This window comes from Lepidochelys kempii, chromosome 2 (assembly GCF_965140265.1).
Source record: "Lepidochelys kempii isolate rLepKem1 chromosome 2, rLepKem1.hap2, whole genome shotgun sequence".
Taxonomy (NCBI): Eukaryota; Metazoa; Chordata; order Testudines; family Cheloniidae; genus Lepidochelys; species Lepidochelys kempii.
In genome coordinates, this window is record NC_133257.1 from 118922205 (window position 1) to 119056606 (window position 134402).

Here is a 134402-nt window from a genome sequence, read left to right on the forward strand (position 1 = left end):
ACCACTCCAGTACATGAAAATACTAATTATGTTGAGAAAACCCAGTACATTCCATTAGGTAATAATAAATTAGCCTAAGTGTATGTGCAAAGCTGTCTGTTAAAGTAAGGCAATGTAGTACGCATACACATGCATGTGTGTGTGTATATGTGTACATATTGTTAATGTACAGTTCATGAAATAAACCACGGCATTAAACTGCTTTTACTTTCAATACTCTTATTTTTCTCTACCTGTTGCTTTTTTTCTATCTTCCCATTCCTCATTATTAACCCTGATATTTATCCATAAAACTGTGAGGTTAATTTTTTGCATGGGTTTTCACCCATTTTTTAATTTTTGTGATAAACACTGACACAGTCCCAGGAAATGTTAAACAAAATAAAAACTGAAAATGAAGCTCCTTGATAAACAGCCATATTCTGAGGTTTCTACTCAGTCCTTACTCAGCTTTAGCTTACTTAGCTTCTCTATGGGTATGTCTACACTACTGTCCTTCATGCCCTGGGAGATTTTGACAAAGGTTTTGGCATTTCGAAAACTGGAACAGAGTTCTGATAGCACGGATTCCTCTCCCCAAACAGCAATCAGATCCCGTACCTCCCGTTCAGTCCATGCTGGAGCTCTTTTGCGATTCTGGGACTCCATCATGGTCACCTGTGCTGATGAGCTCTGCATGGTCACCTGCAGCTTGCCACGCTGGCCAAACAGGAAATGAGATTCAAAAGTTTGCGGTTCTTTTCCTGTCTACCTGGCCAGTGCATCTGAGTTGAGAGTGCTGTCCAGAGCAGTCACAATGGAGCACTCTGGGATAGCTCCCGGAGGCCAATACCATCGAATTGTGTCCACAGTACCCCCAATTCGAGCCGGCAAGGTCGATTTAAGCGCTAATCCACTTGTCAGGGGTGGAGTAAGGAAATCGATTTTAAGAGCCCTTTAAGTCAAAATAAAGGGCTTCATTGTGTGGATGGGTGCAGGTTTACATCGATTTAACGCTGCTAAATTCGACCTAAACTCCTAGTGTAGACCAGGGCTATGAGTTTTGCCTGAAGGAAGACTGATCAGTGATATCAGGATATGGCCCAATAAAAACACTTTGCATCATTCAGTTGATGCTCTCAAAGTACTCACAAACATTAATGAATTTCACCAGCACCACTGTGAGGTAAGTATTATTACCTCCATTTACAGAGAGGGAAACAGTTACTAGGAGGTTAAGGCCAAAATTTTCAAAATGAATTTAAGGTAGATCAGTTTTTCGGAGCCCAACGTGAGAAATCTTGTGCCAGCTTTTCAGAAATACTAAACTCTCACAACTCTAATGAAAAAATAGATCCAAAGTGTCTCAAACTGGACACAGAAACTGACACATCCTAAATCTGTGGCTACTTTTGAAAATTCAGCTGTATTTGATTTAATTTTGGCTAAGGTGACACAGCAAGTCTATGGCACAGCCAGCAACAGAACCCAGCTTTCCTGACTCCTAGTCCTGTTGTTAACCACTAGATCATGCTTCCTTTCTGCATCTGAGATGTTATATACAATTTTGGAAAACTTTAAAGATGTATTTCCAGGTATTAGAGAAAATAGAGAAAAGTGTTTCACAATTGATTAATGGTATGTAAGGGCTGTATCGTGAGAGAAGATTCAAATCTTAAATAGATATAGTTTGAGGAGAAAAAAGAGAGAGAGAGAAGGAGATTGAAAGGTGATTTAATTAGCTGGGATTTTAAAATCTTAGCCATTATGGTTTTCAAGTACCTAATGGAACACACAAGGGCATGGTATGTTCTGTCATCAACGAACAGTTAAAATGTAAAGTCATGAGCTGAAGCTGGAGGAAGAAAAGTTTAATAGTAGATATTAAGGTTTTATTGTCTTCAATTTAGATTGTAACTTTTTTAGGGCAGGGACCATCTTTTATTCTCTGTTTGCACCATGCCAAGTACAATGGGGCCCCAATCATTGGTTGGGGCCTGCAGACACTACTGTAATAAAAGTAATTAATTAAGATAATCTTAAAGAATTATTGGGATGTGAAAAACTCTGCCATATGATGCTGTGAGAACAGACAGAATAAGTGTGCTAAAGGTATAGTAAGCACACTTACTAAATAATATAATGTATAAGTAATGAAATACTGCAAAGGATTAAATGGACCACTGCTTACTCTCCATTGAGGAATTCTGTTTTTTACATTAACAATTACTTGACACCATCATATTAGCCCATTCCTAAGCTTTTAGCAATACCCACAGCATTAGAAAAACACAGCTGGCAACATGCATTGCAGTTAGCACAGTTTACACTTTTATGTTCTGCAATCCTATGAATTTTTTATAGGGGTCACAGTTTCATTCTGCTCTCAAAGTAACAGCTTTCACAGTTAGCTGTGGTATAGGCTCATGGTATTATGAACTAGCTCTGCTGGTTCTTTAGTTAGATAATATGCTGATAAAAAGAGGGGTTGAATTTTCATTTATTTATTTATTCATTCATTCCCTAATTGTTGATGAAGGTGAATTCTGCAACCCAGAAGTACAGTTACCATAGAGAACTAAAAGATAATAGGTACCACTTGGAGATAATCACACCACTATGCTCATGAAGCAGAAGAGGCAACTGAAAGCTTTCATTCTCCTAAAATTAGGTTATTTAATTGAAAGTATACCCACTCATGTTTTATGTTTGGGAGAAAAAGCACATTTTGATATTCCTGCCTTCTATTTATAGAATTGCACAGCTACAAGTGAGAGAAAATTTACCACAATGGACTAAAGATAATTTAGGAAGTAGCTCTATGATGCCTTTGACTTGAGCAGTATTCTGTGTAGGTAGAAGCAATGACAAGTGCATTTTACAGTGGTACCTGTATAATACTGCTCAAGAGACGCAGACATTTCAAACAAGTGAGATTTGGCTTTTGATCTCTGTGGAGTGCTGTTATTTCCTCCAGGGATGTAGTTATTTTAATAAGTAGGTCAGTCATGTATTTTAGATGGGAGAGTAAATTTACCATTTGAACTCTTCTATTTGTGGGAGAAAACATTGATTATTACAGTTCTGCGCCAGGTACAAAAGCATGTTTGATGTTTGCTCAGACCCATCAAATATTTATCAAAGTTCCTGCAAGACTACTTAAAATTATAGTTAGGTGCTGCCCTTTCTCTAAATGTATTCTCTCCTGGGAAGAGGGGTGCGGGAGGGAAATAAAGCACAAATATTTTTTCTGATAATGCTTAGTGCTAGATAACTACATATAAATAGCAAAATCTTCAATTTTCTTCATGTCTAAATGTCTCCATAATTAGTGTACTCCTCATTCTCCCCCTTATATTCTATCTGAGAAACCTTTAAGACTTGATAATTTTTCATAAATATCCATATTTATTGTTGGAATTATATTGTTAATTTTGGTAATTTGTTTCTAGCAATATGATTGTAATATGTTATACACATAGCCATTGGATAAACAATGTTATGTAATAAAAAAGAAAAAGGTTTACAATACCTCCTCACAAACACCACAATTTGAGTGTGTCCTTCGTAAATTACCAGCTGAGTCCCCTCTGTGTCCCCACAGGCTGAGAATAGTGAAGAGGCAAGTGGTGGTCATTTGAGGGAGCTGGGGAAGGGGGGATAAGCAGGGGACCTGAGAAGGTTCCACAGCTCAATCCCTGTAGAGTGTGGGGAAAATATCTAGTGGACAAAGTCATAAGAAGAACCAATGGCTGAAAGTTAAAGCCACGCAAAATCAAATTATAAATAAAGAACACATGTTTTAACTGTGAGGGTGACTGACCAATGGAACAAACTACCAAACAAAGCAGAGAATTCTCAATCTCTTGATGTCTTCAGATCCTGACTGAATATCTTTCTAGAAGATATACTTTATTCAAACACAAATTATTGGACTCATCATAGACGTAACTGGATGAAATTCAATGGCCTGCATTATACAGGAGATCAGACTAAACAATCTAATGGTCCCTTCTTGAAACTGAAATTTTTCAGCTCATATGGCCCAAAAATCTTACAAACGATGGCCTCTCTTGTTGGGTTCTTCCTCAAGATTTTTAAAAATTATTTGTAGAGAAGGTAAAAGCTGAAGATTCTTCTCATTTTCTCACCCTCCTCTCAAGTCACATTGGTTTTACTTAGTTTGGAGATGCCATGTTCTTCCTTTTGTATTAGGCCTGCCTAGTAGGCTTCATCTATATTTGTTCATGCCATAGAATGCCTCAATCTTGTCTATACTCCCTCTCCCACCATGGCTACCACTTCTGAAGATGTTCCTATGATAGTGCAATGATGAGAGTTTCCTAAAATTACCTGTGCAAATAAATAATATGTAATTCTGTTAACTAAATACGAAAACTCCATTGATGTGAACCATCCAGTACCTGGAAAGGTAACGGAGCAAATAAGCAATCAATTTGCAAACACCTAGAAGATAATAAAGCGATAAATAACAGTCAACATGGATTTGTCAAGAACAAATCATGTCAAACCAACCTAACAGCACTCTTTGACAGGGTAACAAGCTTTGTGGATAGGTGGAAAGTGGTAGATGTATATCCTGACTTTAGTAAAGGTTTTGATGTCTTGCATCACCATCTCATAAACAAACTAGGGAAATACAGCCTACATGGAGCTACTATAAGGTGGGTGCATAATGGTTGGAAAACCGTTCAGAGAGAATAATTGTCAGTGGGTATACAGCTGAGCTGGAAGTGCATATCGAATCGATCGCAAGGATCAGTCCTGGGTCCGGTTCTGTTCAATATATAATATATAATATCAGGGTTGGAAGGGACCTCAGGAGATCATCTAGTCCAACCCCCTGCTCAAAGCAGGACCAATTCCCAAATTTGGTTATGCTCATCATCCCAATGCACAGCAGCAAGTGTTGGGAGCACGTTAAGGCCAATATGGGCAATCCCATTCTCCCCATGGCCCATGAAGGAAGGGGATGAACAGGAAATCACAGATTCCAACCAGAAGGGATCCCAGCCCCTCCAGCCCCATGCTCGCACATACAAGCTGCAGAATTTTGCCAAGAGGATGGATTAAAGCATGTCTTTTGAAAACACAGCTAATCTTGTCTGAACCACTCCAAGTCTATCACCATCCCGGGAAGTTGTTTAAAGCTGTAGCTACCAGGCTTTTCTTCTATTTCTGGGGGTGGAGGGAAGTTCCCTAGAATGACCCCTTCCTGCCCAGAGACACAGATGTTGCCCAGAGATGTACCGAGCCTGTACCCCACAGCCCCTGGCTAGGAATCTCTGCAGTAGGAAAGCAGGCCTCTCCTGCCTCTCTCTCCCCTTTGTCAGCCTCTGAGTGTTTTTCCAAGAAGCCATTGTGAAAAGCTCCGGCAGAAAGGGACACCTGGAAAAGCAGGAGCTGGATCTACTGCTCTGGCAGGATCCCAGGAAGGTGAGGGCAGCCTGGTGCAATGACCCAACCGCCACTTCCAGCCTCTGGGCTGGGCGGAGGTAGTATAAAACTCTCCCACACACAAGGGTTGAACGAGCAGGAAGTTGCTAAGGTGGTGAAGGGGCCCAAGCCCCAGCTCTGCCAGTGCTTTAATCCCCCCAGCATGGAACAATACAGTGCGTGACATGAGGGGCCCTGGCAGAGGGGCCCAGCCCAATGCAAGTTCGCTTCATTTTCCCTCAGCAGCCAGCACAAGCACTAACCCCTGATTAGTGCCAGACAGGTTGGCTCTGTAGGGGCAGCTCACCACTAAAGTGGGGCAAACTCTCGCCCAGTGGGCACTCCTGAGCCGCTGCCTGCTGGCATGAGGCAGGCAGGGCTGGCACATAACAGAAAGCAGGGCTCCCCTCACTGAATCTCTGTCACACAACCCACAGCCATGGCAACTCCACCTGTAGGCGAGGGGGACTCTGCTCACAACCCTTCACAGCCAGTGCTCCTGCACTGTGCCCTGCAGCGCCTCCTGCTGGGAGAGGCAGGGTTGGATAACTTCCCACCAGCAGCTGGGGTGCTTGGCCAGCAGAATCAAGGATTTAGTGAAGTTTTGGCTCTCCTTTGCTCTGTAGGGTCTCTCCCTCTCCCCCTCTTTCCCCAACCCGAAGCAGCGCAGCATCGCCCGACTGCGGTGAGGCAGGCAGTGGGGATCAAGACAAAACCATAAGATGATGTCTCTGCACTTCCGTCAGACAGGAGTCACCCTCTGGCCTCAGCAGTGTCTCCGGCCTGCCTAGGGACATGACCCAGAAGGCGTTGGCCCTGCTCCAAACCCAGCCTCACTGATACAATAGGACTCCATGGGAACGGATCCCCTCCTGGGATTTTATCTCCAAGTGTGGCAGCGGCCCTTAAACAGCACCCAGGCAGGGCCACAGCGACTCTGTCTCAGACCCTGACAGAGCTCAGTGAGGGACCTGGGCCTGCTCCCCACTGCCAGCGATGCCAGGGACTACAGGCTGTCCCCTTTGCTCCTGGTTCTTTATAAATGATCTAGATAATGCCATAGAGAGTATGCTTATAAAGTTTTCATACAATACCAAGCTGGGAGGGACTTCAAGTAGTTTGGAGGACACGATTAGAATTCAAAATGATCTGGACAAAATGGAGAAATGGTCAGAAGTAAATAGGATGAAATTCAATAAGGACAAATGCAAAGAACTCAACTAGGAAGGAACAATCAGTTGCACACCTACAAAATGGGAAACGACTGCCTAGGAAGGAGTATTGCAGAAAGTGATCTGGGGTTTATAGTGGGTCACAAGCTGAATATGAGTCAACTGTTGCAAAAAAAAGTGAACATCAATCTGGGATGTACTAGCAGGAGTGTGGTAAGCAAGACACAAGAAGTAATTCTGCCATTCTACTTTACGCTGATAAGGCCTTGGCAGGAGTATTGTGTCCAGTTCTGAGCGCCACTTTTCAGGAAAGATGTGGATAAATTAGAGGACGTCCAGAGGAGAGCAACAAAAATTATTAAAAGTCTAGAAAACATGACCTATGAGGAAAGACTGAAAAAACTGGATGTGTTTAGTCTAAAAGAGAAGACTGAGGGGGGGCACGCTAATAGTTTTCATGTACATAAAAGGTTGTTACTAGGAGGAGGGTGAAAAAATTGTTTTCCTTAACCTCTGAGGATAGGATGAGAAGCAATGGCTTTCATTACAGCAAGTTAGACTTTAGGGCTGGTTTTGTTCAATATCTTCATAAATGATCTGGAGGATGGTGTGGATTGCACTCTCAGCAAATTTGCGGATGATACTAAACTGGGAGGAATGGTAGATACGCTGGAGGGCAGGGATAGGATACAGAGGGACCTAGACAAATTGGAGGATTCGGCCAAAAGAAATCTGATGAGGTTCAATAAGGATAAGTGCAGGGTCCTGCACTTAGGACGGAAGAACCCAATGCACAGCTACAGACTAGGGACCGAATGGCTAGGCAGCAGTTCTGCGGAAAAGGACCTAGGGGTGACAGTGGATGAGAAGCTGGATATGAGTCAGCAGTGTGCCCTTGTTGCCAAGAAGGCCAATGGCATTTTGGGATGTATAAGTAGGGGCATAGCGAGCAGATCGAGGGACGTGATCGTTCCCCTCTATTCGACATTGGTGAGGCCTCACCTGGAGTACTGTGTCCAGTTTTGGGCCCCACACTACAAGAAGGATGTGGATAAATTGGAGAGAGTCCAGCGAAGGGCAACAAAAATGATTAGGGGTCTGGAACACATGACTTATGAGGAGAGGCTGAGGGAACTGGGATTGTTTAGTCTGCAGAAGAGAAGAATGAGGGGGGATTTGATAGCTGCTTTCAACTACCTGAGAGGTGGTTCCAGAGAGGATGGTTCTAGACTATTCTCAGTGGTAGAAGAGGACAGGACAAGGAGTAATGGTCTCAAGTTGCAGTGGGGGAGGTTTAGGATGGATATTAGGAAAAACTTTTTCATTAGGAGGGTGGTGAAACACTGGAATGCGTTACCTAGGGAGGTGGTAGAATCTCCTTCCTTAGAAGCTTTTAAGGTCAGGCTTGACAAAGCCCTGGCTGGGATGATTTAATTGGGGATTGGTCCTGCTTTGAGCAGGGGGTTGGACTAGATGACCTCCTGAGGTCCCTTCCAACCCTGATATTCTATGATTCTAAGTTAGGTTTAGGTTAGACATTAGGAAAAACTTCCTACGTGTCAGGGTGGTTAAACACAGGAACAAATTGCCTAGGGAAGTTGTGGAATCTCTGTCATTGGAGGTTTTTAAGAGCAGCTTAGACAAACACCTGTCAGGAATGGTCTAGTTATTATGCAGTCCTGCCTTGAGGCCAAGGGACTGTACTAGGTCCCTTGTAGTCCTACACGTCTATGATTCTATTACGAGTTTTCGGAGGGGTGATGGCATACTATTCCTTTTACTCTTTGAGAAAGTAATATTTTTTGTGCTTTTCTTCTAGGTTCATAGCCAGTGTATTTAGTATATGCTGAAACTTCAAGAACTTCTCCATCGGTAGAATGTGGAAACCCATCAGACAATAAGTTTATGCCTTAAAGGAGGACAGGAATGCTTTTTAAAAATCTAAACCAACTGATGAGATCTCAAATCACTAACAGAATGCATATTCTAGTTTCAAAATGACAAGTAGATATGTTTTTAAAATTAACTTAATAGATTTTTATCCGCCATAACCTGAATTCAGGTTTCTAAATTTCCCCTGTGGGAATTTATGGCATCACACACCTACCTAATAAAACAAAGGAACTATTCTGTTTACCCTGCATTAGGTGCTTCCTGGTGTAATCAACACTTATAGGGTCATGAGAAACCCAAACTACAAATCCCATAAGGCACCATGACAGCTCAAGTGGGCACAGATTAATGTTAAAATATATCAATTTGGGTCAAATGTTTCAATTTAACTTGATAAAAAAATAAGAAAATTAAAAATGTCAGCAAAATCAAAATTGTAGTTTGTGGAAACTGTATTTTTCAAAGAAAAAACGTTGACTGAAAATTCCCTGACCAGCTCTACTTCCAGCCCAGTGCCCTGATTCCTAATTGCCATTGTTATTTGCACATCCCTAGATCCAGTTTTACTTAATTCCTGGGTACAATATGTAGAAGCAGATTACGTGGTCATCCAGATTTAGAAGACAACCTGTTAAATCATCTGGGTGATGAGACCCTTGCTGAAGAAGTTCTTTGATGAACTCATATTAGAACTTCTATTCCTATGACAAGGTTCCTTCCTGGACAGATTCACTTTTGATCTTCCAGCAACCAGTTATTTTAAATTAGTCTTCACGGGCAGTTAAACAGACATCTTCCATTTGTTACACTGTAAGCTACTCTGGGTCAATTAGGTTTGGTTACTTGTGTGATGACAGATATGTGCACAGAGAAGAAAACATACCATTTCCTGCTGAGTTTTAGCCAGTTTTGTTCACTAAGGTTCTAGAAATATAGGGAGAATATTCACATTGGTACCTGCAGCTTGGACCCATCTCTTCATGGCTAGTGAAATCACGTGAAAAACTCTGGATTCACTGGTGAAAATTATTGTCTCTTTTTGGGAGGGTAGGGTGCCAGCATTCCTGGAGCAAGTTATTACTAGAGTTGCTCAAAAAAACAAGTGTTGACACTGGCAATTTTTCTGACTATCCCCAATTTCATTGACTATCTTAAATTACATTTCTTGAGAAAGATGGTTGAGAAAATGGCAGTGAGGAAACTCAGGCAGTTACTGGAGTCCTCAGATCACCTTGCTCTTTATCACTTAGGCCAGGTCAACTCTAGGAACTTTGGTTTGCATCAAGGGCGCAACAAGGTGGGGTGGGAGCAAGATGTCCAACTCTCCCCCACCCCCCGCTCCAACCCCTCACTTGAGCTGGCATGACGGAGAGATTGCCGGGCCAAATACAAGTGGCATTGCAACCCCATACACTTACTCTTCCCACACGCTTTTGCAGTCCTTCCAATCAGTGTCCATGGGTACTGGGCACCCCCAATCCCTGGAGCAGGAGGCATCAAGAACCTCCAGTACCCAGGAGTTCTGGGGGCAAGTGGATTTGGGCTTTTAATGCTTCCTGGGAAAACAGACACAGAAGCAGGATGGAAACTGGGGCTCCCAGCATTGCCTGGCCACTGGTGGGAATGGTGGTCTTCAGCCTGACTGCCTCTCTGGGTAAGAGCTTGAGGGATGAGGAGACTGCGGAGCTAGGCGCAGGGGGGAAAGATGGAGCTGGCTGTGGCTGTGGGGCAATGTGCGGGGAAGAGTGCAGGGCTAGGTATGAGACAGGAGGAGGGGTGTGTGTGTGTGGAGCTGGGTGCAGGGAGGGGAGCATGGGTTGGAGTGCAGAGTCAGCGTGAGAGAGCTCAAGACTGGGTATCGGGGAGAAGCAGGAGGAGAGCCTGCGGCTAGGTCTGGGCCCCCTCTTTAGGAATATTTTGGTTGTGCCCCTATTTGGCATAGTTTTGTTGGTCCGGGGTGTGAAAAAAACACTACTGCTAGCTATGCCAACAAAAACCGCAGTGTAAACCCCCAGCGTACATGCAACTATGTCAACTATGGGCATGTCTACACTACAGTGGCACAGCAGCTATGGCACTGCAGCTGTGCCGCTGTAGCACCGTACTGTAGACGCTTCCTACATTGACAGATGGGATTTTTTCATTGATGTAGTTAATCCACCCATCCAACAGGCAGTAACTAGGTTGATGGAAGAATGTTTTCATCAACCTAGCTGCGTCTAAACTGTGGTCTAGGTCAACATAACTACAGAGCTTTGGGCACACAATTTTTTATAGTCCTCAGTGATGTAGGTAGGTTGACCTAATATTTAGGTGTACACCTGACCTATGTTGACAGAAGAGCACAACTGACATAGCTAATATTCCTGGCTTGGCAGAAAAACTCCTTCTGTTAGCATAAGCTACTATACCAGCAAAGTATTTGTGGTGTAGATGAGGCTTTAGTCATATGGCTGGTCTACACAACACAGTTAGGTTGACGTAAAGCAGCTTATGTTGACCTAATTATGTCAGTGTCTACACTACAACCTTACATCCCACTGATGTAAGTGCCCTACTACACGGACATAATAACTCTACCTCCATGAGAGGCATAAGGCTTATTGTCAGTGTAGTTAGGGTGACGCAGTGGGCATGGCTACACTTACAGATGTAGAGTGCTGTGAGTTAAATCATCCCTCGGAGAGCGCAGTAGGGAAAGCTCTGCAGTGTGTTCACACTGTCAGATTCAAGCGTACTGGTGTGGCCACATTAGCAGCTCTTTCAACGCCACAGAGAGCAGAGCATTGTGGTAGCTATCCCAGCGTTCAAGTGGTTACAACGTGTTTTTCAAATGCGGAGGAGGGTGGAGTGTGACAAGGAGTGTGTTTTGTGTATGTGAGGGGAGAGAGAGTTGGTTTTTGGGGTGCTGAGAGTGTGTCAGCATGCTGTCTTGTACGTTCAGACAGCAGCAGACCCCCTTTTCCCCCCCACCCCACACTCACAGCAAGCAGCATTCCACAGTAATGGTTCCTTTGTCTCGGAGCAGATAAGCAGCCAGCTGTCAGAAACGGAGCTTTGAAAGGCATATCTGCATTCCTGCAGCGAGTTCAAAACAATGACAAGAGTCATTTCAGAGTAGCAGCCGTGTTAGTCTGTATTCGCAAAAAGAAAAGGAGTACTTGTGGCACCTTAGAGACTAACCAATTTATTTGAGCATAAGCTTTCGTGAGCTACAGCTTCATCATCCGATAAAGTGAGCTGTAGCTCACGAAAGCTTATGCTCAAATAAATTGGTTAGTCTCTAAGATGCCACAAGTACTCCTTTTCTTCCAATGACAAGAGTGACCACTTGACTTAATGACAGGTTTCAGAGGAACAGCCGTGTTAGTCTGTATTCGCAAAAAGAAAAGGAGTACTTGTGGCACCTTAGAGACTAACCAATTTATTTGAGCATGAGCTTTCGTGAGCTACAGCTCACTTCATCAGATGTTTACCGTGGAAACTGCAGCAGACTTTATATACACACAGAAATCATGAAACAATACCTCCTCCCACCCCACTGTCCTGCTGGTAATAGCTTATCTAAAGTGATCAACAGGTGGGCCATTTCCAGCACAAATCCAGGTTTTCTCACCCTCCACCCCCCCACACAAATTTACTCTCCTGTTGGTGCTAGCCCATCCAAAGTGACAACTCTTTACATAATCAAGTCGGGCTATTTCCTGCATAGATCAAGGTTTTCTCACATCCCCCCCACCCCCATACACACACAAACTCACTCTCCTGCTGGTAATAGCTCATCTAAACTGACTTAAGGGGATTATGGGACATTTCCGGAGGCTGATCACAGCGCAGTAATGCAACACCTCGTTTACACTGGTGCCATGGCGTTTCAGCCAAGGCGTTATGTTTCTCTTGGAGGTGGATTACCAGGAGTGCTCCAGCTGTAAATAAGTGCCTTGCCAGTGTGGACAGGTCAGGAGTTAGGGTGCCTGGGGCTGCTTTAATGTGCTCTAACTCCGTAGACACTGCCTTACTTACATTGGCTGTTGGGTGTCTTCTCAATTTCACGGCAAAAGCCCTGAATTTGACAAGAAAGCCAGGCAACCAGAGCCCAGCTGGGTGTCTGGATCCTGTGCTCAGCTGAGAGCCAGGGCAAGAAGCCCAGGCATCTGGACCCTGCTCACCAGGGCCAAGAAGTCCCTGGGGCCACTTGCCCTCCGTTCCCCCTGGGTAATGGAGAGCCGGGAAGGGGGGCTGCACAGGAGCATGTGCTGCAGGAGGGCTTCTGGCAGGGAGCTGCTGCACCTCTTAGGTCAGTGGAAGCGCTCCTGGCAAGGAAGCACACTACCGATCCATGGAGGGTAGTGTGAACATGCACCACCACAGTAATTACTGCAGTGGCAGTAAGTCGACCTAATATAAGCCGACTTACCTTTCTAGTGTAGACATGTGTCTGCGTCTGGTTTGTAGAACTAGTGCAGAACTGCTCTTGCACCGCACATTTCACTCCGGTGGATGCTGCATTTTCTGCCACACAAAAATCTGACGGCGAAGTCCCAACTCTACTAAATGGGGTTAAAGTCACTATTGAAACCGCTGCCAACACTGGCGTCTCTCTCGCTCACACTTCTCCCCATACACACAATCTCTCCTCTCCCCACAGCTTCACTGCCCCTCTCAGAGGCAAATTCTCTCTCTCACACACACACACAGTGTCTGTACCTCATTCACCCCCATGCCTGCCTCACATGTCACACGCCGCCCCTCACGCCCACAGGCAGCCCGCTCCCAGGCGCCCCCTGCCAGGCGCGCCCCGCAGGACAGGGAAGGAGGCGGTGGCAGCGGCTCCTCCCCCGGGGCCTTGTCCTGCAGCCGCCTCCGACGAGCCGGAGCTCGCTTGGCTGCTCTCTGCGCCAGGCTTCTGCATGGCAGCTGCCGCCGCCGCCGCCGCCTTCCGCTTGGCCCGGAGCTTGCGGCTGCGCCCGGTCTGTGGGGCAAGGTGAGCGGCTGCGGGGCGCCAGGGAGGCTGGAGCTCCCGGGCTGGGAGGGAAGGGGGCTGGGCACTGACAGAGCGAGCAAGGGCGTCCTGTTAGCCTGCTGCGAGGCGGGACCCGCCGAAAACCCCAGTCCAGCGCCTGGCTGGCTCCTGGTTAGGAGTGGAAGGTTTCACAGGCAGGGGCGCCCCTCGGGGGCCTGTGCAGAATAACATGGAGCCTCCCTGCCCTCCCCCCACTGTGGGCATGGCTGTGAGGTCCTGTGCAAGCTCCAGCTCCCTCCTCCAGGGTCCCACCCTACAGGACATGCCACCCACCCCAGTCCCTGAGAACACCCAGCTACTCCCAAGGAGAGGGAGAACTAGGGAACAATAGGGGCCAGAGAGCCCAGCAGGGAGGGGAAAGGGTCCGGGTGGTCTATGTATTGGCAACAGGCATCCTTACAGTGAGGCATCAGTGACAGTCACTTCTGCTGGCTTTGGCCAGGGTTGGCCTTTGAAGAAAAATTCTAGTGCTGATGTTAACGTGTAACAAACTTCTTCCTCCTGCAGAGCTAGGTAACTCTTGTTTTAGCGTCTCACTTTTCACACATAGGCTAATAGGCGTTTTCTGCTGCCAGAAAAATTGTTTTTGCTCAGTTCATTCCCTCAATTTATTTTGCAGGCTGCAGGGTCATTTTTTATTACAAAAGAGTCCTGTTGAATTTTAACCACTTCTTTGTCATTTAAGACATGTTATCTTTCTAAGTTAAAAGTAATAGTCTTGCTATCAAGTTGTGTTTATTCCCAGTGTTTAGTTAATATAAACAGCTCTAGGGGTCACAAGCTGTCTCACATGTTCTCTTCTCTGCAGTGATACAGTTGCTGTCAGTGTTAGAGAGAAAATATAATAGAAATTTTATAAACTTTTAAAGTGGCATGAACATGTTAGGTCTTTTTCAAATATTTACATGCTTAAAGATAAACATGCAAGTAGTCCCACTGAGGTTGTGGAATTAATTTCATTCTTAAAGTTTAGCATATGTATAAATAGTTGCAGTATTTGGAACTCGAACACTTCTTGTTCAGTGAAGATTTAAAAACTGTCTTGTAAAGAGTTAGTAACCAAAAAACCTGCAGTATTGTGGTTGCTTGTGAGAACCAGAAAGTGAAACTGATAAGTCTTTTCTTCATCAAGGCTGAATGAATTGCCAAATAGTATTAGTAGTGAATGAATTTGTTTCAGAGTAACAGCCATGTTAGTCTGTATTCGCAAAAAGAAAAGGAGTACTTGTGGAACCTTAGAGACTAACCAATTTATTTGAGCATAAGCTTTCGTGAGCTACAGCTCACTTCATCGGATGGGAGCTGTAGCTCACGAAAGCTTATGCTCAAATAAATTGGTTAGTCTCTAAGGTGCCATAAGTACTCCTTTTCTTTTTGAATGAATTTGGTTTTTTAGTAATATCAACTGATTTTAAAAACAGATTTTTACCCCAAAGTGTCCCTTTAAGTTCTAAAAGATTTTCAGAGAGTGCTGAATGAAAGTCACAGATCCACAATATTTTAAAGTTGTAAATTTTCAGAGAGAACCTGGTTCTTTATTTCAAAACTGGTTTATTTTAAACCAGTAATTCCACTGTTGAATAATTCAAAGGAGATCTGCTGATCTTTTCTAAAGATAGCACATAATCCTCAATGACAGAAGTGCTCCAAGTAGTAACAGGCAAAATAGGCTGTCAGTGTTTGTTTATATGAGCACTTACTATGGGGCAAGCTGAGTAAATCTGTAAGCTACTTGATCTTGTGACCTTTATCATCTTGTTCTAATTGACAATTCAGCTCCAATAGTGCTCTGTCAAGTTCTCCCATATGATGTGTCTACATAGAGAGCATGATATACAAGGATGGAGTGAGCAAGTAAAATGGGTTCCGGGGAGAAATTTGAGGCTTCTGACACTCCAAACAAGATAAACTATTACATTGCAGCCAGGAGCACCCGAGGGAAACAATTTGTTGGTAGATATTTTCGTCATCTTCAGACATGTGCATGTGAGAGGGTAAATCCATTACGTTGATTGAAAAAAACCTTCATTTGAAATGTGCCTGTCAAGTTTAAAAAAGATATTAAAGCACTGTAATAGTTATACAATACATAAGCTTGAACTAAAATTTCAGATCCAAATACTTCTGAACACTGAAGTGCTTGAAATCCAGATTCTAATTTGGTGACTTGAATCATCTCTCAAAGGTACTTTTTAAAAAAAAATAGTTAATTGCTCTGCTATAAAACAGCTGAGTTCAGCTTTGGTAGCTTTTTTTTGGCTCATATGACATTAATAGCACGCCAAAAATGTGGCTGTTTTTTGTGTATCCTTTATCAGCTTTGACTTGACAAAAGGTTTGGGCCTGGTATCCTCCCCTCTGAGGCATTTGATCAACACATGTTGACCTATATCAAAATCATCCCAACAGTCAAGCTCACAAACCTATTTTTCTGTCTCGTTCATTCTTCGCTGTCTGCTGGGGACTATCCACTCTGCTGCTCCTTTCAGCTGGGATTCAGTTAGTGGCAGCTGGCGATTGACAGGTGAGGCACCTATCACAAACTCTGACATTCCAATATACACGTTCCTCCTTGCAGTCCTGGCCTGGAAGGGGGAGTGCCTTTGTTCTGCCCTTCCAAGGCAGCAGCCTCCCCATTGCATTTGCAGATGTCCAGTGTCACTGGCCCTGTGGTTGTGCAGGGAGCCCTCTGCAACTCTGCTGTCATATAGCACTCTCTCACCAGCCAGGAGTGTGGGAGCCGTCCCAGGGCAGGAATTGTTCAGCAGTGGGGTGGCCTCCCCCCACAGCCAGGGGCTCACTGGGTTCTTTGTAATCCTGGCCGGGAGTCTCTAATTTGCCAACCCAGGATGTCTACAGCTTCCCCTGCGACTTGTATCCTTGTGTCTTAGGCCCCTCAGTGGTGTAGGTAGCCCCCCTGCATTTCCACTGTATCAGTGCTGGGAGGGAACCCTGCATCCATTCTGGCAGAACTGCCTTAACTTCTGCAACCCTGCAAGCCCTGGCTAGCACAACAGTGCCCTCAAAGTGGCTCCTCAGCAGGGTTAGTTGCCATAGTTACAAGGCAGCTTTGAGGCACTACTACCTATACTGTGATTTGAGCCTCATCCACAGCACTACATTTTTTTGGCATTACGGAGATGGAGAGGGTGTGAGTAACATGAATTTAAATCCAATCACAAGTGCTTCTTCTGGATATATGTATATATAAATAAAAAAAATAACTGTCCTTAATCTTTATATACACAAAAATGTAGCTTTTGGGAATTGGCTTCTGAATTCTTTGGTTAAGCTGTGCCTCACTTGCTTAAGCTGATGAGCCACCCCTGGATAGAGGCCATCCATATAACAGTTCAGACCAACTGCACCAGTATTTCCCCTGGGGCTCCAGCAAGGGCACCACTGTCAGGCTTTCAGCTCCCCACCCATTGCATTTCTTTGGTGAGACTCATGTCCCACTTCCTTCTGACCAACTATTTCTAGGCTGCATAGTTCTGATATAAGCTTATTGGCATGCATCATCCCAGTTCTAACATGGGCTCTGGCAGGAGCAATCCTTCAGTACCCTGCCCAAGGGATTTCCTTTGTGATAACAAGTTCAACACAGCTTCAGCTCAGAAAAAGTACCCAGTTTTATGAACCTCAGTAGGCCAAGTCCTTCCAACCCTACTCTAAGGTCTAGGGTCTTTCATACCAGAGGTTTTGTCCATTTGCTGGATCAGGAAGAAGGCCCTGAGCCAGTTTAAAACCAGGCTATTTATCCAAAAATCGTTTATTGGTCTCTGGAGAATCCAGTTTGAACTAGTATATGTGGATCTTTCCAGGGAGTAGAGTTTCTCTGGAGATATTACAACCTGAGTGAATTTAACTAATCACCCCTGCCTGTTGTTCTCCTGTTTACTCTTCTCATGGAAATACAATGACACAGAGATGAAAATTAATTGTATTAAAATGTAAAGATATTAAGCTCAATTGAATAAGGCTTAACTCAATTAAGTAAGGTTTGTCCAGGATATTATTCTGTCACAACCTCCTCCTATCCACATGTCCCTTGGTCTTCCTCCACTCTGTCCTTATCGCTAATAACCCCAGTTGATATGAGCTAGAAAGTTTGTCCCACCTATCTACAATTCTTATGACAGACCAATCTTCCATCCCCACTGTGAAGGGACCAGTAAAGAAGTATGGTGTTACCCTTTTTGGCCTGAGTGGCTAGCCAAAAATATGGGGTCTTGCAGGTTGGTCTTCTTAGGGGGAGAAATTGAGGGTGGAGTCGGGTACCTTTGATGCAATCTTGTTTGTTTGTACAAACAAAGGAATGTACAAAATCCTGTTTTTTCCTTGAAGCTGTAAGCAAAGAAACTCTTAGCCAGCACCACACTATGCTTGTCCAGGCTGTGACAGTCTGCCCGTTGTGTCATTCTCGCTTTCTCACGCACATGTTTCCCCCCCACACTCCAGGATACCTAGGGAGCACTCTGCTTGCATAGTTCAAATTCCTGAGTGGCCTCAGGTGTGCCTTTGTTCTGAGTGGTGACATGTGCCTGTCCTTTGATTTGGAGACAACAATTATTTCATAAAGGAATTTAACTGTTTCTAATGGAGAGCGGCAGTTACACCCACCAGCCACAAAATGGTTTAATTTAACGCATCCCATAACAGTACAGTCATTGGATATACTAAGGGGCCAATCCTGCTTCCACTGAAGTCAGCAGGGGTATTGTGATGAAATATGTATTTCTATTTGATAGAAGTTAATTAGAGTTTTGGGGCACTATAAGATTTAGGTCTATTAATTTCCTTGATCTTTAGTGCTTGGGTTTTGTAGGTGATAAGGTAAGTGTGATACACTTGTCACTTAGTAACATTTACTAGTATTTTAAATGTTACTCTCTCAGTCTCTAAGGTGCCACTAGTACTCCTTTTCTTTTTGCGAATACAGACTAAGCCCTGGTCTACACTAGGACTTTAGGTCGAATTTAGCAGCATTAAATCAATGTAAACCTGCACCCGTCCACACGATGAAGCCCTTTATTTCAACTTAAAGGGCTCTTAAAATCGATTTCCATACTCCACCCCTGACAAGTGGATTTGCGCTAAAATCGGCCTTGCCGGGTCGAATTAGGGGTACTGTGGACACAATTCGACGGTATTGGCCTCCGGGAGCTATCCCAGAGTGCTCCATTATGACCGCTCTGGACAGCACTCTCCACTCAGATGCACTGGAAAAGAACTGCGAACTTTTGAATCTCATTTCCTGTTTGGCCAGCGTGGCAAGCTGCAGGTGACCATGCAGAGCTCATCAGCATAGGTGACCATGATGGAGTCCCAGAATCGCAAAAGAGCTCCAGCATGGACTGAACGGGAGGTACGGGATCTGATCGCTGTATGGGGAGAGGAATCCGTGCTATCAGAACTCCGTTCCAGTTTTCGAAATGCCAAAACCTTTGTCAAAATCTCCCAGGGCATGAAGGACAGAGGCCATAACAGGGACTCAAAGCAGTGCTGCGTGAAACTTAAGGAGCTGAGGCAAGCCTACCAGAAAACCACAGAGGCAAACGGCCGCTCCGGGTCAGAGGCCCAAACATGCCGCTTCTATGATGAGCTGCATGCCATTTTAGGGGGTTCAGACACCGCTACCCCAGCCTTGTTGTTTGACTCCTTCAATGGAGATGGAGGCAACACGGAAGCAGGTTTTGGGGACGAAGAAGATGATAGCTCACAGCAAGCAAGCGGAGAAACCGGTTTTCCCGACAGCCAGGAACTGTTTCTCACCCTGGACCTGGAGCCAGTACCCCCTGAACCCACCCAAGGCTGCCTCCTGGACCTGGCAGGTGGAGAAGGGACCTCCGGTGAGTGTACCTTTTAAAATACTATACATGGTTTAAAAGCAAGCATGTGAAAGGATTAATTTGCCCTGGCATTCGCGGCTCTCCTGGATGTACTCCCAAAGCCTTTGCAAAAGGTTTCTGGGGAGGGCAGCCTTATTGCGTCCTCCATGGTAGGACACTTTACCACTCCAGGCCAGTAACACGTACTCGGAAATCATTGTACAACAAAGCATTGCAGTGTATGTTTGCTGGCGTTCAAAAAACATCCGTTCTTTATCTCTCTGTGTTATCCTCAGGAGAGTGAGATATCATTCATGGTCACCTGGTTCAAATAGGGTGCTTTTCTTCAGGGGACACTCAGAGAAGCCCTTGTGGCACCTTAGAGACTAACCAATTTATTTGAGCATGAGCTTTCGTGAGCTACAGCTCACTTCATATGCATCCGATGAAGTGAGCTGTAGCTCACGAAAGCTCATGCTCAAATAAATTGGTTAGTCTCTAAGGTGCCACAAGTACTCCTTTTCTTTTTGCGAATACAGACTAACACGGCTGTTACTCTGAAACCTGTCAGAGAAGCCCGTTCCTGCTGGGCTGTTTGCCTATGGCTGAACAGAAATGTTCCCCGCTGTTAGCCACGGGGAGGAGGGAGGGGGTAGCCATGCGGTGGGGGGAGGCAAAATGAGACCTTGTAACGAAAGCACATGTGCTATGTATGTAATGTTAACAGCAAGGTTTACCCTGAAAGAGTGTAGCCACTGTTTTATAAATGTGTCTTTTTAAACACCGCTGTCCCTTTTTTTTTCTCCACCAGCTGCATGTGTTTCAATGATCACAGGATCTTCTCCTTCCCAGAGGCTAGTGAAGATTAGGAAGAAAAAAAAACGCACTCGTGATGAAATGTTCTCTGAGCTCATGCTGTCCTCCCACACTGACATAGCACAGACGAATGCGTGGAGGCAAATAATGTCAGAGTGCAGGAAAGCACAAAATGACCGGGAGGAGAGGTGGCGGGCTGAAGAGAGTAAGTGGCGGGCTGAAGAGAGGGCTGAAGCTGAAATGTGGCGGCAGCGTGATGAGAGGAGGCAGGATTCAATGCTGAGGCTGCTGGAGGACCAAACCAGTATGCTCCAGTGTATGGTTGAGCTGCAGCAAAGGCAGCTGGAGCACAGACTGCCACTGCAGCCCCTCTGTAACCAACCGCCCTCCTCCCCAAGTTCCATAGCCTCCACACCCAGACGCCCAAGAACGTGGTGGGAGGGCCTCCGGCCAACCAACCACTCCACCACAGAGGATTGCCCATAAAACAGAAGGCTGGCATTCCATAAATTTTAAAGTTGTAAACTTTTAAAGTGCTGTGTGGCATTTTCCTTCCCTCCTCCACCACTCCTCCTGGGCTACCTTGGTAGTCATCCCCCTATTTGTGTGATGAATGAATAAAGAATGCATGAATGTGAAGCAACAATGACTTTATTGCCTCTGCAAGCGGTGATCGAAGGGAAGAAGGGAGGGTGGTTAGCTTATAGGGAAGTACAGTGAACCAAGTGGCGGGGGGTTTCATCAAGGAGAAACAAAGAGAACTTTCACACTGTAGCCTGGCCAGTCATGAAACTGGTTTTCAAAGCTTCTCTGATGCGTACCGCGCCCTCCTGTGCTCTTCTAACCACCCTGGTGTCTGGCTGCGCGTAACGAGCAGCCAGGCGATTTGCCTCAGTCTCCCACCCTGCCATAAACGTCTCCCCCTTACTCTCACAGATATTGTGGACCGCACAGCAAGCAGTAATAACAGTGGGAATATTGGTTTCGCTGAGGTCTAAGCGAGTCAGAAAACTGCGCCAGCGCGCCTTTAAATGTCCAAATGCACATTCTACCACCATTCTGCACTTGCTCAGCCTGTAGTTGAACAGCTCCTGACTACTGTCCAGGCTGCCTGTGTACGGCTTCATGAGCCATGGCATTAAGGGGTAGGCTGGGTCCCCAAGGATACATATAGGCATTTCAACATCCCCAACAGTTATTTTCTGGTCTGGGAATAAAGTCCCTTCCTGCAGCTTTTGAAACAGACCAGAGTTCCTGAAGATGCGAGCATCATGTACCTTTCCCAGCCATCCCACGTTGATGTTGGTGAAGCATCCCTTGTGATCCACCAGAGCTTGCAGCACTATCGAAAAGTACCCCTTGCGGTTTATGTACTCGCCGGCTTGGTGCTCCGGTGCCAAGATAGGAATATGGGTTCCGTCTATGGCCCCACCACAGTTAGGGAATCCCATTGCAGCAAAGCCATCCACTATGACCTGCACATTTCCCAGGGTCACTACCCTTGATATCAGCAGATCTTTGATTGCGTTGGCTACTTGCATCACAGCAGCCCCCACAGTAGATTTGCCCACTCCAAATTGATTCCCGACTGACCAGTAGCTGTCTGGTGTTGCAAGCTTCCACAGGGCTATCGCCACTCGCTTCTCAACTGTGAGGGCTGCTCTCATCTTGGTATTCATGCACCTCAGGGCAGGGGAAAGCAAGTCACAAAGTTCCATGAAAGTGCCCTTACGCATGCGAAAGTTTTGCAGCCACTGGGAATCGTCCCAGACCTGCAACACTATGCGGTCCCACCAGTCTGTGCTTGTTTCCCGAGCCCAGAATCGGCGTTCCGCAGCATGAACCTGCCCCATTAGCACCATGATGCATGCATTGGCAGGGCCCATGCTTTCAGAGAAATCTGTGTCCATGTCCTGATCACTCACGTGACTGCGCTGACGTCTCCTACTCGCCCGGTATCGCTCTGCCAGGTTCTGGTGCTGGAATACTGCTGGATAATGCATGTGGTGTTTAATGTGCTCCTAATTGCCAAAGTGAGCTGAGCGACCTCCATGCTTGCCTTGGTATGGCGTTCGCACAGAAAAAAGGCGTGGAATGATTGTCTGCCGTTGCTCTGACGGAGGGAGGGGCGACTGATAACATGGCTTACAGGGTTGGTTTCAGGGAGCTAAAATCAACAAAGGAGGTGGCTTTACATCAAGGAGTATTTCAAGCAGGACTTCATGGAGGGTTCCAATAAGAAATGGTGCATCTAAGTTATTGTTCTTATTGCAACAAGGAGGTTAGTCTGGCCTCTGATTGATACATGGCTAGATTTACCTCGCTGCACCTTCTCTGTGAGTGACTGCAGTGTGACCTAGAGGAATGAGTCCCCTAGACTGGGGAGGGGGAGAAGCAAATGAGTACAAAACAAATCTGGTCTATTTCTTGTTTTGATCCACTCCATCTATCTTTTACATCTTTGGCTGGCAGCAGACGGTGCAGAAGGACTGCATGCCATCCACATCTCAGGGCTGCTCGGCAGAAGATGGTACAATAGGACTGCGAGCAATCCATATCGCCTGGCTGCTCACCATAAGATGGTTCAAAAGGACTGCTGAAGGACTAAAGAGAATGAGTTGATCAAGTCACTCCAAATTTAGTCCCTGCGCCCATGTCTGCCCAGGCGCTTCTGGCCGACATGGTCAGGAGCACCTCGGACATGACGATGACGGCTACCACTCCTATTGCACCGTCTGCTGCCACAAGGTGATGGGTTGCTGCTACTGTGTAGCAATGCAGTACCGCATCTGCCAGCACCCAGGAGACATACGATGACAGTGAGCTGAGTGGGCTCCATGCTTGCTGTGGTATGGCATCTGCACAGGTAACTCAGGAAAAAAGGCGCGAAACGATTGTCTGTCCTTGCTTTCACGGAGGGAGGGAGGGAGGGAACGGGGGGCCTGACGATATGTACCCAGAACCACCCGCGACAATGTTTTAGCCCCATCAGACATTGGGATCTCAACCCAGAATTCCAATGGGCAGCGGAGACTGCGGGAACTGTGGGATAGCTATCCACAGTGCAATGCTCCGGAAGTCGACTCTAGCCTCGGTACTGTGGAAGTACTCCGCCGAGTTAATGCACTTAGAGCATTTTCTGTGGGGACACACACACTCGAATATATAAAACCGATTTCTAAAAAAACGACTTCTATAAATTCGACCTAATTTCGTAGTGTAGACATACCCTAAAACGGCTGCTATTCTGAAACCTCTCATTCTATGTGTTTCCATACATTCGAAACATTGTCTGAAAGCCCAGATCAGATAGATTCCTTTCTAGATTTCAAGGTCATTATAAGGATTAGAGTTGGGGAAAATCTTTTCCATTGTAGTGCCTATTTTCTTTGCTCCATAGTTTTGTTTTGTTATATAGTATGTTTTTGTATCAGTTTGCCTAAGTCAGTAGCTTATGGTTTTGTTTTTTTGTTTTTTAAATAGAGCCTTAATGAAAAGGCATATCAAAATACCAAAAGTAAATGACACTGTATGTCCCCAAACAAGCATCAGGGCACATTTGATCCAAAGTTTAATTGTGTCAGCTACATGACTCTAAATAACATTGTCATAAACATACAGCTAAGGGTAGCATAAAATCCCTCCTTTACCTATAAAGGGCTGAGAAGCTCAGATAACCTGGTTGGCACCTGACCAAAAGGACCAATAAGGGGAGAAGATACTTTCAAATCTATGGGGGAAGGTTTTTGTTTTGGGTTTTTGTGTTCTCTCCGGAGACAGAGAGAGACCAAACAAGTAATCCAGCTCCTACTGAAAGATACATATAAACTTCAGAAATAGTAAATAATAGCAAGGAAATGCGTTAGAGTATCTTTTGTTTTAGTTTGTGAATTTTCCCTGTGCTAAGAGGGACATTTATCCCTTTTTTTGTAACTTTGAAGTTTTGCCTAGAGGGGAATCCTCTGTGTTTTGAATCTGATTATCTGTAAAATTACCTTCCATCCTGATTTTACAGAGGTGCTTCTTTTATTTTGTTTTTATAATAAAGTTCTGTTTTTAAGAACCTGATTGGTTTTTAGTGTCCTAAAAACCCAAGGGGCTGGCCTGTGCTCACCTTGTTAACCGATTTGGTTGGTATATTATTCTCAAGCCTCCCCAGGAAAAGGGGTGAAGGGGTTTAGGGGGATGTTTTAGGGAAACAGAAACTCCAAGTGGTCCTTTTCCTGAATCTTTGTCTAACTCACTTGTGCCTTGGGGAAGTTTTTAACTTAAGCTGGCAGAAATAAGCTTAGGGGGTCTTTCATGTGGGTCCCCACATCTGTACCGCAGAGTTCAGAGTGGGGAGGGAACCCTGACAAATGTAAAAACAACTACATATTCACTTATCCCATTCCAAGGATGGAGCACAAACTGAGTCATCTTAAAATTGTAATGAAATACTTACTAGAATTACACAGCACGTTTCTATATGACTTGTTCAGATAAAGTAGGGATGGTCATTAGATGAGTAAAGCATTTATCTTTCTCTGTCCTTCCAAAAAACTCTTTGTCTAATGTGTTTAACTTGTGCGGAGCCATAAATGCACAGTACTGGCAGTTGGAGAGCTGTTTTTGTAATTTCATTTTTTTTAAGAAGGAGCAGGAGTGGTGATGGGGGAAATTGCTATGGCTTCAATCGACTAAAGTCAGTGGGACTACTTGCATGTGTGAAGTTAAGCATATATATAAGTGTTTGCAGTATTTGGGTTCAAACGTGTAGCCATGACTTCTTATCTAATATGTTTCAGTTGCTTATTTTATGATGTAAGGGTCTCAGGGGAAGGGCCTTGAGGAACAATGAGTATAATCTGGTTCTCTATAAATAGTTGCTTAAATGTCCTTGTATGTTTCATATGTTGGGAGATAGTCCAATCTTTCAAAATACAATGAGATTCTTTGCTCAGAAATTGGTATCTTCATCAATAGCAAAGCAGTCCCATATGGTACAGTCCAATATAATTTTAATGAGGATTTGGGTTTGAGAATATGTACTGTGCAGAGAGGGTGGTGGGAAACTGAAGAGATTGTGTAGGCAAGATTGTTCTTGGACTTTTATTTTACAAACTTTCAAACTCTATTCTTAGTGAAGAACATGATTTTAATTACTTTAAACTATATTATGAACACTGATAGGACCAATTATTTGATCAGCTGGCATGAGATGAGGGAAATTGTGGGTTATTTAAGAAGTTGTCGCTCTAAATATGCAACCATAATAAGGGCTTGGATAATACACTGGAGTTGGACGGTGTAATTTTCTGCTCAAGCAGACGTACCTGCACTTTCTTTGATTGAACTAGTACCCTAAAATAGAGGTGTAGCCGCAGCAGTGCGATGAGCTGGATGGCCTAGCTTCCCCAAGTATGATCCTATCCAGGACCCTAGGCACATAGGCAGGTGGCTAGCCTCTCTTGCTGCTAGTGCTGCTGCGGCTACACTTGTTTTTTACATGAGGTAGCTGAATCAGAGCAAGCATAGGTATGTCTACGGCCACATCTACACTACCTGCCGGATCGGTGGGTAGTGATTGATCTATCGGGGATCGATTTATCGCGTCTAGTGTAGACGCAATAAGTAGATCCCTGATCGCTCTGCTGTCGACTCCGGAACTCCACCAGGGCGAGAGGTGGAAGCGGAGTCGACGGGGGAGCAGCGGCCATCGATCCGGCACTGCGAGGATGCGAAGTAAGTGATTCTAAACCAATCTAAGATACCTCGACTTCAGCTACACTATTCTTGTAGCTGAATTTGCGTATCTTAGATCGATCCCTGCCCCCCAGTGTAGACCAGGCCTACGTGAGCTGGAAATTACACTTCCAGTGTAGATATACCCTTAGTGGGTGTGCAGGATGTAGATGAGAAGGGCGGAATCAGGCTCAAAGTGCTGTATTAACAGTCTGCATCCTTTATTGTCGGAGTCTATCTTAAAAACATGCTTTCAAAACAAGTTTTAGAAATAGATAGTTCACTTTCTCCTGCATGGTGAATGGTCTGGAAGCTGCTAATTTTGGATAATTCCCGTAGGAATCCCAGTCTGATGTAGTTTAGGATTTGAGGGTCAGTCAGTCATGCTGTCTGTTAGCCCATGCGATCTCACTGACTATTGTGGGGTTGCTTAACTGTAACAAAGGACACAAGTTGATCGAAGGAATGCAGCTGCCATTTGCATTATTAGCAAGTGAGCTGGGGGAGACTTTGAAAGTTTGAGTTTAATTGTTTCTGGTGATTTAGCTTTTTTAAAATTAATTCAATTAATTTGATCAGAAAACAAAACTGATGTCAGGTTTTTTTAATTAGTTTCTCTTTTCCCCTGACTGCTATTCATTCTTCTCCTCCATTTTCTTTTTGGCTGGATTGTTTTCCTTAGTTATAAGGAATAGTATGAAGTATGTATATTTATCTCACATACCAATATTTTGTGCCCAAGCATTATATTAGAATGTGAATTGCAGGAGGTTTTTAGTCTTTTCTGAATATTCACTGTGTCTCCTCTGTGTGTTGCTGTCTCTATGCTTTCGTATGTCTTCTCACATTTCTCTTGAATTAAAAAAAAAAAAAAACCAAAACCATTTGGTCATGCATTCACTGGGGTTTTTCATTTTGCAAGTCATTCTGTACATTAGGTTAGCAGCTCCCTATGTAATAGTTATTTTCAGGAACGGGAGGAAGGGTGGGGTGATGGTGAATAGGCACAGTGGAGGGAAGAAAAGTCTATAACCACGGATAGAACACATTCCCTCACAGAACCTGGAATTGTAGAAACTGAGGACTCCTGGGAGACACGAGATCAGATTTGCACAAGCGCTGAGCACTTAAAACCGCAACTGAAGTTGATTAGGGCTGTGCTTTGAACATGTATAGTGCTGTAAAAATTCTAAATACTCTGAAAAGTCAGGCCTTGGATGTCTCAAGCTGGGCACCAAAATTTAGTGGATACTTTTGACCTTAATTTCACATCCGTTCCACATCTGTAAAATGGAGATAATAACACAACTTAATCTCACAGAAGATAAGTGTTGTGAAGATAAATGCATTAATGTTTCTGAAGTACTCATACTATGAGAACATGAGAGAAACACTCGTGAAAATTAATAATTTTGTATTCAATGCAGGATTTGGATGGTGTCCATTAAATAAAGCCTGGGGCCACACATTCAGTGTTGAGGATAAAAAGAAATATCAAATAGCTGTCCATTCTCTGAATAAGGTGGGGAATGTCACTCACCACCGGGCTGGCGCCTCCTCTTGGTTGCTCTGGGGATTAGCTTGAGGCCAGTGCCCCCAGTCTGCGGCTTGCACACTGTCACTGCATTTGCCTGTAGCCCCTCTCACAGCCTGAGGCACCATAGCACCCTCTTTGTCACTCAGCCCTACAGCTGTGTCATCATCTGTGTTCCCCCCACTTCCAGGGGTTAGTGTCTCAGTCCAATAATCATGCCACTTCCTCAGTGGCAAATGGAGGGCAGGGGGACCCTGGCCCACCCACTTCTCTGAGTCCCAGCCCAGGGACCCTGTGGATAGCAGCCTCCTGCTGTGATTCCCATGGCCCCAGCACCTTCTTCGCCCTTGCCTCAGGGCACTCAGCTGCGCAATCCCTGCAGTCCACCAGGAACTCTCCCTTGCTCCCCTGCTCCTTTCTTTTAGCCTGCTAGAGACACAGTCCTCATTATCTTGGCCATTATCTTTGAAAACTCATGGCGATCGGGGGAGTCCTGGACGACTGGAAAAAGGCTAATGTAGTGCCCATCTTTAAAAAAGGGAAGAAGGAGGATCCTGGGAACTACAGGCCAGTCAGCCTCACCTCAGTCCCTGGAAAAATCATGAAGCAGGTCCTCAAGGAATCAATTCTGAAGCACTTAGAGGAGAGGAAAGTGATCAGGAACAGTCAGCATGGATTCACCAAGGGCAAGTCATGCCTGACTAATCTAATTGCCTTCTATGACGAGATAACTGGCTCTGTGGATGAAGGGAAAGCAGTGGACATGTTGTTCCTTGACTTTAGCAAAGCTTTTGACACGGTCTCCCACAGTATTCTTGCCAGCAAGTTAAAGAAGTATGGGCTGGATGAATGGATTATAAGGTGGATAGAAAGCTGGCTAGATTGTCGGGCTCAACGGGTAGTGATCAATGGTTCGGTATCAAGTGGAGTGCCCCAAGGGTCGGTCCTGGAGCTGATTTTGTTTAATATCTTCATAAATGATCTGGAGGATGGTGTAGATTGCACCCTCAGCAAATTTGCAGATGACACTAAACTAGGAGGAGAGGTAGGTACGCTGGAGCGTAGGGATAGGATACAGAGGGACCTAGACAAATTGGAGGATTGGGCCAAAAGAAATCTGATGAGGTTCAACAAGGACAAGTGCAGAGTGCTGCACTTAGGACGGAAGAATCCAATGCACCGCTAGAGACTAGGGACCGAATGGCTCGGCAGCAGTTCTGCAGAAAAGGACCTAGGGGTTACAGTGGACGAGAAGCTGGATATGAGTCAACAGTGTGCCCTTGTTGCCAAGAAGGCCAATGGCATTTTGGGATGTATAAGTAGGGGCATTGCCAGCAGATCGAGGGACGTGATCATTCCCCTCTATTTGACACTGGTGAGGCCTCATCTGGAGTACTGTGTCCAGTTTTGGGCCCCACACTACAAGAAGGATGTGGAAAAATTGGAAAGAGTCCAGCAGAGGGCAACAAAAATGATTAGGGGACTGGAATACATGAGTTATGAGGAGAGGCTGAGGGAACTGGGGATGTTTAGTCTACGGAAGAGAAGAACGAGGGGGGATTTGATAGCTGCTTTCAACTACCTGAAAGGGGGTTCCAAAGAGGATGGCTCTAGACTGTTCTCAGTGGTAGCAGATGACAGAACAAGGAGTAATGGTTTCAAGTTGCAGTGGGGAGGGAGGTTTAGGTTGGATATTAGGAAAAACTTTTTCACTAGGACGGTGGTGAAACACTGGAATGCCTTACCTAGGGAGGTGGTGGAATCTCCTTTCTTAGAAGTTTTAAGGTCAGGCTTGACAAAGCCCTGGCTGGGATGATTTAATTGGGGATCGGTCCTGCTTTGAGCAGGGGGTTGGACTAGATGACCTCCTGAGGTCCCTTCCAACCCTGATATTCTATGATTCTATGATTCTCATTGCTTAGGCTCCCAGTAGCAACTGATTCTGCTCGCCCCTGTGGCTCTTCTTATATGGTCCTGCTTGGCCTGGATTGGCTGTTCCTCACAGTGTCTCTCCTATTGGCTCCTTCCTGTGCAGCCTTCCTAGGGGTCTGTTCACCCCTTACATGCTGGTGTGGGGTGGATGCTCCATCCCAGGGTGGCTGGGGAAACAATAGTATGTGAACATGTAATTAAAGACTGTATCATAATATGCACAAGGGGGCTGAAAAGGTTGCATATTTGCACTTTGATTAATCGCAGCTGAATAGGGTGGGGACTTTGACTGCAGACTTTGTTTACAGGAAAGCAGCATATGGTGGGAGATCTTGCTTGTGGAAGCTCCAGAACTTGATGTAGTAAACTTATCTTTCCAGAAAGCAAGTCTTGTTGTTGAAGGTGTAACATTAGTACATACTTGGGTCTGGATGTCCTTATGCATAGCTAAGGAACTACAGAGCTTCTCATTTGTAAGTCAACAGTTAGAGCTAGGCTAGGCTAGATTCAGTAGGGATTAAAAATTGTTTCCATCTAATGGCTATTTGGAATCTATATGAGAAATTTGGTGGGTCTCAATTCTCACTCCCACATCACAAACTCACTAGCATGCTGTCATAAATCCAAAAGTGGCCTGACGGTGTCTACTATGAGGGGAAAAGTGCTCGTGGCGTGGAAGAGGTGAACCTCTCCCTGACCCTTGGGCGTATGCAGCGACAGCAGATCAATGAGCTGTGCACTAACTACATGCCGATGTTCTCAGCCATCCCAGGACTAACTGAACGGGCATACCACTCCGTTGATACAGGTAATACTCACCCAATTAAAGTACAACCTTACCGGGTGTCTCCTCAAGCTAAAACTGCTATAGAACGGGAGATCGAGGACATGCTACAGATGGGTGTAATCTGCCCTTCTGGCAGTGCATGGGCATCTCCAGTGGTTCTAGTTCCCAAACCAGATGGGGAGATACGTTTTTGCATGGACTGCCGTAAGCTAAATGCTGTAACTCGCCCAGACAACTATCCAATGCCATGCACAGATGACCTATTAGAGAAACTGGGAAGGGCCCAGTTCATCTCTACCTTGGACTTGACCAAGGGGTACTGGAAGGTACTGCTAGATGAATCCGCCAAGGAAAGGTCAGCCTTCACCACACATCTCGGGCTGTATGGATTTATTGTACTCCCTTTCAGGCTGCGGAATGCACCCGCCACCTTCCAAAGACTTGTAGATGGTCTCCTAGCGGGATTAGGAGAATATGCAGTCACACCTTGACGATGTGGCCATATTTTCGGATTCCTGGGCAGAACACCTGGAACATCTACAAAAAGTCTTTGAGCGCATAAGGGAGGCAGGACTAACTGTTAAGGCTAAGAAGTGTCAAATAGGTCTAAACAGAGTGACTTACCTTGGACACCAGGTGGGTCAAGGAACTATCAACCCTCTACAGGCCAAAGTGGATGCTATCCAAAAGTGGCCTGTCCCAAAGTCAAAGAAACAGGTCCAATCCTTCTTAGGTTTGGCCGGATATTTGTACTGCAATTTGTACAGGCGATTTATACCACAATACAGCCAAATTGTTGCGCCACTGACAGACCTAACCAAAAAGAAACAGCCAAATGCCGTTCAGTGGACCGAAGAGTGTCAGAAGGCCTTTAACCAGCTTAAAGCGACACGTATGTCTGACCCTGTGCTATGGGCCCCAGACTTTGACAAACCGTACCTAGTAACCACAGATGCGTCCAAGCGTGGTGTGGGAGCAGTTTTAATGCAGGAAGGACCGGATCAAGAATTCTACCCTGTAGTGTTTCTCAGCAAGAAGCTGTCTGAGAGGGAAAGCAACCTGTCAGTCAGTGAAAAAGAATGTTACGCTATTGTGTACGTTCTGGAAAAGCTACACCCATATGTTTGGGGACGGCGTTTCCACCTGCAAACCGACCATGCTGCGCGACAGTGGCTTCATACTGCCACGGGAAATAACAAAAAACTTATTCGGTGGAGTTTAGCTCTCCAAGCTTTTGATTTCGACATCCAACACATCTCAGGAGCTTGTAACAAAGTGGCTGATGCACTCTCCCATGAAAGTTTCCCAGAATCAACTGTTTAAAATCGTCCTTGAGATGTGGAAAATATTGTTAGTCTTTATATACTTGGTCGTATATTTAGAGGTGCATGTGTCTTATTAACTCTGTTTTCTCCTAGAGCTCCAGGAAGAAATCACAGCCAGCGTTTCACCCTATCTGTGATTTGGGGTGTGTGTCATAAATAAAAAGGGAAGGGTAAACACATTTAAATCCCTCCTGGCCAGAGGAAAAATCCTTTCACCTGTAAAGGGTTAAGAAGCTAGGATAACCTCGCTGGCACCTGACCAAAATGACCAATGAGGAGACAAGATGCTTTCAAAGCTGGACGGGAGGAGAAACAAAGGATTCTCTCTGTCTGTGTTGTCTTTTGCTGGAACCAGACCAGGAATGCAGGTCAGAACTTCTGTAAAGGGCTAATAAGCAATCTAGTTAGATATGCGTTCGATTCTGTTTTGTTTAAATGGCTGATAAAATAAGTTGTGCTGAATGGAATGTAGATTCCTGTTTTTGTGTCTTTTTGTAACTTAAGGTTTTGCCTAGAGGGATTCTCTATGTTTTGAATCTGATTACCCTGTAAGGTATTTACCATCCTGATTTTACAGAGGTGATTCTTTTACTTTTTCTTCAATTAAAATTCTTCTTTTAAGAACCTGATTGCTTTTTCATTTTTCTTAAGATCCAGGGGTTTGGGTCTGTGTTCACCTATACAAATTGGTGAGGTTTTTTACAAATTTTTATCAAGCCTTCCTCAGGAAAGGGGGTGTAGGGTTTGGGAGGATTTTGGGGGGAAAGACGTTTTCAAGCGGGCTCTTTCCCTGTTATATGTTTGTTAGACACTTGGTGGTGGCAGCAATAAAGTCCAATGGCAAAAGGTAAAATAGTTTGCACCTTGGGAAGTTTTAACCTAAGCTGGTAAAAATAAGCTTAGGGGGTCTTTCATGCAGGTCCCCACATCTGTACCCTAGAGTTCAGAGTGGGGAAGGAACCTTGACACACGCTTTGCGCTAATTAGAATACTCAGCAGAAAAGCTGAGCCATGGAAACTGAACTGTCTCTGCCAATCTTAGTTACTAGCACCTCCCTCCTCCTCCTACCCCCTATACACACGCTACCCATAAGAAGTGAGGCCTTCGGGGGGTGTGTGTGTGTGTGTGTGTGTGTGTGTGAAAAGCTTGCTCTAATGCTGTCTTGTAAATAATAAACAGAGGACTCCATTCACCAAGGCAGTCAAGCCACTGCCTTTCACCAACATTACATCCATATGATTTTTCTTATGCTGAAGTTTGTAGTTACATATAAATTACATTCAAATATGTAAATTATCTCATTGAATACATTGCGTAAAGTGTCACATGGAATTATACAACTTGGCACCTATGAACCTTCATTTTTAGGGGTGGATGAATGAAGAAGAAAGAACAGCTTGATTTAAAGAGACATGGTTGAATTTGCTGTGTTGCCTTTTTGTTTTTATTAAAGCTGGTAAGTGGCAAACTTCAATATAAAATTTGATGAATAAATGTGGAACTAGAAGATGTCATTTTTAGTCACTTCTTCCTGTAATAACAGCACTTAAAACAATTTTCCAATTTAAATGGGAGTCTCTTCAGTAAGCTTACATGTGCTCAATAAGCAAATTCATAAGCAGAATACATGTATACATTATACGTTTTTCTCAATGTTTGTTTTGATCATGATCAGGGAAATATGAAGTTTGATCAGCAGAACATGAAAGTTCATCAACTAAAATGTGCACCTTAATCAGTAAAACGTACAAACTGAAGAGCCTGTAGTATATAGCTCAATTAGGGAGGAGAGCATTTTGCCCTGTAAAGTATAGTCATTCATGTAGCTTGCCCATTAAATTGTAAGTTTTTCTCTCCAAGCTGTGTGGAAAAATTAACTGAAGTATGCAGATTGAACATCTTAAGATATGGGGGGAAACTGAGAACATGCAAATTCTGTGATCAGCAGGACTTCTGCCTTCATTTAAAAACAGAGCTCTCTTAGCAGGCTTCCTACAGGTAAACAATGTTGATTTAATGTAGCTGGTTAATAATAAAAAATAATCAAATCCAGGTCAGAAAACATGCCTTGATAGACCTCAGATTTGCTTATTACCGTGTCTAGAGGGGGGAAAAGCAAAACATATATTAGTTTAAACAGTTTAAGATCCTAAACTAAACATAAGTAGCATTAAAAATTACTGTCCACTTTATTTTAGAGACCATCTCAGGTTACATAATGCTGTATAAAACACTTAGACAATTTATGTCCTCAAGGAGTTCTCAAAGAAATTGAAAGGAAAAAAAGGCTTTCAAAGAGGACGGGGAGCACTGGGAATGGGAGGCTGTTCCATGCAGGGGGCAGCATGAAAGAAATTGCTGCTTCTTTCTTTTTTCATTTATCCTGCTTTTCCTGGTGAGGGTTGCAGCAGCATGGAGAGTAGGAAGGACCGGACCTCCCTTTCCTCTGCAACTGGTTCCAGCTCCTAAGGGATTCCCCACCATTCACAGGCCTGCTGGGGGGAGATAATCCCTCCAGCATGTCCTGGGTCAGCCTCAGGGCCTCCTCCCAATGGGATGTGCCTGGTAGAGTTCCAAAGGAAGACTCCTAGGAGGCATCCTTATCGGGTGCCCTGAACCAGCTCAGCAGGCTCCTCTCTATCAGGAGGAGTGGAGGCTTTACTCCAAGGCCCTCCCGAATAGCTGAGCCCTTCATCCTGTCTCTGAGAATAAACCCAGCCACCTTGCAGAGAAACCTCATTTCAGCTGTTTGTACCTGCGATCTCGTCCTTTTGGTCATTACCCAAATTTCATGACCGTAAGCGAGGACAGGGACATGGATTGACCTGTACACCTAGAGCTGCATATGAGAACTCAGCTCCTGCTTTACCACCATGGATCGGTACAGCACCACCACACCAATTAGCCCATCGATCCCACGCTCCTGCTTACCATCACTCGTGAACAAAATGAACTCTTCCACCGAGGACAGCTGCTCCCCCATCACCTGGAGAGAGCCGTCCACTTTCTTCTGGGAGAGGGCCATGACCTCCAATTTGGAGGTGCTGATTCTCATCCCAACACTTCACACTGGCAGCGAAATGTTCGAGTGCACATCAGAGATTACAGTCTGAAGAAGTAAGAAGGACATCATCATCTGCAAACAGCAGAGACGGCCACCTTCTAGTTCCTGTACCAGATGCATTCCAGAGGTCAGTTGCATCTTGATCTTGTGTCTGTGGAAAATTACATACAGAAGTGGGGACAAGATGCACCCTGGGCGAAGTCTAACGCCCATCTTGAATGAACTCCACGTAATGCCAAGAATACAAACACAGCTCTCACCCCAAGAATAGCGGGACCTGATAGCACGCAAAAGTAGTGCTGGCACCTCGTACTCCTGCAGCACTTCCCATAGGACATCTCAGGGAATTCGGTCATATGCCTTCCCCAGGCCCACAAAACAGGGATACTGGATGAGCAAATTCCCACGGCCCCTCGGGTATCTGTGAGTGAGCAAAGAGCTGGTCCGTTGTTCCACGGCTGGGATGGAATCCACATTGTTCCTCCTGAATCCGAGGTTCAGCTGATGGGCATAACCTCCTTTCCAGCACCCTGGCATAGGCTTTGCTGGGGGGGAGGCTGAGGAATGTCATTCCCCAATAGTTGGAAACACCCTCTCATCTCCTTTCTTAATGCTTGGGACCACCACCCCGGTTTGCAAGTCCAGAGATACTGCACCCACCTTCCATGCAAGATTGAAGAGGTGAGTAAACCACAACATCCCAACATTGTCCCGTGGTTTCAGCACCTCCGGACAAATCTCGTCCACCACTGCTAACTTACCACTACGAAGGCACTTTACCACCGTAGCGACCTCAACAACAGTAATAGATCCAACCTCACTGGAGGTTTCCAGCGCTGCCTCCTGAAAGGAGGGCATGTCCACCAGGTTGAGGAGTTCCTCACAGTGCTCTTTCTGCCTCTCAACAATCTCCTCAAGTCTAGGTCAGTGTTACATCACCCTTGCTGAGAACAGCCTGGGCAACGTCCCGCTGACCCCTCCTAAGGTGAACAGTTTGCTAGAACACCTTTTGAGGCCATTCGGTAGTCATTCTCCATGGTCTTTCCAAACTCCTCCCAAGCCCAGGCTTTCACTTCAATGACCACCTCATCCCTCTTGGCCAACCACTATCTCTCTCTGTTGTTATCAGGAGTCCAGTTTGTGAGCATTTCTCTGAAGGCCGCCTGCTTCACCTTGACAGCTACTCTCACCACTGGTGTCCACCAGAGGGTCCTAGGGTTAGAAAGAAATTACCTTTAAAACTAAAACAAAGATTTCAAACTTATGCCACCTCCTGCTACCTGAGTAAGTAGACAATTACTTACTTTTTTCCTGCCCTCTTGCGTGATTATACATATTAGGATACTGTTGTTCCAGTTGTCTGGACTCCTGTTGTCTGTAGGCCATATTTGCTTTCTCCTTATGTTATTTTTTGTCCTGCCCCTTGCACTGCCTAAATAGTTGATATAGTTTATTCCTTCACAGAAGAAGAAAAGGGAGGGGGGGGAAGGGGAACCAACAAGAACCCTAATATTAACTTTTTTTAAAAAAAAAAGAAGACCAGGTTTAATCCTCCAGAGAATGTAAATTCATCCTGCCTCTCATTTAAAATGAAGATCAACAATGAGTCAAGTGACACATGAGATAAACTTTAATATGATTGCAAATAGACTTTTTAGGTAGCTAATTTGCATATATTTGCCCCGATCCTGCAAAGAAGCGTGTGTGTGTGTGTGTGTTTTTGCAGAACCATGGACTCAGTATGGCTTTTATGACTAAAAGTGTCTTCCAAAAAGCTTTAAAGAATCGTAGAACAAATAGTTGGACAACAACAGATAACTTGCTGATGGTATGATGACTACGAGAATCTCTGGATATACTTATATGTTTGTGTTCCACTGTCCTGGTTATTATTGTATTAAGTGTCTTGCTCATTGTTTTGTTTGTGCTTGCGTTTTATGTACTTTAAGCAATCCAGCACAAAATAAAGTAAAATACCTCTAGTCATTTGGCTGGAAATGTGGTTGTGTGTGGGCATTTTGTCAATAGATATTGTGTGCCCTGAAACATGATCACTGGGCAGCAAGATTTGAATATTTAGCCTAACAATTCTGCAGCAGTGCACTACAGAAGGAGACAAATAGTTAAAATCTGTTAGTGAAGCCAAACTATGGTAGATTTTCTGCAATGGTACTAACATTAATTTATCTTAACTGAACTGTTACTTTCTGTTCCACTGGATCTGCAAGTTTGCAAAAACTCTGTTTATATTTGCATGCTTAAACAAAGTGTGAAGGCCATATTACGGAGCTACTGTCCAGACAAAAAAATTAATAAATTAGATCCATATGGAAGCACAGGAGAATATGCTGTTTGTGTACATTTCTGTAGGAAACGATTGTCCTGTAACAGTTAAAAATCAAATGAAAACAATGAAAAACAAACCGCAGTCTCATCAACTCTGTAGCTGAGCCAGCATTTTATAACTGACTATTATATAGTTAGGTATCTGTTTTGGAACATGGATTGAAAAGTACCTTTCTGTTACAGTTAATGAGCTTTGAAGCAGGTATTTATTGAAATTCATTGACAAAGCTGAAAGTTATTTTTTAGTCCTAGATCTTTAGCTGGTTCTGAAATAGTTTTGCTGTCCTAAAAAGAATCTGGTTATGTAATAAATGTGAACAGGAGGGTAGTTAGGATGTAAATGTGTTTTTAAAACTGGAGGGTAGGAAAAGAGAGGTGAATTCACAAGACTTCAGCATCTGGAATCATTTTCACCACCATTTTAGTTAAATTTGTTGAAAGGCAGTCCAATGGAACTGAACTGGACGCACTGAGGGTTTTTTTTTTTAATGTATGTAAATTTTCCCAGTGTAGACATATAATTGAGATTCGCTTTCTGAAATGGTATGACAACATTTTTTCCTGTTTACATTAGTAATCGAGCCATTTTCAATACCAGTTCTGGGATATTGCTGCCATGAAAACCATTTTCATCAATGGTTCAGATTTCTAGCATAAACAGTATTTGAAGTGTATCAAATTCGAATCCATACTTGCACAAATCTCTCTAGCTGGGTATTAAGTTACAGGTAAAAGACAGGACACTATTACGTAGCAACTTGTTAGAGTTGGCTCTTCCAAATCTTTTTGTGGGAGTCACAACATTATATTAAGAAAAGGAGTACTTGTGGCACCTTAGAGACTAACCAGTTTATTTGAGCATAAGCTTTCGTGAGCTACAGCTCACTGCATCGGATGCATATTGTGGAAAGTACAGAAGATCTTTTTATACACACAAACCATGAAAAAATGGGTGTTTACCACTACGAAAGGTTTTCTTTCCCCCCCACACCCCACTCTCCTGCTGGTAATAGCTTATCTAAAGTGATCACTCTCCTTACAATGTGTATGATAATCAAGTTGGGCCATTTCCAGCACAAATCCAGGTTTTATATTATTATAATATACATTATTATTCTACCAATGTTCATGTTTGTAATTTTTTCATGAAAATAATTTTTGAAGTATCTACATTAGAAACTCTGCAACTTGCCTAAGTGCATCTTATAAAAGAAATAAGAGTATCTTTTGCCTCTTAGTTTTAGTCATTAATATTCTCATTCTTTTCCAGTTCACTTTGAATTGTGTAAGAGAAGGCTTTCATGGGGATACAAAGTGATGAAGGGAATAATTACAGTTTCCTTTGTAACAGCTGTGATTAAAGAATATTAACAAGTGCACATTATATAGGATAGTCTCATTTTGACTGTAATACTACACTATATCTCAATGTTTATTAACTATTCTTTGGATCTGAAAACTATCAAATGCAGCTAATAAATTCACCCTTAACAATGGTGAAGCAGCACTGTGATCTGCCAAGAGACATATCATTATTTTGTGTATTTTAATACTAAGACAGTATAATGTAAAATGTTAAGGGCCCGTGGGTATAGTAGGCATAAATTGCAATTAGAAGAAATATTGAACCTTAGGCTCCCCATAATCTTTACCTGCTAACTCATACAAAAACTACAATGTACCATGTCGTCTTTAGGATTTTACTGCAATTACATTAAAATTAGCTACTTACACCTTTTTTTAAATATAGTGAAGACAAAGGCCTTTGTCTTATGTGATGCTAGTCACAGAAAAGCTATGTCAATCACTTAGCAATGGTTAAGCGTTACCTCCTTCCACACATCACCACTGTGAGAAAGCTATATATTGGTTGCTGAAGTCTAAAGGAGCAGGGTTTGTCAGGGGCTTAGCACAAGTCAAGGTCTCTGGTCCTGCCATCTTCTGATTCAGGGCATGTAATTTCATGAGTATTTCATACTGATTGCATCTTAAAATGCTTTAGATAAACACAGAATCATAGAATATTAGGGTTGGAAGAGACCTCAGGAGGTCATCTAGTCCAATCCCCTGCTCAAAGCAGGACCAGCACCAACTAAATCATTCCAGCCAAGGCTTTGTCATGCCAGGCCTTGAAAACCTGTAAGGATGGAGATTCCACCACCTCCCTAGGTAGCCTATCCCAGTGTTTCACCACCTTCCTAGTGAATACTGTTTCCTAATATCCAACCTATACCTCCCCCACTGCAACTTGATACCATTGCTTCTTGTTCTGTCATCTGCCACCACTGAGAGCAGCCTAGCTCCGTCCTCTTTGGAACCCCCCTTCAGATAATTGAAGGCTGCTATCAAATCCCCCCTCACTCTTCTCTTCTGCAGACTAAATAACCCCAGTTTCTTCAGCCTTTCCTCTTAAGTCATGTGCCCCAGGCCGCTAATCATTTTCATTGCCCTCTGCTGGACTCTCCAATTTGTCCACATCCCTTCTGTAGTGAGGGGACCAAAACTGGAAGCAATACTCCAGGTGTGGCCTCACCAGTGCCGAATAGAGGGGAATAATCACTTCCCTTGATCTTCTGGCAACGCTCCCACTAATACAGCCCAATATGCCATTGGCCTTCATGGCAACAAGGGCACACTGCTGACTCATATCCAGCTTCTCGTCCACTGTAATCCACAGGTCCTTTTCTGCAGAATTGCTGCTTAGCCAGACAGTCCCACAGCCTGTAGCAGTGCATGGGATTCTTCCTTTCTAAGTGCAGAACTCTGCACGTGTCCTTGTTGAACCTCATCAGATTTATTTTGGCCCAATACTCCAATTTGTCTAGGTCACTCTGGACACTATCCCTACCCTCCATTGTATCTACCTCTCCCCCCGGTTTAGTGTCATCTGGGAACTTGCTGAGGGTGCAATTAATCCCATCATCCAGATCACTAATAAAGATGTTGAACAAAACTGGCCCAGGACCGACCCCTGGGGCACTCCGCTTGATACCGGCTGCCAACTAGATATCGAGCCGTAGATCACTGACTGTTGAGCCCGACAATCTAGCCAGCTTTCTATCCACCTTATAGTCCATTCATCCAATCCATACTTTTTTAACTTGCTGGCAAGAATACTGTGGGAGACTGTATCAAAAGCTTTGCTAAAGTCACGATATATCACATTCACTGCTTTCCCCATATGCACAGAGCTAGTTATCTCATCATAGAAGGCAATCAGGTTGGTCAGACATGACTTGCCCTTGGTGAATCCATGTTGACTGTTCCTGATCACCTTCCTCTCCTCCAAGTGCTTCAAAATGGATTCCCTGAGGATCTGCTCCATGATTTTGCTGAGGACTGAAGTGAGGCTGACCGGTCTGTCGTTCCCCAGGTTCTCTTTTTTTTTTGTTTTTTTCCCCCTTTTTCAAATATGGGCACTATATTTTCCTTTTTCCAATCGTCCGGGACCTCCTCCGCTTGCCACAAATTTTCAAAGCTAATGGCCAATGGCTCTGCAGTTGCATCAGCCAACTCCTTCAGCACCCTTGGATGCATTAGATCTGGATCCATGGACTTGTGCATGTCCAGCTTTTCTAAACCTGTTCTTTCACCACTGAGTGCTGCTCACCTACTCCCCATGCTGTGTTGCCCACATAATAGCAGAAAGAATTTTAAGAGGGAGAGAAGAGGTGATTTCATAAGAGGTGGGAGAGTTGGTGAGGCAGGTACAACAAGGTTTCAGACAGCAGGAGCTGCAGTGCAGAAGGTTCTCACGCCTTCTGTAGCCACTCTACATTTTCTAGTACAAGACAAGAAAGTCACAAGATGGCTATGAACCAACAAATCAGCTGGAGAAATGCTACTTTTTAACATAATGGCTCTCCTGCTGAAATCTTTTTAATAGGGTGTTTTGACTGATTGTTATGTAATTTAGACTTGCATAGTTCTGTAATGGGGAGTGCAAACCTCACATTGGCCAAGAAGGTCTTAACAAGAGCCTGTGGGATCAGTCAGCCATGTCCTAACACACCTGCAGTAGGTGTCCGGTCTAGAGGGTGGAGGTGAAAGGGGAGAACCCAGGTCAGTTGGTGGCTGACTGGGAAAAGGAGCAGATTTTCAGCTCTCACTTGGTAAGAGAAGCCTGGCTGAAGCCAGGAAGCTGAGTAAGACTGCAGCCTGTCACAGCCTCCCTGAGAGAAGCTAGGTCTGAAGCAGGGAGTCCAGAGGAGTGTTAGCTAGAAAAACAGACTGAATAGCAGGGCTGCATCCAGCCATGAACTGGAACAGTCAGTTTTCCTTTCTGGTTTTATTATATTTGTTTTGTAACTTAGATACTCCAAAAACAGAGGAACTTTGACATGATTTAGTCCTGACAGCATCAGGCCACATGGGAGGTGGCTGCTTTGTATGACTACTGATGACCTGGAAGGAAAGCAAGGAGGATGAATAGTGCTACAACAAGCCACAAGTGAGCATTGTGGAGGCCAACCCTACTACAGACTGAAAAGAGGCACTCCTTTCCACTTGAGAATATACTGATGGGATTGTCCTGCAGGCATGCTATTATTCTGATAGGATTATCTACAATGAGATTATGCACTATGATATCCCGCTGTGAATTTACCCTCCTAGAAGAAACAGAATGGCTCCTTTTAAAACAAAACAAAACCTGAGAAGGGTGAATGAGGGGAAGAACTAGTGTCTAACTGGCTAGTCCCTCGAGCTCTTGTGGTGAGGCCCTTTCATTTTAGACTGTGCTGTTATGTGTGCTCTATATTGAGTCTCCAATAAATATAGTAATTGGCCTCCCCCCTACTGCTGAGTGGCTCGTGGGCATGTTAGAGACTGGCTGGGAGAAAAAAAAAGACTGGCTGAGAGAATGTAACAAAGTGTTCTTTTCCTGGATGGTGCTGTTTGTTGTTGCAAGGACAGCGTGTATAGCATGTCTATTGCTAAGCAAAAATATACTTCAGAGTTATTGTAAATGTATTGAATGTACAAAATTCTGCAGGCGGATAGTGAAAGGCTTTAGCAAAACTGTTTGTTCAGCCTTTCAGGGAAATTGTGTACTAAAGGCATAGTTAATGACTTGTTCATAGTCATTTGACACTTTTTAAGAGTGGCTATCAACCTTTTAATCCATTTTTAAAATCCTTTTGTTAGAGTTTCACTTGATTACTCATGAGGCCTTAGAAAGTTAAAGTGAAATCAGTTTCTCAGATTGAATCTGCCTCTCCGTGTAAGACATTTATTTTCTTTTATTTTCCTATGGAAATAGTTTTATTTCAAATACTGATTCTAACTCCTAGCATCCCTTCCTTTTCTGAATTGATTGCTGCATCAGGGCAGCCACCCAGCACTCCTCCTCATCCCCTGAACTGAGGCTATGGCTACACTAGAGAGTTTACAGTAGATTATCTAGTGTAGCTGCTCTAAACTGACAGAGAGCTCTCCTGTCAATTTAATCCATCCCAATGAATGGCAATAGCTCTGTCAGCAGGAAAGCTACTCCTGGCGACATAGCACTGTTGACACCGGTGCTTAGATCGGTGTAACTTATGTTGCTTGTAACTTATGGGTGACATACACGGTAGTGTAGACATAGCCTTAGTCTTTTTGTCTCTCCTGAGCAAATAAATTGATGGTAAGGTAGTGGGAGCATGATGCTCCTCCCCCAGTCCCCTTTCCTTCTCTGATCTCACAATAACTCCTGGAGGAAAGAGGAATGGGAGGGAAAAAACAAACGCGTTTTTAAAAAATGCTCAACTCCTACAGCACTAGCAAGCATTTCCCCTCATCACTGATAGCTCTGCCAAGCAGGCAGGAAGTGGGCCATGTTAGCAGTTTCTGAGATACTCTGTGTTCACACGTGAGGTTCTGTTCTAGCAGCAGGGAGAGTTGCTAGTATGGAACTCCCATGCAGATAATTATTCCTTTTTTTTCAATTTGCCAGCAGTTTCTCAGTGAAATAGTTGCTCATGCTGTGGCAGGCCTTTTGAACGCTCTCTGGATTGAGTTAACACCCTTGTAGCCTTTAGAAAATTACAATTCTGGTTGGCATCCTGGAGTATTGGCATATTTTATGATGCATTGTCACACACAGCGCAAGCGCAGCAGGAAAAGACTGAAAAAGTAGTTACCATATTATGAAGACTAGTTTCCCCACTTACTCACTAATGCCATGTGTTAAGAGATGCAGGGAAAAAGCTCAAAACAACTAACATACAAATGACTGTAGCACTTTGTCGCATTCAGCTTGGCAAGCCAAAATGGAGATGCAGTTTGTAACATGCTATATCTCTGAAACAGAATTTTTATATTACTACCAAAATTAAAAGCCCATGGAACATGATCTGTCTTCAGGATTTTGGATTGTGTAAGGAAAAGACATTATTTCATAGAAAGAGTGTGTGTGTGTATGTATATGTGTGTGTATATATATATATTTTTGATGGTCTTATATTTGGTTTAATGGCAACTCTTTGTCAAGTCTGAGATACTCAATTGAAAAGAGAACCTATTACTGGGAAACAAAATTCTCCAGTGAAAGAGACCCCATGTTTATTTTTCCCCCTACTGTTCCTCACACGTACTTGTCAACTGCTGGAAATGGCCCATCTTGATTATCACTACAAAAGGTGTTTTTTTTTCTCTCCTTCTGGTAGTAGCTCACCTTACCATGCACACTATAACAAGAGTGATCAGTTAACACCCACTGTTTCATGTTCTCTGTGTATATAAAATCGTCCTACTGTATTTTCCACTCCATGCATCCAGTGAAGTGAGCTGTAGCCCACGAAAGCTTATGCTCAAATAAATTTGTTAGTCTCTAAGGTGCCACAAGTACTCCTATTCTTTTTGCGGATACAGACTAACACAGCAGCTACTCTGAAACTTTTCTCCAAAATGTGTCTCCTGCTATCCAAACGACCGAATCGAGTTTGTTTATATACTTATTTTGCATAGCAGTTAAGTACTTGTGTATTTTCTAGAAAACAGAAAAACTGAGTGACTGCTGCTTAGTAGCCTGTGCTAAACTGATTTGGAACTACAAAAAAACCAAAACAAAAAACCCAGAAATAATTGGGGCTGTCCCTCTTATTTTTTTTCTTAGGCCTTGGAAATCTACTTGGTGGATATATATATATCTTCTGTAAAGCAAGCCTTAATTAATGTCTCTGTAAATGTCCCAGAAAGCAACATGCAATTTTTCTTCCTAAACAAATAGTTAATTACATTATTCAGGACATAGTAGATTAGAAACTCATGGGGTACCTAGGATAGATCGTGTGCCTTCTAGGACCGTCATTGACATTATACTCTTCACTGCTGTACTGTGGCATTTCTTATACTTAGTCCCAGAAAGAGACTTTAAAACACAAAATATCAGTAACACACATAGCTATTTGATAAGAGAAATATTCCCATTCGGTGGTGGTTCTCCTCCCCCTCTGCATAGTAAGTAACCAATAATTTGTTCATACCTCATAGGGCCCTAACAAATTCACTGTCCATTTTGATCAATTTCACAGTCATAGGATTTTCAAAATTGTAAATTTCATAATTTCAGCTATTTAAATTGGAAATGTCACAGTGTTGTAACTGTAGGGGTCCTGACCTAAAAAAGAGTTCGGGGGGAGGGGAGGTCGCAAGTTTATTGTAGGCGAGGTTGCGGTACCACTGCCCTTACTTCTGTGCTGCTGCTGGGGACAGCACTGCCTTCAGAGCTGGGCGGCTTGGCTGGGAGCCCAGCTCTAAAGGCAGCGCTGTGGCCAGCAGCAGCACAGAAGTAAGGATGGCCTAGTATGGTACTGCCACTCTTACTTCTGCGCTGCTGCCTGCAGAGCTGGGTCCTCAGTCAGCAGCCGCCACTCTCCGGCCATACAGCTCTAAAGGCAGCAGCGCAGAAGTAAGGGTGGCAATACCACACCTACTTCTGCAGTGCTGCGAGCAGGCTATTGCCTTCAGAGCTGGGCGACCAGCCAACAGCTGCTGCTCTCCAGCCATCCAGCTCTGAAGGCAGCGCAGAAGTAAGGGTGGCAATACTGTGACCCCCACCCCTTTCCACGGCTCTCTTTTGGGTCAGGACTCCCAATTTGAGAAACATAGGCCTCTCCCTGGAAATCTGTATAGTATAGGGCAGTGGTTTTTTTGAACTTTTTGAATTGAAGGGCAAACCAGGATCTACCCTGCCCCAGTCACTCCATCCTCCCGCCCCCCCCATTGCTTGCTCTCCCTCACCCTCACTCACTTTCACCAGGCTGGATCAAAGGGTTGGGGTTCAGGAGGGGGTGCAGGCTCTGGGCTGGGGGGTTTGCAGTGTGAGATGGGGCTTTGGGCTGAGCCTGGGGCAGGGGGTTGGGGTGCTGGCTCTGGGAGAGGACTGAGGGCAGGGGCCTGGGGTGGAGGAGGAGGTTCGTGGTGCAGGAGGAGGCATGGGGTGCTGCTGGCTCTGGGAGGGGGCTCAGGGCTGGGGCAAGGGCTTGGAGTGCAGGAGGGGCTCAAGGTTGGGGTCTGGCCTCCCACTGGGCAGCACTTAGCTTGGTCAGCTGCGCAGCAAGGCTAAGGCAGGCTCCCTGCCTGCCACGGCTCCATGCCACTCCCAGAAGGGGCCAACACGCCCTTGTGGCCCCTGGAAGGGCCAGGGGGCACATGGCTCCGCGCGCTGCAGTTCTCTGCATGCACCACCCCGAAAGCTCCCATTGGCCACAGTTCCCCATTCCCAGCCAATGGGAGCTGTGGGGGGGATGCTTGCAGGCAGGAGCAGCGCATGGAGACCGCTCCCTCCCCCCGGGGCTGCGGAGGCGTACTGACCGCTTCCGGGAGCGGCATGGGGCCATGGCAGGTGGCCCCTGCTGCGCTGCCTGGCCAGAGATCACAGTCAACTGAGAGAGTCCCAAGGATCAACCAGTCATTTGTGATCGACGGGTTGGTGACCACAGGTATCAGGTAAAAGCACACAAAAAGACCAGATTTCATGGGGGGAAACCAGATTTCACGGTCCATGATGCGTTTTTCATGGCCATTAATTTGGTAGGGCCCTAGTCATGCTACATAATTTATTCTAAAGTAGTAGGTAAGTGGTAGAGGACCTATTGATCATCTTTAACATGGTATATGATGATAATACTGTATATGTAACCCACACGCTTGCATTGCAACATTTAGTGGTGCAAATAAGGGAGGATACATAGTTTCTTGTTTTGGGAGCACTCTCTGTGCCTGTAGACTTACCTAAGCTAGGCAAGGTGACTCCACTGGATGGTTTATAGCAGGGGTGGGCAAACTTTTTGGCCCAAGGGCCACATCTGGGTATGGAAATTGTATGGCGGGCCATGAATGCTCACATAATTGGGGGTTGGGGTGCAGGCTCTGGGGTGGTGCTGGGGATGAGTGCTTGGGGTGTAGGAGGGTGCTTCGGGCTGGGACCGAGGGGTTTGGAGGGCACAAGAGGGATCAGGGCTGGGGCAGGGAGTTGGGGCATGGGAGGGGGTCAGGAGTGCAGGCTCCGGGCGGCGCTTACCTCAAGCAGCTCCTAGAAGCAGTGGCTTGTTCCCCCTACTCCGGCTCCTACGCAGAGGCGCGGCCAGGCAGTTCTGCACACTGCTCCATCCACAGGCGCCACCCCTGCAGCTCCCATTGGCCATGGTTCTTGGCCGATGGGAACTGTGGGGGCAGTGCTTGGGGCAGTGGTAGCGTGCCAAGCCCCTTGGTTGCCTCTACATGTAGGAACCAGAGTGAGGACATGCCACTGGTTCTGGGAGCCGCATGGAGCGGGGCAAGTCCCCAACCCCGCTCCCTGACTGGAGCGCCAGAGCAGGGCAACCCCCGGACCCTGCTCCCTGGTGGGAGCTTGAGGGCTAGATTAAAATGTCTAAAGGGATGGATGCAGCCCCCAAGTCATAGTTTACCCATCCCTGGGCTAGCGTCATTCAGAAATTGGGTGTGGCAGGCACTAGGCATGCATCATTAGCTGTTTGAAATTACTTGGGTGACTTTCATTCCAGTCAAGAAGCCTAGCGGGACACCATGAAGAGTCACCTTCCGAGTGGAAAATCAGAGAAATGTAGGACTGGAAGGGACCTTAAGAAAATCATCAAGTTCTCTGTGCTCTGGCAAGACCAAGTGTTTTCTCCAACTTGTTTTTAAATGCTTCCTGTGATGGAAGCCTATTCCAGAGCTTAACTACCCTTATAATGAGAAGGTTTTCCCTAATAGCTAAACTAAATCTCCCTTGCTGCAGATTAAGCCCCTTGCTTTTTTGTCCTACTTTCAGTGGACATGGAGAACAATTGATCACCACGCTCTTTATAACATCCCTTCACATATTGGAAGACTTATGAGGTTGCACCCCAGTTTTCTTTTCTCAAAACACAAAAATTGGGCATGTTTAAACCTGTCCTCAGAGGTCAGGTTTTGTAAACCTTTTATCATTTTTGTCAATCTTCTCTGAATTCTTTTTAAGTTGCCCCCATCCTTCCTAAAGTGTGGTGCCCAGAATTAGACACAGTAGTCCAGCTGGGGCCTCACCAGTGCTAAGTAGAGCGGGACAGCTACCTCTTGTCTTGTATACAATACTCCTGTTAATATATCCCAGAATCACATTAGCCTTTTTTTGCAGCTGCATCACATTGACTCCTCATATTCAGTTTGTGGTCCATTATAACGCCCAGATCCTTTTCAGCAGTATTACCACTTAGACAGTTACTCCTCATTTTGTAGTTGTGCTTTTGATTTTTTTCCTTCCTATGTGAAGTACTTTTCACTTGTCTTTATTGAATTTCATCTGGTTAAATTCAGACCAATTCTCCAATTTGTGAAGGTCATTTTGAATTTTAAACATGTCCTCCAAAGTACTTGCAATCCCTCCCAGTTTGGTGTCATCTGCATATTTTATAATCATCCTTTGTACTCCATTATCCAAGTCATTAATGAAAATAGTGACTAGTACCGGACTAAGGACTGACTACTGTGGGACCACCCCAAATACACCCTCCCAGTTTGACAGCAAACCATTGATAACTGCTTTTTGAGTACGGTCTTTCAACCAGTTGTACACCCACCTTATAGTAATTTCATTTAGACCACATATTTAATGTTTCTGAGCAAATGGCCGGCCTGCTTAAAAAAAACCCGGAGAGTTAACATTTAAATATTTTATTAATGTTTTAGTTTTTAAACGTATAAAATTTATTTACACCAATGTGAAGCTAGTTTTACATCATAATGGGAGGCTGTTATTTTAAACAGCCTTCTACAGGGTGAGGGAAGGGCTTGCCGTGCTGTAAGTGTGACAAGTAGTGTCAGTCATTAGCTAAATGGACAGATGCTACTAGCTGTAGAACTGATGTGAGCCCAGTTAGAGGCTTTATGTTCAAATGTTTTCTAGGATAAGAGGCATTTGACAGAGAGAGGTCAAAGTGAGTGGAAAGATGGATAGTTCATAAGAGATCACGAGTGAGTAGGAGGACTTTAAGTCTGTGACAAGGCACTATAGTTGAAGTGATTGTCAGCATGGATATTAAAGGTTCTGGTGTTGATGCCCAAGGACAGTGATCTTTCATGTTGAGAAAATACAACTGGCCAAATGCAAATTGTATTTGGCAATAGTGCCAGTGAAAAATTACAGCTTTGTCTAGGTTGGTGAGTTCAGATCCTAGACTCTTCTTCTCTGCCTCATCCACTTTGTTTCTACTGACTGAGCAGCCTCCATGGTAACTTATCTGTTTGTTCAGCTGTGCTGAGACGTTGAGTCCATTGCTGCTGCACGAGAAAGCGAACTGTAATTGGGGGGAAATGACTACCAGCAGGGGAAGCACAGTAAAAGCTGAAAACTTTAAACAAACAACAATACAGTTTTCTGTATGCTAAAGTGGTGTTAAAAGATAGGAAGGAAGAGCAGAGGCAAACGCTTTCTCTCCCTCCCTTTGGACTCACATTTACTCCATTGGGAGCAGGATTGAATTTTGCCATTGATTTCTACAGGTCACATTATGATACTTCTATTCATCCTGAGGAGTATCTTGCTGGCTTCAGTAGGGTGAGAAAAGGTATACAGGATCTAGTCTGATGTTTCTGATTAGGTTCATTATTAGGTCTGCATATATGCTTCACATAGGTGCTGACTCCGTGGGTACTCTGGGGATGGAGCACCCACGGGGAAAAAATGGTGGGTGCTGAGCACCCACGGCAGCCCCCAATCGGCCTCCTCCCTGCCTCTCAGTGTGTGCCGCTGGCCAATTTTTGTCTTCATTTGCATCTTTTAAAAATATAGTATTTTACTGAAATCCTATAAAATACAGTAGCATTCCGATCTTGAGAATTGATTGTGGCCCTTGTAACAGGGCCAGCCACCTCCTGACCACCCCCTCATGGCCAGAGAACACTCTGGGGTCTCCTGCTACCAATTTCTCCACTTCACTTCAACTCCACCTAACAGTAATTAAAACATTCCCATCCTGGGGTCCCATTTATAGAGTCCTTACATACTGCCGCTACTGAAGTTCATTCATGCTCTCCCTTAGGTAGGGAGTCCCCAGCCCTTTTTCCGAGAGCAATTCTAAGTCTGTTGGGCTTAACCTGGATAGAACTCAGCCCTTTGGCTTCCAGGCCCCCAAACTCATCTCCCAGTCAGGGTCTGTATTAGGAGCTGGGGGCCCAGTACTCCCAGACATTACCTGGCTGAACCTCATCAGCCTCTCAGCTTTCTGGTTTCCAGGCCCAAACCCTTCTCTCAGTCAGTGTCTGTCACAGTTCAGTTGGCCTCAAGGTCTTCCCTGCAGGAGCCTGTCCCACACTCTACAATCTCTCTACCATTTTCCCAAGTTTCTCTCCTCTTCATTGTAGCCTGCTGCTGCTGTCTATAGGGCAATCACCCTGATCTCTCCCAAGTGTGTCACATTCTGAGCAGGATTGGCTACCCCAGCAGTCCAACCCTTATGTGTGAGCTACCCTGTTACAGCCACTTCTTCATGGGAAAATTCCCTCAAGAGACATAGGGAGAGTAGGCACATAGTAGGGACCAAATCACAAATGGTCTACAGAAAGTTGAGATACAAGTGAGGGGGAAAAGATTTTTAAAAGTATAATGAAAGAGTGGCACAAAAGGAAGGATAGAAAGTGACATAATAGTAATACAAGTGATTGGTCTATCTAGTAACTTTTTGAAGTTTTTGGGTAAGATAGGACTCAATGTAACACTAGGGTGCCAGTAGCTCTGAGTCTAGACCTATTGGAAGGAATCTTCCTGCTGTTCTTCAGTTATTTCTTTGCCATCCAACTGCCTCTTTTCGTGCTTACTAAAGATGAAAATTTCTAACTTGACAAACCCCAAAGCTTATTTGATGCTGAATACATGGGTGGTACCTTGCAACAGAATCTCAGATACTCTCTTTTTTCCCCACTACCTAGCCTTGGAAAGACTACATGACACACAGTTTAACGAATCAGATCGTTTAACATGATCGTTCCCCTCTATTCGACATTGGTGAGGCCTCATCTGGAGTACTGTGTCCAGTTTTGGGCCCCACACTACAAGAAGGATGTGGAAAAATTGGAAAACATCCAGCAAAGGGCAACAAAAATGATTAGGGGACTGGAACACATGACTTATGAGGAGAGGCTGAGGGAACTGGGATTGTTTAGTCTGCGGAAGAGAAGAATGAGGGGGGATTTGATAGCTGCTTTCAACTACCTGAAAGGAGGTTCCAAAGAGGATGCCTCTAGACTGTTCTCAGTGGTAGCAGATGACAGAACAAGGAGTAATGGTCTGAAGCTGCAGTGCGGGAGGTTTAGGTTGGATATTAGGAAAAACTTTTTCACTAGGAGGGTGGTGAAACACTGGAATGCGTTACCTAGGGAGGTGGTGGAATCTCCTTCCTTTGACGTTTTTAAGGTCAGGCTTGACAAAGCCCTGGCTGGGATGAGTTAGCTGGGGATTGGTCCTGCTTTGAGCAGGGGGTTGGACTAGATGACCACCTGAGGTCCCTTCCAACCCTGATATTCTGTGATTCTATCAATGCAGTACGGTTGGTTAGCTCATATAAAAGGCTTGACTCTTTTTGCTTCCTGTGACATGGTGGTTCTTCTGATGTCATATTGCATGACTTATTGGTGCTTTTTTTTTTTTAACTCAGGCTTTTGGAGCCAATTATGAGTTACATCAATTTGTAATAACATGCAAGGCTGAGTGTCACCATTTTCTCCGTGTTACTGATGAAGGGTATGTTGCTCCACCTACACACAAACTCAGTGGCCCAAAAAAGGAAGAAACACCAGAAATTTAAAATTCAACAATGCTAATGTTAATGATAGTGTCCCAGAAGGGCTGTAGCTAAATAGAAATTCTGATAGCCCTTATAAATGTTAGTACAAGATGACTCTGGAGCTTTATAACTGCATCTCATGGAGAAGCACTATAATCCAATGTTTTAATAGTATTCTTTGCATGCTTTGCCTGTAATTTTTTTCTGTTTCATGCTTAATAACATAAAATATCTTTTATATAAGATGGATATAGCAATCAAGGGGGTTGGATATTGCATTATGCAACATCCTGGAAAGGCATTATTCCTAGATTTCTTTAAGATTCTGACTGTCTATACGTATAGGAAAAAAGGGTGAGTTTACTTGCTATGGATCTGATCTGCAAAAGAATGTTTTTGTACTGTAAGTACTAACAGAATGACTAAGAATGATATGAAATTAAGACCTGGAAAATGTTTACCTGTTAATGTCCCAACTGGAGCTGGTTTGAAAATGGAATTTCCATTCTGTGAGAAATACTGACATTGTAAAATTTGTTTCCTTCTTTAATTGGAACAAAAAGTCAATTTTTTTTTTCACAAAACAGAAATGCAGAAAATTTTTTATTCAGAAACCTTGACACACTTTTGATAATATTATAGTAGATAAAATATCAGCTGTATAAGTGAAAATTATTAGAATGTAGAAGTGAAATCAAAAATGAAATGAGTCAAAATGATTAGTTTCAACCCTTTTCCACAGAAAAGATTTAATTGAAATCGCTACATTCCTGCAAAACATTTTTCAATTATGACAAAAAACTGCATTTTCTGATGAAAAACTTTAGTCCAATATTTTGACCAGCTGTAGTCCCAAATGTCAATAGAACATTTTGGGACTGATTCTTCTCTTACACCAATGTAGAAAAGTGGTGCAACTCCACAACCCTCACTGGAATTACTCTTGATTCCCGGTCTTCATAGAGAAGAAACAGACGAATAGACTTCAGTATCTGATGTTAGATATATTTGGACTTGAGGAGTTTATAAAAAATTACAGTGACTACAAGAGATTTTTTTTTTTAGACTTATGTAGCTTGTAAACTAAATACAGTAAAACCTCAGACTTACAAACTGACTGATCAACCACACACCTTATTTGGAATTGGAAGTACACACAATCAAGCAACAACAGAGACCCCCTCCCCCCCCACACACACAAATGCACATACAGTACAGTGTTAAACCTAAACTATTAAAAAAATAAAGGGGAGATTTAAAAAAAATTGGCAAGATAAGGAAACTCTTTCTATATTTGTTAAAAGCAGCATTTTTCTTCTGCAAAGTAAAGTTTCAAAGCTGTATTAAGTCAATGTTCAGTTGTAAACTTTTGAAAGAATGGCCATAACGTTTTGTTCATAGTTATGAACATTTCAGAGTCACAAAGAACTTCAATTCCTGAAGTGTTCGTACCTGAGGTTCTACTGTATACACTACATTGAACACATTAACAATCTTTTTTTTTTTCCATTGTGTTCTCCAGTCCAGCCAGAATAGATTGAATCAGTGGAGTTATGGATTTATAGGTAAAAACAAACATCAATTTGCCTCCCGTGCAACTGATTGGTGTTTTGCAGCTTGGCTGGCACCTGATCACATAACTTTCTCCCTCTGTCCCCTTTCTCTTCTGGCAGCATCCTGGTGGACTCCTATCTCTGGCACTCTATTTTATGTACAGGAAAGGGTTAGGTACTAGTTGTTCAAAGGTTAATTATGCTACGAGTTGCATCAAACTTCTACAGTGACTTTTTGTAACTTTTTTTGTACTTATTTACTGGGTGGTTGGTTGGGTTTTTTTGGAACATTTACTTGTGGCCCTGTGAATATGTTTTTTTAAAGGCAAACATTAAACATCTTGAAAAACAACATTTATAGTTACAGCAGACAAAACAGCTAACTATAAGTAGATATTTGTTTTCCTTCTAGTAGGACAGTGCATGCTGTCTGTTTTCCTGTAATTCAGCTGCACACGACTGGAGCTGTCATGCGAGTCAGTCAGGAAGATTTTGAAAAGGCCAAAGATCAGCTGAAGCTTTTGAAGGAGGACCCTGGTAATGAAGTAAAGTTGAAGCTCTACGCATTGTTTAAACAGGTAGGTCAGACAATTTTTGTTTAAATTGTGGCTATAGTCTGAAAAGTGACTGTAAAAGAATTCTTCTTAAAAGGCATTATAGGGTTCTACATTTTGTGTCTGAGCAACTTCATTGCATTTCAAAAATGCTTTTAAATTGTTTTTGAATAAATGACAGCTCTGCCAACTCAGCCTGAGCTCTGAGAGTCCAGCAGAGTTCTTCTCACCTCATGAATAATCACCAGTAACTGGTTTGTGAGTCATATTATGCCCTCAATGACACCTGTACCATTCCATTACCGTCAGTGTGATGTGAGGTGTGTCTGATTTGGACTGGGAGTGTGTGTGGAATTGTTGATGCACAAGAAGAAATAGAATCCAATTAATTCCCTTTTAGCAGTTGTACAGGTCCTATATTTGTACAGAATTTATTTCTGAGGTAAAAAATTACTCAAAATTAATCCACCACGTAGTTTGTGTGAAATGATTATAGTTTCAACCAATGTTTCCTCTAATTTTTCCCAGGCATGTGTGAAATTAATTTTGTTATGTGAACCAATATGGAGGTGATATGTGGTAGGGGTGGGGCTGAGGGGTTCGGCGTGTGGGAGGGATCTGGGGGCTAAGGGCTCCAGCTGGCGGTGCGGGCTCAAGGGTGGGGCTGCAGATGAGGGGGCTCAGGGCTGGGGCAGAGGGTTGAGGTTCAAGGGGGTGAGGGCTCCAGCTGGGGGTATGGGCTGTGGGCTGGGAATGAGGGGTTCAGGGCCGGGGCAGAAGGTTGCGATGCATGGGGGGTGAGGGCTCCAGCTGGGGGTGCAGGCTCTGGGCTGGGGATGAGGGGTTTGGGGTGCAGGTTGCCCCAGGGCCACAGCTGGGAGAGAAGACTCCCCTGAGTCTTCTCTCATCGCAGCGGAACCTGGGCTGGGTGGGAGAGGTGCCTCTCCCTGGCCACAGCAGCTCTGGGGCTGGAGCTGCAGGAGAGGCGCCTTTGCACCTCCTCGCTGCAGCCCTGAGTGCCTGCATGGTACTTGATAGGCTGCTGCACAGCCGTGCAGCTTAGAGGAACTTAGGTTTCAGCCCATTGTATTATTTATTACTAAGGCTTAAAGTGGACAATGTGACAGAGGGCATTATGCAAGCCCTCTATAGTGGGGTGGGTCTTACTACCCTAAAGGAATCTTTTTGTAATGGTATGAAGCAGTGGTTTTCAACCTTTTTTTTTTTTTTTCTCATTTGTGGACCCCTAAAAAAATTCATTCAAATAGAGGTGCGGATCCTGTGGTCCATGTCCCCTACCATAGAAGTCTTAGACTGAAAACTGGCTGAACAGAATTCAACTATAAATGTTGCACGTGCTCGGCCTGGCATTTGACGCAGCGTGAGAAAGGGTGTTAAACTGTGGACCTCTATGGTAACAACACCACTTCCAGGTTTTGACTTGCAGATGGAGGTATTCCCATACTTTTGATCAGAAAAATGAAATGCCTTTTCTGGGATCTGAAACTTTAGTCTAAGGGGTCTGTGAAAGGTCACTGAAAATAGTGTGCAGACCCCCCCAGGGGTCCGCGGACCACTGGCATGAAATGGATGGGAGGAGAGATTAATCTAGGGGGTTAGTCTGGGCCCTATCTTGTTGTATTGAAGGAACTAATTGTTCTTTTAATAAAATACAAGAACACACACTCTTTAAAGATAGACCCTTACATGTTATTGTCAGTAACAGCTGACATTAGAAAGCTAGTAAACTTACTTTTCTGGGGTCTAAATACTTCTCTCCCTGTATATGTAATGTGCTTTTCTTAAAGAAAGATTGATCTCATGCAGCGATATTTTTGTAAACTGTATACACAAATGCACCTTTTAAAAGCATGTTTTTTTAAAATTCATTAAAATGGTTGGAGTCTGTACAATATTGAGATCGGGTTCCTGAGAAGTTATATGCTTATCTTGAATATTTAAAAGACGTAATATAGACATAGTGACTTTCCAGTACTCTCTTCTTTGGAGCATACTTGTTTGTTTTCAGAGCTTCTGTGCCATGATCATGTAATGATTGATAGTGGTTGTGTTCTTTGCCCCCAGCCTACTGATTGAGAAATTTGAATTTACTTGAAAGCTTACATGAGTTTATTCCACCCTTTATACAGGCTACCGAGGGTCCCTGCAGTTCTCCGACGCCTGGCATGCTTGACTTTGTCAAGAAGGCAAAATGGGATGCATGGAGTTCACTTGGCAGTTTGTCTAAGGTGAATATAGCACTGCTTTCAATTCATCACTTCATTTACAAACCAGATATTTGATACTGATTAGTGAAGGGTTAGTGTGTAATCATATTGTGTGTTAGTTGAAAGTCTGTTTCAGACATCAGCATATTCTGCACTATGTCTTACAAAGTTCTAAAATATTTTAGTTATATATTTTAGCTTTATAAACTTGGAGTAAAGTGTTACCAACAGCTGATGGAAATGTTAATCTACAAGAGTATTAGGTGTAATTACTTATTCAAGGAAGATTTGTTTGTTTGCTTGCTTTTAAAAGTGTCATTCTAATTGGGTCACATTTTAGCATTTCTTTAAAAAATAAAAAACGAAATGGGCTTTATAGCACTTTTCATTGCCATACAGATTAATCCTGAGTGTGTATATGTGGGGGACAACAAGGATGTCTGCCTCCCTTTGTCTCTCTTATTTGTTGAATAGATATACAAATAGAGAGAGAGCATGCTTCTGGTGTTCTAGGAAGAGATAAAAAGCCTTAGTTCTATAGGATATTCTATCAGCTGATCCAGGACGGAAAATGACTTGTTCCAAACGCCAGTCTTACCCAGGCCTCTTGGCTAACGTATATGTTGATGAATTGGGTGTTGTCATAAGGAAGTTAAAGGTGAGGATCTTTAGACTAAAGTCTAATTTGGTTTTAGCTGATAAACAACACTACCCCAGCAACAAATTTGTGCCTACTTTGTGGACTTTACAAGTGGAATTAAGCTAGTTTCTATATCTTTCTTTAAAAGAGGAAGAAATCTTCCATCGTGAATGCTCATTTCATGGATATTGGTAACTTGTCACGTGAAATAGGGGACTTATATCATAGGCTAAAAGACTGTGAAAAGTGAGTCTAAAAAATAGCCTAGTTGTATCCCATTTTTATTCTGTCTCAATAGATTCCATGTTAAAAAGTATTCTTAGTTTATAAGTAAAAATACAGTGGTTCTAACTGTAAGCCTTGCAAACTAATGCAGGTAGATTACCAGAGCCCAAGGATGAGTTTGTAAAGCTGATAGAAGAACTATATATTTTTATTTTTAAACTAAGCACAGTTTTTTATATGGAATCTATTGAGAAAGAATGAAAATGTGTTTCCCACTATGGCATTTTAGAGTGAGTCACTTTTCAGAGTAAAGAGTCAAATATCTTCTCCCTAAGTCGTGTCAGTTGGCAAAATTTGACTTTCCTAAAACAACTTCTGCTAGTTCCAGAAGACAAACTACTGCATCAGAAATATTTTTTCTTCACTTAGCTTATCAATAATATAGCTAAACTTGCTTACCCAATCATTGTCAGAGGGGTAATGATTTCTTTCTTTCATATTGATTATGCTGTGGTAGCTCTTGTAAGAGCTATCTCTCATGTTCTGATTCTCAAATCATGAACTGTTGATCCCTCTTCACTGATGCACTACTTTTTAAAAGGACTTACAGTTAATAAACAATGTTTACAGACTGCAGTACTTCAGAATAGGATGAAATTGAATAGTGAAAAGTGCAAAGTCATGCATTTAGGGATTAATAACAAGAATTTTTGTTATAAATTGGGGACGCATCACTTGGAAGTAACAGAGGAGGAGAAGACCCTCTGAGTATTGGTTGATCACAGGATGACTATGAGCCGCCAATGTGATATGGCCGTGAAAAAAGCTAATGCGGTCTTGGGATGCATCAAGCGAGGTGTTTCCAGTAGAGATAAGGAGGTGTTAGTACTGTTATACAAGGCACTGGTGAGACCCCATCTGGAATATTGTGTAGTTCTGGTTTAAGAAGGATGAATTCTAACTGGAACAGGTACAGAGAAGAGCTACTAGGATGATCCAAGGAATGGAAAACATGTCTTATGAAAGGAGATTCAAAGAGCTTGGCTTGTTTAGCCTAACCAAAAGAAGGCTGAGGGGAGATATGATTGCTCTCTATAAATATATCAGAGGGATAAATTCCAGGGAGGGAGAGGAATTATTTAAGCTCAGTACCAATGTGGACACACGAACAAATGGATATAAACTGGCCATCAGGAAGTTTAGACTTGAAATTAGACGAAGCTTTCTAACCATCAGAAGAGTGAAGTTCTGGAACAGCCTTCTAAGGGGAGCAGTGGAGGCAAAAGACATATTTGGCTTCAAAACGAAGTTTTATAAGTTTATGGAGGGGATGTTATGATGGGATAGCCTAATTTTGGCAATTAATTGATCTTTGACTATTAGCGATAAATATGCCCATTACCCTGTGATGGGATGCTAGATAGGGTGGGCTCTGAGTTACTACAGAGAATTCTTTCCTGGGTGTCTGGCTGGTGAGTCTTGCCCACATGCTCAGGGTTTTAGCTGATTGCCATATTTGGGGTCAGGAAGGAATTTTCCTCCAAGGCAGATTGGCAGAGGCCCTGGGAGGTTTTTGCTTTCCTCTGTAGCATGGGGCACGGGTCACTTGCTGGAGGATTCTCTGCACCTTGAATTCTTTAAACCACGATTTGAGGATTTTAGTAGCTCAGACATAGGTCAGGGATTTGTGGGTGGGTGAGATTCTGTGGCCTAAGTTGTGCAGGAGGTCAGACTAGACGATCATAATGGTCCCTTCTGACCTTAAAGTCTATGATTCTATGATTCTAGAATAGTAACCATGTGATAGTGATGTTCACGGTGCGAGAAAGTAATGGCTCTTCGTGCATTGTCTGAGTGGGGTGGCCGCACCAGTACACTGAAGGCTGAGCTGCCTTGTACAACCTATAGTTAGGTCTTTGCACTATGCTGCCATGGGCCTAACTGCTTCTTCCTAGCCACACTACTGTATTTAGCAGACCTAGTTCTGGATTTTGAAACTGGCCAGCTCAATGGCAGAAATGCCAATCCTCCCTTATTTTCCATACTCTCCTGATTTATACATTTATAAATTCAGGCCTCAAATCTATGACTTTTGTGTCACTTGCCACTGTTCGGGTCCAACAAATGCAGCAAATAGTGTCGTGGCCGTGGGGTTCGTTCTTCTCCTCCTGGCACATGCACAGACTGAACTGTGACGGTCTGATAGAAAGGAAGCCTCAGCAATTTTGAATGGGGTTTGTGGCGCTGGTTGCACAGCCCATGCTACAAGATGTGTGTCATGCTACAAGATGTGTGTCGTGCTCTAACTGCCCCATGTAGACCCTGCTGGACTATATTAATGTGCTCTAGATCAGTGGTCTCAAAGTGGTGGTCCGCGGACCGGCATGCCATCGGCTGCCTGTCTGTGCGCACATTGGGGAAGAAAAATTTGCCAGTCCCCCACATCAGATAACTTTTGAGAGCATGCCAGCTGGGCCCCCAGGGGGATTGGGAGAGGTCATGGCTATGCAAAGGGGGAACCCGATACACATGTGCAGGCCTCTTGGGTGCCCTCCTTATGAAAATTCTGGTTGCACCTCTAGTGAAAGGAGTGCCATGGGGGCAAGCAGGCATAATTTATTTTTCGCTACAACCCATTTCCCCCAGAGTTCACCAGCTGCCATTGTTGATAAAAATGGCTGATGTGGGTGATAAAAATGAGCCAAATATCCCAGAAAAACCCTGAGTGGAATGTTTCTGAAGTTCAAAATGGGCTATGCAATCAAATTTAAAGTAATTAAGCTATTGAGAGAGAATGAAAATTATGTGTACTGTGACCTATGTCACGTGGACATATCCATCATGCATGGCTGTCGTAACAATGTGAAAATTTGCATTGTGCGAAAAAGCATGTTGAGACAGCAAAAACACCAGCCAGCAGCATGCAGATAAAACAATTCTTCACCGCAGACATCAACGAGAGTGAGACCTGTGCTGAAATGTTAGTAACAGGTTTTGTTGCTGAGCATAACTTGTCAGTTGTGGTGAGCAATCATGTCTCAAAGCTGCTGAAAACTGCATTTTCTGATTTGGAAATCGCCAGGAAATATGTATGTATGCACACAAAGACGACAGCCATTATCAAAGAGATGGCAAATGACAGTGTGGACCATCGAGCAGAAAACATGCGTTGTTCATTGTTTAGTCTAGCCCAGGACAGCAACAGTGGTGCAGGTGCCAGCAAGCTATTCCCAATCATTATTCAGCATTTTAATGATAGCAAAGGTAAAGTGATCACCTCGTTGCTATCAGTCTCAACCTGTACAGTGTGCCACTGGAGAGAATATTTTTCATCTTCTGAATTCAAATATGGATGCCAGGAAAGTCCCACGGTCAAACCGCTTGGCTTTTGATGCGACAGTGCTTCTGTCATGATGGGCGTGCACAAGGGTGTTGCAGTGTTTATTCAAGAGAAACATCTGTCTCTTGTGGGCTGCCCACTTTACCTTGTGCACATCACAGCTGAGAGAAGTGCAAAATATTATGATTAAGGCTATGTTATAGTCTAGGCATTTTTAGTAAGTCATGGACAGGTCACAGGCAGTAAACAAAAATTCATGGCCCGTGACCTGTCTATGACTTACACTATATACCCCTAACTAAAACTTGGGCCGAGGGTGCTCTGGGAGGGGGGCGGGCCGGGGGTGCTCTGGGGGGAGCCCAGGATCCCCACTGGTGCTGTGGGGGGGGAGGTGGGAGAAGTCCCGCTGGTGCTGGGGGGACAGGTGGGCAGTGGCCTGCAGCACACGGCTCAGGACCCTGCTGGTGCTGGCGAGAGTGGGTGATGGCGCGCAGTTCGGGATCTCTGCTGGTGCTGGGGAGAGGGTGGGTGGTGGCGCGTGGCCTGGGACCCCTGCTGGTGCTGGGGGGAGGGAAGGGTTGGTAGGGCTCGTAGACTCTCTACCTGGCTCTGCGTAGCTCCCTGGAAGCGGCTGGCATGTCCCTCCAGCTCCTAGAAGGAGGGAAGGTCAGGGAGGCTCCGCGCGCTGCCCCTGCCATGAACACTGGCTCTGCAACTCCCATTGACTGGGAACCGCAGCCAATGGGAGCTTCAGGGGCAGTGCTTGCAGGCAGGGGCAGCGTGCAGAACCCCCTGGCCCCTCTGCCTAGGAGCTGCAGGCACATGCCAGCCACTTCCGGGGAGCCCGCCCCCTGAGGTAAGTGCCGCCCTGCATGCCAACCTGCTACCCCGGAGCCAGCTGCTGCAAATGTCACAGAAAGTCATGGAATCAGTGACCTCCATAACTGACACGCAGCCTTACTCCTGATGAGCTCCTAATTGACATCTTCTGTTATTTCAACAACAGCACCAAATGTCCTCTGGAGTTAATCATGTGTCAAGCTGTGCAGTGTGTAAGTCTGTAAGATATTGAAGCACGTAGGCATGCACTGTCTGTTGCTTGGCCTATATGTGACCCAGCTCATCCAGCAGTAGAACCACTGACCATCCTTCTTCTGGACTGAAGCAGCAACATGAGTTCATTCATGCAGCACCAAGCCCAAATCTGCAGCTATCAGTCTGCACAGTCCTCCTTTGCAGCAACATAAAAGGACCACAGATGCTGATCAGATTCATGCTAAGGTGACAAGTCAGGAAGACTAGGCCATAAGTGACAACCTAATGCAAATCAGGATGGGCCACGCAGAGAACAAATCAGCAACAACCAAAACTGAGCCAGGTGTAGCAGCAGCCACCAGCCAGTTATCAATAGCAAAACTGGAAATCACAGCAGCAGCACTACTGTAGTTACATCACAATTTCTGTTTAAAGGTCAACCTGTCTAAGGCCTTTAAAATTGACATGCATATTTGGATTTCTTTGAAATTTGGTGTTTATCAGGAGAGTGCCTGGATAGGGTTAGGTACCCAATTTTTGGGGTCATTTCAGCTAGCGGTTCTAGAGAGAGAAGCCCCCTCTCCCCAGAACTAGCCATTTTTCAAAAAGTTTCTAGGTGGGCTTTTTTGTGCGGTGCTAGAGATCAAACTGCTGATGTGATATGGGTCAAAAGACGTCTTAATCTGTCAAGTTTTACCCAAGGTAGTGCATGGCACCACTAAATCTTTGGGGTGCCCAAATTGAATGGTGTTTAAGAAAATGTACATTTTTTTATAGTGGGCATATTCCAATACAGAAAAATGGCAAGAGTTTCTTTTTCCCACCATTTTATATGCTTTAACGCTCAACTCCTTTAAGTGTTCTAAAATCTGAACAGTTACTTGAATTGCATTGAAATTCGATTTGCCTCAGGCGGCGTTAGTGGTCCAACCACAGGGTCATTTGACTAAAAGGTTCCCAAGTTACAGCCCCCCACCCCAAAAACCCAGTTTCCTTCTGCTGCCTTGTACTGTTAAACTGAGCCCTGCTCTACACTACAGTTAGTCGACACAAGGCAGCTTATGTTGACCTGACTCTGTAAGTGTCTACACTAATATTTAGCGCCTGCCAATGTAACTCACTCACTACGCCAACTTAGTAATTACCTCCACGAGAGATGCAGAGTCAGTGTCAATGTAGTTTGGTAGGCATAGTGTCAGTGTAGATGCTGAGTTGCTTACATTGACTGTTGCTGGCTTTCAAAAGCTATCCCACAATGCCCCATACTGACATGCTTCAATATGCTTGAGTGAAGTACTCCTGGTGAGAATGCATGCCACTGACGTGAGCAAAGCATAGACACGTACAAGTGATGTAATTACTGCATGGCTGTGTGCCAGCATAAGTTAGGTCGACTTAATTTTGTAGTGTCGGTGTGCCCTGAGCGATACTAATGACTAGATGAACCGCAGACCTCATCAAGATTGATGGCTTTGAACATCCTTCATTTAACATAACTATGGATAGGTAGACAAAAGGATTTTGACTGAGTGGCAGGAGGCTGCTATAATTTGTGCCTCCTGGGTGGCAATTTTATTTTGGGGGAATGTAATCAAAGTCTTGGGGGGGTGGGAAGGTGGGGACGACGACTGGAATTAAATGTGTGAATGTTTCCTGGGAGGAGATGGACATTAGGAGGTGGAGGAGTGGTGGAATAAGGGGAGGGGGGCTTGGGGTGCAGCATGGGGAGGGGAATAAATGGGGATGGTTGCTAAGGGAGGGGAGAGGCCTTAGGGAAAATGGAGGAGGACTACCTTTTTTCCCCCTTGTCTATCTTTTAATAGTGTTAGATGGAATCTTGAGAGTGAGAGTGAATGGGTTGCAAGAGGAGGTGAAGAGCTTGTACACTGCAGCACTTCTGGGGTTGGAAAAGTAAAAATATGTGTGTTAATGGGGAGAACTGGGGCATTGCTGAAAGAGGGAAAAGTTAAGGTTGTGTGTAAACAAAAACCAAAAAAACTTGAACCTTGGGTATGGGGGCATAAAGATGAGGTAAACCAGTGTATGCAAAATTAGAACTGAACTGAAATCGCTTTGGAACTCAACATTGGTTTAAATTTCCCTCCCCTCAATTTTTCCTGTGTCTCCACACTTACTGGTTTCTGCCAGAAACATAGAGGGTCTGTCATGAGATTCCAGAACAATTTTTAGACCAAGAAGCCTTTGGATAAGCATCCAGAAGTTTTAAAGTACTTCTGTGAATTGAAACTTTTGAGCTCCACCTATCATTAGGAAGAAGTTTCCCAAATCACTTGGAAGTGGGAAGAGAAAAGGGGAGAGAGAAGGTGAGGGTTTTTCTGGTGTTGGTTTTTCTGGTTTTTTGGGGAGCTAGCTGACCAGTCTTATGCTCTGATCATTGTTACTGGCAAATCTTTCTGTTTGGAAGGTTACCACTTGTAATTAAATGTTTATTCCCATGTCACCTCTTAGAGTGAGAGAAGAGCAAGTCTGGGTCATTCTTGCACCCTAGAATGAATAAAGACTCTTATCACTCCATAAAAGAATTCAGATTACAAAGTGTAAAGATTTGAGATATCAGTATTTTACATATAGAAGTTTAAAAAAAAAATCTGTTGAGCAATCTTATCAAAATAAAAGACTGATGCATACAGAAAAGCAGTTCTCTGATGAAACTATAAGAGCTACAAAATGTGTGTGTGGGTGTTTGTAGATGGTTGTTTTAAAATGGGCTCTCTGCACCCTGTAGAATGAGCTGAACAACTCGTATTACTAGAGAATAATCCATTCTTGAAGTTCAAGTGACACACCCAAGAATTTACATTCTTAATCTTTACACTGTTAACAGATTATTTTTTTTGAGAACTTCGTATTTTATTTTGAGCTGAACATTTAGTTTTCTTTCATATCTGTAGCGTACTGTTTAAAATGTGTCTTACCCTCCTTTTCTGGCATTTTATTTTCCATCAGTACTTACATTCTGAAATAAAATTTTTGTTTTGCTGAAGGAATGTCCCAATGTGTGTCTCAGTATAGAATACCTTGAGAGCTCTCTTGTCCCAAATCTGGAAAACCAAGTGATGATCCTTGCCTTTAGCATATTCTACCATAAGGATTTTCAAGACAGATATTTTCCCCCTGAAACTGGCAATGCTCAACACCATCAAAACCTTTGCCATTGCTCTCACCAGACACAAAACGTACGAAGTGTTCATTCAGTAAACATCCTTATTTGCATCTTGGTCACCTTGATGAACATAACTTCTATTTAAACAGATTTTTCTAGTTTGATTTACACTGAGAAGAAATTCCTATTTTCAGTTCATCATTGCACTAAGCAGAGGAGACTGAGCTGGACTCCAGCATTTTTTAATAATATTTTTGGGTTTTCCTCCCCACAGGACAATGCCAGACAGAAATATGTTGACCTTGTGTCAGGTTTGGTCTCTTCTGAGTCTTCTAGCCAGGTGAAAGATACCACTCCGGACAGCAAACATGGATATGAAACCCTACAGGTTACCACCACAGACAACATCACTAAGATAATGCTAAACCGCCCTGAGAAGAAAAATGCTATCACCACACAGGTAAAGACATTGACATTAGGGGTTAAATATGATCTTACATCAGGTTAAAAACCTGGTTTCGCTGACATATGGTGGTGAAGTTTTATAACAACTTTTTGGAGTGTCTTTCAAATATTGTGGGCCCAATCCTATGAGATGCGGACTTCCTTTACTCCCATTGAAGCCAATGGGAATCGAAACCTTCAGCACTGAGCAGATGAGTCCCACGGGTTTGGTATAGTGATGCATGTGGACACATGGTGAACAACTACGTTTTTGTGAAGTAACTTGGAAGAATATACTGTGCTAATGCCCAATCATAGCCTCAAGCAGCAGCTGCTCTTCCTCTTGGTATTTGTCTTTTCAGCATAATGCCTTAGTGGTGTGTTTTCAAAAGCAGAAAGCTGCCTTTTATTTTCCCTCCAGTTCTGGTGTGTCCTCCATTTCCCTGCTATTTCAAACAATTTATGTAATTCTTCTGCTTCTATTCAGTTTTTCCATTTCAATCTTTTCTTTAGCTTTGAGTTGATGTACAGAAACTAACCACCTTGATAGCGATGTACAGCTTTTTAAAGTTCTGATTTTTTCAAAAGCTCTTAGTGTTCACCTAAATCCTACCCTAACTTGAGACTGTAAACTGCAGAAAGGCTCTACTGTGGTTCATTTAAAAGCCTGTGAAATGCTTTCAAATCTACTAATGAAAAACACTATAAAAGAATTAGGTATCATTATTATTAATTTAAACATATGTACAAGACCTCTCCATAGCCCTGTCTAAACCAAGGAATATGTAAAATTCCCTAAACTGTTTTTTTTGCAAAGTTGTATGTGTGTCTAGATAGCTGATCTGCTTCTGCAACTAATTCCAGCAGCATAGAATGTTCAGGGGAATCCTGATGTAGGAGCTGCAAAGCTGGCAGCCAGATTAGGGACTGGAATCTGATCCTTTATGTTTTATATTTTTAGCTCTTTTTAAATTCACATATGTATAATGTCATTTGTCAGGTTTTAAAATAAGTTTTATCCAATTCATGTGCACTTTTTAAGGGGCCTCATTCTGGTCTTCAAACTTGCATCTGAAATGTTACGCACGCTCCTCTGTGGATATAAATATCAGACTGCAATATTTAACTAGTGCAGGCATACATGACCTGTGGGCATACATTGCAGGCACAATTTTAGAGGCAGTCCTTGGAAAATTTGGCCCTTCCAAGTTCTTGATTTTCAGTATGGGTTTTCTTTTGTGACATCACAGCTTTTTTCTTATGTGCTTTTTTCATCCTTCTTTTACATAGATGTACAGAGAAATTATTCAAGCACTTGAAGAAGCTGCCAAGGATGACTCAGTCATAACTGTAATAACAGGTATCATGTTTCACGGGCTTCTCAACCAAATTTATTTCTCTTTTTTTGAAGAGATGAATTTTACCTTATGCCTAAATATAATGTTGACAGATCAGTGGTGCGCTGCCCCCAGCAGCAGCACAGAAGTACGGGTGGCAATGGGGTGCTAGGAAGTCTGCTGTAAAAAGTGATATTTGTATATTTTAGTAAAAGAGCAAAAGGCTGAAGGTTCTTCACGCCTCTCCTGAGAACCTTTTGCGCCCCCCGGTTTGCGCACCACTGATTTAGGTAACCGTTAGCAGACTAAGGCAGAACTGTGTGTAAACAAGGAAACTAAAATAAGAACACTTCCTTCCTCTTTTTTTCCTAGGGCTGTTGATTTAATGGCCGTTAACGCATGCGATTAACTCAAAAAAATTAATCGTGATTTAAAAAATTAATCGCAATTAATCACAGTTGTAATCACACTGTTAAACAATAGAATACCAATTGAAATTTATTAAATATTTGTGGATGTTTTTCTGCATTTTCAAAAATATTGATTTCAATTACAACACAGTATACAAAGTAGACAGTGCTCACTTTATATTGTTATTTTAGTACAAATATTTGCCCTGTAAAAATGGCAAACAAAAGAAATAGTATTTTTCAATTCACTTCGTACAAGTACTGTAGTGCAATCTCTTTATAGTGAAAGTGCAACTTACAAATGTATAGTTTTTGTTATATAATTGCACTCAAAAACAAAACAGCGTAAAACTTTAGCGCCTACAAGTCCACTCAGTCCTACTTCTTGTTCAGCCAGTTGCTATGGAAGATAATGCTGCCCGTTCCTATTTACAATGTCTCCTGAAAATGAGAACAGGCATTTGCATGGCACTTTTGTAGCTGGCATTGCAAGGTATTTACGTGCCAGATTTGTAAACATTCATATGCCCCCTTCATGCTTTGGCCACCATTCCAGAGGACATGCTTCCATGCTCATGACGCTCGTTTAAAAAAAAAATGCATTAATTAAATTTGTAGCTCAACTCCTTGGGGGAGAATTGCATGTCTCCGATGCTGTTTTACCCACATTTGGCCATATATTTCATGTTATAGCAGTCTTGGATGATTACCCAGCACATGTTCGTTTTAAGAACACTTTCACTGCAGATTTCACAAAACACAAAGAAGCTACCAGTGTGAGCTGTCTAAGGATAGGTACATCACTCAACCCAAGGTTTAAGAATCTGAAATGCCTTCCAATATCTGAGAGGGACGAGGTATAGAGCATACTTTCAGAAGTCCTAAAAGAGCAACACTCCTATGTGGAAACTACAGAAACCGAACCACCAAAAAAGAAAATCTACCTTCTGTTGTTGGCATCTGACTCAGATGATGAAAACGAACATGCATCAGTCCACACTGCTTTGGATGGTTATTGAGCAAAACCCGTTATCAGCATGGATGTATGTCCTCTGGAATGGTGGTTGAAGCATGAAGGGACATATGAAGCTTCAGTGCATCTGGCACGTAAATATCTTGCGACGCCAGCTACAACAGTGCCATGCGAACGCCCGTTCTCACTTTCAGGTGGTATTGTAAGCAAGAAGCAGGCAGCATTATCTCCTGCAAATTTATTTGTCTGAGCGATTAGCTGAATAAGAAGTAAGACTGAGTGGACTTGTAGACTCAAAGTTTTACATTGTTTTATTTTTGAATGCCGTTATTTTTTGTACATAATTCTACATTTGTAAGTAACTTTCATGATAAAGAGATTGCACTACAGTACTTGTATTATGTGAATTGAAAAATACTATTACTTTTGTTTTTTACAGTGCAAATATAAAGTGAGCACTGTATACTTTGTATTCTGTGTTGTAACTGAAATCAATATATTTGAAAATGTAGAAAATATCCAAAACTATTTCAATAAATGGTATTCTGTTATTAACAGTGTGATTAATCGCACAGTTAATTTTTTCCCGAAGTGTCACAGCAGAATCTTTTCAAAATAATAAGTTCTTTAGCAGATTTGCACTTCCTTCTGCCTCTAAATATCCTTCTGAGATGCTAAGTTGTGAAAGTTACTGGAAAATATAAATTTTGAGATATTTGTACAACTTACATACCTCATCTCCAGCATGGGGGTGTTGCTCTTGCGTTTTTGTTTTGTTGTTTTTTTTAAATTCTCCGCTGTAGTCACAGTTTGGTTATATATAATATATATCAACATAGTAGAAATAACTGTTCTTGATAAGCTAATAGAAAAACTACACTTGCATGTTTTCTTGTGACCAGTCAAAAAATCTTAACTTCTCTTATATGGTCTGTGAGCCCTGAATGCATGTCATGTCCATCATTAAAAACACACATTCAAGATTTGGGTTTTGTACCAATACTAGTAACTTTGCTCAACTACCCTTAAAGCAGTAAGAAAGGTAGTTTTGTTGGCATTTGTAGGCCACCCATCACTATGGTATCTGGGGGGTGGTCTCAGAGAACCATAAAAACTGGCAAGGGCCCAATCCTGCAAATACTTATGCATATACCTTTATGCCGCTGATTATTAAAAAGGACTAATTGGGCACAGAGTTCTGAATGTGTTTAAGTGTTTACAGGATTGGAGCCTTCAGCCATCATGATAGAATATAATATATGTTCGAGAAACAGGAAAGAATCATCCAGTCAATGTTCTAATTTTTAACCACACCCTTTCTGTTTGAAAATTGTGGTCCCAGTAACCTTGTATTGTAAAATGCTAGTCTTTGTAGTCTTCACTGTAGATTACTATCTTTTTTTTTTTTAAAGGGACACAACATGAAATTTAGGGGTTTAGTTAAGATTCCCCTGTCAGTTTTGAGGGGAGAGGAAAAATCTATAATTGTATTTTCCTATTTGTTTTTAAATGTGTTTTCTCTCCTTTGTTGCTGTGTGAAAGACCCATACAGACAGGGGAAACTGACTATTCACAAAGCGTGATCAGATGCAAAAAGTAAACTGAATTTTTTTACCCCTAACTTTCATTTTCACTGCTTTTAGGTATTGTAACAAAAAATATCAGAACTAATATTGTTAGGTTGAAGATATCCTTTAACAAGGAATTGTTTATGCTTTGAAGCAACTTCTTAATTACTTACCCTAAATATCTAAAGTTAAGCTTTCTCTTCTAAACATGAGAAGAAAGCTTGAGTTTCTTTATTTTGCCTATTCAGAAGTTTTTGTCTTTATATTGTCTGCAGGAAATGGGGATTATTACTGTAGTGGAAATGACCTGAATAACTTTACCAATATCCCACCCGGTGGAATAGAGAAGATGGCAAAAGATGCTGCAATATTACTCGAGTAGGATTTTTTTTATATTGTATGTGCATACACTACTGTAAAGGGTAGGATATTATTTACTTGACTTAACTCAGGGTTACAGGCTCCAGCCAAGAGTAGGGCTCTGTAGTACATACACATAGTAAGAGAGATCTGTCTCAGAGAGTTTACAGTGTACATAGACAAGAGTGGGAGAAAGGAAGTATTAACCACATTTTACAGATGAGGAAATGAGGCAGGTCTACATTAGAAACCTTTGCCAGTATAGTAATGTCAGTGAGGGATGACTCTGGGATTTTTTTTTTTTTTTAAATGACAATGCTGTACTGGCAAAAGCTCTAGTATAGATGCAGTTTTACAGTATAGCATATTTTGTTGAGGAAACCAGTAGAAGCTATACCAGCAAGAGCACTCTTGCTGGTATACGCTACATCTCCGTGAGGAGGCTTTGCTCATGTAGCTATACTAGCAAACTTTTTCTAGTGTAGACTAGGCCTCAAACTGAACACATCTCTTGAGTCCCAATCTCATGCCTTCACTAGAAGACCATACTTTCTCCCTATATGCTGAACAATGAAAAATTATAGTTTACAGTCTTACGGTAGATTGGGAGATAATACAGTGCCGTAAGATGCAGGACAAATATAGGGAAGGTATGTGGGATGAGACTGTGGCTGGCATATATATTTGAACAGGCAGAAACTGATCTTTTTGCTTTAAAAAAAAAAAAGATTAGGAGATCTTTTACCTTCACCATTGCTTCTTTGTGCTTATAAATTTGAGAAGGAAACTTTGGGAAATACTCTTACTTTGGATTCCTGACTAAAGCATCAGATGCTACAGTAATGCACACAAGAAAACCCTAAGTTAGGTAGATAAGTACCTGCTGCTTTCTATCCAATATTTAAAGATAAACTGCAAGTGAAGGGCTGCAGGATTGTCTTCACTTAGGCAAGTGACGTGTGGACCTCAATTTCCCCCCCAGGAGATGACAACAAGACTCAGATCTATTTTGAAAACTTTTTACCTCAGTATGTGATAAATGGCCCCATTAATCATGCTAAGTAGGGGATTCAGCACTATACCTAAAATTTCACCTGTTTGGTTTTTAATTTCAAGTTCTGTTGAGCCTTATCCCTTTTACTCTTGTGGTGCCCTTGTATTCATTATGCTGCTGACATCCCAAAATGAACATGTATTGTACCCTTCAGGATATAAAATAATTGTGTAGAATACAATAGAACACCCTTGTGTGACCCTGTATCGACAAGCGGTACTGAGGCTCCATGGTAGTTATGACATCGTTAGCCTGGAGCATGCTGGGGCATCATGGCAGAATAGAAACTAAACAGCATTACACAAGCATAGACTATGTAACTAGTCTCAAGTTTTGCAAAAGACTGGTCTTCCCCGTCAAAAGTTAATGTGTCATCCTGACAAATTCTGCTCCTGCCCCTCTCCAGGAACTTTGTCAACCATTTTATTGATTTCCCTAAGCCATTGATTGCAGTGGTGAATGGTCCAGCTGTTGGAATCTCTGTAACTCTTCTTGGGCTCTTTGACATTGTGTATGCTACTGACAGAGTAAGTAAACTGCATGGCTGATATCAATCCAATATTTGTAAATCCCTGTCTACAAATTTGTGGGAATGAAATTTCCCAAGGTAAGCTGCACCTGTGTAAGCACTGCTTTGCATCAGTGCAGCCCATTTACAGTAGGGGTTTGCACTAGTGTAACTAAACTGATGTTCTTACACCCATGATATTTCTCTCATGTAGATATGGCCTGTAATTTGAACACAGCCACCAAGAGTAATGAGACTTGATATGACTTCTAGTGAAGAAAAGTCACTACATGTTGGCACAGTAAAGGGTAGATGATGTGAAATTATGCTTTTAATGAGTTTGTTAACAATTAGGCCATTTTTACCAACTATAACCAATTCCATTAGCGAATCGGAATACAATAAACTAATTTTACCCAATGTATAATTAAAAACCTCATGACAGCTTTTCTTTAGTCACATCAGAGATGGCTGAGATTACCAAATTTACTGTACAAAGAGCCATGCTAAAGCTTGACCTAAAATCCAAATACATATGCAATATAGATTGCTACTGTACAAAATAGGACACATCTGTCATTCATTTGTTGTAAATTATTCTTTACTGCTTCTACACAATTAATTTGCTCTCTGGTCTTGAGGTCTTGAGCACGGTGGTGCTAGAAGCTGTGTGCAGCTTGGTGTGAGTAGAAGATAAATTTTAAACTGAGTGTGATACCCCATACCAATAAAATGAGAGAGATGTTCACTCAAATTTACATGGCTGGCATATTTATTGCCATTATCTAATGGTACAGAAGGTCCATACTCAGATAGAAAAGTTTTGGAAGAGAAATGAATCCACATCATATTTGAGACAAACCTAGGATATAAAAACTCTAGGGTTGGGTTTTTTTTAAGACAACCTATTACCTCCTGAGCTAAAAAAGTAATCCTTAATGGGTACCCATCTCAGATTGTTGCTTCAGCATTTATATCAATCAAACTTTTTTCTGCCAATCTGTTGGATAGTAGTTCATCATTCTAAGACTCGATATAGTACATGCACAAATTAGTATACAGTACGTTTCATTTAAAAAAAATGACCTTATTTAATTGTCTCACTGTATAACTGTTTGTAATAGAGTAGAGGTGCCCAGCCTTTATTAGGGTGTGGGCAGTATTGGAAACTTGGCAGGAACTTGAGATTCATACTCAATTTGCATGCACATTTATGTTTTTAAAATAGAAGATACTCAGTGAAATCCAGCAGTTCAATTTTTTTTTTTACCATTAATGAGTTTTAACTTGGAGCTAGTTTAGGGTTCCATGTGACATCACATTGTTCACCTTTGCCATAACTTCTTTATGAAAATGTTCAAGGTTTCAGCTCTGAAGCAAGTGTGTAACAGAATTTAAGTGGGGAGAAAAAAGTCTTACAATATTTAAAAAAAAAAAAAAAAGCGTGCTATGATCCTTTACAGACAATTTATCTGCATTGCTGTAAATTAAAAACTGACCTGTTCAGAAGTGATATTTTTGCATGTATTTATGCGACTTACCTATTTAACTTCTGGGGGAAATGTATGTAAATATTCCATATGAAAAAGTGCTGCACATATGTACTAGTTAGGTTCCCCTCCCCCCCCAAAAGGGTTTCAGTAGTCAAATTTAGGGTCCAGTCCTGCAAGCACTCTGTGAATGGAATTCACTGCCAGAATCGGGCCCTTTGTAACTCTTGGATCCTGCCTTGGGTCTCCTCTCGATGAACTTGTTGATACCATTATTTATTCCTTTTTAGGCTGTGTCCCCACTGTGATTGAAACTCTGCTAGATGCTATTGTGTTTAAGTATGGTTGTTGCCGTTTAGCTACCCTGAGAGTGGTTTTGGCCAACAGTGCTATAAACCCCTCTAAATAGGCAATTTAATCATGTTGGGGGATTGATAAACCCGGTCAGGGGATTGTGTTCTATAACGCAGTTGGGTCTTATATGTGTAGAGAGAACCAAGCTGTATATTAACAATGTGTAATGGGGTTCACTACTCACCACTATCACTCCTCTTTGAGGCTTATCTGGGGATTAGTTCACCACTGATTGGACATCCTTTCCTTCAGTCACTCAGTCCGTTGTCTCAATCTCACCCTGCAGGACTCTGGGTAGTTGTCTTCTTTGTAACTCAGTCGTCTGGTCTGGTCACTTTAGTTCTCCCCTTCCAGAGGTCGGTCGGTCGGTCTGTCTCTGAATAAGCTGTGTCTCTGCTGTTCCAGGCAATCCCCTGTTCTATGTCCAAGACTGTGCCACTTTCCCAGTGGCTGATGGGAACCTGGGCCTGCCCTCTACTTCAGGCAGGGGTGCTGAGAGCCATTGCACCAAACTGTAAACCCTGTATGTAATGGAAACCATTTCAAGCCAGTGGGTGTGGTAGGACCCCTAGTTCCAGCACCTATGACTCCAGGTGCCAGCCCAGGGACCCTATGCTCTGCAACTATGATTTACTTACTCCCAGCCCCGGTTACTACTTCCCTAGGCTCTGTTCTACTCCCTCCTTCGATCCTCTGGCACCTCTGGGTTTACCCCCCATCTAAGCTTCCTCTGTTCCCTATGACTACTTCCCCCTTTTGCTTCTTGCTGGACCCTGTAATGTGACAAACTGCCTCCTGTCAGAAAGTGATTACATACTATTTCCCCTTGTCCCCCCTTCTGTTCTCAGCTTCTTAGCTTTATAAGAGCCCCCACCTGTTCCTGCCCAGATGAGCTTCATTCTTAATTAAGCTTTATTGATCCATAGCTCCCCCCTTGGTGCAGCCTACGTGGTAAGTTGGTCCATCTAACCTACCTTAACCCCTTCAGGATTGGTGTGGGTGAACACCCTATCACACCATGTTGCTAAATTGTGTTTTAAAGCCTGTGAAGGTAATGGGTCAAATTAATCTCTGGTGCAACTTCATTGTAGTCAACTAGACTCTAGTATTTTTCTTCTATTTAAAATGACAAATTTAATGTTTGATTCCTCACTTTAAAGCTGGATTTACTCTTTAATAGGCCACATTTCACACCCCATTTAGTGAACTTGGCCAGAGTCCAGAAGGATGTTCTTCTTACATGTTTCCAAAGATAATGGGCTTATCCAAGGTAAGAGAACACAAGTCTGTACTTTAACTTAGTACTTTCTACGTACGTTTATTGAACTCCAGTTTTCCTCAGTAGTGCCATCCAGCTACATGAGTGAGAAGGGTGACTGTGGGAGAGTCATTTAAATGGAGCCCACTCCCATTGTGCTTTGCACTCTGTTTAATTAAACTTTTTTTTTAAACATGAGGAAGGTAGTCAAATAGTATCACCAAGGGCACTGAAATAAAGAGAAAACTGAATATCAAAACTAAAAAAAAAAAAAAAAATCCACTGCCAGAGGTATGTAACCCTTCTCTCTCTCTCCCCTTTCCCCCAAACCGTGTATGTCAGATTTCCCTGAGGGCTTGCATCTTTCCTCCAGCAATGGCAGAGGCAGTTGTAAAGTTGTCAGGAAGGATATTGCACTAAAAAGCACCTTTCAGCTAAGCACCTCTGACAGGCAGGGAGCAGTAGTTGTAGGTACTCCTGCTGAACCTTTGGGAAAACTATATATTCAGTCTTTCCTCAGTTTTGTTAGGAAGCTTTTTCACAAATTCCAGGACCTTTCTCTACTACCTGTTAATGGCTGAGTTATTTGTTAGTCTCCTATCCACAAACTCATGCATTCGCTCTTCTGAGCCTGCAGTAGGAATAAAAAAAAATCCAATAAAAAGGCTTAAATGCACCCAATCAAAATAGAGCAGATCTTATCTTCCTATTACAGTTGCGTAATTCCCATTAGCTGTTGTTTAGGTATGCCACTATGATAGTTCTGGCAGTTTTAAATAGCTATATCAGGTTGCCTTTATGTTAACAAAACTTCTCGATATAAACTGTGACAGTTTTGTATAGTACATAGGGAAATAAGTGCTTTCTAGTCACTAGGAAGACAAGGATGATCTTTTCAGCAATTTACAGAATGCCAGTCCCTGTTCTGGAGAATTTAGAATAACCGAGTAAGTAACAATTAGCTTTGACGTTAGCAAATCTTGGGTGATCTGAGAGGGGACAGCCCATCCTGTGCCAGATTCTCTGACAGCTGTACCACTGCTACCCCACAGTGCTCTAGGATGCGACCCCTCAGTGAGTACCTGTGGCCAAACCCTTTTCAGAGAACCGAAATTAACAGGCAACATTTAAGTTTCCTTTTCTACTATGAAAAAGAGCACTGTAAACTGGAGGCTTATGTTTCTCTATTTTTCTTTTTAGTTTCTTAATTCTTGTGTTTTATTAGATTGACAGTCTTTTGTTTTCCTTCCCACAGGCAAACGAGATGCTTCTTTTCAACAAGAAGTTGACTGCAAGGGAAGTGTGCGCCCAGGGACTTGTGACTGAGGTTTTTCCTGACAGGGCTTTTCAAAAGGAAGTTTGGATGAGACTTAAAGCTTATGCAAATCTCCCCAAAAACGTTAGTATTTAAAAATTGTGTCTATACGGCCTGTAACAAGAGAGAGGTTCCCGCTCTCCTATGAGCAGACACTATAGCAAGGTACTATACAGAGTCCAGACTTACCCTCTTGGGGTTTGGCTTTATTGGTAATTGAAAAAATAACAAACCTCAACCTAAGTTTTCTTCTCAAGCTTGGTTGTTCCTATGGTTTTCCCTCCAGGAATTAATGTCACAGTTGCCCCTCTCCCAGAGGCTATCCTGGTTGAAGCTGGCAAGAGGCACTTGCTCATCACTTTCCATTCAAGTACCTTTAAGAAATGAGCTGTTAATCAACTTGAAAATTATGTGCATTTGCCTTGGATGCTAACTCCTGCAGGGTTGACAGAGATACTAGTTTCAACAGCTTTTTTAGATGTATTTAATAGATACAAGTTTGCTACAACTGCTATCGTGTGGGATATTCATTTTACATACTTACCTAGGAGTGGTATCTTCAGCACCTTCAAAAGTGGATTACTACAAAACCAACAAACAACCTACGGGGAAAAAAATCCTGAATCTCTGCACATTCATTTCTCTCCCGAAAAGAACCTACATCCACAGTCCATCTCTTTTCTGACTGCTTGGAATGTGTAGAAAAACATAGTGAGCTGGTCTCATAATAGAGACACTCATACCAGCAGTTTATAAAAACTCCATTTATATTTGGAGCTGCAGGTAGTCTAACAAATTCCCAATTGACATTTGTCTGTCCACACACGTTCTGGGCATTGACGGGATGGATGTATTGTTCCTCCTGAAATGGCACCCTACTAAGTAGTCTTAGCAGCAGCCCCTATGTAAAATGCCAATTTAAATTAAAAATCTAACTGGAATACATACTACTTTTCAGAATGCTGAACTGAGGAGATGTGTAGAATAACACAATTTGTACTATGTATGCCTCACTAATTGTGAGCTTTTGTTTTGTTTTTGTTTTCTTCTCCCAGTCCTTGGCTCTGTCAAAGCAGTTAATACGAGGTGTGGAAAAGGAGAAGCTGCATGCAGTTAACTGTCAGGAGTGTGAACTCCTCACGGAAAGGTGGTTATCTGACGAATGCAGGACTGCTATTATGAGCTTCTTTGGGAAGAAATCAAAACTCTAATTTTTATTGTTGGTGAAGATCAAGCTCCTGAAGCTCATCTGTTTATCCTCACTGAAATAAATTTTAATAAATGAATACACTTTTGGGGGGGTAAATTCTAGTTGTGCCTTTTTATTGATGTTGATTATTACTGTATTATTGTATAGAAACAATTTCATAAAAATTTTAGTAACTTGTAAGTTTTATCTTTCTGTGGCCTGACATTTTATATTCAGACATGAATTTGTGATGCCAAACACATTGGATCCTTCGGCCTGGGTTGTTGGCTGGGAAAGCATTCATTGCTTTACATGCTGAAATGATGTCTTTGAATATAACTACAGCTGTTTGTCTTCCAGAAGGAGTCACGGATTCAATAGCACCAAATCTTGATAGTTCTTGGATAACTGAGTGATAGTCATATGATGCTAACATGTTTCTTTTTATCCATCTAATATAGGAAAGGAAATATTGCATAAGTATAAAATAAATATTAATATTTGTTCCTAACTCTTGCAGCTCATTATTGCTTTAGTAAAGTGACATGAAGGGAAAAGGCCCTATTACTTTAAATAATTCCCTGAGGCTTTGTTGATGTTACCTTGTTTCTTGGCCTTCCAAGTGAATACTGCTCTTTAAAAAGTGTTCACCTGGCAGGCAGACATACAGATCTTCTCGTTTTATATTTATTTCCAATGTTAGAAATAACCTCTTGCCCAAGGCTGGAGCACTAAAAAGCTTGAAAGTGCAGAAGATTTTTTAAAATGCTGTAAAGACTCAAATCTGATATTTTCAAAAGAGAATAGAAAAAGTGGTTGCATATCTGCATATTATCAGGGCAGCACATCCTGCATTGCAAGCTGCTGCTCTGGCAGATCTCAGCATGTGACTACGGGCAATGTTTCCATGCCTATTTGTGACCAGTATGGCCACTGTTCAGTCCACACTTTAGATGAAACCATTATATAATCAACCACATGCTTCATTCTGACTGTCCAGGCTAGGACAATCTCCCTAGCCATTTGCTTATCAGTAGCTGCTAGTAATGCTGTGTGAGAATAACTTTGTCAACTGCAGGTCCAGAACAGCTCATTCAGCTTGAATGTGTTCAGGAAAGATATAATTATAAAAATGTCTGATGGCATTTTGAGATGTCTTAATTCCTTCCACTCAAGACTTGTATCTTAAAAGGGCACATTTCAGAGAGGGTGAAATGCGCTTAATTTAGGCCCAAAATGTAGTTGTTCTTTAAAGGGAATTACAAACCCTAACTACAGCAGAAAATGTTTTCATGGATTTAAGAAATGTGGCTGGGATTTTGCCCACTAACTTCTTTTAAGTCAATGGGGCCATATACAACAGCATTGAGCCGTCTCGTGAGATTCAAAGAAACTGCTGTGTAGTTTTAGCACATCAGATGAACAAAGTGCAAAAAGTAAATGGCAATAAGGTGGAAAGTCAATTGTTTTAATAATCAAAGGTTTCAGCAACATAGGTAGATTGAAAAAAAATTCTTGTTGTGTCTGACTCTCTCTAATCCCTTTGCCTGTAAAGCCAGGGGCCTTAATTACCATCTGACAATCTGTGTATGGTGCAAAAGGAAGATAAAACTGCCACAATGGGGCCAAATTTTGCTAGTGTAAAACTGGAGTAACTCCACTGGCTTATTTCTGTTTTACATCAGTATAAGTGAGAGCAAAATTTGCCCCATAACACCTCCTAAAATAGCTTTCCTAGCTATATCGCCACTTATAATCACAGTGTTAAAGATCTCTGTCTACAGTATCCTGACAGGATAAGACTGATGAGTTTTACCTTACAATTACTGCTGACATCGGAGTGTCCTTTAAATTCAATCTGAATTGCCTGTATTTCTCAGCAAGCCTGTTGGAAATATTTCTTTTCCAGAGTGGTACGTGGTCTGGCTCTGGTGAAAGATAAAGCTCACGGCGTAGCCCCTTACTGGTTAAAATATTTTCAAAGCTGAAGCTGTGGAAACCTGTACTCAAGCAAGAGAGAAATGAAAAATATAGACTGAACCTTCAGTTCTCTTGGCCAAGATTTTTTGTCACCAGCAGTGATTTTGGCTGCCTCAATGTTTGGGGGACTAACTTGTGACACCTTAAAGAGAGCCCAGTTTTCAGAAAGCACTGTGCACCAACCCCCTGGAAATCAGGATCTCTTAAAGTGTCACAAATTGGGCACCAAAAATTACTAGTCATTTTTGAAAATCTTGGCCCTCAAACATTATTTTAAATAATCTATTGCAGCACAGAACCTGCTTCTTTATATGGCGTGGCTGTGTTGGCAGAGTCTCTGAAATCTATCCAGGACTGATGCCTGTCATGAAAAGTGCCATCTTGAAATTTTTAATAACCAGAAGTAGTTGGAAACTTTTTTTCTTTTCCTTTTATGCTGAAGATGGCACCTCTAGTAGCTCAGAGCCCCTCAACACCAGACTAATGTATTGGGTCAGTACTGCCAACAGGGAAAGATTGACACTGAGTGAGCAACACCACTTTCAGCAGCATCGAGGTTAGTGTTGACCTGGCTTGACCCTGTTTAGTTTGTATGTACTAAGGAGATCACAGACCTAAGTGGTATGGCCCCAAGCAAATTAAATGAAATCTGAACATAAGTTTGGGATTTTTGGGCTTGTAACAATGATACTTTAAGCAGAAACATTAAACTTCATTTATCCTGTTTGAATTCTGCTTTCTGGACCTGTCCTAATAAGTATTGCCGTTATGAGCAAGTATTTCCCACAGCAACCATCTTTGCATTATTAATAACTAAATCAATTTGGCTTTCTAGAGTAAGAGCTTTCCTTAATATGTCCGACCACGTTCAAATAACAGTCTTTCAGGAATTCATGTAAGGTTTTCCCACTAATTGGTTTCTAAGCATGTCATCAATCTTATCACTAAATTCACATGGTTAGGTGCTTGTTCCCTAATGCAGAGACTAAGGCACAGCTGAAGAGATGAAGGATCAAAGAAGTGGAGCACAAATAAAACTAAGAATGAAGATGAATAACAACATTCCACAGCATGAGGGGTGAGAATAAAGGGACAGACATTTATCTGTTGCATTTAGAAGAATGAGAGTTCATCAGAATGGGAATTTACAGGAATAGTGGAAGTTTGAGTTTGCTTGAGCTCCATGACTGAGGTAACAAAATGACGACTAGGGGGTGAAATACTCTAATTAATTCCTGATTGGTCTTTCTCAGGCAAAGATACCATTAAAGTCAACCACTGTCATCAGATAATTCAATGGGCCAGCACCGTTACCAACTCCTGTGATTTTTATTGTGAGTCCTGCGATATCGGGGTGGTTTTTTTTAAAGCCCTAGTTCCTGAAGTCATGCCATTATATGAGAATCACAACTATCTTTTTTTTTTTTTTTTAAAGAAGCATGTTCCTAGCCCTCATGGTTGTGGAGAGAAGTTGGAAAATGTGACCCCTAAATCAGAATGCAAATACAAAGACCGCAAAATGTATTATTTTAAAAAATCATATGATTTTTTTGTGTGTGGATGCTGACTCATTATTTTGAATCTTGAGGCTGGCAATACAGCAAAAGGAGGAAATGATTTGAGAATCATTCACTTATTTATATGCAGTAATACAATACTTCTGTTGTAACCACATTATTTAATCACGTCCATAGGATAACAGTTAAAGTTTTAAAGGTTTTTTTTAGTAAGCATATACTTTAATAAAGGGGAAATGTATTTTATATCATCTGTGATGGAAGGAATAGAATACAGAAGAGCTTTGCAGTACTCTGCTAAACAGCTGCTGCATTCTGCTCTAGAGTTGGCTGCATTTTAGTAGTGGGTGAAATGATCCTTCTATATAGACCTGATCCCCTAACTGATCTAAACAGGTTGGGATCTCTCTACTTGTTTAGAGCCCCACTTACTTCATAGAATCATAGACTATCAGGCTTGGAAGAGACCTCAGGAGGTCATCTAGTCCACTCCCCTGCTCAAAGCAGGACCAATCCCCAACTAAATCATCCTAGCCAAGGCTTTGTCAAGCCTGACCTTAATAATCTCTAAGGAAGGAGATTCCAACCTCCCTAGGTAACCCATTCCAGTGCTTCACCACCCACCTAGTGAAAAAGTTTGTCCTAATATCCAACCTAAACCTCCCCCACTGCAACTTGAGACCATTACTCCTTGTTCTGTCATCTGGTACTACTGAGAACAGTCTAGATCCGTCCTCTTTGGAACCCCATTTCAGGTAGTTGAAAGCAGCTATCAAAATCCCCCCTCATTCTTCTCTTCTGCAGACTAAATAATCCCAGTTCCCTCAGCCTCTCCTCATAAATCATAGAATCATAGAATATCAGGGTTGGAAGGGACCCCAGAAGGTCATCTAGTCCAACCCCCTGCTCGAAGCAGGACCAATTCCCAGTTAAATCATCCCAGCCAGGGCTTTGTCAAGCCTGACCTTAAAAACCTCTAAGGAAGGAGATTCTACCACCTCCCTAGGTAACGCATTCCAGTGTTTCACCACCCTCTTAGTGAAAAAGTTTTTCCTAATATCCAATCTATACCTCCCCCACTGCAACTTGAGACCATTACTCCTCGTTCTGTCATCTGCTACCATTGAGAACAGTCTAGAGCCATCCTCTTTGGAACCCCCTTTCAGGTAGTTGAAAGCAGCTATCAAATCCCCCCTCATTCTTCTCTTCTGCAGACTAAACAATCCCAGCTCCCTCAGCCTCTCCTCATAAGTCATGTGTTCCAGACCCCTAATCATTTTTGTTGCCCTTCACTGGACTCTCTCCAATTTATCCACATCCTTCTTGTAGTGTGGATAAATTGGAGGGGATAGATCACGATCACGTCCCTCGATCTGCTCGCTATGCCCCTACTTATACATCCCAAAATGCCATTGGCCTTCTTGGCAACAAGGGCACACTGCTGACTCATATCCAGCTTCTCGTCCACTGTCACCCCTAGGTCCTTTTCCGCAGAACTGCTGCCTAGCCATTCGGTCCCTAGTCTGTAGCTGTGCATTGGGTTCTTCCGTCCTAAGTGCAGGACCCTGCACTTATCCTTATTGAACCTCATCAAATTTCTTTTGGCCCAATCCTCCAATTTGTCTAGGTCCTTCTGTATCCTATCCCTCCCCTCCAGCGTATCTACCACTCCTCCCAGTTTAGTATCATCCGCAAATTTGCTGAGAGTGCAATCCACACCATCCTCCAGATCATTTATGAAGATATTGAACAAAACCGGCCCCAGGACCGACCCTTGGGGCACTCCACTTGATACCGGCTGCCAACTAGATATGGAGCCATTGATCACTACCCATTGAGTCTTGTGCTCCAGCCCCCTAATAATTTTTCAAAGGGCTAGCTGTGTCAGCCTGGATCTGTAAAAGCGGCAAAGAGTCCTGTGGCACCTTACAGACAAACAGACGTATTGGAGCATAAGATTTCGTGGGTGAATACCCACTTCATCAGATACATGTAGTGGAAATTTCCAGAGGCAGGTATAAATATGCAAGCAAGAATCAGGCTAGGTATAACAAGGTTAGTTCAATCAGGGAGGATGACGCCCTCTTCTAGCAGTTGAGGTGTGAACATCAAGATAGGAGAAACTGCTTTTGTAGTTGGCTCGCCATTCACAGTCTCTGTTTAATCCTGAGCTGATGGTGTCAAATTTGCAAATGAACTGAAGCTCAGCAGTTTCTCTTTGAAGTCTGGTCCTGAAGTTTTTTTGCTGCAGGATGGCTACCTTTAAATCTGCTATTGTGTGTCATTTTTGTTGCCCTCCGCAGGATGTTTTCCAATTTTTCCACATCCTTCTTGTAGTGTGGGGCCCAAAAATGGACACAGTACTCCATATGAGGCCTCACCAATGTCAAATAGATCGGAATGATCATGTTCCTCGATCTGCTGGCAATGCTCCTACTTATACAGCCCAAAATGCCATTAGCCTTCTTGGCAACAAGGGCACACTGTTGACTCATATCCAGCTTCTCATCCACTGTAACCCCTAGGTCCTTTTCTGCAGAGCTGCTGCCGAGCCATTCGGTCCCTAGTCTGTAGCGGTGCATTGGATTCTTCCGTCCTAAGTGCAGGACTCTGCACTTGTCCTTGTTGAACTTCATCAGATTTCTTTTGGCCCAATCTTCTAATTTGTCTAGGTCCCTCTGTATCCTATCCCTACCCTCCAGCGTATCTATCACTCCTCTCAGTTTAGTGTCATCTGCAAACTTGCTGAGGGTGCAATCCACACCATCCTCCAGATCATTAATGAAGATATTGAACAAAACCGGCCCGAGGACCGACCCTTGGGGCACTCTGCTTAATACCGGTTGCCAACTAGACATGGAGCCATTGATCACTACCCGTTGAGCCCGATGATCTAGCCAGTTTTCTAGCCACCTTATAGTCCATTCATCCAGCCCATACTTCTTTAACTTGCTGGCAAGAATACTGTGGGAAACTGTATTAAAAGCTTTGCTAAAGTCAAGGAATAACACGTCCACTGTTTTCCCCTCTTCAGTATGGTTCCACGCAGGCATAAGTATTAGCTAGCACCGAGCAGCTTGCAAAATCAGGTCCACAATTTGTGATTCTGGATCCCTTTGGATGAAAAGTGCTCTACATAGTAAGGACCTGATTTCTGGAGGTATTGCGCATCCATAACTCCCATTAAAGTCAAACATTTCTGTGAGTGCTAAGCATGTCTGAAAGTCATGCCATAAATGTATATTATTTTTTGTACAAGGTGTGCTCTGTAATAATAGCCTCAACCTTGATTACCTGAATGTCTAAGATATTTTGATCTAACTTTATGGTTAGCACCATCAATATTCTCCCTTCTGAGTGTCTGTTAGCATGCTCTTGCACCCCCAGCCTTTCCCCTCAGCATTTCTGAAGGTCCTGAGAGCAAGGCTATATAATGAGTGCAGCGCCTGTTATCACCTCAATTCCTTCCACTGCAATGGCAGAGAACAATAAGTGACTAGGACTCTGACAAAGAGGGGAAGGTGGGTGGGAAGTGTGAATATGCAGAGCCGTCTCAAAGAACTCCAGTTACAAGTGAGTAACCTTCATTTCTTCTTTGAATGGCTCTGCATATTCCCACTTATGGGATAGACTGATAAGCAGTGCTGAAAATAACATGGAGCTAGGCACAGAGTTGTAAATGAATAGAGACTGCAGCATCGCTCTAACAAATTCAACGTCTGCATTAGCAGCTAAGTCCAAAGCATAATGCGTAGTGAAAGTTGTGAACAAAACTCCAGGCAGCAGCTCTGCAAATCTCCAGAGCAGAGACTTGTTTAATGCAAACAAAAGTGGTTGCCACAGCTTTTGTCCCAGGTCTAGGAGTATCTACTAATGAATAACATTCAACAATAAATAGCTAATTATAAATAGCTAATGATAGGATGCATCGGATGAAGTGAGCTCTAGCTCATGAAAGCTTATGCTCAAATAAATTTGTTAGTCTCTAAAGTGCCACAAGTCCTTCTTTCCTTTTTGTGGATGCAGACTAACACGGCTGCTACTCTGAAACCTGTCAAGGAAGGACAGTATGTGTCAAAGGAGGATGCACAGTAGATAAGTCCTTCATACACTTCTTAATGGCATTATATACAATGATCTACTATCAAATAAAGTATCTACTATCAAACAAGGGCTCACTTGACAGCCATTTCTGCCTTTAACAATGAATTAACCCTTCATTTTTAAAAACATAAAATATTCTAGTGCACAGTGTATGGATACTGAAGCAGAAGAACCACCCTTTCCAGTCATCCAAGTCACAAATCTGGTCTATTCTGACTTGTAACCATGTCTGGTTGACTGCCTCCTAACATTAAGCAGCACATTGCAAACAGCCAACATGTAACTCACAAGCCAAATGCAGCTACAGACACCTTCATCTTTAACATGGAGGATGGCCTGTGGAGATGACAGTTCCCAGCATATAGTATTCCACCTTGATCCAAGTGGTATCACATGATACGACTCGTTACTACCAAAGGCCACGCTTCATCGGTAAAGAGGAGGGCACCTGCAATCTCCACTTCATTTCATACATTTTGGGTGCTGTTATTCCTGTGCTATTGGCAACTTGCATCTCTCCAGCAGAAGCCAGGCCAAATTTTGACACCCCTGCCTGCCTCATAACTATAGATTATACACACATACATTCTCCTTCCTCCTCACTAGTACACTGATAAAGCAGCTCCTTCAGCGGATCCTTCAGTTTGCAGTGAAGTCTGGACAGTTTTATAAACAGTTTGTAGATATCCTCCTCCTTGTTATAGGAGTTAACTTTCTGACACTTTCCTAGAGGGGGCAGTTTCAGGAACGCTTGCTCCCCAGACATCCTTCTTGAAGAGAGATGGCCCTTTATTTCATGGGCCAAGGTAAGTAAACACTCTTGCAAGACAGGCTGAACTCTCCTCTCTCCTTTATAGACAGGCTGAACAAAGTGCCCAGCTGGTGGGAATCGGGCTCTCACATCTTTGGCCTTGCTGCTTTGGATCACAGAAGTCACAATAGTTCCATGACATCACAAAAAGACAACTGAAGGAGGAGAATGTATGCTCCATCATACTAGATAGTGGGCTCAGGAGCTGAGTGGTTACATTCTTCTGCTCTATTGCTTCATATTCTAAGACTAATACTCCAAGATCTTTTAATTTCCTGTGTTATAAGATGAATAGTTATAGGTAGTAGTAATTTGGATTATTAGTAGGATTTGATTATTAGAAATATAGATAGTTTGGTTTTGTGATGACCGGGAAACCCGCATGCAAGTTAATTGCCTACTGGGCACAAAGGTTGCGGATCTCACAAGACTGCTAGATAAATGTATGTGCATTGCTGGGGAGGAGCCAGTGGTCATGATGCATGTAGGTACCAGTGACATAGGGAAAGGTAGGTGAGAGGCCCTGGAGGCCAAATTTAGGCTGCTTGGTAAGAGATTAAAGTCCAGGATCTCCATGGTAGCATTCTCTGGACTGCTTCCAGTTCCACACACTGGGCCAGAACGACAGGCAAAACTGCAGGGCCTCAATGCATGGATGATACAGTGGTGAAGGGAGGAGGGTTTTATTAAGGTTTATTAAGAACTGAGAAACCTTTTGGGTAACAAGAAGCATATGCAGGAATGATGGGCACCACTTAAATCAAAATGGAACCAGATTGCTGGCATGTAAAATTAAAACGGTCATAGAGGATTTTATAAACTATGGGCTGAGGGTAAGCTGACAAGTGTGCATCAGTACACAATTCAGGTGCAGAAATCCCTTAGCAGATGTGTTGACTTTCTAATGTGCCAGGGGGTGCTCCCTGCTCCCCCACTCCACCCCTTCTCCCAAGGCCCCACCCTGCCCCGCCTCTTCCTGCCCCCGCTCCTCCCCTTTCCTCACCAGCACTTCCTGAATGCCATAGAACAGCTGATTGTAGTGGGTGGGAGGTGCTGGAAGGGAGGGGGAGGCACTGATCAGCGGGCCCGCCAGTGGGCGGGAGGTCCTGGGGGGAGGTGGGGGAGGAGCTGATGAGTATTTAAAAAAAAGGAGTATAGTAGTAGGAATATACCACCTGACCAGGATGGTGATGGTGATTGTGAAATGCTCGGGGGATAAAGGAGGCTACAAAGGCAAAAAATGAAGTAATAATGGGGGATTTTGACATCCTCATATTGTCAGGGGATTTTGACTATCCTTATATAGAGTAGGTATATGTCACCTCAAAAATTTCTGGACAGAAATGAATACCTGTAGGAAGAGCTCATCCTGGAACCCACAATGAGAGAGGCAATTCTTGATTTAGTCCAAAATGAAGCACAGGTTCTGGTCCAAGAGGTGAATATAGCTGTAACAGTAACTATAATGTAATTACATTTAATATTCTTGTAGGGGGAAAAGGCCAAAGGCACCCACCCATAATAGCATTTAACTTCAAAAAGGGAAGCTATGCAAAAATGAGGAAGCTTGTTAAGTGGAAAATTAAAAGGAAAAGTCACAGGGATGAAATGCCTGCACTCTGTATGGAAACTTAAAAAACACCATAATAGAGGCTCAAACTAGACATATTCCCCAAATAAATTTAAAAAAAAAACAGTAAGAGGACCAAAAAAAGTCACCATGGCTAAACAGCAGAGTAAAAGAGGCAATTTGAGGCAAAAAGGCATATTTTAAAAAAATGGAAGTCAAATCCTAATGAAGAAAATAGAAAAAGGTATAAACTCTGGGAAGTCAAGTGTAAAAATAGAAGAAGGTGACCCAAAAAAAGAATCTGAAGAGTAACTCCCTAAAGACACAAAAACTATCAACAAAAAAATTATTTAATTCAGAAGCAGGAAGCTTGCCAAACAGTCATTGGGGCCACTGGATGTCTGAGGAGGTAAGAGAGCACACTAGGAAGGGAAGGCCATTGCAGAGAAGCAAAATGAATTCTTTATAATGGTTTTCACTGCAGAGGATGTGGGGGAGATCTCTATATCTGAGCCATTCTTTTTAGTTGACAAATCTCAGGAACTGTCCCAAACTAAGGTTTCAATAGAGGAGGTTTGGAACAAACTGACACATTAAACAGTAATAAGTCACTGGGATCAGATGGTATTCACCCAAGAATTCGGAAGGAACTCAAATATGAAATTGCAGAACTACTATCTGTGCTATGTAACCTATCACCTAAACCAGCCTCTGTACCAGATGACTGAAGGGTAGCTAATGCAATGCTGATTTTTTAAAAAAGGCTCTAGAGGTGATCCTGGAAATTACAGGCCAGTAAACCTAACTTCAGTACAAAGCCAATTGACTGAAACTATAGTAAAGGACAGAAATATCAGACACAGATAAAACATGATTTGTTGGGGAAGAGCCGACACAGCTTTTGTAAAAGGAAATCAGGCTTCACCAACCTATCAGACTTCTTAAAGGGGGTTAATAAGCATGTGGACAAGGGTGATCCATTCCATATAGTATACTTGGACTTTCAGAAAGCCTTTGACAATGGCTCACCAATGGCTCTTAAGCAAAGTAAGCAGTCATGGGATAAGAGGAAACATCCCCTCATGAATCAGTAACTGCTTAAAAGATCGGAAACAAAGGGTAGGAATAAATGGTCACTTTTCACACTGGGGAAAGGTAAATAGTGGGGTCCCACAACGATCTGTACTGGGACCTGTGCTGTTCAACATCTTCATAAATGATCTGGAAAAGGGGAGTGAACAGTGATGTGGCAAAATCTGAAGATGATACAAAATTACTCAACATAGTTATGTTATTTTATCTCCATGTGGAAAAGCATAAGAGCAACTTAATAGCAGAAACAAATTATTTTTTCATTCTCTTAACTCAGAAATGACTGGCACAATTTTTCCTCAGCTTTTCAGAAGAAACAAAATAATTTTTAAGCAGAGGAGAAACTTGGCAAATTCATCCGCATAGAGAGAAACTGTGGATAGTTAAAAGTACATGAAAACAAGGTTATACTGGAAATATATAACCTTAACATAATTAAGATTATGAAACCTTAATTAGGCTGGTCAATGTTAGTGACTGCTTCAGTAATAACTGGAGGAAAAAATTTGAGCAAACATACAAGGATTTATGCCCAGATCTTCAAAAGTTAATTCCTGGCTATTACAACCTAATAAATCTTGTGAGAAAGAAACTGGGTTTTTTTCCTTGCATATGTTTGGGACCAATTCCACCATGCCAGCTTTTATGACAGCCTCTGGGCAGGTCTACATTTAAAACACTCCAGCGGCACAGCTTCAGTGAAGATGTTGATGGGAGAGCTTCCCCCATTGGCATAATTAATCCACTTCCATGAGAGGTGGTAGCTATGTTGATAGGTGAAGCCCTCCCGCTGACATAGTGCTGTCTACACTGCGGGGGGTTAGGGGGGGTTAGGTCGGTATAACTGTGTCATGCAGGGGTGTGGATTTTTCATACCCCCTGAACAATGTAGTGTTACCAATATAAGTTTGTAGTGTAGGCCTGGCTACTCTGATGTAGTCATTGTCAGTTCTTCCGATTCTGAAAAGCCTGATCAAGTGTGAAACATAAATATTGATTTGTTTTATACTTAGGGTTGTTTAGTTCACAAAGTAACTGTGGGGTGGGGCTAAGAGCTGGGAAAGTTTATTCGTTTAAGGACTAGACATAGGATAATGGAGCCTTTTCATTGAACATTTTGGTTCCATTCACTGACCATAAAAAAAATGTGTTTAGTAAGCATGAGAACATGCCTAGCTCTTTAAAACTCAAAATATGGCTATTACTACCTATGAAAACAACAATTTTCAGATGTGTGCATATTAAACATATAGCCCAGCCAAAATGGCTTGCCCACAATCTAAAAATAATGTAGACCATAATATATTCTTCAGGTGTTCATTTACCTATTTAGTGTAAATTCAGTCTGAACAGTGTGTACTATCAGTCTCATGTAATATTGCTGCAATCCACATATTAAACCCTAAGCTGTAAGTCCTCCTTAAACCTTTTGATTGGGTCATAATGGCTTTGTGATTGATGACAGAGTAAAATTCTGAAGAACAGAGTTCTAATAAACTTGTACTTATAAAAAATATACAGCAGCACATTGTGAGATTATTCAATTGAAATCATGATTTATGATTTGCTATGATGTCAGGAAACAAATGTTCAGACTCAACTTTTATGTTATCATTCACCAATTTTATTATACTTTCCGGGTCTTAACTTGGTTTATTATTGATACTTTTAGGATGTTAAAGTGGTGTTTTAAGCAAACATTTATTCCCCCCTCACCAACAGATAGCAATAAACTGCTACATATTTTGTTTCTGTGATTTGATGGCAATATTCCATGTAGTTAAACTTAAGATATATCATTAACTTAATTGATCCCACAGCATAGTTCTTGTCAAATTTTCTCTGCCATTCTAGTCAGGCTCCTCTAATCATGCCATTATGGCACATAAAGGCCACTGTTGTATTCTCTCTCAACACTGAATCTTCCATTTATGCTGCTTCTTATTATAAAGCACTTGGGTCTCAGCCACAAAGAGATTCAGCAATGTGCAAATAGAGAAGATGATCTTAAGAATACTTGATGACACTGCTTGGAGGACAATATTTTATTCCAGGACAATAGAGTTGATAGATTTCACTATGAGGAAGAGGATTCTAGACAGTGTTTTAGTGCCAAAGAGCAGTAGTTTCAATTTAACTGAAACTGTGGGCTTTAAAATAAAGCATAAAATATTGACTTAAAAAAAGCAGAGATTGATATTAGTAAGTATCTGAAGGACAGGGAATACATTTACATGGAGTTTAGTATGGATTTTAATAGCATTTCAGATACGACATTAATATGAAAAGTCAAGGAAATTTGTAGGAAGCAACTCTACAGATATAAAACTAGATGATTAGAAGAATGCAGACAAATAATAAATGGAAACAAGTAGACATGGAGAAAGGTAACAAGTATTGTCTGCCAGTACTTGTCGTTGGAACTAATTCTCTTGGAGCAAGAACAAATTGCGTAGTATTGAAATTCACTAAGAGAAGGAACAGTGGACTCAGATGAGAGAAGTACACAACTGCAAGAGGTTCTGAAGATTTAGTTGTGGTGAGGCAATGGATTTATTTTGTGCAGAAACATGTTTAGTCTCAGCTAAGCACACACACACACACACACACTTCATTTATCACTCATCAAAAAAAGGGGGGGGAATTGAGAGTAAGCATGTTGCATCACAAAACAAAAAAATTTTTGAAAAGATTATAAAGGAGTAAAAGAACTGGCAGTTAGTAAAAGAGAAATATATTCCCAACCTTCTCAATCATTGTTTCCAGTAATAAATACTATTACAGGATAGGAGAATCCCAATTTCCTTACTATGTAAAAGAATAAGCACAACTGCTACAAATGGTTTAACTTCTTCTGAAATGATTTGTAACTCCAAACACTTGATTTTTTTACAAGTGCCACTCACGCAAATTGTATCCCAAAACACTTTGTGCAGACTGTAGAATACAGTAATAGAATTAAAATAAAAAGTAGCATCTGTGGCAGAGAGAATAGACATAGGCAAAGGAAGAAAATATGTTTGAAATGAAATGTGAAGTTAGATTTGGTGTAAATGCCTAGATAGACCTACGGTTTAGTCAGTGAAGAGAACTGTTACTTACCTTACAGTAACTGTTGTTCTTCTAGATGATTTCTCCATGTGGATCCCATTCTAGGTGCGAATATGCTCCTGGCACCCAAGATTGGATTTTTTTGGCCAGTAGTGTCTGTTGGGGCCATGCATGCACTCTCCTTGCACCCTGCACTCAAGGACAGAAAGGGCACAGCATCCCCAAACACCAATACAAAAGAGAATTCCAAAGCTAAAGGATTTTGCATTACTGTGGAAGAAGGATGGCTCATGGGATCTGTGTGGACAAAATATCTTGAAGAACCACTGTTACTTACATTACAGTAACTGTTCTTTCTTTGAGTATTTGTTCATATGGAGCCAACTCTAGGTGATTGTCTAGCAGTTGTCTCCCTAACGAGGTGAATACCAGGAGTCCTATTTAAATAAGGACTGTAAGACTACCCTGCCAAATTGAGTGTCAAGTGTAGAGTCTACCACTAGAGAATAATGATTGGTAAAGGCATGCATCAAGCTCCAAATAGCTGCCCTATAGATTTCAGATCTAGAGATGCTCCTCAAACAAGCTAAGGAGGCTGCCTGAGCTCTAGGACTGTGCTTTGATCTGAGAAGGAGAAGCTAATTTATTCATTTCATATGAGATCCTGATAAAGTCTGACAGTCACTTTGAGAGTACGGTACGCCTACACTACCCGCCAGATCAGTGGGTAGTGATCGATCTATCAGGGATCAATTTATCACGTCTAGTGTAGGCGCGATAAATCGAACCCCGATCGCTCTGCCGTTGACTCCTGTACTCCGCCATGGGACGGGGGAGGGATAGCTCAGTGGTTTGAGCATTGGCCTGCTAACCCCAGAGTTGTGAGTTCAATCCTTGAGGGGGCCATTTAGGGATCTGCGGCAAAAATTGGGGATTGGTCCTGCTTTGAGCAGGGGGTTGGACTAGATGACCTCCTGAGGTCCCTTCCAACCCTGATATTCTATGAGAGGCAGAAGCGGAGTTGATGGGAGAGCGGTGGCAGTCGACCCTGGACCGTGAGGACACGAGGTAAGTCAACCTAAGATACGTCGACTTCAGCTACGCTATTCTCGTAGCTGAAGTTGTGCATCTTAGGTCAACCCCCCCCCCACCCCAGTGTAGACCAGAGGCAAAATAGCTTGCCCACTAGACAGATCTCCAAAAGTTGCAGACTGTGTGAGCTAATAGGAAAGGGCTCTCAATGTACCTTGTATGGAGTTTTGCTTCTGCAGGAGATGAGTGAGGACCTAGGTAAAAATACTGGTAAGTGTATGTATGTACCAGTTCAAGTGAAAGTCTGAAACTACTTTGAGTAAAAGTTTTTGGTGAGGTCAAAGAGTAGCTCTGTCTTGTGAAAAGAAGTCCTGCCATTAATGCCTGAATCTTGTTCACCCACCAAGCAGATGTAAAAGCCACCAAGAATGCCATTTTAATAGAAAAGGTGGTATAAAATACATGATGACAAGCTCAAATAGGTGTTCCATCAAAGGTAGAATACTACATTTAAGTTCAGGGAGGGAGAATTTCCTTAACTGGTGGAAAAACATGAACCAGCTCCTTCAGAAATTTAGTCCCAGTCAGGTGTGAAAATACTGTTAGACCTGAATGGGAGGGTGACATTGCTGCAAAATGAACCTTAATGGAGCTGACTGAAAGACCTGAGAGTTTCTGGGATAATAAATGATCCACAGTGATAGGAGTGGAAGTCTCCAAGGGTTGAAGATGATGTTAAACAGCCCATAATGAAAAATGTTTCCTGTTGGCTTTATATGTAAAACTCAACAAAACTTTCCTGCTATAAATTGGAATGTCCTGCATTGTAGCAGAACAACATATGTCTACCAAACTTAGCCAACTATCTCATACTAGCAGATGTAGAAATGATGTAGATGGGTCCAGATGTAGAATAGGCTCTGCAAAATGTTTTCTGGAAGAACTGGGAGTATGAAGATGGACAAACTTCTAGATGCATTGGCTCCAAGTACCAAAACTGGTACACCCATGATTGTGCTGTCAGAATTAATTTGGCATTGCTCTGGCTTATTTTATGAGGACTCTGGGAACGAATGGAATCAGAGGGAAAATTTATCTTAGATTTGTGTTCCACCAAATGGGAGCATCCAAAGGGAGCCTGGGCGCATTCCTCCTTGGGAGCAAAATAATGTAACATTTCTTGTTTGAGTTGGCTGCAAAAAAGTCTGTGGTGGAAACGTCCCATAAATTTTTCATAACTGTGGGGACTGAACCTTTCAGGGTTCATTTGCAAATGGGAAAGCACTTCTGGCTGAGTTGGCCTGCTAAACTGTTCTGAACCCCAGTCAAGTGCAGGGCTATCAAACTGACAATGTTGAACTCCCCACACCCATCGATGAATAATCTCCTGACACAGAGGGGATGATCTTCTTCCTCCTTGTCTGTTTACATAGTGCATCACTGCAATATTGTTTATCAGAATTTGGATGGTGGTGATGAGAAGTCCTTGATGAGAAGTAAAAATGCTTTGCGAGCCAAATTAATGACCCTGAGTTCTAGCACATTTATATGTAGCTGAGATTATGTTGGGAACCACCATCCCTGTGTCTGTCTGAAGAGGTTTCAGGTGTGCTCCCCAGTCTTGTCTAGAGGCATCTGTTACAGGAGTCTTTATAGGGGATGGTGATGTGAACATCACACCTTGGCAGACATTTTGCAGATCCTTCCACCACAGCAGAAATGATAGAACCCCAGGGGGAAGGACTTGTACATGCATTGTGTGTCTGCTTAGCTGATGGATCCATTTTAACTATCCCTGAAGAGGCCAAAGATGAAGTCTGGCATGTGGCATTGCATAAATGCAAAAGAATATATGACCCAATAAACTGAGACTGATGGGTTTTTTGAGTGTGAAGAGCTATTATGAGACGCCCTGTGATGCAAAATCTGTTGTGAGGGAGGTAAGCTTGCTGATATTGAGTTGAGAAGTGCTCCTATGAACTCTATTGATAGACTAGGAGTGAGACCAGACTTGACTAATCCAGAGACCTACCAAGGAGAACAGATGGAGAACCACCTACACAGTCTTGGTGACCTGCTGTGACCATTTCCCCTGAATCAATAAGTCACTGACATAAGGATAGATGTCTTCACAGATGCACTACTACCACCAGTAGTTGATGAACATCCTTCATGCCACAGAAAAACCAAATGGTAGCACTCGGAACTGGTAATGAATGTCCTTCACCATTACATGTACTTCCTGTGGAGTGGACAGGAGATTGGGAAGTATGCATCCTGCAAGTTGAGAGTCGTGAACCAATCCAGTAGATCTAGGGAGGAGACTGTAGAGGCTAGATTGACCATCCTGACCTGAAGACTATGGATGAACTTTTTGACTCACCTGAGGTCCAGTATGGGATGCTACTCTCCTTTCTTCTTCAGAATAAGGAAGTAATGGGAATAAAATCCTCTGCCCTAAAACTCAGTTGTTCTCCTTTGTATGAGTAAAAAAATCCTCTACCCCAACACCCTCTCTATTGCACTCAGATGTAGAGGAGAGTCTTGCTCTTGTAGCACTACTAGTAGAGCCAACTTGTCAATCAGCTGATCTAAGGACCTGGAATTTAGCTCTATCGTTGAGTCCTCTAAAAGTTTTTCCATAAACTGGGAGATCTTGTCTCATTGGAGGTAGTCATATTTGGCTAGCAAAGCATGGCAACTGGCAATCTGAAAGCTAGCAGAAGAATTAGACCTTCTCCTGAGTAGGTCTATTTTTTTTCAAATATTTACCCTTGGTGTTGACTTTGGCTAATTGTGTTGCTTAGTTTTCTCATGAACAGCAGCTACTGTTAAAGAACTGGAACACGAGGAGTATAACAATACTCAAAACCTTTTGGAAGGACTCAGTATTGATGCTCTTTTTGTTTGGGAGATAGCTAAGAGGAGGCTGGGTCTGTCATTGATCCCTGACTGATTCAAGGATACCTCTGTGTATGGGCATTGCCAATTGACCTTGAATTGTATGGTGTAATGCATCAAACTAGTTATGTTACTATTCTTGTACAACTTCCAAAGGATTTCTAAGGTGACAGCATCCTCTTTAGGAGATCTTGAAAAGCCTTAAAATGGTACATTATAGATAGATTGACCACTTCATCCAGCAAAGATGAAGAAATTGTCAAAGGAATAGGATACATACGATCATCATCCTCACTTTGGATTTCCTCTCCCAAATCACGAGGGTCACTCTGCCAAGATGGTTGCACTAATCTTGAAGGCTTCACAGTAGGACATGACCTATTCCTAGACAAAGGGACTCTCAAAGAATATGCAGCAGATTAATCAAGTTGAGGGTTCCAGTAAGGCCAGGACTGGTTACCATAAGGATAGGCCATATGAAGCTAAAGTGGAACTTGTAATCTGCCAGAACAGCGTCTCCTGCAATGAGAGGAAGAATGCCCTGACATCCCTTTCGCTGGTTCTTCCTCATGAACTGACCCAAGAAAAGAGGAGGCAATCCTTGGAGAAGGACTTCTGCTATAGCTAAAGAGGAAGACTCAGAATAACAGAACATAATACATCTTCTCTGTAGGATGTAATGATCTCCGCAGAATCTGAGGAAGTTGAAGAGAGCGGTTGAGAGTGATCTTCTGTGCCGAAGATGATGAGTGTAGAGAAATCTTCAGGGAGGCTATTAAGTCCCCAGATGTAGTAAAGGTAGCTGGACAGAAGCTAACTGCACCACACTGGCATTACTGATGGAAGGAGTACCAACTAAGTTGGTACTGGAGTGGGATGCAATGGAGAAATAAGTGAAGAACAGAGATATACCAAAAGGCTGTTCCAGCTGGTCAAAGCAGTAGAGATGACTCTCCATCTGGAAGAGGTGAGATTCTGTGAAGAAATGGACTGGAGAGCTTGGTGCTTAATGAGCAGGACAGGGAACAGAAGAAAACCTAGAGCAAGTTCAGGGAGGGCATATACGAACTGGATCCTAAACAAATAAGGACCCAATTGAGTTATCTGAGAAGGAGTTGTTGTGTAGTTGCTCTCTTTTGTATGAGTAAAAAAAATCAGGCTTTGCATTCTATATATGCTGCAGTAAGGAGAACTGGAATGTGGAGAGGCCACAGACAAGGGAAATGCAATATCTAAGGGGAGACGAGATGAAGGCCTAGACTGAGGATTTCATCACAGGTGGTGGAACTGAGGTAGTGTTGTAGAGGTGGGGCCAAGCAAACATGCAGATGTGAGACAAGGCACATTGAGAATGAAGATGATGTGAGAGTGGAGAGTGAAGAAGGGAAATCCAGGTGGGCAGGAGACACGAAAGGAGATAGTAAGAGAAGGCAGGAGTGGAGGCGAAAAAGAGTGAGATTGAAGAGGATTTGACTGAGTGAAAACAGAGGAGGAAGAGAAGGAAGCAGACAGGAGAAAAACTGCTGCTCTCTTGCCCCCGGTTCCTAAGATTTCAAATTTAGTTGTTCAAGAAAACAGTTGTCCCCATATTTGGGCTTGGTGGCCTGGGCATGTTTGGCAGCCCTCAACACAAGCAGGCTCCAGCTTGCTGGGGGTCCACACACCCTGCCCCGACCGTAAATCTACAAAACGAAGTAAGTGGCACAGCTTGGGCCTGAACTGCTCTAAAACCTCCCCCAAGGGGGGGGGGAGAATTGCAGCAGGGGGTCAGAGCAGCGGGGGCGCCAGACTTCCCCCCCCCCCAACGTGGGCCTGAGTGCGGGACGGGGGGTGCAGGGAGCTGGGGGTAGAGACGCTCAGGGGCCGGAGGGAGAGGCTCGAGGCGGTGGCTCTCCGCCCCCCCCCCCCCCCGCTGGGTGACAGGCCTCCGTGGGGCCGGGGCAGCGGCTGGGCCCCGGGCCGGTTCCCATAGCGATTCCTTGTGACGCGGGGCGGGGCCGGGGACGCCGCAGCGCGGGGCCGGCCGAAGCGGAGGCGGCGGTGGCGGCAGGAGGGTCCGATGGACCGGCTCGCCAGCGGGGCCGGAGTCGCTGCGACACAGTCACCCGGGAGCTTCCGAGGGTAGGTGGGGGGGGGGGGGGCGGCCCGGTCACCCCAGGCCCGGCCCGTGGCCTGCCCCTCACGCCCCTACGCTTCTCTTCCCCCCCCAGCAGGTTTGGCAGGAGGAGCTGGCGCTGCAGCGCTGTGGACGCGGGAGACTTCACAGGCGGCATCTATGGCACCAGCCTCTCCTCCGACTCCCGCCAGGTACGGGCTCCCCGCCCCGTCGCTGCTCTGCAGGAGCAGAGCGGAGCCAGCGCCCCCGGGTGGGCTTGGCCTGGCCGCGTCCGGCGGGGTTTCTTTGTGAATACACCTTAAACCGCTGCCCTCGGGGGCACCAGACACGGGTCACGGGCGCAGGGACGTCGCCACCTGCCGTAGCGCTGGGAGTCCGGGGCTGCGGTGCCGGTTTCCGACTTGCACGCTCCCTTTCAGTGGTCGGTAGTTCCTGGCCGTGACCCCCTTCTTCACCTCGCAGCCTTGCTGCTTCTGCTCGGGCTCCCGAGTCTGCAAGCGGGACACAGCCACCAGCTTTGACCCCCCTCCCAGTCAAGGTGAAAACAGGCCCCTACTAACCGGAAAGCAGGAGTGGCTACAGGTTGTCACAACGAGACTCTGCCGCTGGGGTTGTAACACACTCAGCACGTCTGTGGATCAGGTGCGGAGGAGGTCAGGTACATTACCAAACAGTGGACTCCACAAACACAAGGACATCACTTCATGCACACAACTAGTGTTACTGAAAAAGCCAGTGGTAATTCTCATGCAGGCAGTTACTGATGCACAACCCTAAAGCCCCAATCTCGTAGTGAACCCTATACAGACAGACCCAGCTTTCCGTCTGGAGCACCAGTCAAATTCATAGGACTTTGCAAAGGAAAAAAGGTCTGCCCACATGAAGCCCCCTGCAGGATCAGGACCGTGATCGGTAAATTTCTTTGGGATACTTTGAGATTAAAGGCACTATACCAGGGGTGGCCAACCTGCGGCCCCGGCGCCACATGCGGCTCTTCAGAAGTTAATATGCGGCTCCTTGTACAGGCACCGACTCTGGGGCTGGAGCTACAGGCGCCAACTTTCCAATGTGCTGGGGGTGCTCACTGCTCAACCCCAGGCTCTGCCACGGGCCCTGCCCCCACTCCACCCCTTCCCACCCCCTCCCCTGAGCCTGCTGCATGCCACAAAACAGCTGATCAGGGAGGGAGAGGGAGGGGCTGATCGGTCTGCTGGTGGGTGGGAGGCGCTGGGAGCAGGGTGGGAGCTGATGGGGGGCTGCTGACATATTACTATGGCTCTTTGGCAATATACATTGGTAAATTCTGTCTCCTTCTCAGGCTGAGGTTGGCCACCCCTGCACTATATGAATGCACAATATTATCTTTTCAATGTATTTCTTAGTCTAGTACAAGTAATAATAATACCTAGCTCTTATATATTGCTTTTCATCAGTAGATCTCACAACACTTTATTACAGAGGTCAATATTATCCCATTTTATAGATGGGAAAACTGAGGCCTGGATAGGGGAAGTGACTTGCCCAAGGTCACCCAGCAGGCCAAGTGGAAGTATTTACTTCATATCATTTCTCTGTCCCACAGCTATTCCTGTTAACAGCTCTCTCCATTCTCCACTTCCTCGGTCTGGCTCATAAAGTTATTAAACCTACATTGTCATAGTTACCATATATCTTTAGTTTCTCTGTTTTTGCACTTACTAAAACTCAAATACTGTTATAGAATATACATACCAGTGATTTGGAACATGATGTCCACCTTCCTGAAAATAAATACTATCTGTCGGGAGACAAGACTGGAACAGGTGGTAAGGAATCCCTGTTATTCAAAATTCTGTATGGAGAAAATTTTTCTAGAGGACTTCTGTAAGCATAAACCAACTGTTGGTCTTTTACAGGTGTTCTTTCAAGCAAGTTGCACAAGGTAAGAGCAGAATAAATATCAGTCTTTTGATAGTAATTGAAGTCAAACCTATCTGGAATTAACTTCATAGGTTTCAGACCTAAATGTTGGTTTTGAAAATCTATCAAACAAATTAGACACTTAAGTTGAAAAGGACTAAACCACTACTGTACCTCTTAAAAAGCCATAAATGAAATTATCAGAGGGGTAGCCGTGTTAGTCTGTATCCACAAAAAGTGAGGAAACAGATTGGGAAGTGAGGAAACAGTTTGACAGAGTGAGACAGATACCCAGAAGTCACCTACTACAGGACAGGCCTAACAAGGAAAATAACAGAACTCCACTGGCCATCATGTACAGCCCCCAGCTAAAACCTCTCCAGCCCATCAACAACGATCTGTAACCTATACTGGAAAATGATCCCTCATTCTCACTGACCTCGGGAGGCAGGCCAGACCTCGCTTACAGACAGCCCCCCAACCTGAAGCAAATACCAACAACTACACACCACACCACAGAAACACTAACCCAGGTAACAAACCCCATTGCCTACTCTGTCCCCATATCTACTCTAGCAACACCATCAGAGGACCCAACCAGATGAGCCACACCATCAGAGACTCATTCATCTGCACATCTACTAACATGATATATGCCATCATGTGCCAGCAATGCCCCTCTGCCATGTACACTGGCCAAACTGGACAGTCTCTACGTAAAAGAATAAATGGACACAAATCAGACATCAGGAATGGTACCATAGAAAAGCCAGTAGGAGAACACTTCTGTCTCCCTGGACATTCAATAAAAGATTTAAAAGTAGCCATTCTTCAACAAAAAAAATTCAAAAACAGACTTCAAAGAGAAACTGCAGAGCTACAATTCATTTGCAAATATAACAATAAATATAACATTAATTTGGGCTTGAATAGGGACGGCGTGGCTGGCTCACTACAAAAGCAATTTTCCCTTTCTTGGTATTGACACCTCCTCATCAATTGTTGGGAGTGGACTACATCCACCCTGATTGAATTGGCCTTGTCAGCACTGGTTCTCCACTTGTAAAGTAACTCCCTTCTCTTCATGTGTCAGTATATTTATGCCTGCATCTGTAATTTTCACTCCATGCATCTGAAGAAGTAGGGTTATAAATGAAATTATGGCTCCACTAGGAAAAAAAATGTTTCTTTTTTAAAATATTTTTCAAATAAAGATAGGCAACTGCATTTTTGAACAGCGTTCTCATTGTAATTGGCCAATCACTTATTCATATTCCAAGTTTTCTTTAAAAGTTATAGTTGCCCTCTTTGATTTGCATGAGGTCAAACTGTAAGATGTACTTAGTTTTAAAAAGTGAAAACTCATTTCAGTGCACTTTACACCTCACCAATAGGAAGACCGTTTTGATTGCAGAATCTAAACCTTCAAAATATAGATTTTTTGAGCAAATATAGCAATCTATGCTATCTTTGTTACATATTTGTATCTTCTATTCCTTTCCAGGGGAGTTACATGTATGCATGTGAGAATAGACCCTTCATATTGTTGAACATGATTTTCCTTTCCCTTAGATAGAATGATGAAATATCCATTTGGTGGCTGCTCAGCAGCCTATGTGAAATTAATTTGGCAAGTTCCCATGTCGTGTGCATGCTCTCAATTAAACACACATGCACACAGACGCACACAAAAGCACAAAAAAACTCATTACATAATTAGCAACTATAATGGCAGCAAGGATAGTTGAAGCAAACCTGGAAGGCCCTGCGAAGCATTCCAGTTGTGTCCCTTAATAGAGCAAAAGCTATTGTCACATTCTGTTACTTTGTTCTGAATTAGAGCAATAAGTCAGTATTCACCTCAGAGTTCTGTAGAATTCATCAGTAAGGCCTCAGGGAGTGAATTCTTCAGTCTGAATAAGGGCTTCCCTATCTTCTTCTCTGTCCCAGTCTGACAAAGCAACAGGAACCACTCTTGGGGCCAGGTTCACAGGTGATGGGACACTGGGTTAGGACATCATCTCTGTACCGTCAGACCAACCTGGTAGCAGAATGAGGTTCTCAATAGAAAGTTGACTAACTCATTCATTCACATGGATTGAATTCAGTAGCGCTGCTGATTTATTGCCTGAGGCGGGTAGCCTGACGCATCTAAAACAGGCTTGAGGAGTTAAAGCTCAGTGGGCCATGTTTACCACAGCAGGAATCTTTCCACTGCTCCAGGTGCACATGTTGCTGCTCTCCATGTGCTCTAACAGTACATTACAATAAGAATTGAGCATCTGTGACAAATCAGTTTAGCCTGAGGAAAGAGCCAATCCATGGCTTTCTCTGTCTGCAGATTTCACAACTTGTCTAACTGGCAGTCTCAACAGAGAGGTCAAAAACTGAATGAGTGTGGGTCAAAAACTACTATGGAGTAATATTAGCCCTGCCACCTATAGAAAAGTGATTTCTCTTGGACAACGTTGCTGTATAAAGAAGCCCTGCCCATGTGCTGTACTTTTTCTGTGTGATTCCAGGCCTCTCAAGCCATCACTGTTCATGAGCACTAAATTCACACAGCAATTTAAATGTTTTATTGAAAGCTAAATTCAGCCCTCAGTTACACACTTGGAACCTCACTGAAGCGAATGGGGTTGCATGGTTTTAACTGAGGATAATTTTTGGACCAAAAGATCCAAGATAAATAAATGATCATGCCTGAAAAGTGTCTTCACACCTACGAAATATTGTAGTTGCTCTTCTGTTTTACAGGATGCTTACAAGACAGCAGTGGAACAACTGGCAGATCTTAGTTTGTCAAAAAATACGACTAGAAGAACACAGGTGGGATTTGTTTGTCAAATAACTTTAATTATGCCATTTATTTCATTTTGCATTCTTGGTGCTTATTCTAAAATATATCAATAGTATTTTTATAGATATTCTTTCTGCTTATTGCAGCTCAGTCAAAATAATAGCAAGGAAGGGATGTTTCATTCCTGGAGATATGCACATGATCAAAGCAATACTACTGTGAACAGGTAAAAAAAAAAGTTTTATTCTTAACACCTAAATCCAGTTAAACTGAACAGTTTTGTTAAAAGGTGTCAAATCATTGTGAACAAGCAAGAGAATTGCATCTAAAACATGCATTTAACACTCTGTGAAGTTATATACTTATGGTTTATTGTCAGCTTATACATTTTCTAACAGAGTAGAGTTCAAAGGAGTTTTATGAATTTATGCATTGGTATTTTAATTAAAAGTGAGATAACAGAGTTATGAATTCTGATGTTCTGGTAAATGCCTTTAATCTCTTCTGGACCACAACTATTTTGTACTATGGTTAAACCTAAAGGATATTGGCTTGCCATCTTGGTATGCAATTCATTAACTCTTTTTTCCAATAAATCCTTCATATACTCTGTCAAGTCTTCAGTTTTCACTGTTAATGAAATAGCACCAAACATATATATAGCAGTATTTTATCCTTTTTCACACTGGAACCCTCCCCGCCCCAGCTGTGGCACCCTCATTCTCCTCTTTTAGCAATCCGGGAAGAGCAGGGTGTTTGTGGCACCTTGAAGGGGTTTGTGACTCTAAGCCTTGAAAACCTTCCAGAAAGGTAAGCAGCAGGATACGGACCCTGGACTTCAGGAAAGCAGACTTCGACTCCCTCAGGGAACGGATGGGTAGGATCCCCTGGGGGACTAACATGAAAGGGAAAGGAGTCCAGGAGAGCTGGCTGTATTTCAAGGAATCCCTGTTGAGGTTACAGGGACAAACCATCCCGATGTGTCGAAAGAATAGTAAATATGGCAGGCGACCAGCTTGGCTTAACGGTGAAATCCTAGCGGATCTTAAGCATAAAAAAGAAGCTTACAAGAAGTGGAAGGTTGGACATATGACCAGGGAAGAGTATAAAAATATTGCTCGGGCATGTAGGAATGAAATTAGGAGGGCCAAATCGCACCTGGAGCTGCAGCTAGCGAGAGATGTTAAGAGTAACAAGAAGGGTTTCTTCAGGTATGTTGGCAACAAGAAGAAAGCCAAGGAAAGTGTGGGCCCCTTAATGAATGAGGGAGGCAACCTAGTGACGGAGGATGTGGAAAAAGCTAATGTACTCAATGCTTTTTTTGCCTCTGTCTTCACGAACAAGGTCAGCTCCCAGACTGCTGTGCTGGGCATCACAACATGGGGAATAGATGGCCAGCCCTCTGTGGAGAAAGAGGTGGTTAGGGACTATTTAGAAAAACTGGACGTGCACAAGTCCATGGGGCCGGATGAGTTGCATCCGAGAGTGCTAAAGGAACTGGCGGCTGTGATTGCAGAGCCATTGGCCATTATCTTTGAAAACTTGTGGTGAACGGGGGAAGTCCCGGATGACTGGAAAAAGGCTAATGTAGTGCCAATCTTTAAAAAAGGGAAGAAGGAGGATCCTGGGAACTACAGGCCAGTCAGCCTCACTTCAGTCCCTGGAAAAATCATGGAGCAGGTCCTCAAAGAATCAATCCTGAAGCACTTATATGAGAGGAAAGTGATCAGGAACAGTCAGCATGGATTCACCAAGGGCAAGTCATGCCTGACTAATCTAATCGCCTTCTATGATGAGATTACTGGTTCTGTGGATGAAGGGAAAGCAGTGGATGTATTGTATCTTGACTTTAGCAAAGCTTTTGACACGGTCTCCCACAGTATTCTTGTCAGCAAGTTAAGGAAGTATGGGCTGGATGAATGCACCATAAGGTGGGTAGAAAGTTGGCTAGATTGTCGGGCTCAACGGGTAGTGATCAATGGCTCCATGTCTAGTTGGCAGCCGGTGTCAAGTGGAGTGCCCCAAGGGTCGGTCCTGGGGCCGGTTTTGTTCAATATCTTCATAAATGATCTGGAGGATGGTGTGGATTGCACTCTCAGCAAATTTGCTGATGATACTAAACTGGGAGGAGTGGTAGATACACTGGAGGGCAGGGATAGGATACAGAAGGACCTAGACAAATTGGAGGATTGGGCCAAAAGAAATCTGATGAGGTTCAATAAGGATAAGTGCAGGGTCCTGCACTTAGGACGGAAGAACCCAATGCACAGCTACAGACTAGGGACCGAATGGCTAGGCAGCAGTTCTGCGGAAAAGGACCTAGGGGTGACAGTGGACGAGAAGCTGGATATGAGCCAGCAGTGTGCCCTTGTTGCCAAGAAGGCCAATGGCATTTTGGGATGTATAAGTAGGGGCATAGCGAGCAGATCGAGGGACGTGATCGTCCCCCTCTATTCGACATTGGTGAGGCCTCATCTGGAGTACTGTGTCCAGTTTTGGGCCCCACACTACAAGAAGGATGTGGATAAATTGGAGAGAGTCCAGCGAAGGGCAACAAAAATGATTAGGGGTCTGGAACACATGAGTTATGAGGAGAGGCTGAGGGAACTGGGATTGTTTAGTCTGCAGAAGAGAAGAATGAGGGGGGATTTGGTAGCTGCTTTCAACTACCTGAGAGGTAGTTCCAGAGAGGATGGTTCTAGACTATTCTCAGTGGTGGAAGAGGACAGGACAAGGAGTAATGGTCTCAAGTTGCAGTGGGGGAGGTTCAGGTTGGATATTAGGAAAAACTTTTTCACTAGGAGGGTGGTGAAACACTGGAATGCGTTGCCTAGGGAGGTGGTGGAATCTCCTTCCTTAGACGTTTTTAAGGTCAGGCTTGACAAAGCCCTGGCTGGGATGATTTAATTGGGTATGGGTCCTGCTTTTGAGCAGGGGGTTGGACTAGATGACCTCCTGAGGTCCCTTCCAACCCTGATATTCTATGATTCTATGACCTTACATGTGGTACACAAATGTTCTAAGGAATGGGAGGGCTCAGGAAGTTATGCTTTTTGAAAACTTCCATTTGAGCATTGAGTGGTTCAAGTATGATGTTCAAAAATTTAGTCTTTGATGTTATTCCTAGAGATACCATTAATAAATTGATGGTGCTCAGAAGTTCAGTTACAGATTGCAATGCATCCACAGGATTACAAACACTGTTCTGAACTCACTCTATACCAACCATGTTTAATCCATTACTGCATATAAGATCTAATAATTTTTTTCATCCATTAGATTTTTGTTCAAATGCCTTTATCTAAAATATTAGATATAAAACTAATGTAATCAATAATTCAGATATTATGAAATACAGGGAGTCCTCGGACTTATGACACAATTCGTTCCTCAGAATTGCGTTGCAAGTCGAAACCGCTTTTCCCATAGGACTCAATGGTATGAAGGGGGCATTGGTTCCTGAACCAAGGCTTGATACACTATTTTCACCACAATAACCCAGATTTTTGTACTAAATGAATTATAGATGACTCATGTTGCAACATCAATGTGTTTACTGTACACTGTATTTTGTAAACAGCAGTCAAATAAACATATAAACTCACATATGCTGCTCAGAAAGCCAGGGAGAATGGCACACATGCTGAGCCTCAGCCAATCACTGTTCAAGCTTTCTGATTGGCTGAGCCCAGGGCCGGGAGCCAATCAAAAACAAGCAGCAACCCTACTTGGCAACAAGCTACCCTGCTGCCTTGAAGCCAATCAGAAGTGACTCCTTCCAGCTCCATACCGGTATAAAGCAACCAGGAAGCGATTTCAAGCGAACTTTTTGCAAATTGAGCGTCATAAGTGCGAAACAGGCAGTCAGTTGAAAAGCGTTGTAAGTGGCATCCGACGTAAGTTGGGCGTCGTAAGTCCGAGGACTCCCTATATATTTACCTGTATGTGTGGGGTTCCACTGAACTTTTAATTGTTAAACCATGCAAACTCTTGTGGCCTTTTTAATTAATTATAAAAAGTAAGTTAGTTCTGCAACACTCAATAAACCAGACACCGTAACACCAATAAAACAGACAGCTCTTCTTCAAGTAGTGTCCCTATGGGTGCTCCACTTCAGGTGCGCATGCGCCCCACGCATCTTTGATCAGAGATTTTAGGGAGCAGTGCCAGTTCGGCCCATGCATGCTCTCTATTCTGCCTTGTGCTTTGCGCTGTGGCTATATAGAGCTGTGCTGGCGAACCATCCTCAGTTCCTTCTCAAGCACCTTGGCCTGAGATGGAGTCCAAGTTGAGCTTAGTTCAATTGCAGTTTTTCTCATAGTTTTACTTATCTAAGTTATTGTTACTATTTGTTAAAACAATGGTTGTAAGGACCATTGTACTTTCAATTTTTCCCTGAGGGGAACTTTAGATTGCTGGGTGGATATGCCTGGCTCTCGAACTTTTAAACATTGTCTTCTCTGCCAGGAGGCTATCCTAGTGAGCAACAGGCAGTCCTGGTATGGTCCGTTACACTTTGGGGGGGTGGGGGATAGCAGCGTGCATGTGATTCCCCAAGGAAATTTTTGCCTGGTCTTAAAATCGAGACCCAGAAAGAACCAGGAAATTAAAATGTGTTTCCTTATAATGGAGAGCTCCCTCCATCCAGCTTCTCACTCAGGCCAGGGACTGCCTTCTCTCCCCATACATCGGTCTCCTGAGTAAGTTGACTGCCTCTATCACTTCAGTGCAATACTCCCCTAGAGCTTCTAAGTGGAAGATTCAAGAATCCTCTCAATAGGACTCTAGGAAAGGGAGCTTGAGTTTTTTCACCTACATCATGTGGACCCCCTTCATTGGCCATACTAGGATCCATGGGCAGCATACCGCCAACAATTCTCTAGGGCCCTTAGCATCACTAGTTGCCATGATAAGGGTAGACAGTCCCTCTCCTCCTCTCTCTCCAAAAGGTCTGATCCAGAAGAGGATATCTTTGAGAAATAGGAGATGAGAATCATCCTGCCAACCAACCTCTCTTCTTCATCCCCAATGAAGCAGTTATGCCTGCCTCACCATCCCAGGCTGACGACTTCAAACAGTTCCAGGAATTCACTGAAAGGACAGCGAACTCCTTACAAAATTCCACTTGAGGAGACTAAGGAGTCACAACATAAACTGCTTGATATATTGCACGCAGCGTCATCTGCCTGACTTGCATAACCTATTAATGAGGCTCTTCTGTATCCTGCAAAAGTAATCTGGCATACCCTAGCAACAATATTGCCCACCTGTAAATGGGCTGATAGGAAATATTATGTTTCATCTAAAGATTCAGAGGTTCTGTTTTCTCATCCATCTCCCAACTCCCTAGTTGTCAAGGCTGTACATGAATGTGTAAGGCAGCACCATGGTAAATCAATACCACATGACAAAATTCAGAAGTATCTCAAATTTATTTGGTTGCAAATCGTATTTGTTTATATCTCTGCAGTTTAGAATTGCTAACTATCAGTTGTGGATGGTGAAATATAATCACACCAGCTACTCAAAGTTCACTTCGTTTATTGAGCATCTACCACCACAGCAGAGGGACTAGTTCCAGGCAATCATTACAGAGGATCAGCTTCTTGCCAGACCATCTGTGCAGGCCTCTCTGGATGCCGCTGACACAGCTACTCGCTCTGTTTCTATGGTAGTGGTCATCAGAAGGGCCTTCTGGCTTCAGCTCTTAGGATTTCTGAGGAAGGTCCAGAATACAGTTGAAGACCTTCCCTTCAATTGCTTAAAATTGTTTGTGGAGAATACAGACAAGTCTCTGCATACATTAAAAGATTCCCGGGCCACTTTATGGTCTCTGGGAATTTACACAGCTGAGCATAAATTTAATAAGTCCCAGACAGCACAGAGATCTCGTCCTGCTCAATTCCCTAGCTCCCAGAGATCTTATGAATCCATACAAAAGATGCAGAGGTTCCAGAAAAAGAGACTGTGTGCTACACGAGCATTGACCTCACGAGCCTCATCTTCAAAACGCCAGTTTTGGTGGGTGGTCTAGGTTCTGAGTTGCCTTCCCCCTTCTTCTTACCATCTGCAACTGTTCGCATGCCTTCCTCCCTTTCTCACTTCTGACAAGCTTGGGAGCATATCACTACAGACAAGTGATTTGTGGAGATCATATGAGCAGGATGTTTCATCCACTTTACTTCCCTCGCTCCCTCCCACCCCTTTTCCCTATCCTTCTTCATGGACCCATCTCATAAGTACCTTCTAAAGCAGGAAATAGACTCCCGCCTGAACTTAGGTGCTACAGAAGCAGTTACTGTAAAACACAGAGAAAAGGGGTTTTACTCCAGGTACTTCCTGGTTCTGAAAAAGAACAGCAGGTGGGGACCCACTCTAAGTCAGGTTTGTGAAGATACAGAAGTTCATATTTGTAACACTTGCAGCAATACCACCATCATTGGCTTTAAAGGACTGGTTTTTGGCCCTCAGCCTACAAGATGCATATTTCCATATAGTGATTCGCCCTTCCCACAGAAGTTTCTGATGTTGCACTCGAGGCGAAAACCACTTTCAATACAGAGTGCTTCCATTTGGTCTGTCTCTTCTGCTCCCAGAGTGTTTTTGAAGGTTCTGTCAGTGGTAGTGGCTTACCTTCACAGAGAAGGAATCCTAATATTCTGATAGCTTGACGATTGGCTGCAAAGGGACGCTCCTACAGCGAGACCTCGGTCTCCACTCAGATGACCATAGATCTATTTCTCAGGCCATGTCTACACTACCACTTTTGTTGGCAAAATTTACGTTGCTCAGCGGTGTGAAAAAACCACCCCCCATAGTGATATAAATTATGCTGGCATAAGTGGTAGTGTACACAGCACTATATTGGCGGGAGAGCTTCTCCCACCAACATAGCTAGCACGGCTCATTGGGGTTGGTTTAATTATGTTGACAGGAGAGCTCTCTCCTGTCAGCATAAAGCAGCTACATGGGCGATCTTACAATGACACAGCTGCATCGGTACAGCTGTGCCACTGTAACTCTCTAGTGAAGACACAGCTTCAGTCTGGGGCTGCAATTAAAAATTCAGACGTCCACATTGGCCTCAATGCAATGATGGAAGTTCATAGGAACTTGCTTCGATGCAATAGTTGCCAAACGTAACTCCCAATGCACAGGTTTGCAACCCTATCAAATTTAGTCACTACTGTTCAAATCAGCCCCCAGACATAAGTCAAAAACTGTCTCCAGTTGTTGGGGCATTTGGCAGCTGGGACTTTGTGGTAAACCAGGTCAGGTTGCTCGTGCGCTGCCTCCACAGGTGGCTCAGAAATGGTTATTTGCCAAGCAAACACAGCTTGAACAAACTACTCTGGGTGCCTACTGTTGTGAAGAAGTCCCTCAACTCAGAGGCAACGCATGTGGTGGGGCACGTGGGGTCACACCCTCCCCAGATTTCTGCGAGTGCTGAACTGCCCTTGCAGGGCTTGCTCTGGTTTGCCTGTTGGGGAGACGGCGGGACTCAGTTTTTCTCATGCTGCACCTCCTGCACAGCACGTTTCTGGCTTACTTGGCCCCTCTCCACAGCAGCTGAGCCTGGACAGGGAGCGGAGGGGGCAGGATGGAGCCGCTTCTCCTTCTGGGTGAGGGTAATAGCTCTGAATCAATGCCCCTGTGCAGCGTGGTGACTGCCTATGAGAGCCCAGCTGGGGAAGTGGCAGAGGCCTGCCCTCTCTGCTCCCTGCCAGGCTGCCTGGTAAAAGGGGGGCTCTGGCTGTGCCCCCACCCCTGCCCCGGCACGTTTCTGGCTCACTCAGTCCCATTCTCCAGCTGCCAGGCCTGGGCAGGGAGCAGAGGAGGCAGGCCACCACCACTTCCTCAGGCCGGCTCTCACAGGCAGCCGCAGGAGCTGATGAGATTGGCTGCCCTGGACCGGAAGGTTCCTCCCAGAGGCGACATGTCAGGGCAGTCACATGACCCGCCCCCAACCTTTAAATTGTGCCCCCCCAGCATCATCAGGTACAGATAGTCTCTGCCTCAACTGGTGGAAAGAACATTTGCACAGGAGTCCTCTTCACTCAACCATATCTAAAAACAGTTACCTCCCTGTTGGGATGAGGAGCACATCTTAACACTCATGTAGCTTAAGGCAGGTGATTGTCTCACAAGAGCACTCTACACATGAACTTGCTGGAACTCATGGTGGTCAGGAATGCACATCTCCATTTTATGCCATTGATTGGGGCAAAGATCATGACAGATGATAGTCATGAATGTTTTATATCAATTGTCAAGGGGGAGTGAGATCACCCTCCCTCTGCACCAAAGCAATGAAACTCTGGAGTTGGTGATACGAAATCATATCAGCATGTCAGCAAGCTTATCTTCTGGGCATTCAGAACATCATCGCAGATACCCTCAACAGATGTTTCTCTGAGGATCACAAGTGGGACATAGATTCCATTATATTCCACTGCATATTTCAGTGTTGGGGAGTCCTGCAGGTAGACCTCTGTCACGGCCAGATACAAGAGTGCCTCCAGTTCTTCTCGAGATGCGGAGTGGGCGACCACTCCTTGGGAAATGCCTTTCTCCTTCATTGGATGTCAGGTCTGTTATATGCGTTTCCTCCAACTCTTCTGGTATCCAAGGTGCTGATCAAGAGAAGGAAAGACAAGGCCAGGGTTATTCTGGTGGTTCTGATGTGCCAAGAAAGATGTGGTTTCCTTACCTCATCCAGTTGGTGCTTCTTTTGTAAACCCCACCTGAATTAGGCGGATGTGGTATTACATACACTTGATATTAGAATGGCATTAACCTTTACTTGGACAGGAATAAACCATTTAGAAAATCTCCCAGATAGTTTGTCTCTATTGTGGACAGCTCTAATGGATCTCCAGTTCCCACGCAAAGACTTTCTCCATGAATATCTAGCTGTATTACCCTTTTTTATCAATCTCAATCTCCAACATTCTTCTGTACTAGTCCATTCAGCAAGAGTTCTTTCTACTTTAGTGGCCTTTCTAAAGAATGTTCCCATTGCTGAAATATGTAGAGCCATACACACCTTTTCTGAATATCATGACACAGCTTCTGGTGCTGTGTCTGGCAGTACTGTACCGTCTTCAGTTTTGGACTAGATTCCAAAAGTCCCTCCCCTTCCTGAGAGGATACTGTTCAGTACTCACCTTAAGTGGAGCACCACTAGGGACACTACTTGAAGAAGAAGGCGAGGTTACTCACCTGTGCAGTAATTGTAATTCTTTGCATTGTGTTCCCCTATGGGTGCTCCATTACACACCCTGCTTCCCCTCTTCTTCAGAGTTCTCTGCTACAGAGCTTTGCCATAGAGAAGGAACTGAGGGTGGTTTGCCTGCACAGCTCTATGTAGCCACAGTGCACAGCATGAGGTGGAGTAGAGCACTTGCACAGGCTGAACAGGTACTGCTACCTAAAATATCCGATTGCAGGCAAACGTGCACCTGAGGTGGAGCATTGATAGGGTGACCCATCTCAAAGAACTACAGTTACTGCACAGGGTGAATAACCTCTCTTTATACCTTTTAATTTACTTGGGCCAAATTCAGCAATGCCTTAAATTTGTACAACTTGCATTGACTTCAAAGGTAATCTTGGCTTCTTACACCCAGAATTAATATGGCTCATTTTCCTTTTGGCCTTTAAGAACTCTGCTTTCCTATTTTCCCTGTTTCTTAGCATAGGTTTGTTGTGGTTCTCCTGAGACCTCTTCCACCTTGTTCCCCAAGAACTCAGTCTCTAGTCTTGTTATTCAGGTTCCTTTATCTTGCATACAGCAAAACTACGCTGAGTTGATCAGACTCAGGACAGGGGGCAGGTATAGGGTGTACCACACATCCAAAGTTACACAGAAAAATGTTACCTTATATGCATTTTTACTAACACTGATAACACATGAATTCTTAACTATACATTGCATCATACACTTCATGATTGGCTTGGTTACTTTTCAGGAACCAATCCCTATCCAGCATGCTCTGTACTTGTGCTGGTCATATATAACCTGATCTTTACATTCCAAGTTTTACATCTTTACATCTTGTCTGTTGTCCCTAGTACCAGGGTGTTCCTGCTTGTGTTAGCTAGCACAGATATCCTGACTCCAGTATACTGCTTGCTCAGCCCCTATTTATGGTTTAACCTTCCATTCACCTGCCCACTAAGAACATAAGAATGACCATACTGGGTCAGACCAATGGTCCATCTGGCCCAGTATCCTGTCTTCTGACAGTGGCCAATGCCAGGTGCTTCAGAGGGAATGAACAGAACAAGCAATCATTGAGTGAGCCGTCTCCTGTTGTCGACTCTCAGCTTCTGGCAGTCAGAGGCTATGGACATCCAGAGCATGGAGTTGCATCCCTGACCATATTTACTAATAGCCATTGATGGACCTATCCTCCATGAATTTATCTAATTATTTTTTGAACCCCATTATAGTTTTGACCTTCACAAAGTCCCCTAACAACAAGTTCTACAGATTGACCGTATTGTGTGAAGTACTTTCTTACGTTTGTTTTAAACCTGCTGCCTACTAATTTCATTGGGTGATCCTGGGTTATTGTATTATGTGAAGGGGTCAATAATACTTCCTTATTCACTTTCTCCACACCATTCATGATTTTATAGACCTCTATCATATCCCCTATTAGTCATCTGTTTTCCAAGCTGAAACCTCCCACTCTCTCCGAATATGGAAGCTGTTCCATACCCTTAATCATTTTTGTTGCCCTTCTCTGTATCTTTTCCAATCCTAATTTTTTTTTTTGAGGTGGGGTGACCAGATCTGCACACAATATTCAACCTGTATACCGTGGATTTATATATTGGCATTATGATCTTTAGTTTTTATTATCTCTTTCTTCATGATTCCCACCATTCTGTTAGCTTTTTTGACTGCTGCTGCACATTGAGCGGATGTTTTCAGAGAACTATCAACAATGACTTCAAGATCTCTTTCTTGAACAGCAACAGCTAATTTAGATCCCATCATTACGAAATGACGTCTGTCTTATGTCAAATAACTTATGCCCAGATAGGCCTACAAAATCAAGTTTGAGTGACATTGATTTTTTTTGTTTGTATTTAATATTTGAGCACCAAAAGGAAACACACTATTTAAACTGTTCATACTGTATGATAGGCTGTGATCCTCCAAGACTTAAGCATATGTGTAATCTTACTCTCTGAGACTACTCAGGTAAATAAAAGTGACACATTCTTAAGTCTTTGCAGGATCAGGGCCTAATATTGTTCAAGGAAAAGCAGCAGAAGCAATTGTGCTACGGCACCAAGTGACTCAGAGAAAACAGTTTCTTATAGAATCTTCTTACATTAAAATATGTCTAAAATTATATTAAAATACTAGAAATAACTAAGATCCTATCCACAGTATGGTCCAAACCATGGCAGTAATAACCAGAGGTGGGATTTTTTTGGTAACATAGGTTCAGTAATAGTGAGACAGGACATAACATCTCTGAATCCACCTTTTTCAGAAGGATTTTTCCCCCCTGGTGCACAGTTGACCAGATGTATTCTGGAACTTTCCCTCCCTCCCCCTTCTTCTGAAGTATCGATGATTGCCACATCTGGAGCCACAACAGTGGACAGGGTGGACAAGTGCTCTAAAGTGGTACAGATAATCCTCTCTCAGATGCTTTGCTGATGTGTCTAGCTCAGATGCACAGGATCAAACAGATCACTAGATCAGAGGTCAAGAAGAAATTTTCCTTAAGGCCTCATTAGCAAGGTCCTTGGGGGGTTTTCACCTTCCTCTGCAGAATGAGGCATGGTTCACCTGCTGGGGTCATCTGGGCATCTCATATAATCAATACTCTGCCATTGCAGGAGCATTGAGCATCGGTGGCACCTCGGTTCCGCCTGGACTCTGCCTATGTAACACACTGTTTAGTCTCAAGGATTGAAATGTTTTAGTCTAACAAATTACTGGGACCAATATATGGGTATCTGGGTGAAATTTAAAGGTCTGATCTAATGGTCCCTTCTTATCCTAAGCTCATGGTAAATTCCTAATAGAGTATATGGTGAAAGCTTATCAGCTCTTCTCAGTGTACTGTTATTCGTCTAATCTATTCCCTAATTTCTGGGGCAGGGAATGAGGCTGCAGTAATCTAACATTGTGAACAGCTGGAATAGTAAAGAGAATAAGGCAAAGCTCCTGATATGTTTCTCAGTAGGTTCAATAATTAACCAGCATTGCTCTGTCATCACAGTCTAGTGTGTAGCAAATAAACTGTCTGCTGAATTACTGGCAGATCTTTATTCTCCTCTTCTGCAGTACTAATGAGGGCTAAAAGAATATTTTCTTTTAATTATTTTCCAGTAATGCTTTTGCTGAACTCATGTCCCCCAACAAGTACTGTAATTGCTATTAAAATATTTGCTGTATTTGCACAATTACCTAGAAAATATTTTAATAATTATTATCTTCATTTGGTAAAACCTAATAGAGCATGCATGGCCTTTAGCAAGTTAATGTGAAATTTAATTCACACTAATACACTCACAAGCAGGAAAGAAGGAATGCTGCTGTGTATAGGAAGAACCTGAAAGCTCTGTTGCTACTGTATGTGCCTTCTCACTTTTTCATTTGCATCTTTTAGCTGCAGAAAGTGCCTTTGCCACTTATTTCCCTCTCCTTGTTCCTCCACTTCGTTCCCATTTAATAAATCCTGAGAATCCCTCCCCACTTCTGGGCTCCATGGATAGCATTAGATCAAGAACACTGAGAGATGTTGTCCCCTAGGCAGTGCTGCTCTGTACTCTGCCAACGAATAGATGGTACCTAGTAAAGAGTATTGTCAAGTCTTCTCAAAGATCACATCTTAATAGAGAGAGAATTTCACTAACACTTCTCTTCCCTTTGCAGAACATTCCAGGAACAGCCTCTGCAATTGCTTCCATAAAAAGTAATATGAGGGAGGTATTTAATTTGAATGTAACTGTCTAATGAAATGTAGTAGCTGCAAACAAGGAGAGTCATCACCAGCTGCTTCACAGACAAACTGCAGTTCACAGAACACTGGCTTACACAGTGCATTTCAAAAAGGAAGTCATATTCTATTTCCATTGCAGCTAGTGAGCCAAATTCTGAGACAACTTACACTCTTGTCCAACTCCCTTGAATTGCATTAGGTGTAAGTCAGTTTAAAATTTGCCTTAAAATCTCTTGCTGCTTTTAGAATTCTTTCCAATTGAATACCAGTATATTTACCCTAGTTGGTAATGTACCTTCATTCTTAACTTGCCAAGCTTTCCTCATAGGTATTTTATAGCTCCTCTCCAAATATATAGGCTCTTCCTGAGCATTTGAATTAAGAAGCTTGCGGCTAAAACTAGTCATGAATCCTGTCCAGACTTCTATTTCCTTCGTGCCTGAGACACCTTGTACAGTAAATTGCTCACTGTTACTGACTTTTCAAGTGTCTCAAGCTTCTTTTCTTGGAACACTTTGTTTTGAGGAGTTTGTGTTTCTAATAAGGATAAACTTATTTTTCATATTTTCCCCGATTCACTTATAGCTCTGCTGTGCAGCAGATTCAATTTCTCAGGCATAGTTCCTACTCATTCATCTGAGTTTGCAAGATGCATAGTAATTATGTACCAAAGTGTTTCTTCCAGAATATATATTAGCTGTTTTGGGCAAAAGGCTTCAATACACCCTTTAATACTCCCAAGAATTATGGTCTGCACTGTTAACTTTTAGTCTTTTTACCTCCGAGTTAGTCAGGGTGATGGGTCCTATACAATGGTAGTACAGTCTAGATATACATTATTTTGCCTTGTTTGTCATCTTCTCCTTTATACTTCCCCCCTCCCACTGCAGTGGGACTAGAGAAATCTGAGTGGCTTTCCATGCTAGTATCAAACTATGTGCCCCTTCCACTTAAAGTGACATTGTACTTTTCCCTGTACATTTCAATGAAAACTGAGCAGTTTTAATGCTCAGATAATCCTTCTGTCTATAAACAGGGTCCTCTGATTCAGCCTACTCTTAACAACTTTATTGTGAGTCTTACACTCACGTGACTGCATGTGATATAATTAGACAGGCTTCTGACTTGTGAGATGTGGAAATAGGGACTGTGTAACACTTTGAAAACAGTGACAGATAATTTCTCTCTCATGAGTTCTCCGCTGAGTCTTGGCTGATCCAATTAACAAAACATAACACATTGCTTCCAGTTCTTTGCATTATAAAGCACTTAAATATCTCACCCTTCAGAATATTGAAATATCATTTGCTAAACATATAAAAAATTGGATTACCGTCTAGCAGTGATATGCTAGAAAAGACTTGTAGAAACCCTTCTTTAAATTTTGTTGCAAAATTATGAGGAAGATTAGGGATGGTTTCTGTGCTAGTGTTGGCTTCCATTTCCTCTTTGAATAATGGTAAACATTTCTCTCCCAGAGAAGACTTGGGTTGAAACTCAGAAACATTTGTTTGCCTTTAGAATAGACCTGACTTGCACTAGGTCTCATGTACTTAAATTTTTTTAAAAAAAGATCTAGGAGAGGAGACACCAGTTGCTACAAAGTCACTCACACCATTGCAATTTACACAAGTGGAAGACTGCGCTGTATTATCAGTGTAGTCAGTGTGTATATATACAAACATTTAGAACCAGTGCACTTAATTGACATTTGATTTGTTCAGTGGTAGTGCCTTTCTCCTTGCTTATAGTTACAAGATCACATTTTTGTTTAAATGAGAACATCCGCATCTGAATCTGAACTTGCCAGAATGTTAGAACATTCCCAAAGGGATTCAGTTGCATTAGCGATACGTCTAAGCTGCAGATCAGCATCATGTTTTTTCTAAAGTTTCATATGAAGGTGTTTCAGGTCAGGTTCACGTTTAGGTACCTTGTGTTCAAAACTTGGAATTTTTCACAGCTCAAAAGAGCACTGTTTAATTTTTGAGATACCCTTAAGAAAGCTGTGTTAAGTATATATTCTGTTATCTTGCAATAACCACACAACAAATGTTGCAGTTAAACTAATGTAGAAAAAAATGTGCCACCTCAAGGCAAGGGATAGATGAGTGTTTTACACTATTATATGTCTATTCTATTTTCCTACATAGTTATTACACTATAATTTTCACTCCCTAGTTATAATCTAAATATCTTAGATCATATTTAACTCATTACCTTGTAAACTGTTTTGAGTTAGATACATTAAATAAAAAAAGGTGCTCTATGACATTAGATTTTCTGTATAGCGGTGACGGGGCAAGGCCAGATGGCTATAGGAAAGTAGTGGGAGACAGATATATTAGCTGCAGGCTAAACAAATCCCTGTTACCAGGGTAAGCAAATGGCAGTTGCTCCAGGTCAATTAAGACACCTGGGGCCAATTAAGATCCTTCCAGAAAGCAGGGAAGACAGCTAGGTTGATTGGAACACCTGAAACCAATCAAGGGCTGGCTGAAACTAGTTAAAAACCTCCCAGTTAGTCAGGTGGGGGCACGTGTGGCAGGAGCTGTAGGAGGAAGCCACGCTACTGGAGAAATAGAGCAGTACAAACCCTATCAGGCACAAGGAAGGAGGCCCTGAGGTAAGGGTGACGTAGATATTGAGGAAGTGGGGGGCTGCTGTGGGGAGGTGGCCCAGGGAATCATACTCGTCCTGTTTCCAAAAAGTCAGCTACCAAGAGCTGCTATTATCAGGGTCCCCGGACTGGAGCCCGGAGTAGAAGGCAGGCCCGGGGTCCCCCCTCCCCTCTCTGACTAATCACTGAGCCTGGGAGACAACAGAGACTGTGCGAGGGAAGAAAGCTTCTCCTCACCTCCCTTGCTGGTTTTTGATGAAAATGACTCAGTAGGCTGTGACCCTTGCCTCTAGAGAGAGAAGGGCTACATGGAGGGTCACAGGGAGCCTCTGAGGCTAGCATAATCTGCTAGGAAGCGTGGGACCCACTGAGACAAGGTTGGAGCTTTGTCACAACCTGACATTTGTTGAAACAGAACTAAAGACCACTAATGGTGACTGATAAACATAATTTGTTGTATGTGTTCTGATGAGAACCTTACTGTATTTTTGTTAGCGTATAGTTTTTTCAGTCTTACAGCTGATCTGAAAAACAACCTCTACACTAAATTGTAATTCTACACTAACAATAGTAGTGCAAAGTTTCTCCCCCCTCACAATCCGAGGAACGCAAGCTGGTAATCCTTCCCTTTTATGTATGTTTGCTTGGGTCCTGAAAAATTTAGAAGAGAGCTGTTCTTCTGAGGTCAGTTTCAATATTTGGATCTGAATGTATGATGTCTGTAGGGCTTTTGGGTCAAACATTCCCCTTAGAGGTACACACTAAAGAAACCAAAGTAAGAGTCTTGTAAAATTAATATTAAATTTCCATAACAATACAGCAGAGCGACAGGTGACTGGTTGAATATTTGGCCTTAAAGTCCATCTGGAAGAAGAAAAGTAGAAGGGCTGCAACTCAGGCAGGGAGAACATCATGGAGATGCACTTTTGATATTTTAATGAATGGAGAACAGTTTTATGCCAAGAACAGTAGGACTGTTTACATAAGCAAGGCAAGTAGGAGTTGGCCCTTGGTATGCAGAAGCATTAAGTCGTATCTGAATGAGTATTTCCCTAAAAAGTGGTTGCTGTATGATTGAGCCAAAGCTATAATTTACCTTTTCAATACAAATTGAACAGAGTCATTATTCTCCTTGTAATATGCAACATTAACAGCTAGCCCCCTTAAAAGATAGGGTAAATCCTGGCTCCATTGCAGTCAGTCAGTATGCCCATTGACTTCAGTAGGGTCAGAAGGGCTCGCATAAATGCATTTTATCCTACCAATTCCCTGAGTAAAACTACACTATACTTTCTTTTTTTTTTCCCCTCCAGAGTCTTCAATAAGCCTCTAGTGGAAACTCTTTCCAGCTCACATGGTAATTCTTTAGACTTCTTTACTGTTAATCCCACATTGGTGGGGGCCCATATGAACAGCTGTCACACAGTGTCTTACCGGGGACCTCAGCAGATGCCATTAGGAATCTACTGGACAAATGGAGATGGGGATTTTTTCAAGGTCAAAAATGAAACCACAGCTGACTCCTATCCTGCTACAGAAAGTAGTAGTGATGACGCTCTCTCTGTGTCCAAATGGAATTTGAAGTTGCAAAACAGTAGTGTTGAGAACAGTCTTTTAACAGAGGAAGGTGATGTATCTGAGAGTGAAAAAGTGAATGATGTTTTGCTTAGTTATTTCAAATATATGGATCTGAACTTAAGACCAGAAACCATAGAAAACATTGAAAAAGCTTCCTCTAAGCACCAAAATGAAGTGTTTCCATACCCTGATTTTCTCCCACCACCTTTCAATAACCTGGACTTACAAAAGTTGGCCTTATCAAAATGGGATGACTGGAAGGTAGTCTTTAATCCACCACCAGAAAGCTCTGTTGTGAAATTAATATCTCGTCTGTTGGAAATTGAAAGGATGCAGCACTTGACTATATTAAAAGAGAAGACAAGAGACCTGACAGTATCTTCCAGTATGATGCTTGGCAATCGACCCAGTTCCACAAAATCCATGCATCAGTTGAAGCAGTCAAGACTGTCTGATCCTCTATGTTTTCAGACACCTTTTAATCGAGACTATCAAGAGAAAAATAAATCCAACCATTCTGGCTGCTGCATGCATGACTGGAACAGCTCAAAATGCACTTGGGAGTACTGTCATAATTGCAAATGGAGTGCTGGAACATCCTCTGTTAGAAGTTCATCCACAAAGCAGCTTAGAGCATCTTGTGATGCCTTTAAAAGCTCTAAAATCCCCATCATTTTAAACTCTAACATGCTCTTGCGGAGGTCTTCCTCATGCTGTGTGGCGGCACCAAGAACTCAATCAACTGTAAAATTGACTTCCCCAAAGCTACTGCCATCAAGTACAGCTCTAACCAGTCCTTTCCCTGATAAGGACAGTTTAAAATATAAACAGCCAAGGACCAAAAAGAAACTCTATAGAAAAAATGTAGCAACGAGTAAGACTTCTCATTGCCAGAAGTTAAAATCTGTATCTGCAATGCCAAAGCAGAAGTACACACACACTGACAAACAGTAATTTCTTGAATTCATACTTCTCATTATGAGTGAATCCTGCTCAGCAATCTTATTTTAGGTTGATTGTTGTCAGGTTAAAGTATTTTTAATGGTATGAGACCGAAGTGATATGAAATAGCACTTGTGACAATTGAATCCACTTGTATTGTAGAAAAATCAAGTTTTATCCCTCTGCCTGCTGACATCTTTTAGACCATTTGTGTAACTTTTAAAAGAATTGGAGCAATATAAGCATACCAGCAGATCATCCCGTTCCAGAGTGCAACTATTTTTTTAAATGTTTATAAAAGTAATATCTATAAAGTATAGTTATATTATACTAGCACCCAGAAAATCCCACTCCGCATCAGTGCTCCCCTATGCGCTACGTGCTGTACTAATACATGGGAAGATAACGGTGTCAGCCACAGAGAATTCACAATTTAAGTGCAATATGAAGGGTGGGAGGAGAGAGAGAAAAATACAATTTCTATATATTTGTCATTTTTTTTCCTGATACATAGATTAAGGACCAATGGTCTGATTATACACATGGGAAAATACTAAAGCAAACTGAATGTAGTACATTTCTATCACTTTTTTCCTCAAACAAGAAAATTAAATAGAACAGCTAAATTGATGAAGTTTTCTGTACATGCCTAGAAATCAAGAAAATCAGATTTATGATTCCTATTGCAACCATAGTTGTCCTTGTGTATGAGACCCTCCCGTCCCCCACAAAACCTATGTTATCTGATACTCTGGTGGAATAGACTAGAAATTCTGTAGCAGTTCCATTTAAAATTCTATTTTAATTGAAGTCCATACACTATTCCCAATGTTACTTATTCAAATATTAAATTTGATTTTATACTACCCTTACATGTTCAGTATGTGTCACAGATTTTGGTATGGACAAGTAATTGAACTATAAAAGTTGTCAGAGGGGTAAACTGGAGGTTTTTGGCACATGAAAAGGTGGAGGGTTGTTACCATATTAGCTAAATATTTTTGCTAAAATGATCAGCAGTGAAATGGTTATCATTGTTGACATTTCAAATACCTTCAGGTTTCAGGGTTACCAGTCCTCAGCACCTCTCAGCATTAACTGAGGAAGATGGCAGGACATCAGTTTACAGTCTTCTTCACATATTCAAGAATAATTTTCTTGATGCAAGCCAGAAACAATTGTTTTAAAACCCTGAAATTTTAGCTACTGGAGCTCATTTGTACAAGGGCTGGATATTATATTCATAGAATACAATGTAACATGGCCCGTAATGCAATACGTTCCTATAAGTGCTTCTCGTCAGAGCAACTTACACACAATTACATCTCAACATCCTGGAGTTTAAGGTAAACAGTAGTACAGGAGGGGAAGGAAGGCAATGGTTGCCATTTGAACACCCTGATTTTAGCTGCTTATCACTTTTCAACTCTTTCATCTTTGGGGCTGAAAGAGGCAGGGACATAGTACTGAGTTGGAGTCATGTATCAGCAGTCTCTGCGGGCAGGGCTCTTGTGGAACCCTGGGGAGAAACTAAAGCTTCTCCCCACCCTGTAGAAATATGAAGGGAGTGCATTGTCAAGGGAGAATAGCTTGAGTGAATCTGGCTTATGATCTAACCAATTCTTATTCTGATGAGAGTTCTTGGGAGCAATTGGCTGTTCCCCCTCCCCCAACACACACCGATTGCTAGATCTTATGGTTGTGAGAGGGCCTGTGTAAATCACCCACTCTCACTGGTGGGTTGGATAGGATAATTAAGACCCCTGTATTCAAGAACTTGAGGACTTTTCAGTCACCAACAACTTTAACATTCATTCTTGCACCACAAACTGATTGAGACCTACTCAGCCAGGCCTGTGCAGAAGACCATTTTGAAGTGATTAGCATTCACTGAAGTTACAATTATACACTTTAATGAGAAGATTTTTCTCAAACTTCACCATGGAATCAAATGGGTCTGTTCTCTAGGACCTACAGAGTATTCGTTTTTCATACTAGATACACAATTAAAAATCCCAAGTACAGATGAATCCAGTTGTAAGAACACTCTCTGCATGTTCTCCTGGCTCATTGCCGTACAACTTGTCCCAAAACAGATTTCTTGTTTAATGCACACTTTAAATAGGAAGTTTTCTAAAAGTATTTAGGGGCCTGATCTTGACAACTACCGAGCACCTGTAACTCCCAGACAGTGACTGCACTTGCAAAAAATAGGATGCATAATATGCCAGCAGTGCAGCTCCACCAGTGGAAACTATATTGTAGAGAGGGCTTTCAGATCTCTATCACCATGCTACTTAACTAACCCACTGGTGAGCTTTGAAGTTCAAAAACAGGACCAATGATCGATAGAGAGCCAGAGTAGTGACCAGAGCGCTGTGCTTGTCAGCTCAGCTGCTTTCTGTATCACTTGGAGTTTCCTTAGGTCCCAATTCAAGGAAACATCCTTAGTAAAGGACACCATTTAAGGTGTGTTTAAGATGCAATGAAGACACTATGTGCTTAAATGTTATCCTGAACAACAGTGGTAATAATCACATGCTTAAGAGCGCCAATGAATTGGGATCCTAGAATCTAGACCCTCCAAATGGTCCTAAACCTTCTTTTCCATACTTTCCACGCTGGATTTCTCAAAGCAGCTCTGGACCTACACAAATGACTAATCATATTCTGAATCAGAGTTTTGGATTGCATGGGGATAAAGGGAACACAAAACACCTCCTGAAGTCAAAACGGACACCAGAACCCTTCCACTCTCTAAAGAAGAAATTGCACTTAGAGTGCTCATGGTGAGCAGCTCACTGCTGCTGGAACTGGTGTATTATTACCGCTGGAGAAAATATAGCTCATATTTAGGCACAACCTGCATTTGTTAGATTTTAAAAATGTATTAGTTCAGCTCTTGTAAGCAAGTGATAAGTAACGTATCTTACTGATCAATGCAAACTGAGAGGCAGAACTCATTTACATTTTCTCCTGCTAAATCGAACAATTTTGTAACAAAGATTTATCCCAGAGGGTTTCAAATTAAATCTATTTAACAATTTTTCAGGATAAATGTTTTGCGAGTTGAAGTATCTGCATAATTGCATTTTATTTATAAGCTCTCTGAAAATGCAGCCATAAATTTTAAATAAACTTGACATGTTTCTCTGAACAAATGCTGCCAGCTGTGACAGCTGGCTGGTGGTGAATAACAGTCATCTCAGAACTCACTTAACCATTGTACCATGATTGGGTTATCAGTGACTAAGACGGAGTGATTAGAATCAGCATCTTTGAAAGGTGAGAAGCTACCAACCAGCACACCACTCTACACAGTTACATTTAATATAAAAATATTTCGATTCAGGTCGGCTGATATTCATCCTATGCACTGAGTCAGCACAAGATGTACTCATCTGCTTATGGTCCATTTAAAACAATTGGCTAGGGCCAGTCTGGTTTATATTGGTAACATTTTCATTAATACCTGTACTTATATTTGAAATGGCATATCACTCACAACTGCACATCATTTGAAAACATTCCTCATCTAGCAGCTTGCTTTTGAACTAGAATGTCCCATGAAATCTTGATGCTTAGTTTAGTGTAAATCCTCTTCAGATTCACTTCTAACACTGGCAAAATAATTGGTAGCTGGCTGTGGACATGCCTTTATGAGACAACTGTAAATACCACCTTTCCTCCTCCAGAAGTGTGAACAAGATTTACCCTTACTGGGTCATCCCAGCAGTTTAAGAAACTGATTCAGGCTATGCTGCTACATAGAACTGCTTTGGCCATGACCCTGGCTACGTTAATTAGGATCTAGCCATTTGATTTTTGTTTTTTAAACGTAGGAAACAAAGATTGTGTGGTTAAGACTTCCATATTAACTTATTGGAGAGAAAAGCAGGGCAAGGATGGTCAGGTCACAGTATCATAAGGAGAGAAGGAAGTAAGATGTGTATCTTACATTGCCTTCAATATTAATTTGTATGTTGTCTCACTATTAAGGACCTGATCCAGCAAATACACATGCAGCTTTACACACATGTAGTCCCATTGAATTAAAATAGGACAACTTGTGCAAAGTATGTAAGTTTCCAGAACTGGAATCTTATATTGTAAGCTCTTCTGAGCAGAAACTGTGTTTCTGTGTGTGTACACATACTTAAATGCATTTTGGGCACTACTCCTGCAATAGAAATAAGTTCTAGTTCACCCCTACTCCCTAGGAACATCTGAGCTTTCATTAGTGTATCAGTATCCATGTCTAAACTACATGAAACACTCAAGAATTTAGTGGAGAGGAAGATTCTGTACTGTTGTGAGTAGAAACAAGTGACACTGTGTTCATTTTTAGTCATATCTTTGTGTGTGATGTGCAATAGTTTCCATTTAAAGAAAATCCAAGACAATGCTTGAGATAAATGTCAAAGCATGTGTGTTTTGGGTGCAGTATGTTCTCAGCCACTTTATTTTTTCTTCCATCTTTTAAAGTTTTTAGTTTAAGACAATGCTGGCTGGTCAATTTCTTATTATTTGGGTGCCCAGAACTACAGAGAAGCAGGAAACCCCAAAGTTCTAGGAGGAGCATCTAACATTGCTATGAACCTCACATGGAACATTTTTTATTGAAAAGCTTGTCTGATGGCAGGGAAAGATTGTAGAATTTAGCAGTGGAGAGGGAAAAGTGTACATTTGGGAGTTGAAGAGTTCAGCTAAGAAGCAGATTTGCATGACACAATGGTTGCTAAGTGCCTCTGGGTTTTGACCACCTTTTTTGTTAATTATGTTTTCTGAGGAGAGTGGTCTTAATTCTTGCCTGTGTGATAGGGTCCTAGCAAGTTTTGTTATTTACACATACACATAGTTTTATTTACTTTGTTTCTTCTGTAGTGGTATAGTCTTGTTTTTCCTTTTTGTAATCTGTAAATATTGTTATAAATAAACCCTTTATTCTATTTATAACTACAATGTCTTCATTGCTGCTTTTAGGAAAAGTGGTTACCTGTGGCTGGTAAGATCTGTCTTGCAGGCACGCTAACTCTACATTTAATATAACAAAAGAAAGCTAAATACAAGTGGAAGAGTAGCTTCCAGGGAACAGTTGCTGGTAGCAGTGGGTAGTTCAATATCTATTCTTGTCCCCATCAAACCAGAACTTGCAAATTTTATAAAGTGCCTATTTAGAAAAGCACAAAAATTGCCGGAAGTATCACTCTGCTAAAATTTCAAAACATCTAATGTTCCGCAGAATGCATCTAAAAATCTCAGATAATTACTCTTTAAAGGGGAATGGGCCCATTGGTGGGACCCAGGACATACAGTTTGCACAGCAGAAAGTCTTCCTGGGTACAGGTGAAGTGGGCAAACCAGACACACCTATAAATTAGCTGTCGATTACACCTGCTCCTGCTGGGGGCCGTAGAGCTATTGCCCAGTGTAGGTGTGGCCAGGGCACTTGCATCTCCCTTGTCACCTGTCAGTGAGGAAGTCCCAAGAAAACTCCCAAACATTTCATGAAATGGTGTTGGTGATTCAGGCGGTAGCATTCTTTCTTGTAAGTATGTACTGAACTACTGCCCAGCACAGCTGTGATACTGGAAATGTTTGGATGAGACAGAGCAGATCCTGACTACTTGCAATCATGAGTAAGCACTTTTCACAAGTAGTAGTATTGTTAAACCTGTGGTGTCCTGAAAACAGTCTAATTCTGCTAATTTTTTCTGCTTTTCTAAACTCACCTTATAGCAGGGTGGATAAAAATCAGTGATTTAAAAACAATTATTAAAAAATTGGATTTTTTTGATAAAATGCTTTTTGAGGAGAAAGCCTACCTAAAGATAGTTTAAATTAAAATACATTATAGCTCAAAGATATCTTATCGTGGAATAGGGATTATAAATTCTAATTCTATAGTATGAGACAATATATTCATGTAATGTTTAAGAAAAGTTTTGTAAATAAATTCCAATAGTTCATGGATTAGGAACCCAATCTTATGGGGTTCCAGGGGCTTCTGTATAGATTATTTAGGTTAATCTTTCTATCTACCCAGTGGGACTCGGTGCTCAGTCTAGAAAATACCATCAGAGATGCTTGGTTTTGCAGATCTCAAACTGTGGATTTTGTCTCCACAGAGATAACATGCTTGTTAACAGCAAAAATGTTTTAAAATAAATAATATATAGAGGTGAGAAATAACAGACCTCAACCCTATTGTCCCTCTGCAAATTTGTGTACACAGAGTCAATCCCTTACCTCTCTCTAAAAGTGCAAAGTTTCAAAAAGTTCAATGAATGGAAGACTGTTGTGGGCGGAATAGATCTGGACAAGGAGAAGAAGTCTGGAGATAAATGTGAGGAGAGAGAGACAGGCAGTAGAAACAAAAGTGAAACTGTTTGAGCAGCATATTCCAGAAGTCTTGAGGTCTTTCTGGGTGTAGCCTTCATTGATTTGAGATCTACCATACCATTCTCTCACTAGAAGGGAAAACGTATAATGGCATCAAGCTGTAAGAGAGACCCAGTTTGGGAATATTTTAATGAAGTTCCTCTACCGGCGGGTAAGACAGGCATGTGTGTAAAATGCAAACAGTGCAACAAAGAAATGCAAGACCTGGTTGCCCAAAAGAAACAACATCATGAGAAGTGTTCCTTCTTAGGAGGAAGCTGCGTTGAAGATGATGAAAGGAACGTGTCTGAACAAGTAGGATCTTCAGGTTGGTAAACTTTTTTTTATTTCATACTTCTTTCTTAAGGACTGCCTGTCTTCCTTCTGGACTATTCTTGAATTCTCATGTTTGAGCAAAAATATAGTTGTGACTCTGGTACTATCGTTTTAGATGCAGTTGTGATAAAAAAATAGCTGAAATAGGCAGATCTTCCTTTTACAATTTCACCTTTAAAGTAGTACTGAGTGTCAGCGAATGCAATGAGTAATACTAAATGAGCAGTATGGTAATAATAATTAAATAACTGCATTGACTTATTTTGTTTAGGAGAATCCATCCTCAACATACAGGATTCTGAAGACTATCCACCTTCAAGATCACCATCATTTTCTATAGTTTGAGTTATCTGCCAATGATAGTGTTTCAGTTTCATAGTGTATGTCACATAGCCACAGTATATCACCTGTAGCAAAAAAGAAAAAAAAAATCTCCATCATCCAGAAACAACAATAGATACATTTGTGATAAGAACCAGTAGATTCCAAAAAGAGGTAATTGATGAAAAAATTGCCCGGTTTGTTTATGCAACAAACTCTCCTTTCTGTATGATTGAGAACCCACATTTCATTAACATGATTCAGTCATTAAGACAAGCATACAGTCCATGCAACAGAGCAGATGTCGCAGGCAAATTGCTGGATAAAGTGTATGAAAGAGAAACTGGGCAGTGTGCAAAAGGTCTGGAGGGTGAAATTGTTAACCTGAGTCTTGATGGGTGGAGCACATACAACAATGTTCCTGTTGTATGTGCTTGTGTGACAACAGAAGAAGGGAATGTCTTCCTTACAGAAACAATTGCTACATCAGGAAATGCACACACAACAGAATACTTACAAGAAGTAGCAGTAAAAGCAGGGCCCGCCCACAGCATTTTGGCACCTGAGGCGGGGAGCTGAAATGACGCCCCCATGTCCCCTCGCTTGGGCCAAAACTTTGAAAGGTCTCAATTCTGCCTTCTTCCTGTTCTACTCCTCTCATGGTACTGCTCTGCTACCTACCCCAGTAAAGAAGAACCAACAACTTTAAATGCCTTGTTCAAAAATGTTAAGTAACACTTAACTTTCAAACACCTGAACAGCAAATGTAACTTTTCTTGTCTGCATAGTAAACACTGGCATTTTTATCTGTTTGAATAATCAAAGTGGTGCTTTCTTGGTTGCAAAGATTTGAACTGCTTCCTGAAGGTCCACAGTACGGGCCAGCTCATGCTCTATTGAGACGGTTGCAAGGCCGACCAGCCTCTCCTGTGTCATTGTGGAGCGTAGATGTGTTTTTATTGACTTCAGCTTGGAGAAGCTGCGTTCTCCACTGGCAACTGTTACAGGAAGTGTTAGAAGTATGCGCAGAGCAACAAAAGCATTTGGAAAGAGGACAGTCATCTTATTTGTGCACATATATTCCAGAACAGCCTTTGGAGTTGATCCTGCTGAAATGTATCTTGAAAGGACTTTCAGTTCATCACCTAAATCACTCGAATCAATATCGCACATGTCATCATGTGTCAACACTGTCTCTAGTGCCCTGCATTGCTGGTGTAAGTCTTCTTCAGATATAATGAGGAGTTTTGGAATATCATACAACATCCCAGATATACTGCTGTGTTCCTTGAGCTGCATGAAATGTTCTTCAACTGACTGTATTGCACAGTCTAGCACCTGGTTAAAGAATTAAATTTTGAATTGTTGTTTGGGCTGTCTTATGAGATTATCCCGTGCCTTGTAATCAAAATGTCGTCTTCTTCGGTGACTCTTGTATTCTTGAATGGGTGGGAAAATAGCTTCAGTGTGAAGTTCCTCTGCCAACTTCTGTGCACTCTTCAGAACGTTTTGAAATCCCTCTAGGTATGACTTTGCTTTGTCCAGTTGTTCCATTGTTCCAGATATATCAAGGTCAACACCTTGGAGTCTCTTGCTTACAACATTTATTTCAGACAGTATGTCATGCCAGAACACTAAGCTACACAGAAATGTGAAGTTATGTATGTTTCTGGTGATTCCATTTCCCTCTACCACTGTTCTCCCACGAACAGTTCCTGTCATAACAATATCCTCCATAATGGCAACTATGGCATCATCTATCTTCCCAATTTGGTATTTGATAGGCTTTATTGCCTCCACTTGACTTTCCCATCATGTGGCACTCAGTGGTTTTAGTGTCAGAGGGGATGTTCTCAGATGTTGCTTTAAAATTTGCCATCAATGAGTTGATGCAGAGAAAAATACATAGATGCTTTGAATTACATTAAAAAATTCAGCAGCCTCACTAGAAGCTGATGCTGCATCACTGACCACCAAGTTCAATGAATGAGAACGGCATGGGACAAAAAAAACTCGAGGGCTTAACTCTCGGATCTGTCTCTGTACTCCTCTGTTCTTTCCTCTCATGTTGGCACCATTATCGTAGCCCTGACCTCTCATGTCAGCTATCGCAATTCCCGTATCTTCCAGCTTTTTAAGAAGCACATTTGTCATACGAGCTCCTGTAGTATCATCAATGTCAATAAATTCTAGAAAATGCTCTGACAGTCACCATTGCAGGGACATTTTCACTAGGTTCTGTTGTTACAAAACGCAACATTAAAGTAATTTGTTCCATATGGCTGATGTCAGGTGTGCAGTCCAGAATGACCAAGTAATATCTTGCAGACTTCAGATCTGCCACAATCTTCTGTTTGACTTTTGTTGCCAGGAACTGTATGATTTCATTTTGAATGTTTTTCCATGGTAGTGGTGTGTGTACATTTCTTGGGTGGTGACTCTTCTTAGATGCTCCTGAACTACAGCATCAAACTCAGCCATCAGCTCCACAGTTTTAAGGAAGTTTCCATTGTCTGGCACATACAGCTGATCTGAAGTGCCAAGCAGTGCTAGATTTTGGGTAGCAAGCATTCTCACAATGGGAATGAGCCTTTTCAGAACATTTTGTCAGTAAAGAGACTGATTCAATCTTCTCTTGATGCTGATCCTCTATGGTGGCCTTTAACCTTAGTCTCATCTCAAGCTCTTTCCACCTATGGAATGCTCTCTGGTGATTTGCTGCCTTCTCATAGCATGCCAGATGTAGCCAGATTTTTCCAGTCCTTTGTTCCTGTAGAACCCAGTGTGGCTGGAACATTAGACTGGAAGAGTTTGCAACGAAAACAGTATGCAGCATTCTGGGTTTTTGAGCACATAAGCCATGACCTCTCCGTTTTGTCACCGTTGGGGATTTCACACCAGTAATGTGGTGGATGGAAACTTCTATTTTCATTGTCTTTGGGGAACATGAAGTTTTTCACTTGCTGTGGCCCAGGCAGTACAAGGAAGTCCCTCAAGCTACTGCTCAAGTGGGTCCACAGTCCTGGATCATCTAGACTTAAGGAACTAAACCCAGCAGCAGCTGTTTCTTGCGCCTCCACCACACTCTTCTCTGATCTACACTTTTCTTCAGGAATGTGCATGGTTACATCCATTTGAGATGGAGATATGGGTGCTGCAGTAGCTGCCAGGTCACCTGCACTCTGACTAACTGGAAGAGCAGGCATCTCCTCACCACTCACATCCTCACTGGGGCCGGAACGCTCACTGTGAATAGTTGTGTCTGTGTACCTCAGGAGAGCTCCTTCCTGCTTAGATAGAAAAGCTTCCTTTGCTTTCTTTTTCTGAATGCTGTCTCAGAGGGGCATTTTTTTCTTTCACTCATGACTGCTGTTCTGTGCCAGCTATAGTGGCTCTCAACACTCAATTGAAAGGGACAAATAAGCAGGCTGGTAGAAGGGACTGAGTGAGGGAAGATATCAGCATCTTAAGGGCCTAACTGGCTCCTACTACTTCAGTTGACTGCCTGTTCTCCTCAAGTGGGTTCAGGGAAGCAGCAGGAAACAGAAAGCTCCCTGAGAAGCTGGTGTTTATCAGTCCAGGCTCCTGGGGGTGCTAGAGAGGTACATAAATGGCTGCTCCTCCTCTCTTTCCCTGCAGCTCCTGCTGCTTTCTGTTATTTCCTCTTACTTTTTCTCCTGCCTGCCTGTTATGTCTCTTGTGCCCTCCTTCTTCCAGCACAGCACTCCACCATCTCTGTGCATCTAGAGCAGAGAGAATACATATGAACTAGCAGCAGACAATTTTCCACACTCTGGGTCCTAGTGGCGGCCATCTCAGTTCGCCTCATGGTAAGGCCAGCTCTGAGTAAAAGCTATAACAAACTGTGAAAAAAAAATCCAAATGTCTAGTACGCAGCTTGGTCACAGACAATGCTGCAAATGTATCCAAGATGAGAAGCAATTTAGAAGAGGGTGAGGAGAGTCCCAAGATAATAACATACAGGTGCAGTGCTCATTTGATTCACCTCCTAGCCAAAGACTTCAATATTAGCCTTTACTTCTGAAACAGTGAAGTTACAAAATACTTCCATAACAACCACTTTGCAGCAGCTGCTCTCAAAAAAGTGGGAGGAACCAAGCCAACTCTCCCACAAGACGTGCGATGGAACTCAGGAGTGGACTGTTTTGAGCACTGATCAAGAACTGGCCCAATCTGATGACAGTTTGTGAACAGAATCGTAAAAAAATAGATGGCACTGTCACAGCCAAAGTTCTCAACATTGGGCTTAAGAGAAATGCTGAACACATGCTGAGTACCCTGAAGCCTATTTCTGTAGCCTTGAACAAAACGCAGGGAAATAGCTGTTTTATTGCTGACACTGTTGAAATTTGGAAGACACTGAGTGAGATCTTAAAAAGAGAATTATGTATGACAGAGTTAAATTACAAGCATTAAAAAATGAATGGGACAAGCACTATCTCCAGCTCATTTTCTTGCAAATTTTCTCAATACTTGGTACCAGGGTCAAACCTTAACTGCTGAAGAAGAGGAGTTGGCTATGACATGGACATCCAGGAATCATCCCTCCATAATGCCAACTATAATAAACTTCAGAGCTAACAGTGAACCATTCCAGAAATATATGTTTGCTGATGATGTTTTAAAGAAAGTCACACCAGTGAACTGGTGGAGGTCACTTAAGCACTTGGATTCAGAGAGTGTTGAAGTGATAATCTCACTTTTAACAGCAGGAAAGCTTGTTTTTCTTTTCAAGATTATGAACAAACAGGAAAATAAAGGTGAAGACGACCGAATTAGCTACAGAAGCCAATATTTTAAGTTTCTCATGTTGACTGATATAGTCTATCTAATTTTGGGATTTTTTTTTTGTTTTTTAAAAGTATTCCATTTAACTATTTTAGTTAAAAACAATTTTAACACAAACAAACCTGATTTTTAAAAACTTGAATGTTTAACTACATTCAAAAATTTAGTTTTGTTGCTTGTTTTGTTACATTATTATATGTTTGCTGTTGAAGAAAAAAATCCAGAATAAATAACATTGTTGTTTTTGTTAAATAAAACAATTTAAATGTCTGTCTGGTGGTGATCTCCTCCTAATAGAGCATGGCAAGAAAATCCTCCAAATATTAATGATTAACCTGTTGAATTGGAGATAGTTCACCTCTCAATATTTCATAAATATCTGCTTCAATTACCTTTGGTAAATGAAATAACCAATCATTAATTTTCTGATATAGCTGTAAAACTAATCTGAAAAGTTTTCAAAATAAATCACTTTAAAAATGTATAGTGTATACCTTCTAAAAATGAAACCTACATCTATCTCTGAGTTGTGAAGAATATGTATTAAGGTTATTACAACCAACAAGAATGCACTTCTATGTAGAAATCCATGATTAAATAATCAAATCCACCCTGCCTTATAGTTTCAAAAGGATTAATTATTTTTCACTTCCTGTTCAAACTTGCATAGCATTGCTGTTTAATGTTAAGCTGTTGCAGCACATTTCAGTGTGGGTGAAGTGATTTGTATGTAAAGATAGGTAACACTCCATTTTTCGGGTACTTTGGGTTATTTGGTGAAAGGAGCTCTATAAATGCTATCAAGCATTTCCTTTAAAAATCTAATTCATGTCTATGACCTTTTTTGGTTTCTCTTTTCAGATCCAAGAATCACTGTCTTCAGCTTCCTGCTTTACTGTACACCAAATGTGCAGATACCTCTCAACATGCATGCAATATTTATTTCTTAAACATATGTGACTGGATGAATCAGAATATTAGTAATGAAGCAGTTTCTCAAATTTTAAGGCCTAGCAAACCACATCTAAAACTTAAAATACTTGGCATATCATCTGTGTAATTTTAATCAGTGTAGTTCTAATGGATTCTTTATTCGAATACACGTTCAACCAACCTGCATAACATCTGATTCTGGCTCACCTACCATCAGGGGTAAATGTAATAGTTTGAGAACTACTGAAGTGGTAGGATATGGAACCTTTCATCTTTAGTTTATCAATTAAAATCTACCCTGGGTCAGTAGTAACCAGTTCGTTAATGGTGTTGGTTCAGTTCCTAGTGGACAGATATTCACATCACAACATGTATTAACTCTCATGAAAATGTGAGACAAAGTGAAAAACAGATTGCTATTTAGAGGTCTATAGTACATCATAAAGCACCTATTATTTGCATTACGGTAATGTCTCAGAGCCCCAGTCAAGTACCCAGGACCCCACTGTGTTAAATGCTGTACAACACCGAATAAAAAGATGGACCCTGCTCTAATGAGCTTACAATCTAAGCAGAAGATAAGAGACAACAGACCGTTACAGATAGAAGAGGTAATGCAAGGAAACAATGAGAATATTGGTCAGTATTACAGGCAGTGGTCTCAGCATACCAGCAGCCTAACCGTTGAAGATTTTTGTAGGAATCACAGCCAACGAGTTTTAAGGAGGGTGAGTTAGTTTTCAGGTGTTTATGGGGAGCTTCTCCCAAGCATGAGGGGCAGCATGGGACAAAGCAAACTGCTTGTTTGGAAACAGAGGCTGGCATCACAGGCTGATCAGAGGGGGGAGTCAGCACTTCCATGGTGAATGAGATGGGATAAGTAAGACGGGAATAGGCAGTGAAGGTAAATTTTATGTTTGATATTATAGAGGAAGGAGAGCCAGTGGAGGGATGCAAACAAATGGGTTATACAGTCAAAGTGATGGGCTATGAAAGCGATCTTTGCAGCAGCATTTGGAATGGTTCTGAGCAGAACACCACTGCATTTGTCAAGACCAAAGAGAGGGATGTTGCAATAACAGATTTGAGAAAGCCTGAATGAGAGTTTTAGCTGTGTGACTGGATAGGAATGGCCATATCTTAGAAATACTATGCAGAAAGAAATTGCAGGAGTTGGACATAGCCTGGATGTGATAATCTAGAGACAGGTTCAAATAGATGACGACGATCAGGTTATTAGCCTGAGAGACAGGTGGGATGGTGGTGTTGTCCAGTGATCAAGCAAGAGGTAATGGGAAGGTCTTGGGGGCGAGGGTTAGAAGATTTAACAGCTCTCGTTTAGTCATATTGAGCTTGAGGGGATGCCTGGAACATCAGCATCCCTGTTAGAGGGACAGGCCAAGATTTTATTTTTGATAAGAGACCAGTCCAGAATAGAGGTAAATCTGAAGTTGTTGGCATAGAAATAGTATTGAATTTGTGTTTGCAGATGATATTACAGAGAGAGGTTAGAGGGAGAAAAGAGGACTAAGGGCAGAGCCACATGGAACCCTCACAGAAAGATGTGGGGCCAGGGCCAGCAGATGAGGAGGATCCTTCAACGGACAGGCTGAAAGAGCATTTAGAGCAGTGGTCCCCGAACTTTTCAAAGTCATGCCCCTCCACTTACCTTTGTGTGCATGTGCAGACACACACACACACACCCCGGGGCTGGGAGCAAGGCCATGGCTCGGGGGTGGAGGGAGGAGGATACAGACAGGGGTAAGGGGGCCGAGGCTGGGTCTGGGTCCAGAAACGAAGCCGCAGCCTGGGGCTGAGACTGGGGGTAGGGGCAGGTGTAGAGCTGCAGCCAGGGTGTGGTCGGGGGCCAATGCTGGGGGTGGGGCCAGGGGCAGGGTGGCGCTCTCTCCGCATCCCCCATGGGGCTGGCCTGGGCCCCATCATGTCCCCCCTGAACGTTCCTCTGCACCCCCTAGGTGATACACCCCACAGTTTGGGGACCTCTGAATTAGAGACACAGAGGAACCAGCACAGGGCAGAGTTATGGAAGCCAAGGGAGGACAAGATCTTAAGAAAAGAATGGTCAACAGTATCTAAGGCAGCTGACAGGTCAAGGAGGACAAGGATGAAGTGCTGGCTAGGAAATGGTCATTAGTGTCTTTGGTGAGTGGTTTCAGCGGAGTGCAAGCAACAGACACTGGATTGGAGAGAATCAAGGATGAAACTGGAGGAAAAATGGCAGAAAAAGATTGTAAAGAGCACATTCAATGAGCTTAGAAACGAAAGAGAGAATGGGTGGTAGTTGGAGAGGCAAGTGGGGTTGAGTGTGGGATATTTTTAAGATGGAAGAGACTACAGCATGCTTGTGTTCTGACAGGAAAGAGCCAGAGGAGAGTGTGAGATTAAGGGGTTAGGGAGGATATGAGAGTAAGTGCGAGAAAGTTGGGGTTTACTGGGGCAAGTGGAGATGCTAAGAGGAGGGAAGGCAAGCTGAGGGGAGGGGGAAGGTCATGTTGTATTTTGTCAATTCAGACCATATATTAGAG

General features: G+C 42.8%; 2 protein-coding genes across 9 annotated transcripts; both read left to right on the top strand.

Moving 5' to 3' along the window:
- The first annotated feature begins 13234 nt into the window (after nucleotides 1–13234).
- Nucleotides 13235–76600, top strand: ECI2 (enoyl-CoA delta isomerase 2). Of its 4 annotated transcripts, none has more exons than XM_073332146.1 (10): nucleotides 13235–13485; nucleotides 53096–53261; nucleotides 55388–55486; nucleotides 64104–64289; nucleotides 65564–65633; nucleotides 68837–68939; nucleotides 70382–70502; nucleotides 73508–73597; nucleotides 74841–74984; nucleotides 75956–76600. In XM_073332146.1, the coding sequence occupies exons 1-10, from the start codon at nucleotides 13235–13237 to the stop codon at nucleotides 76109–76111; spliced, it is 1386 nt and encodes a 461-aa protein (XP_073188247.1). In that variant the 3' UTR covers nucleotides 76112–76600. The 4 variants fall into 4 exon arrangements, with proteins under 4 accessions (XP_073188247.1, XP_073188251.1, XP_073188248.1 ...); XM_073332150.1 differs by having other exon boundaries at nucleotides 13338–13485; nucleotides 53099–53261; XM_073332147.1 differs by lacking the exon at nucleotides 13235–13485 and adding an exon at nucleotides 31710–31841.
- Nucleotides 76601–96152: 19552 nt separating this feature from the next.
- On the top strand, nucleotides 96153–124010 carry FAM217A (family with sequence similarity 217 member A). 5 transcript variants are annotated; one of them, XM_073332160.1, is made up of 7 exons: nucleotides 96153–96268; nucleotides 96358–96454; nucleotides 97984–98068; nucleotides 98159–98184; nucleotides 100920–100991; nucleotides 101109–101188; nucleotides 117870–124010. In XM_073332160.1, the coding sequence occupies exons 1-7, from the start codon at nucleotides 96207–96209 to the stop codon at nucleotides 119086–119088; spliced, it is 1641 nt and encodes a 546-aa protein (XP_073188261.1). In that variant the 5' UTR covers nucleotides 96153–96206; the 3' UTR covers nucleotides 119089–124010. The 5 variants fall into 5 exon arrangements, with proteins under 5 accessions (XP_073188261.1, XP_073188262.1, XP_073188264.1 ...); XM_073332161.1 differs by having other exon boundaries at nucleotides 96361–96454; XM_073332163.1 differs by lacking the exons at nucleotides 96358–96454; nucleotides 98159–98184.
- The last annotated feature ends 10392 nt before the right edge of the window (nucleotides 124011–134402 follow it).

Excerpts from the sequence above, each read along its gene's own strand:
- ECI2 (XM_073332146.1), top strand. The coding sequence starts at position 13,235 with ATGTCACACGCCGCCCCTCACGCCCACAGGCAGCCCGCTCCCAGGCGC. Across the intron at positions 55,487-64,103 it reads CACTTGGCAGTTTGTCTAAG|GACAATGCCAGACAGAAATA; the intron begins GTGAATATAGCA and ends TCCTCCCCACAG. Across the intron at positions 68,940-70,381 it reads GATGCTGCAATATTACTCGA|GAACTTTGTCAACCATTTTA; the intron begins GTAGGATTTTTT and ends GCCCCTCTCCAG.
- FAM217A (XM_073332160.1), top strand. The coding sequence starts at position 96,207 with ATGGACCGGCTCGCCAGCGGGGCCGGAGTCGCTGCGACACAGTCACCC. Across the intron at positions 98,185-100,919 it reads TTTCAAGCAAGTTGCACAAG|GATGCTTACAAGACAGCAGT; the intron begins GTAAGAGCAGAA and ends TCTGTTTTACAG. Across the intron at positions 101,189-117,869 it reads AGCAATACTACTGTGAACAG|AGTCTTCAATAAGCCTCTAG; the intron begins GTAAAAAAAAAA and ends TTTCCCCTCCAG.